The sequence below is a fragment of the Hippoglossus hippoglossus genome, chromosome 8 (assembly GCF_009819705.1).
Source record: "Hippoglossus hippoglossus isolate fHipHip1 chromosome 8, fHipHip1.pri, whole genome shotgun sequence".
NCBI classification, from domain to species: domain Eukaryota; kingdom Metazoa; phylum Chordata; class Actinopteri; order Pleuronectiformes; family Pleuronectidae; genus Hippoglossus; species Hippoglossus hippoglossus.
Window position 1 is genome coordinate 12872777 of NC_047158.1, and position 144179 is coordinate 13016955.

A 144179-nucleotide genomic window follows, 5' to 3' on the forward strand; every position below is an offset into this window, starting at 1 on the left:
GAGACATTTTTGTCACTCTTTGGTTGTGACATAACCTTCTCTAGCAGTGGAATGAAATGTTCCTGAACACCAGCTCTGAGAAGTCCATAATGTGCAGTCTCTGTTAGGGCTGTGCAATTAATCGAATTTTAATCGTGATTTCGATTTTTGGGTCAAACGATCTCCAAACTAATATAATCGAGTTGAAACGATTTATTTGGCATTTTTCGTTGTACAGTAGGCCTAGAGATTTTCTGAAAGAGATGCGCATGTGCAATTCAGTCCTTCCCCCAAAGCATTCAACGCGGGCCTGCTGACTGGCACTCACTCTCAAGCAGCTGTAAAGTGAAGGAGGCGAGTTGTGTGTGTGTGTGGTGACCGGCGGTATTTAAAAAACAGCGCAAGTGGAAAATGGCAGAGGGAGGGCAGCCCCGTTTGATCGACAAAAAGGGTAGAAAAAGTTATCTTGTATGGGAACACTTCGGATTCAAAGAATCCGACGAGGAGCAGCACCACACAATGTGCAAGATTTGCTACAAGGTGATATCTGCGCCACTTGGCAACACAACAAATCTATTCAACCATCTGAAACTAAAGCACAAAGTCACTCACGACGAATTAATAAAGAAACAAAAAGACAACGCCGCAACCCCCACGACATCAACGCAGCGACCGACATCGATCTCAGCCACACTGTATAATGCGACTCCTTATCCGTCAAATTCGGATAGGCACAAGAAAATAACAGCTGCCATTGGACACTTTTTAGCTAAAGATATGCACCCTATCAGTACGGGCGAGGGTTTCAAGAAGCTAATCCATACTTTGGACAAACGGTAAAACATCGCCCATGGACTGAGGGAAGCTCTGGCGGAATGGGGATTAAACGAGGGAAAGCTAGTCTGCATCACCACGGATAATGCCGCTAACATAAAGCTGGCGGCTGAGGTCAATGGATGGTTGAGGCTCCAATGTTTCGGGCACAGACTCCACCTGGCCATAGGTGAGTAGCAATTATTCTTATGTGAAAAATGCCATGAGGGTTAGATTAGTGATACTTTTCTCCGCGCCGGTCAGCCCGCGATTCTCCGCTTGTTGTTGTATGTAACCCGTTCAATGTCGGGGTTCGGGGGTAAATGATGATGGTCCTCATAGCCATCCCCCACCTCTCTTTCTCTCTCTGTCTGTCTGCTTGTGTGCTTGTAGTGGGGGGGCAGATGGGGACATTTAATAATGAGAAGAAAATCTGGGAAATTTCAAAGTTCTCAGTTACAAAGTGTTTTTTTGGAGAGAAATACTGAATAAATGCATCATGTTTTCAAACTCAAAAGTAATCGTTTGAATAATCGTGATTTCAATATTGTCCAAAATAATCGTGATTATGATTTTTTCCATAATCGAGCAGCCCTAGTCTCTGTCAAGGCCGTGTTACACAGTGGCGTTCTAATTTTGTGGTACTTATTATTTCAGTCATCCTTCACTGGCTCATAATGGATTACTGCATTACTAAACATACTTTTCTGAAATATTTTCAATTTGGAATCTATTCTACAAAGCCTTATTTTGGAGCCTGATACTGAGTCAGTCCTTGGAGGTGTGATGAGTTTGGATCGTGAGCTGTGGTGATTTCTGAAGAAAATTGAATGGGAAAAAACTTCCGTCCAGCTGAGCAGAATATTTAGGACGCGTCCGTAAGCGGACATGAACCACTTCTGCTTCTCGCAGGCACAGATGTGGTCCCACGCTGGGACCAAGCAGCCTGTGCTCCCTACAGAAACATCTGGAATCTGACACACAAATACTAACTAATTCCACAATTCCCATAATAGACCCACCGAAGACGTTTGACAAATTGAAATGTTGAATCCAAGTGAATTACACATTAATCTGACTCGGCTGTAAAATTGGATTTTAAATGAGCTTGTGATTGATGCTGTTGGTGTCGATGACGTGAAACTTAAAATCCATAATATGTAACGATCATTGAAATGTCTGAAAACAACTAGACCTATCTTATATGTTGTTGCTGGCTTGTGTACTTACATTATCCAAAATGGTTCCAACAATTTTCAAACCCAGAGGAAAATCCCCAGTTTCATTAAAGGAAACGGGACGTTCTATTTTGGTCGCCTTTTAATTGGGTCACATCTGCTTTGCTGTAACTTTTGGGGCAAACAACAGAAAAGACAAACTGCTGTCGGCGGTTTTCTCTTTACACTGTTTGTATTCTTCACTCGTAATGGATGATGGGTGTTCATGCTGCATAACGTGAATAAAACCTCAACCCGTTAACTCAACCGTGAACACAATCAAGGTAGATTTTCATCTTCAAATGTGGTGAAGACAGCAACTCCCATGATCCCTCGCTGTTTCATGATGTGATCCAACTAGGTCTTTTGCTATTGTTTCGATTGACAGACCCCCTAGTGGCCGAAGTTACTATTGTACGTTTACAACCCATATATGTGGTTAAAAGTTAAAAATGGCAAATCAAAACAGGGTTAAAGTCACAGTCGCAGCTCGGCTGTAACAGAACACATGTTTAATAATTGATCGTATTATGTACGAACACAAACTGTTAATAGAGTTGGATTTTGGTGCATGTTCCTTCTCCTGTTCTACCTCCTGTCGCCTGTTTGTGTATAATGGCTCGCAGCAGGTCACTTCAGTGGTCAGAGCCTCAGAGGCTGGTTCCCAGTCTGTTATCTGGCACGCCGAAGCAGTCACTGCTCACTTCCCTGTTGTTTACGGTGCTGAGGGAGTGAAAGGTCTGTTTGTTTGGAGGGAGTTTAATTGTGATTGATTGTATTTGCTGCAAATTGTGCCAGCTGACTTTTTCAGGCTCACAGATTCAATCCACTAACTTTCTTATTGTGGATTAAACCTGCCGGTGCTGGCAGAAAATCATTTTAATCACATTCATTATCACTGCATTGAAGATTAAAATGAAAAATAAAAAGTTCTGAATGAGTAAGTCAACACATTAGAGACCAGAGGGTCCGAAGACGTGACGTGAATTCGATGTCTATTGTTCTGTTTGGTGTTTTGTGGACTGTGAGTTTCCATTGTTGATGTTTTTTGTATTTGACAGTCAATTTTCACTCATTTGATTTCATTTTCCTTTTGGTTGAGCCATCTTAATTAGTACATACTAATTAAAATGTAAATGAAGCCTTTGCATACTTGGTTCTATTTTCAGTGGCACTCAAATCATAACCTTTAGATGTGTGTGGGTTGGCGGCTCTAAGTCTGTTTTTAGTTTATGGTTTCAGGGTTAGCGAAAGTATAGAGCATCATCATTGTCTTTTCGTTTTTTGGAGAGAGTTTCATGAAAACTTGTGAACGGCGGTGACATCGTCTGACTCTCATTCCGTTTCAAAGATTAAGGGCTGGTTGCATTAGACGCTGCCTTCGAATAGAACTTGTGAGCTGGTGGTTATGACATAAGAGGCCGACGGGAATATCAACATTCTTCTCCAACGTACTTAATAAAATTACAAAGACCAAACTCTGTACGACTAAAATTACTGTGTAATTTGGTTGCTTTATGTGAATATACTTTCATATTCCACGTAAGCTTTTCTATCAAACTTCTCAAGTAACCGTTTCTCCAAATATCGTCCCTTTGCTTCAGGTCTACAATGAAAGTAAAATCACACGACCATATCATGGTTAAAACCTTTTGCTCCCTGCAGTGTTTTATCAGCCGGAGTATCGCCATGACAGCCGTGACTTAAATCCCTGAAAGCTCACATCCAAACTCCATGTGATATCCACACTGTAATGACATGAGAGAAGAGCAGTGGAGCTCCTGGTCACCGTGTGCCATTTTCTAATCACATGAAGCCAGAATTGCTTTTCAGTCGTCTTTTCACTGCCCGGAGATGATAGATAATGCAGCTCATGGAGGGAGGCAGGTCTCGCCTCTGATTTCTCCGGTGGTCTCTCGCTGAAGGAGCTGTCAGGGCCACAGACCTCCTCGGCTTGGCGGTCTGTGAACTGCCGCGCGGCGTCTAGCAACAAGCCCCTCTCAGGGTTTATAAATGTGTGGCTGGCAGATAAACGAAGCCTCCTCGTTCATGGAGTGGCTTTGTTTTTATTTCATGTGACATTTTTACATCTACAGCCTCGCCGACGGCAAATGTCACATTAAGGGATGTGTAGAGCTTCATTTAAAGACATTTGTATACCCACACTTACTCGTCTTCCACTTCCTTAATGTATAGCTTACAGGGAATGCTGCAAAATTACTCTCTTCTTACTACTTGCACTAATTAAAAAATGTCTCATTATACCTGCTGTGCTCTTCACAAAGTTCAGAGATTGTTTTTACTTTCCAGATTTTGTTCTTATAGAAGTTTTGTATTTTTCCACATTTGCAAATCAGCCTGTTGCTGGGCTTCAAATGAAGATGTATTATCCCAGGTACATTTTATACAAGACGTGTCCTGGAGATTGTGGGAAAAATAATGGAGTCAATAACACAACACTTTGAAAAAAGGAATAAATGTTGGTGCATCAGCGCTTAAATATGGTTAAAGCTACAAATTGATGATAAAGCATCAGACTGCTAATATTTTGCACAGCGTCTGTTTTTTACTCTAAACTTGTGAGGAGAACAAATCTTGATTTATCTCCCATAAAAATAATCAAATGGCAATTACCTGCTATTATACTGTTTGAATGTGGAGACAATAGTAAGGCTCCCACAGTCTTGGTCAAAGAATCTGAGACAAACTATACTTTGTGTTGTTACAGAGTGCGTGCGTGTATGCGTGCGTGTGCTCACAGTTAATATATTAGCATTCAGGCTGGGGCAGACCAGCGCTGCTCTCGTGAAGAAGGTGTCTGAGGTGTAAACAGATGTGCACATCCATCTGCACTACACAGACTCATTTACCAACTGCTACTGATGCACCTGCCAGTGTTCAGAGAGTTAATGACCAACCGGAGTTTCAACACGACTCTTTTGGGCATTTGATCCTAATTTATTCAACCCTGTTGATTTATTTGTATTTAGAACAAGCTGCATTGGAAATAAGCTCAGAAAACACACGCCACATGGTTTAACATCTTTATTTTACACATCGTAAAATGAAGTCTCCTTCTGCATAAGGATGTGTTAAAGGTCCAGTGTGTAAGATTTAGGTAAAAGGGATCTATTGGCCGAAATTGAATATAACATAATTCTTGTGATGTTTTCACTGGTGTGTTTCATCTAAATTGTACAAATTGTTGATTTCTTCACCCTAGAATGCGTCCTTTAAATTTAAATACTTCATATTTACATTGGGAGCGGGTCCTCTCTACGGAGGCCATCATGTTTTTTTACAGTAGCCCAAACTGGACAAACTAAATACCTTTTGAGTTTTTTATGACAACTGACGGCTACCACGGGTTCTCTGTCATGTTTGGAAGGGGAGGGTGAGGTGAGGGGTATTCAGCTGCAATATGCAACTTCACCACTAGATGTCACTAAATTCTACACACTAAACCTTTAATGTGTTAGCCATATGAAAAATCTAATTTACAAATATAGGTTATTTCATGTTCAGATAACGATATATATATATACATCAATTATACTGTCCTCACTGAAGTACCTCTGCTCGACTCTTTGAAGCCTGAAACCAGCTTCTCCCTGCTCACGTCTTTAATTTTGCCCGATTGAGCCGCTTCCTCTTCATCTGGAATTGCCTCTTTCTTCAACATTGCTTTTTTTTTTATTGGTTATCCTTCTCATCCTCCGCATCTGAAGACTGTGTTTAGGGAACAATTTATTTTATAAGAGCTGGAGTGGATGACCTGAAAAGATCCAATTTACCTTAAATCTCGTCGTTCCTGCCGCGTCGCTCGACTGTTTGAGTGAGTGAATGTGGAGCTTTTCCAGCTGCTTGTGCAACCTGCATACTGGTACTTAAATCATGAAGTACAGCAACAATTCTGAGCACTGACCTTGTTAAATAAAGTAATTTTATTACTTTTAAAACTCCTTTAAATCCAGGCGGGGAATCAGTTTAGCGACATAAAAGCAAACAAATAAAGAGTAAGAGCCAATGTATTATTCAGATATGCAGGTTTATTTCAAGGCAGAAACAAGTTATTTTACTCATCAATAGGCTGAGTTTAAGCAAAGTCTTTGAGGAATATAAAATGTACTCACTGGACTAATGATGCGCACAATGAAATACATTCTGAAACCTCTTCTCTTTTTCCCCAATTCAATTACCATTTTCTGTCTAGCTGATTGCAAGCTTTTCATCTCTGCTTCAGATGAGGGAAGAGACCTCTACGGCTAAATGATGAGATTCTTTTCTAATGATTCAGCTTATTTCTTGTCAACCCTTTGTATGTGCACTCTGTGTTTTAGACTCATCAGACCTTCCACAGATTCATTAAACCGAAGTGGATGTTGTCAGGGGCATTTGTCTTTAGAAGCTTTGTCTATTATACGTTAAAAAAAACCAAGGTGTTACCTTCATTACCGTCTTTTTCCAGAACATGTTGCTTTTCTGAATGGAAAAGGTAGATGTCAGCTGTGGCTTTATTCATGTGCACTCTGTATCCTGCAGGATTATCTCCGGTGCCATGCACGTGCATATTTATCCTGGTTTAATGCCACTGCCTTGAGTCTCACACACACACACACACACACAGTATTTAACTTTCAAAATCCCTTTTGAGTGGATGATATCTTTTTTGCAGATGTGAGTCAATGACACATAGTTGCTCCATCAAACGTTCATTGTTGACCCTGGTTTTGCAGACTCAGTGATGTTGGCTTGGACAAAGGTATATTGTGATCAACATTTAAAATGTCCCATGATTGTAGAGATTAGCTGTCAATAGTTTTTTTTATTCTGACCAACTCTAATAACGGATCCACGCTATGTTCACATACGGACAGAATGATTGTCTGTGCAATGGCCGTTCTGATTAGCCAAATTAAATCACGATTGTATCTGAGCGAGCCAGGGGAGAGCGGGCAAGGACGGCCTGAGTAAATCAAATTAAGATTTTACTCATTTCAAATAGCTTTTTGAAAAAGATTGAAAAGAATCATGTTGATGCTGTGGTGGCGTCCGTGATTAACTCAATGCATGCAAAGCACTGGGAAATGTAGACGTTCATTGAAAGTGCATCAGAGGACATCGGCCTTTCATTGAATGTGGCCCGAGACACATCTGCGTTCACGCTGCTGAAAGAATGATGCCGCGTGCGACTTCCAACACCTGCAAGAGTGGTGTGAGTGATCGTTATCTCAAATGTCTCCTCAATGCATCTTGTGAGCGTTCACACCTGGACTCAGAGGTGCCAGCTTGTGATCGTGTCATCTGAGGCAGATGTTAATATCAGGTGTGAACACAGGGCCCGAGTCACATTCTGCCCAGTGAGGTTTTTCATGTATTTCTCAACAGATCATGTACTTTTGTTCTTTTACTTAATGCATATCTTTTGTTTTGTTTTATTCTCCTATCCTAAACAGTTTGGGAGTTATAAAACTGTATTAATAAGGTCGGCACAATGTTTGCTCTGCAGCACGGATCACAAACATGCAGCGCAGGAACAGATGGCTGTGTAAAGAGATACAGAAACATGGCAAGTGGCAAACTGGGAGAGGGAGTGCGAGAAAGCGAGGAGGTTGCTACCCTGTGTGTGTGTGTGTGTGTGTGTGTGTGTGTGTGTGTGTGTGTGTGTGTGTGTGTGTGTGTGTGTGTGTGTGTGTGTGTGTGTGTGTGTGTGTGTGTGTGTGTGTGTGTGTGTGTGTGTGTGTGCGCACAACCAGCGACACTGTGGCAGAGATGGAGAGTTGTGCTGCCTCCGGCTGAAGCAAAAAAACACAGTTTCAATAAAGCATGCCCGCCTCTTAATGAGTCTTTAATATTGAATCAACCCTGAGCATTGCTGCTACTGGAACCTGCCCTGTGTTTTGGGCTGTGTAATTGAGGAAGTGATTTGTAAATAGTCCCGTTATGAAATATAAATAGCCCTGAATTGCACGTTATATTAATAACACAGATTACACACAGTACGCCATACAGAAGCCATCAGTGTTTATTAGTGCATAGCAGCATGTTCACCATGTAAATTATGACTCATTTGAATACAGCGTAGTACACTGTAATCATCTCTGCAGTGTTGTCGCAGTTTGTGTGACTAACAACTTTGTATGTGAGGAAATGGCAAGTGACAAATCAACACAGGAAATGGAGATGTCGGTGCTTTCACTGTCTGGAAAAAAACAAACACAATGCTCGCGAGAATCATCTGCCCACTCTCTTCACAACTAATGTTACCCAACACAAATCTCCACAAGTCACACTACTGGGAATAAGAATCACCACTTTATGTTTGGTGACATCCCCCCCCACCCCCCACCCAGCCGCTGTCACACACCTGCCCGTGTGCGAGGTGAGCTGATGTGCATGGACCGGCCTTAAGGAGTGTAAATTGAGAGGGGGAAACAACAGACATGACTCTGTTACATTCATTAGATCTGCCACAGTAGCAGGAGACCCCAGTGTCTCATGGTGTCAGACGAGCCTGTGACGGGTTTTACACGCGGCGTGGACGTTTTTAACTGAAAGGGGAGAGGACATTCTTTATTATTCACTGGGACACGGAAGGGCAGATTATGACAAATGCGACACCCAGTTTGAATTTTAAATATCCAGATGTAGATAAACTGTGTTTTCATGTTGTGATCAAGGTTGGAAACTATTTCTCTTTTGTAAAAAACGAGGCCGCGATACGAGCTTGATGGGCTTTTCATCCTAATATGTTCTGGTGGATTACAGTTGGTCGCTTTAACTTGGACGACTGTGATCTCCATCCTCTGTTGTGAATCTTCTGCCTGATTGCTCCTGGATTACATGTAACCTGAGCAGCAACAGGGTTGTTCATGGATTCTGTCGTAGTGAATAGATTGAGTCTCTTCAGTCCTAATATCATGTCTGCATTGTTTATACGTGTGGCCATTTACATCTTATTTTCCTCTTGGATCTTATTGTTACAATTCTCCTTTCTTCTGTGGTGTTTTTTCAAAAGGCTTTGTGTGTGAAGGACGACTGGGATGAAGAACTGGAACTGGAACTCTGTCAGCATGGACGTGACATCAGGGCAGAATACTACTGTGACCTATAACAGCAGGTGTCAGGAGTCATTAAGGACTTGGTGCACCTTGGGGCGTGCGTGCGTGCGCGCGCGCACACACACACACACACACACCTCCAATTCCACCCATGTCATTTTTTTGACTTTCATCGACTGTATTACAAAGTTCAGCCAAGCGGCCTCTTTTCCTTTGTTTTCAACAAAAAGGTTGACACCTCGATGATGCAGATGCAGCAGTCACTGTGCTGCACTGTTGTCTGTTGAAAAAAAAAAAATCACAATACAGTAGTTAATTTGATCCAGTCCTGCTGAGCTCAAAGAGCCCGACCACCAATGGTGTTGGATGGCCGTCTTTTGTGTGTAATCCAGACAAAACAGTGGAAACCACTGTTATACTGTTAATGCAGGTTAAAGTACAAATATCACATGATTGTTAAATAAGTACAGTTTTGCAAAGAAATAGTAATAAATAAGTTATACTTTTTGTATTCAAATAAATTGTAATTCAAATCACTTTGCCTGTAAATGTCTCCCTGTGCCTCTGTGGGAAAAACATTATTTGAGACATTTTTAGGTGCATGGAGAAAGAAATGACACGATGATAAATGGATCGAATCAACTCAGGAGCTGCTGAGCAGAACGTAGAATCTCATTTAAATGAGACGGCGATGTCAAGGGGTCTGCTTCAGATCCACCTACGTCTTGTTTTCTCACTGCTTTGTGCTCTTGTAATCACGCTCGCCTCCATGAAGCCTCTCATTACAGCACCTCACTGATCCCCGGTCCCTCTCAACAGCATCAGCCACAACTCAATTCATGCTTTTATCTGCTCAGCACAAAGTGGAGCTTCCCCCACAGGTACAGGATTCATATGCATTGAGAGTTCAAACACTGAGGTTTTAATGTTGACCCGACAACATTCAGCTGCAGCTGAAATAAAAGGAGACATGCCTCTCTTTGCAAACAGAATACTAAAACAATCTCAGATCTACAAGAAGTGTGGAGAATGGTAGATTCTCTAAATGTCAACAGGCATATTTTTTTATGTGTTGTTGGCAAATGAAATGAGATGTGTCTGAGGCTCAGGATTATTCTGCTGTGGGATTAGCCACATTTTGAGTTTATAATTTTCACATTAATGCTAAAAGCAAAGTCACTCCCATGTATGTGGAAAGCATATTAGTCTGAATTAGGTCGAATTCTTAACATTTTGGATAATTATAAAAAGGTTCGTAATGGAAGACCCAGTCTGAGTAATGAGTCGAATTAATTTGAATATTTATCTTTGAACTTTAAATACCATTTAAAATCCTTGGTGCAGTTCACACTCATCCTTGAACTATTATGTGGTTTGAGAATTTAAGAAACTGAAAGACTTCTCTCTCTGTCTGACCTCTTCGGTGGCATATTTCTCCAACTCTCCAACATGTCATTACCAATTAGGTTGCCACTGCTGGGAGAGAAATCTTGCTGTGCCTTCCTTATTTATACGTGTGTGTGTGTATGTGCACTCCATGTTTGTGTACACTTTATTAAAGTGTCAGAAGAGCGCGGCTCAGGCTCGGGGGAGTGACGCCTATGTTTGGTATCATTTATCAACTGTCCAGCAGAGGTAGTGCCAAAAGGCCAGATTTCCTAAGAAGAAAAGAAAAGCGGGTTGGTTTGATAGAAAGGACATCAGGCTCTATTTTAATGATCCAAGCACATGATCAAAAGGGCATGTCACAAGTGCAGTTAAAGGGCAAGAACAAATCCACTTTTCCTTATAGTGAAAAATGGTTCAAAAGGGTTGTACTTTGCCCACTAGTTAATCATGGGTGTTTTTTGGGTGGAAAATGATGACTGCATCAGTTTGAAATGAAATAAGATAGGCCCCCTAGTCTATTTTGAGGGTACATACATAACATATGAGTTTCCTGTTATATCATTATCCTGTGGATAAACAAAGTTTTACTTACCTAATATTATTCAAGTCCTCATATCTAAATGAAATGATGACACCTGATGACATTGCCGAGAGGATTAATCGATTGAGGCAAATGATAAAATGGTAGAAGGGGACATCCTCAGAAAGTTCATTTTGAAAAGACTTAGAGACTGCATTATTTTGTAATTTATCATCTGTGTCACCTTGTTTTCTTATTTCCTGCTCCTCTTTTTTTGGAGGACATTTCTACCTTTTATTTGCATATTACAGCTCAATGCATGCCACAGAAATGGGTTGATTTCACCACAGTCCATTGTAATTGCCATCTTTCTAATTATATATTTTTCATGCAGTTCTCTACAAGACCAAACTCAATTTCAATGGACACCTCAGGCATAATTTAGCTGGGAATGAGAACCAAGGGCAGAGAAATTACCTTTTGAGAAAGATTTGAATCAGTAGAATTTATTTGTTATTTTTCATAATGGTCAGTTCTGAGGGGACTGTTGGGCCTTGGTGGATATGTGTTGTCTCTGAGAGCCGTTCCAGTTCATGTTTGGTTTGAATGGTGACTTAGAACACTCCTTAAAACACATTTGTACAAAGCTGCTTTTAATTCGTGATTCTGATTTGGATACTTTTATTTGGTGTTATTTATTTAATGGTGGTTATGATGATTAATGAATTATTAATTTTATCTTTATTTAAAATTGGTTGTTGTTAATTCACTGTCATTTGTTCCCCTCCTATGTCTTTCTTTGTTTTATGTACAGCACTAAAACCCTGAAAAGTGCTAAATAAGTTATTATAATACGGATGATAGTATTTCAGAATTTAAGTCTCCTATGTATTTCAGCCTTTAGTCATATAGTTTTACTGTTTTACATTTATAACATGACAGTATCGATGAAAGCATCCCTCACCACACTTGGGTATATGTGTCTAGGACACGTGTGAGCTTTCTTTACTGCTCTTAATGGTTTCATAGTGCTGCTTTATAGTGCGTTCCTATAGATGGATAGCATGTGCTGTAGAGTTCACAGTCCTAAGCATAAATGCTGTAATTCTTGTTTTAAACTGTTTAAAGTCTTCACGTGTCCTTAAAGTCTAATTTTATGGACGCACTGGTCTGGAATTTATTCAGACTAAATTGAATGATAAGCCACAAATCATTCATTCCTGTGATTCACAACATTGGAAGTTGTTATCTGCTCCGTGCAGCACAAACCTTTATTAGCGGACATGCTCTCTACTGCTGATTTGTCTTCGTAGCTCCACTGATATTTGCAGAAGCACGTCCTCACTTGGCGTTCTCCTTTTGTCTTCATGCTTGCCCGTGATTACCATCTGTGTTTGGCTGGGCTATAGCAGTGGAAGCCAGCGTTGATGGAAGAACATAAGCAAAGGATATTGCCTAAACCTCGGCAGCAGCAGCAGCAGCCGTCCTCTCGTCTATTGCAGGATCTGAATGGGTCCCGGACACACAAAGACGGGACTTGTTAGCAAGAGGAACGGTGACAGTTTCCTTTTTCTCTGTTTGAAAGGCTAAGGGTTAACGATGTGTTTCATGACACTCATTATGAAAGCAAGATAGGAGGCTTGATGAGATTCACTTTCATTAGAGCTTCCAGTCTCCCACAAGCGGTACACGAGCGGCTGATCTCAGAAATACACAAACGTGCCCGCCGCCAGCGGTGGAAGAATGGGTTTTGATTTGCATGCCGCAGAAGATGAGGGATTCTGATGAAGGTGGAAATGATGGCATTGCACCATTTTAACCTGTAATGATTTTCTCTTGCAAAATGATAAACGACCAGTGAGCAGCATAGGGAAGATGGCGTTTTTTCAGGTGCAATAAAATGTCCACTTTTCCGTCTATTTTCAAGTACCTGATTAATATGTTTTTCAGAATATATACTGGCGAGATTTTATCTTCCCTTATGTATTCTAAATAACAGGGACATTCATTATAAGGGAGATTGTAGAATGGACAGTTTTTCCATGATGAAAGCCTCTTGATAGACAATGCTGCATTTACAAGGGACAAAAGATGAATGTATGTCCAAGGATCCAGGGCAACGGCAACAGACACTGACTAGCATCTGTCCATATATCCATACGTGTGTGAGTGGACGTTTGTTAACTCTATAGTGTGAAGCGCTTTAAGTAGTCGTTAAGACTCAAACAGTGCCATATAAATACAGTCCATTTACCATTACCGTCAAAATTGCACCAATCCGAGCCTTTTTTTTTTTGATCAGCACTTATACATTACAGGTTCTATTACTGTGGTTGTGAGAAGGACTTCAAAGCATCTGCACGTTATTGCCGCTCCAGGATTCAATCTCTCAGCCGGCCTATTTGCTTTGCTGGCTGAATGAGTCCCAGTCTGGCACATTAAAAAACCTGCTGATAAGCGCTGTGTGGAAACGGACAATACCAGCTCATTTTTTGCTTCTGCTTTAAGTTAAATGATTTGCCGTCCCGCTCCATTTTTAATCAATATGGAAATAGCACTGTGGAATTTAGAACAGGCGACAGTTTCCAGTCTGTTTGCAGATACTGGTCCTCGATGCTGCACGTCGCTGGACGGGTGGCGGATGGATGTGATCAACAGGGCCACAGGAGCAGCCAGTTGGACTGACGTGGAGGACAGTGATTAATGCTTGGCTCCAGGACGGGTGATTTAGGACAATGCTACTTTATTTGATGAAATACAACAGAAAAAATGTTGGTTAACAGAGGGAAGAAGGGAAACATACGAGAGCAGGAAAGTGTTGTGGTGAAGGAGTGATAGTAAAGCGTTGATCTGTCTGTGTCCTCTCACGCGATGCTTCGGTGTCTGCACCTCTGTGTTTGGCGCAGGCGTTCGGGAGGTGAGAGGGGTAAGGATCGGCTAAATGCAAGATTAAAAAGTGTGTGCCGAGAATATCCCAAACAGGCTTGATATTGGTTCGCAATTTCCTGGTAATATCCTGCGTTATCTGCTTTGCACTGCTGCTCTTGCAGATTGGTTTTGATATTATGTGCATGACACCATGTGGTTTGATATATATATACCTTTATCCTTACATCATCGATGTGTGTGTGAGGCATAGTGCCACAAGTGCAATTTTACCTCTATAGTTATTGTAATAAGTCCGTGCACAGTAGATGGCAGCACTGCGCATGCAACAGATTTAAACATATTTGTTAACTTCTTCCCAAGTCGGCTCATATAAAGTTGAAGTTTCATAACCAGTCCCTGTGACCCACCTGTCAATCTCCCTTTGTGCCAATAAATCCTCCTCCTGCGCCGGTTTTCTCAACAGTCCCCGTGACTGACACTGCAGTGTGACAGCGAGTGAGCCGTCCCATCAGAGAGCAGAGAAAAATCAATATTTTGAAAGAGGATGTCACATTTCTTCATTTGTATTCGCTCGGCTTCCTAATGGAACAATCTCTTGTTTGGGAATTTGCTCTAGGGAACAATAAAGGTTTTGGTGCCACAAGGTCCAGGTATAGCTGAAATTCCGATCTCACAAATGTAGTAGAAATAGAAACTAAGAATGAATCATTTGTAGAGGAAAAATACCTTTAAAAGACACAGAGAGCAGGAGATGCAACATATCAAAGTAGCTCTACTTTACACTTGAGTGTGTCTTAACCAACTGAGCCACCAGGATGCACCGTTCCTCCACACGCTGCTCGGGTGCAGCGTTCTGCTGTTTGCAAACATGCCAGTGTCCTGACTCCACAGGTGTGTGATGTCATATGTCCTGGTAACTTCATGACACTCAGAAATCCAGTCTTCCTTGCAGTCTTTTACAACGTCAACAGACCAGTTGGTGAGTGACAGTAACTTCTCACCTCCCCCTCTCTGCTTGTCGAGCCAGCTGCCTCTCAGTGTAGACATACTGTACTGTGCTCTGGTACCCATGTCAGTCATAGAGGAGCTGCACAAGCTGCCACATGAAGAGCTGTTTGTAGGTGTATGAGGTGTATAACCCAACTGACTTTAGTTTTTTACTTTAGATCCGACCTCGAAGCCTTTGCTTCTGGAGCTGGTCAGGGGAGAGGCCGTTGAATTCTGGTGCGAAACCGGATCGGGGGGCTGATTAAGAAATACAAAATCAGACATGCTCAGAGGACTGATATTTATGAGTGTGTGCAATTTGGTGCAGAACCAAATATAGTTCAGTATCTATTGAATTTAAATGTGGACTGGTGGGCCTCGGCAAGGTTATGCTCTTACCGGGTGACATTCTAGTTTTCTTATTATCCACTTTAAAAGGCCATGAGTCTTCACATATAGCCTATCAACCATTGTCTTTTATTTTAGATTTTATATTATTTTTAGGAAAGAAACTGGTCTGGTGTGAAATGGGCTGCTGGCAGAAGAAGCCAAGCTCCATTATTACAACTAGCAGAGGAGCACCCAAACAGACAGGTTGTGACTGTGGTTGTTGAACTTGAACAGAGATGCTTTTCACTGTATTGCCAGAGCAGGCCCCTTCGCCACAACCCATTGAATCATAGTTGGATTTTATTGCCTGAAGTGGAGTCCAAACAAAGAGGTGTAACTATTGGCAAACAGCAGCCAGAGCAATGCTGGAGGGAAATCAAATCAATCTGAAGAATTCATCATAGTTGACAACCACAGAGGCAAACTTGTGAATATTACAAATGTTATTTGCTCATGCATTACTAAATTTGAAAGCCTGCCTTGTATTTTGTAGAATAAATAACCTTTTGAAAAGCCTTTTGGTTGTTTCCTGGTGTCCAAGGTAAATGCCAGGATACGGCATCCTGACGTACTGCCCAGGGCCGATATGTTCAGAGGTAATCTGATTGGATTTTGGACATCAGAGTGGATTTAATCTTCAAAAAACGGAGCGTTCAAAAGAAATAAAAGATTCCAGAATCAGATTACGTCATGCAATCTATTCTTGGTTTCGATCTGGATCGAGCGTTCAGCTTGTTTTGTTGAAGAATTATTTTTTTAGTAGGATTTGGAAACCGTTGATCCAGAATCTTCCCGATCCCAGCAGAACTACAGATTCACGATTGATTTCAGTAAACAAAAAGCAATGAGATAATACAATATTTTTACTGGAATATTTTCCTGATTTTGATTTAATTAAGACTTTCAGTGCAGGAAATAAAAAATGATTTAGTTCCCACAAGACAATCCCCCGAACAGCTGTCAATATCAAACTCAAATAATATATTCATGACCAACCACTCTCTCATTCTGACAGAAAGCAGAAAGTCGGTCTGAGTCTTCATCAGGTGCAACATCAGCAATGACCGTTGCTCCTGGTAGCGAGGACGATGCAGGTGAGTATAATGTTGGTGGCTCCACTCGCATGTAGTTAGGACATGCAAAGCACCTCTTCAGATTTCCATTTACGTGCTCAGTCGCACATCTTGTGTTTCCCAGTGAGCAGCGTTGAAGCACGGCTGCTAGGTTGTGTCAGATGGGGTCTGGGCAAATCGAAGGGGATTTCTGAATTGTTTTATTGTGCTGTTTTCTGTCTCCACCCAATAGTTGCTAATCTATCTGTTTTGTACAGCATTGCTTAGTTTGTCCTGAAAATGTTTTATTTGCTCCAGGAGTATCCGGTCCAGTGATGCTTTGATAACTGGCACAATAGTAAGATGGATTACCTGATCTTGGATCGCAAAGCACAGGTCATAGTGGAACCAGGAAGCCATCCTGCAAAATCCAGAATCTCCCTTTAGATAAGCCTCAGATCCCATCTTTATCTGGCCTCTGGCTCTCCATAGCAGCGAGCCGATGTTATCCGCACCTACTCATAATGGTATAATGTTTGCTTGCCACCTTCCCTGATAATGACTTGGTGATGAAGCATGTGGGCAGTGGAGGGAGGAAGTGAAGTGGAGCTGAGTCTGTTTCCTCTGATGTATTTGTGCTTGTTGGTGTAATTTGCTGCTAAGATCCTGTGCCCTGTTTGAACATTGTTTTTAGGATCATGCTCGTCACATTTAGTCTAACTGGAAAACTCCAAGCTATGATACGAACAAATGAAACAACTCCCCTCAGATACATTCCTGTGGGATTTAACCTTCACACCCATTCAGATGACTTTTAATATTTTGCGTTTCATTATAAAACACAAAAGGAAAAACTGTGACTACCCACCATCATTATGACAGTGTGTGTTGTGTCCGTGGGAATGTGACAATTGCAATTACTTGGCCAGCAATAAACTCAAATGCCAGCCGAGAAGGGAGGTTACATAGAGTCAGGCCATTAAAATGAAACGCTGCTCGTTAGCTTCTGCTGAATACAACCGATTTGACCCGTTGCTCTTTATTCTTCCTGTGGATGAATAAGCTTGACTGCTGACAGGTTAGCAGATCTGTGAGGCTCTGCTGAGGCAGTCCCTTAAGAGCTAAATGCCAATATCAGCATGCTCACAATGAGGGTGCAAGAATTTTGTCATAAACTAAATAATTGGACGAATGGAAGACATTTAGGAAAAAAAGATCACCATAGTTCAGTCTAAGGGGCACAAGCATATCTACTATAGACTGGTCAGCTCCCCAAAAGTGAAGCCAAAGCATATCTGTCACCCCCTACTGGCTGAGTACAGAATAGGGCATAAACATGGCCTTCTCTGGGTAAGTGGATGTGGCATTGACCAAACTAAAAAGTCAAAGTACGCATCAAATTTTTCAAATGCGGTTTCTGTCATTTTATCTCGTTCTCATCTCACGGACTAAGTACAAATTATTCCATTAGGTTTGGTTTGAAATTAGTTATTTGATGCAATCGTTTGGTCAGGTGCAAGTATCGGCGGGACCTTGATACCACTGCTACATCCCCTGATCGCTACTGTGCAGACTCTGGCTTCAAATGCACAAGATGGCAGCGTTCGTTGTTTGAATATTTTGGCTTCATTTCTGGATAGCGGGAGGAAGTCGAGACGCTTGGTCCATTTTTATAAACTGTCAGGGGATCACCAAAATCATTAGAATTATCTTCTGGGGACAAAGAATATCTATACAAAATTTCACAATGCGACATCCATTAGTTTTTAAGACTTTAAACTATAGATGCCAAAAAAGCCCACTCAATGGGCTCAATATGATAGAGTCCCTTGAAATTTGATCAAGCAGCACCGGATTGTACACACTCATCAATATCAGTCCCCTAATTGTGTCAGTAATAAAAAGCCATGCATTATTCCCTGGGATTTTTGTGCAAAAATGTAATTGGTTCTTCCGTGGCCCATACCACCCCCTTCCTCCAAGACTGGTTCGGTAGTTCTTTCATGATCCTAACAGTCAAACAGACAAACTGCAGTGAAAGCCTCCTCGATGGAGGTACAACATTCAGTGAAAGTCTCCTAACCCTGCTTGAAAGTACAACCGTGCAGGAACAAATCATGCAGCGCAGACGAGACCCTCCTGCTGTGAAATTACTGTCTGTTCTCAGTGACTGCAGTCCTATTCTTTTGTGTTTCATTGAACCTTGTGATCGAGGAGCTGAAATACCAAGTCTGCCACATGAACAAATGATTATAGAGTAATCTGATAGAATTGACTGCTAGAAAATAGCTCACTCTGTGTTCCAGGCGTTATTACTAAAATCAATGAACAAAAAATCGGGGGAAAGAGTTGTAAGGGAAATGGCAGCTGGTGGTTTTGGCTGCAGGATACTTGGATCAATCCTCAGAGGACCGCAAAGGTCATAATGGCACAGGCCTGCATCAATTACAGCTTGTTGAAGTATGCTGCCTCTAAAATTGTTTCCTCTCTTTCAATTTTGTGTGGGAATTCCATGTGGATAATCGCTGAGCAAATGCAGCTGTCGCTCACACAGATTGTCATGTATGAGCAGAGTACTTATGGTGAAATGGTCACCCTGTGAAATTCTTGCTAAATTTGAAGTGCCATTCAGAATCGACAGCCCTCCCTCAGATCTAAGAGGGCTTCATCAGTTTTCTTGTGGAGCGCACTTTGGCGGTGTGAGAAATGACGGGGCATCGTGGTGTGGCTGCACACGCGTGGATGTTGGCGATTCGCGCCCACGCAACAACATGCCTTCCATCAAAAAAAGCCAGATGTGTCCATTGATAAACCGGCAAATAAATAGTCATGATAACTCTCCCCATATCCCCTAGTGGAGCCTGTGGCAGAATTGATTTCAGGAATAAAACAAATCTACAAGTAACACTGTGCAGGTCGTTTCATCAGTGTTATGTTCTTCTCACAGATGGCTCTGAAGCCCCTGCAGATCTATTTAGGAGATTTGCTCAATTCGGGGGCACAGAGCTCACAGTCCTCAAAGATTTATGAGACTATCAACAGGCTGGAGCCTCTCTCTGTTTCTTAAGCCCTCGTGCTGCATCAGAGGAGAGTGGGGTATATTTGCAGGGCTAGATTGATGCCTGTTGTCTCCTACTGAACGTGGGGTGATCTAACTCCACCTGCAGTCGCAGGATCTCAGTCAAAACAAGCCTTTCATGGAACCAAATGGAGATTTTTAGGTTGAATTATTTAGATGCACTTCCCACGTTTGTTCCGAGGCGCATTCTGTCTCCGAGCAGGGACTGGACGAAAATGTGTGAGTGATAAACTTACAGAGCATTTTGGTGATCTGGGGCTTGGCAGGAACTTCTGATGCAGAGAGGCACAGATGGCCCCCGGTGGCGGTGGTGTCGGTGGCGGCCGTGCTGTTTTGCCAGACGTCTCAGGAGTCAGTGCAGAGGTGGAGAGTGTCAGCGCAGAAGATGGCGAGGTTAGAGAGGGTAACTAAAAACTGACCAAGGCTGTGAGGTTAAAATTTGTGTAACAGAAATATTGTATGATCTGTAACTCTGAATTTACCATTCAGATACAACCACATTCACAATAAATACTCTTTGGCTTTTTAAATTAAAGTAAAACATTTTTACGGAGTGTTTGGAACAAAATCTTTTAGTTGCAATAGCAGGTATAGTAAACGTGGAAAATAATCATTGTGGGAGAAATATTTTCTATATAAAATCACAGCAGGGGGTGCTATGATCAATATGCACAGCATGTAACATTAATTTCACAGCTTCTCCTCTCTCATACCTGCAGATACAAGCTGTGGCCTTTCTCATAAGCATCCACCTCGTCTTTGATTGCTTAGACATAGATTGCTCGTGAATCAAGCCGGATGCTGGCTGGAGGCTTCAGCGCTCAAGTGGCACTGGGGGGGGGGGCTTTATCAGAGTACAATGGCACAGTGCCTCTGATGACACACAACTGAAGGCATCATCAGCGCACTATTCAACAGAGGGACGGAGGAACAACTGAGTCTGATGGAAGCGGCACGGATCAGCGCACCTGAGAGATTCAGTGTTGACAAAGTGATGGGCCGCAGTGATGAGATATTTCTCTGGTAACCCCAACACGGAGACACAAACATGGTACTATAACACTGATTTATTTTATTTTCTGCTGCCGCCAAACAATAAAAATCATTGTCTCATCATTGAATCCCACATCTCACATGGACGGTTTAAGTGCTGCTTCAAATGCTGTATATGAAACGCACAGTGAATTCCCTCAGCAGAGTGACCAACCCTCTCATCGTGTGTGTGTGTGTGTGTGTGTGTGTGTGTGTGTGTGTGTGTGTGTGTGTGTGTGTGTGTGTGTGTGTGTGTGTGTGTGTGTGTGTGTGTGTGTGTGTGTGTGTGTGTGTGTGTGTGTGTGTGTGTGTGTGTGTGTGTGAGTAAACAAGCGTTAGACCCTCTCTGCTGTGTAGGGTTGCCCCCTACTGGAGGAAGCATGGCTGTGCACAGATATTTTCCGATAAGACAATTGAAGTCCAATGTAATAGGCCTGTTGCTTATCATCAAAATTATACAATCTTATTCCAGGCACATCTTTGTGGATCAGTGATCAGAAAACGACAGTATGTTTGCACATGATGGGTTTATCTCTGTGCACTGGACAAAGTCGTTCTTTGTTGGAGTGATTTATAGGACTCACCCATCTGTTGGTGCCTCTGTGGACTTACGACATGGCTGATAAAGACACAATAACCTGCAGACTTCGAAAACACACCCTGGAAAGTGTGATTCAGTCATTCATCTGTCTTGGCTGCGGGGGATTAAGAATTAACTTGCACACAAACTGGATGTCTAGGAGATATTTTGGTTGATAAGTCAACAGGTGCTGGGAATCGGTCTCAAAGCCGTACACCTGTTTTATGCTCAAATTCCAAATAAATCCCACCCTGTGGAGTTCAGCAGCACCTGTGTCCGTTCTTGGCCGTGTTTTTTAAGAAGGAAAACCAAACATTGGGGGGGGGGGGGAACAAAGGGCGCACTGTGTCTGCTGCAGATATTCGTCACCTGTGGTAACACTATGATGTAGTGGAGCTGGGATTACACGGGTTTAGGAATGTGAGGGGTGACAGTTTGGACAAGATGACTATTGTTGAGGGTAACACCTGAACTGGTAGCAGAGGTGAAAACTGATCAGGAGGAGATGGGGAAGTGGCTCATCGCTGGCCAAGGAACAATTCTGGCAAAGTCCACGAACACGGGATCTTTCTGTCTCGAATGGACAGCAAAGGAGCAGATGATACATGGTGATAGCTGCCATGATACATTGTGAGAATCCATTACACGTATTTATTTCACTTTTAAGGTCAGATTTTTGACCAAGCTTTTGTCCTCCGGGCTGCTCTGCTTGTTTTTCTCAATGTTATTATTCTTCGTCTCCCGAGGAAATCCACCTTCCCATGAAAATAAAACAAACTTTGCACAAAGGGTCCAGTCCTATGCCAAAAGCCCACAACTGGCATTGGGGCGCCAATAGTCTCCTGATGGTGGCGCTACAACAAACTTTGAAAATTCATAGCAAATCCACCAAAAGTGATAGAACTCCTCGCGCGCACCTTTGGGCGAGAGCGTGTGTGTGTGTGCGAACGTGACTCCAGAGGATATTTAGGCTAAAAAACATGCTGTAAATGACGCTGTTTTGAATCGAATTTGAATGTCGGGGCTTATGGACACGTGGATGACACCACAGGAGCAGTATGGAGGCATTCTAAGTTTCTTTTCTGTTGTTTTTTTACGTTTGAAGAAGTGGTCACCATTTACTTAAATTGTATTGGATTTGGCTGTAACGCTGTTTACCCCTGAAACTCCAAATAAAACTTCACAAACTGTGAGTAGAACAAACTTCTCACAGAGAGCCTGAGGTGTCAACATGTTCCGATTTGAGGGAAAATCTCTGAACAGAACAGTTTTCAAGGTCGTAGTCATATTTCTCAAGTGAGAAACTCTTTAAAAACATCTGAAAGCCCCACGGCTCTCACAGCTGTTCTACTAAAATCAGCTGTAATAGATCCAGGTAGGAACTATGAAAACGAGTGAATGGTGTCACTATATTTCTAGTCCAGATGGGATACATTATAAGGAGAAGGCCTCGTGAAGTACACAGAACTATGTGAGCCTCCTTGTAGCAGCGGTTTGAGGCCTGTGCATGAGGCGGCCAGCAGCTGGGAGTTTCACATCTTTCTTTTTAATAACAAGGAAAAGCATGAAATAACATGTGGAGGGCTAGGACATTTTTTCTCACACGTATGTAAGGTGCATGTTACGCAGGCCGGGTGTGAAGGATGTGAATAAAGCGCCTGAGAGGCATGGGGCGTCGTGGAATGCTCTGGAAACTGCTGTCCAGATGGGGAGTGGTTGGGGGATACAGGGAGTGATGTGAAGTGGGTGCGGTAGTGGTGGTGGTTGTGGACGTCAGTGTGCTGTGTGGGAACTGTATGTTACATGAATGCCAATCAGCAAGATAACAAAACAGGGATGGATACTGTGAACCTATGGTGTCACTTCTGTTGCTGGGGGACTGTCCGAAATGTTGCTGCTATCATTAAAAACATCTTTACAGATATAATTATCCCTCTTATTGTGTTTCATCATAACAACTAGTTGGTCAGAGCTGAAACAAGATGGTTACACAACTGTTCCTGGTCTCGCTCTGCTCTCCTCTCTCAGCCAATGACCAACAATCCGACACAGGATTGTCTCATTAGAGTAGAAATATGTAAAACATGCATTGCAACAATGGAAAAATAACCCACATCAAAGTTAACTTGTTTCTTCTCTGGTTCAGGCTCCAAACCTCCACCGAGTTGGTTTTATTATGTTTTTGTGTTATCCTGCCAACAAATACAACTACAAACAAGGTGAAAACATAACATCCAATGCAAACTCATTATCACCATTAGGATAATATATATATTATATAAATAATCTTTATTTATAGTGCCATTCAAAACGCTGTTATGAGTTGCTTTACCAGTTAAAAATGAAAAATTGAAGGCAAACAATGGAAACAAATGGAAAGCAGATCTTGCAGAATATGTTATCATTGATATCTGTTAATATTTATTTTGAGTTTTTCAGTTTTTGTGTTTACGACATCTTCCTTTCAGAAAACATCAAGTGTATTGAGTTGTTTGTCAGTTCTGGACGTTCAGGCTGTTCAGAGTATGACCAGCTGGTGATCTGACAAAATGCCAGTATTGATTCACATTGAATGACTAAATGTCATCACGTAGTCATGTGGCTCCACTGTTCAGTGCTCAACGTGTTTGTCTTATGAACAGCATGTATTTGTTTCATATAATGAATGGATGGGTGGGTCAGAGGCCTGCAGCCCATCCATGATCGATTTATGTCTGGATCTGGTCCCACATGAAAGTCATTGCATTTCAAATGACCCTGGGGAAAAAGGGTTTGTATAGACCAGTGCACTCTTGAACCAGTTTGACTAATCGACTGACTCTTGACATTGATTGTCTAGAAAAAATCATCAATCACCGATTTTGATGAACTGTGATAACTTGTGTATTTTAGATTGATCATTCTTCTCTAAATGGGCAGTATAAAGACACTTTGAAGGTAAAAAGGGAAAGCCTTATAGACACAGACCATGAATTGGTTTTATATGCATCCACCGTGTATTATAAAAACAGATGATGTGTCAACTGTCCACATGGAAAAGGTGAAAGCTCCCTCTATTGTGCACCAAGGGTGTGTTTCCTGTGTGTGCGCATGGGTGCAGTGGCACGTCGGTGTGTATCCGTATTTTCTATAACAAGTGGTTGCTTGTGTGTGGCTCCACGGCGTATTGTAGTTATTAAAGTCAGTAAGAAAGGAGTCTTTGTCACGGCCATCATCTAAACCCAGTCACACGGGCCATCTTGTGCCAGAGAGCCCAACTCGTTTTTTACCACTGCATTCCTGGGCTGTTTGGTAAGAACACAGGGGTCCTCCTCCTCCCTCCTCAGCCCCACCTCCTGCCCTCATCTGGATTCCTCTCTCCGTCTTCATTTGGCTCCTAATGGCCAAATTAGTCTCAAACACGCACAACCCAAACACATCGGGCCTCGTGCATTCAGGCCCATTGTGCGTGCTCACAATCGCATGTCTAGCTTCAGCCCTTATTTTAACAACAAGTCTGGAACCTCGAACAATCCTGTATCTGTCCACGTCCCAAAATAACCTGTGTTTGTATCTATGGTCAGATTTATATGTTAAGGGGTGTGGTTTATATCAGTTATATATACGTTTCCTCTACTGCCATTTATGCTCTTAATAGATGCAGTATATACATGTGTATATAAGCAGCCATAAACTTAATAACAATTGTAACACAATATTTTAACCTTTTTCTTGAACTGATCAAATTTCACAAAAATGTACTGTATTATTTTATAGTTTGTTCTTTTTCTAAATCAACTGTAAATGCCATAAAAATACAGTGAATTACGTTTATATAAAAAATACTAACATAAGTTAAAGTTGTAATTCGTAAATTAATGAAACAGAAATTATAGTTATAATATATTATATATATCTTTATATGCTGATTTTTAACCTAAAAAAAATGTGCTTTTGGAATTTGAATCTTAAGTTTCTTTTTAATTATCTATAATAAAACTACAAACTTAAGCTTTTGACAATCATTGGAGGAAAGACGGACCCGGATGTCTCTCTCTCTCTCCATCTCTTACCACCCAAAATGTTTACTTTTCAAAACGGTCTTCTCCCTCTCGAGGTCTAAATCTCGATTTGATCATCACAAAGACCAAAGTCTAGTACGCACACGCACGCACACACACACACAACCTTCTGGCAGCGACTCTCCTGAGCAGTCCAGATTACCTCACTGGACCCTAAACTCGCGCTGCCAGCCCTGGTCACTGGGTTTTTGGAAGGAGAAGGTGACAGAGAGCTTCCTCCCATTTTTCTCCAGCCACACTGAGCATCACTGTACTGCGCCGCTCTCCCCCTGCATTCCCATCAGCTGCAGTCATGTTGCCTACTCTGCTGAAAGCTCAGGGGGAGCAGCTCAACTTGTGTTTTCTTTGCTGTAATCATTTGCTCCTTGCTCATTTATATTAAGCTCTCGGTTTTTCGCTGTCTCTCTAACTGTCTTGTGTGTTGCTCCCCACATCGTTTCAGTGGCTGACAAACAAACCATCCATTCATGGGACGGCCCGATTTCCCAAGAAACTCAACCGTGTGTTTATACATTCTTGCAGTGAAAGGGCCTTTCTGCGGTTGAGCCCTTCCACTTTCCCATGTTTCGCTCTCTCCTGTTGTTTCAGACATTTTCTTGACTTTCTCCTTCTGTTGTTCTCTCTGCCTCTTGTTTCCCCCTAAAACAATGTAATTTGTCTTGTAATTGTAATTGTAGTCAGTTTATATCCTGTTTTATATTCCTATATTCTGTGGTGACTGCACAGCAGGGACGTGCACAGATTTTTGAAAGTCAGAGTGTGTAGGATTTAGGCAGAAATGAAATATAGTAATGTCTTCAAATCAATCATTTTAAACTAGGAATTGTTGTTTCCATTACTTTAGAATGAGCCACTTATAACTACATCTGGAGCAGGTTCTGTTCCACAGTCATGTTTCTAGAGTGGTTCAGCTCAAAGGCATTTCCCCCTTATTACCCCCAAATTCTAAACACACCATAACATTAAAATCATTGCATAAAAAAAGAACATACAAATAGATTCTATTACTGATTTGAGCATTACAAGTTATCGCTTCATAATGAAACTTCATAACTGCTTGTTGGTTGAAAATTCATCTCAATCTGAATGAAACGTGCATGAACACAACTTAGCAGCAGCTCGTTTTTCATCTCTGTGCCCCATGCAGGGTCATACCTATCAAACAGTAATACAAGTTTGGATGATATAGTGATTTAATCTGCTCTATCTTAAGCAAATGTTGGCTTCATGTGTTGGTAGCAGGAGCCGAATGTGATGCTGGGCTGAAATATATATTCACAATTTCATTAACTACACTTCAAATTTAAATGGGTACATATTTTTACTTCACTCAAATATAACCTTTCAATTTAATCGTTTTTTGTGCAAATTATATCCCAGATATCTCCCACCGGGCGCAGTTAAATAAGTTATAACATGATAGTTTTAAAAACAGAAAACCCCTCAAAACTTCAATTCATAGTTAATCAATAATGGAAGCAGTGTTCACAATTCTTGTTTTATAATGTTTCCCTTTCTGATTCCATTACCTGTCTGTGTGAAAGTGGGTGTGCACCACTGCTCCTCTGTTCTCATGTTTACTGAGTCATACACAGTCAAATATGATGCCATGGTTACTGTGCTGCCTTTGTTTAGTGGGTTTGATGTTTTACTTGTGTGCAGGCTAACACCCGGTGTGTGTGTGTGTGTGTGTGTGTGTGTGTATAGAGACAGAGACAGAAACTGTGCAGCTTGATTTGTTTGATGAGGATGATGACGGCGATGGTTCTTGTTAATGACAGACAACCGCCGCTGTTTAATCCCAGAGGTAGAAACTCTGCACATGAACTGAGTATAATCTGAGTAGTTTCACGTCTCCCGTCTTTACTTGAGTCTATTTTGACCAAAGAGGCAGATATTGAGACAGAATAGTGTCTTTGTTGCGTACTTTTCTCTCAATGGTATTTTCTTACTTTGTCTTTATCCTGCACCACTGGATCTTAGTGTTCAGAGCATTGTTTTTTGTCATGTAAGCAGTAAATCATCCCACAGGGTCATTTTAGGACACCTGATATTTTTGTGTTGAGGCACTGTTTAGTTGGTTGTCTGGAGAAAAATGTGAACACCTGGTGTGAGCATGAGATTCTTGCAGTTTTTTATTTAAATACATGTTTCTTGCAATGCATATGTCATGTTGTAGACCAGGATCACGTCAGAGCAATTTCCCAAGTGTCTATTGTCTGGGTTAGTGCTTATGGAAGTCCTCAGTCCTCCTTGAGCCAGTGGCGATCACATACTACTCACATACAAGGTGAGATGGTGGACACAGGTTGTTCAGTGTGTTTCCTATAATTGTTCATTCTTTTCACACTTTGTTGTGTTAATAATGGACAAAGAAAATCTAAAAAGAGATTGTTTTTACAGATCACGTCCAACTTTCTGCGATTGTGTCACAGAGTTCTCGTAAGTTTTGTCTTCACAGCCCAGACATGGTGGATTTATCTTAATCCCTGGATTTAACTCCTGCAGCAGAATGCCTTTTTTTGGGCATATAACACAAGCAGCCGTGTGACTTCCCGACTCTCACCGTGTTTGTTTTGGCTGAGCATTCCACACCCTATGTTTCATTTTGCCAGCCTGCCCTTTCCCATGGCACCGTCAGCGCTGCCCATCTGCCCAAACTTTAAACAACACACAAACCCTAAAATAGTGCGATGTTATGTCAGATGTAGCAGATGAATGGGCAGATGTTTGTTCTCTTATAGTTTCAATTCTTCTTTTATATTTCTTAAAAGTTTAATTTTGTCTCTGTGACAGGTTCTTTAAATAACTCTTGATTCTGCCATTACACTAAAATGGTACATATGCATAATGATGTTGCTTGAGAGCACATTGAGTATGGGATAAATATATCAAATTGCACAGCTGAAGAAATTTATTGAAAGCTTGAAATCTAACAAAAATGTTTTGCATGATGAAGTTTTGAAATCTTGAATAATATGTTTTTAAAAAAAAAATTATATCTGCAAACATTATTTCTGTATTGGAGTATTTCTCCTTCAAAACTGCACCACCCATTTATCAGTGTTTCTTCAACACATTTAAAAATCATTTTTCTCACAGTTCACTGAAACATTAAAACATACATTTTTAAAACTCTTTATTTAGACATTTTATGGACATACACCTGCTCTCCCATTGCAGTCTGTTATTTCAGAGTTGAATTCACAACACCCACTCTGATATGAAACTCCGAAACTGATGATCTGAAAAAAAGATGGGATCTTTAAGACTCTGATTTTAAAGCCTTAGTCAGTTGTGGAATCTGTCATGATGTTTATCCCATTACCGCCGTCAATAGTTGAGTGGGTTGTGCTGGAGGTCAGAAGTGACGTGAGAGCCTCTGATTCTGGCTTGTGATTGAGAAATATATCTGCCAGAATAGATTTGACCTTTTTGTCACAGGTGGAAGATGTCTCCCCCCCCCCCAGTGAACAGGTGAGTAAGATCTGACCTTAAAGCGGTTTCTGCAAAGCGACAGGTCTGACTTCTTAATGAATGCAGTTTAGTTGAAAAAAGAAAGGTTCCTTCCTTCCTTTTCCCGTCCAGCTGACAAAGCTTGTTCGCAGAGAAAACCTCTCCGCCCTGGACACACGCTGGCATATTACATCCTTAATTCTACTGTGGAAAGATCTTGACAACCCTGCTTCCAAAACTGCCAAGACACATTCTGCACTACAACAAGTAAAGCGTTGTGCCCCGTTTGACTCCTGAGTGGTGGAAATACAGTGTGGCTCAGTTCCCTTGACGCTGCAGGTGCTGGGAGCACATTTCAGAAACACCTGCTGGGAGTTTAAACTGTGTTGAACTCTGAATCCTCGCTGATTGACACTGGATTGTGTTTGTCGGCCGTTTGACGTTAACCGGTTGAGCCTGGTTAAGACTTTGATATTCTACACGAGCATATTTAGCATGACCCGTGCAATGCAAACAATCTGACTCATCAAAATTCTTGAACTTTTCCCACACCGTATTTGACATTTCGTCGTCTGCGTCGGTCGAGTGGTGCTTCAAGCTGCTCTGGGTTGCTGCTAGAGTTTCTGATTTGGCGGCGGCGGCGGCCACAGCTCCGGTTCTTACTCCAGCCACAGGGTTCTCCGGGCCCCAGCCCTAACCTCAGCGTCAACCCTTCAACAGTTTAGAGAGCGAGAGGACTGAGCGAGCTGACCCAAACTTCCCAGGATGAGAAAACTTTAAATCTAAATGTTATTCTTCTGGGTCCTCAAAGGATACATTGTGTGGGGATCCAGAAGGACATACCAGGCTGTGAAAGAGGCTCTTTCTTGTTTTCTGCCCATTGGCCCCCTCCCAGTCTCTCCGGGGCGGCCTGTCTCTCTCTGACAACAGCTGCTTGCTGCCTGTGGAGGCTGGGGGCAAGCGGCGCAGCTCCAGACATCTGTAGGCCCTGAGCCTGGGCCGCCTAGCTCTCTCTTTCTTTTTCACACACACACACACACACACACACACACGTACATTGGAGCCCACAGTCTGCCCAGTACAAAGGGCTACATTCATCCCCCTCATACAGTCTCTACTGGTGAAGAGGTCGTCTGAAGCTCCCAAGCTCTCACTCTTTTCTGCCTCCTCTTTCTCTCCTTCCTCATCTTCCGTCATTCTCTCAGATATTCCCTCCCTTCGCAAACTCTCTCTCTCTCTCTCTCTCTCTCTCTCTCTCTCTCTCTCTCTCTCTCTCTCTCTCTCTCTCCTGCCATTTCTCTCCACGGGAGGATGTGTTCTTCCGTTCAAGTCCCTGAGAACCACGCAGTAATTAATTTTTACGAGCTGCGGTCAACCAGAATGACGATGAGGGCCGCAGGTATCAATTAGCAGCCATATTCAGAAGCACCTGAATATGGCTGCTAATGTCTGTCTTTGGCTTTGAGTCACATCTAAAATATGTGGGGAATAATGTGTGTGTGTGTCCCTCTGTGTGCATTTTACCTCCTAACCCGCTAGAACAGGCATTCCAGTGCAGAGGACTTGCCGACTAAGTTCACAAAGGGATACTGAGAGAGGCCAGAGCGAACAGAGATCCTTTGTACAGGATGAATGTGGCCATGAGAAGTTTGGGAACAGGATGGTTTAAGAAACATCACAAAGTTGCTTTACTTTCAACACACATCTGACCATACGTCCGTTACCTTGGCTTTGACACTCGGACAGCCACCTCACACCACAACCGGTGTGGGAATCTCAACCCAAACGCTGCATGTTGAACGGTAAATGTCAAACGTGCGTCGTGCTGCAAGGTATTTGGCAATAGTTCTGCTCATGTAAACTGTCTGTCAGATAGATGGCCTTTGTTGAAAAGCTGTCTCCACCCATCTGCCCTACTAAAGTGCTCTTGAGCATTGCAGTGGCTCATTGCACACACGGTGATGTAGCTGACTAACCTCTATCTTGAGCCTGCAGTCGTATCTCGGTGCTCTGCAGCCGTTGCACTCTAATAGACCCCTTTGGACCTTTTTAGTGGAACTGTTGCAATGAACTTAATTCACTGGACATTTTCATTGAACATGTTTATTGGTCTTGTTTTATTAGCACTTGATATTTTACTTTAGAATTGAACTTTGCAGAATATAAAACCCTGGTGTTTTGAGTTTATTCCCCTTGTTGCAACTCTCTGTTTTACATGATTGTATATCTCACATTTCTTCACAGTAGAAAAAAATATCTCCCCTTGAACTGCTTCCTCAAGTGATGCCTTTCATTTTTATTTCCTTATGTTTTGTAACTCTCTGGATTTATTGACACTGTAGGTGTTGAGAATAAAAACGAGAGATAAGGTATAAGTGTTGCCATTGTGTTGCTTATACAGTAAACTGCAGGTTAATTCACAGTGCACAGCAGGGCTGGGCGACATGTTATCAGAAGGAATATGTTCTTATCATTCACATGAGTGACATCATTTCTTACAGATTTTTGCTCTTGAGTGAAAGTGGATGAAGCAATTATGCGTTGTACCTCCTCACTGTGAATGCACAAGGCATAAACATTGTATTGCTATATAATGAACTTTTCAATTTCATTGCTACTAAAGAAAATGATATAATGATAATTATCAATGCTTTGTGGTTGTTCCTCATCTGACCTGTGGGTGGCAGAGGGCCGTGGATCCTCCACTGTCAGCGCTGCAGCTCAACGGTAGCTATTTGTACTGGGTGACACCAGAAACCATCACTTGAAGTCTGACCTACACGTAGTTTTGTGAGTGTGTACGTATTTATTTGTTGTTGATGACATGTGCATTCTGTTAGTATACAGAGCAACACCACATTTATTCATTCTCACACATGTTATCCAGATTTCTTGGATTGTTTTTTTTTAATACAAAAATTGAAGACATGCAGAAATCACTTGTGAAAAATCGGTGGTCATATAAAGTCACACAGACCAAAGTGCGTGTTTTACATCAGACTGTGCTGATCTCTACGTAAACCGTGTCTTTAACCCCAGTCATGTTCTATAGCTCAGCAGTAAAACCCACCTAAGCTCTGCACACACATGCACACATTTATGCATGCACACATTCTCTCACACTCACACACACAGTCGGTGCAAAGCACAACTTGTCTGCTCATCTGCTTCTTATTAGTGACGACATGAGCAATGCCAAATGGGAGATATGGATCTCATTCCTCTGCAGACAAAGCCTCATTCATTGGCAGATAGCTCAGATGTGGAAGACGATTCCTGGGACTTGGACCCGAGCCGGTCCACTCCTTCTGGGGTCTCATGTTGTCCTGTGAACAGAGGGCGGGGGTGGGGTGTACCACATGTGTCGGGTCGGATGGGAGGATGTTGGATCGCGCTGTGGGAAGGTGCACAGTGTTCTGTGTTCCTGTCTGAGGAGCGTAGACAGTGGGTTTGTTTCCATTACACAGAGCTGAGAATGGAGCCAAAGTTCATCCGACTTTTGATCTGAGATAATATCAATTTAAATGAACAAAATTTCATTCAAGTTGCAATGGAACAATACATTTCCTAGATTATCGGCTGTCGTACTGACACGAGAGCTTTTCCAGCATGTCAAACAGATGTGTATGTTTTGGATCCCTTACAGGATACCAGTATCCTTTTAATTCACCGTCAGGGTTGCCGTTGTTGTATTTGGCCGGCCGGTGGGTACAATCTCGCCTTAAGCCAGAAAGTGCCCTGTCGACGTATATCTCTGACAGCTGTAAAGGTGGATGGCACACCTTGAGAGGATGGGAAACCTTGTGATGAACGTTTTTTTTTACCCATGAGCCCTGTTGTGAGCTCTCCATGCGTGACTCACTGTTCGGGGGGGAAAAGACGAGTGCCAACGTTTGGGTAAAACCTTGAGCCCCACCAAAAAAATTACTAATGCTGCAAACATTCAGTAAGACAAAAGCATGCATGTAGATACAAGTGTTTGTCCCTTGTGTCTCGAATACACATAATTATGTCAACGTAATGAAGTTTACTAGAGGTCATACTCTGCAGTTCATACAATAGTTATCACCTCAGCTGAACAATGGCTGTAAAGCTCTTTACTGCGATTGGTTTACAGCGTCTCGTTCCACTCTCGATACAGTCGCTGTTGTCTTGGACGTTGGTCAAACTAAATCAAATTTTTCTTTTGAAATTCAACCCAATTTTTCTACTTGATACTTTCAACTTTATTCCACATATTGTTCTTATTTCTCCAGCTGCAGTTTCACAATATGATTATAACATTTTCCTGCTATTCAGTTCAGACACTGCCAGGACATTGAGCACGCTCATGAGGTTGTTGACCTGTAGTTCAGCTCCACGCTGGCACAATACGTCATAGATAACGGCACGTGCGACTCAATGCGTGTCTTTGTTAGTCACAGGTGTGTAGTATCATCAGTGGAAACTCCAGAACAATCTCGTTTCCTCAGTTACGTTGCATCTGGACTCTATCTCTCCATCTCCTCTCTTCTTCTCGCTCCTGCTCTCGCTCGCTCACCCTGAACCAGCGAGAGCGCTCCACTTGCCAAAAGGTTTGAGGGCAAAGTCATCATAAAGTCATTTCCCCCGTCATATTAAGTGCACATTTCTGTGGGGATAAAAGGTCACTGCCGGATTTATTTCAGACCTGGGAGGCAGTTTGGCTGATTTTGGCTCGCGTTGTGAACCTCAACCACATTACACACTCATTCTCAACTCATTCGTTGGACTCGGGTGTGTGTGTGTGTGTGGTTTTTTTTGTGCGTGTGCCTGTTTGTGTAAGACATAGCTATGTGTTCTTACTGCCCGAATAGATCCTGATCAACAAAAGCAGTGTTGGTATAGTTTACAGTGTTTCCCAGTGTTGTCTTTCAATGTTCTACAGTGTCAGATCGTCTTAAGGTGTTAACTCAGCGTGGACATTACCATTGCCGTTTGAGGTTGGGTGATAAGACAATATATCTTTAGATTATAGTAATATGTCAACATTCAAAGAGTTTTCCAAACGTCCGTACCAAGTCATATTCAAGTCAGGGGAAATTACAGGAAACTGGGTGTCAAGGGAGTAGTTGTGAGTTGTTATGGGTTTTGGCAATTTGTGCTTTTTCGATTCCTGGAGAAATTGCTGTGGTGATGCAGTAAGTAATGGCGACTGAAATAAGCAAACACTAATGTAGTAGTAATGGAATCAGTTGAAATAAGGTTATTGTCAGTGTGAGATTGAAAGTTAACCGTGGACAATAAGTCAGTGGGCTGTCATGTCCGTGAAAACAGGTACCTGCAGCGTGCGTGAGAGTGTGGGCCTTGTCCTTCCTTTCTCACTTCGGCATCGACCACCTGAGTCCAAGCAGGAACCGAGCGGTGAAGCAAGTCAACTCGACAAGATCCGAGTATAGCACCACCAGGTTTTCTGTAATCTGCGAAAAAAACAAGTAAATGTTTTTTTGGGCTTTTCTCTCCTGTGCGCTCCCCTCCCTGTGCACCGCATGGAGCAGGGTTCATTTGAAAGGCCCTGTTTGTTAAGGCTTTAGCGGTTAGTAAGTGCTTCCTTTGTTTGGTAGGAGCGTGGAGACGGGGGGTTAATATCTCCCAGGGAGTGCATACAAAGAGGGCCTTCAGCTCCCCTGGCCGGAGAGGGGCGGCTAGATGAATGAGGCCGGGCCTTGGGGCAAAGGTGCCAGGGAGGACACAGGAGGGTGGGGAAGTGCAGGGGGCAGGAGGCAGGGGAGAGTCCGGGGAGGTCATTGGGGTATTAGAGCGGAGGAGTGGAGGGTGGTCAAAAAAGCTGAAGAGGCAAGAAGGATAGTGGTTAACTTTTGCTTGGGAATGGAGAAGTGACGTGGCTTGCGGTCACCATTAGTGTAAGTGCAGATCTAACAAGTCAGGGTGATAATGAATCTTTGCCTGAAGGGGAAACACTAGGGCTTGGTCAAAATAGTTTGATTCCCATTGGTGGGGGCATAGAGGTATTGAGTGTTCGCTCTGTTTGGAATAGCTCCCTCTGGACCCTGTGGTCTGTGTGGTTCCTCAGACCAGGTGCACACAGGTTGCAGTAGGAGTAAAGTGGAAAGCAATGAAAATCTAGTTGGAACATTTAGCGCCGGGTTGGGGAGTGAAAAGTGGAGGTGAAAACTGCATATGTTAGAAATAAAATATAGACCATGAAAACTTAAAGGTTCAGTGTGTAGATATAAGTGACATCTAGTGGTGAAGTTGCATTTTGCAGCTGGATACCCCTCACCTCACCCTCCCCTTCCAAACATGACGGAGAACCTGTGGTAGCCTTCAGTTGTCGTAAAAACTCAAAAGGTGTTTAGTTTTTCCTGTCTGGGATACTGTAAAAAAAAACATGGCGGCCTCCGTAGAGAGGACCCGCGCCCAATGTAAAAAAAAAATAAAGGGCTCATTCTAGGGTAAAGAAAACAACAATTTGTACAATTTAGATGAAACACACTAGTGAAAAAATCACTGGGATTATTCTATATTCAATTTCTGCTGATAGATCCCTTTCACCTAAATCTTACACACTGGAACTTTAATATTCAAGTTAGAGACCTAAAATGCTCTGTCAAAAAAAAGTTACATACTTATATTCTTTAGGGCAACATTAAAATGTCTCGGTGGCCTCATTGGATTTTCCAAGTGTCTCCTCCACTTTCCAATGCCCCCCCCCCACCTCTGTGCAGCTGCTCGGGACATCCAGAAGTGCATGCATTCTCGGCAGAGCTTGATTTTGGAGGGTGCGCGTTGCATGATGAAGAACAATGGGATTTTTGTGGTAGTTTTGGATCCCACTGATGCTTGTATTTCATGGGAATCGGTGCGCTCTGGATTGCAACATGTGTTGGCTCGGGTCGTGATGCAGATAAAACTAAAGGGAGAACTTGGCACTTGGTTTTGGGTTAGGTAAGATCGAAATATGCCAGGAAGAAATGCTTCCAGGTATTGATATACGGACGATCAATAACGCAACTCTGAAATCAGCCTTTCCCACCTGTTCAACATTACAGATAAAAAAAACTCACATTAAATTGGATGTTAATAATTACAGATAATGCATTCCAGAGGTACGGCTCATTTTCTGTACTTTTTTTTAAATGTTGTGTTCATTACTGTGCATTTCGTTGGTTTTATTTGCCCACCAGCAGAACTGGAATGGTGCAATCATGGAGTGCTGCTTGTGAAGGCTTTGTTAATGTCTCCATCTCCTCTTCTCTGTCACAAAACCACAGAGGAGAGAGAGAGAGAGAGAGAGAGAGAGAGAGAGAGAGAGAGAGAGAGAGAGAGAGAGAGAGACACGGGGGGAGAGAGAGTGAGAGAGAGAGAGAGAGAGAGAGCGAGGGAGAGAGAGAGATCGTTCTCATTGAGCTCAACTCTTCCCACGGAACTCCGACTGGATTCCCGCTGCGTCTCGGCCAAACCAATGGTCCCTTTGTGCCCGTTCATCAGAGTCCCTCTCTCCCCTAGACACTGCCCTCTCTGTGCCCTGTAACTCAGGACCGACCATCGCCTCTCCTCCTTGCTACGGGACTTTGCGGACTGCATCCACCGCCTCAGCCAAATCTGCAGTTCACCTGTAACTGAAATACAGCTGCAAACATCTGGATCCAAGCAGGAGTGCAGTGGTGCGGCGGGTCAACCCATGACGATTGATGGTTGGTTGCGAATCAACACAACACAATCAAGGATGCATAAGCAATGGGATGATGGTGTGATTGTTTAATGCACATTAAAAGAGTTGGATCGCTTCTTCAGATTTATTGAGGAAGACGGTCTTGTCTTCCTCTCTTCTTTGTTATCATCATCCTCCATTTATGTCATTATCTCCGCCAAGGAGGTTAAGATTTCATAGTTGTTTGTCAGCAGGATTACTGAAGAACTACTGAACCCTCAAACACATGAACCCCCCCGAAGCGGATCCGGCTAAACAAATTTTTCTTGTCTATTTCTTTAACATAGTGAGATAGGGTGGAGGTATTTGCACTTTCCCCCCTCTTAGATATTATTAAACTACCCTAAGTGTATGTGTATGAATATTTACTCATAATTTAACTGTATATAAATTATTGCAACCTTTTGCCCGAGGGTTCGCTTCCATACATCAGTTTACACGTACATATTGTATTAGGACTCGCACTAAAGTCGAATCAAAATGTGAAGTATCATTATCAGATTTAATTGTATGATACAGAGGAAATTACTGGTTTTATTTCTGAGTGGAGACATTCAAAGACATGGCCATTCCGAGCTTCATCTCTAGATCCCTGTTAAGTCCATAGGTCCAGCTTTCTGGGGTAAAGAAATCAAATTGCAGACGACTGATTAGTTGGAGAACAGAGTCAAAGTCCCTTCCTTGTACGTGACTAATCTAATCTGCCGCTGTTGGGGCTCAAATGACCAGCCCTCAACATGATTTTGGAAACTGATTTGGAAACTTAACCCAGCAGGTCAGCAAACAATCAGAGTTTTTTTTTTTTTTTTTCCCACTAAGAGCTACTGTATGCTATAATAACAACCTGAGCTTTAGTGGAAGCTTTGGGCTTAACAAAGGCTGACCAGTTAAGAAGAAATGAAGTTAAGCACCCGCTTAAGTAGAATCAGATTAGAAATGCACTTTTTAACATTCAGACTCTTGATTTCTCTGTTTGCCCTCCTCAGTCATTAAAACAACACTAACTATATTAATGTTAATAATCTTAATCTCTGTGGACATTTCATCCTTAAAGTAACGTTAAGAATTAAATGGTTGCTATAGGACTAAATGTAATTTGCCAAAATAAAGGAAAACACATACATTTAATATAAATAAATGTAAATTTTGGGGACATAGCTACTCATCTTCAAGATTCACAATGTTTTATAGCATCAAATAACTAACATAACTGACAAATGTACACTTGAATCAATCAGATATTTTGGAACAGAGGACACGTTGAATATCCCTTGTTTGCTGTACCTAATATGCCAGAAACCATTTTTTGGGAAAACTGTAGTTGATGTGTACTTTCACTTTTGTTGCATGTCCCATCCACTAACACGGAGGAGACAGAATGTATGGCCTATGCTGCAGCCAGCCTCCAGGTGGGGATCGAGACACTGTGGCTTCACTTTGGGGGATGAGTTATGTCGTCCATCTTCAGGGTAAAACAAATATGGGTTTGTGGAGAAAAGTGCTCTTTAGACGCTGACTTTTCAATATTGATGATGCTCGGAAAAGAAAAGACCATCCTCAGTTCCATGATCACTTGGCAAACTCCATTTATCTGATCAAGTTCATGCGATTCAATCACCAATTCCCAGAACAGTTACGGATGTTGTGGTGACATTGTTTAGACATTGAAATCCAAGAAGTATGTATGTTCAGAAGAGAATTCCTTTAAGCCCAGTCATACACAACAAAGGCTTGTGTAGATTCATTTATTCAAAACCTTCCTAGTCTAGAACTGCCTGCGTAATTGTTTATATAATACGTTCATATTTTATTACCAGCATCGGTTGCCATGCCAGTAACTGAAATGAAGACTTAGAAGCTAAATTAAGACATTACAAAAAGTCCCACTACAGATTTCCCTGTAGAAATTACTTCAACAAGAACTGCTAGAGTGCTAATCAAGGCACCGAAAGCTTAAAGACAACAGGAGTTTATTTAGCATTTAAGACATTGCCACTCATAGATGTCTGATCATTGAATGTTAATTTCAAGGAAACTTTCATCTTTTTTTGTCCTTTTTTGTAGAGATGTTCCAATACTAAAAAAAAAACCCATCAGAAATGTCCCCAATACTACGAGGAAGTATGTGAATCTAAGTACCAATATGATACCAAGTCTTTAAATTATATTTTTCGTCCTGATTAAACTGAAATTAGCTTTTAGCGTAAATCACTTTATCTTCGTCGCTTCAAAACAGCTGTTGCATTGTGCTGCCACTGGCGATTGCTGTTTTTTAGAGTGATCTCAGGTAGAGTAGCGTTAGCCAGAGTTAGCTAAAATGACAGCAATTTGGCAGAGATTCAAGGCGGAAAGTCCCACAAGTAAAAGTGGTGTGCACCACATGCAATACTTCAGTTTGAAGGGGTGGTACTAGTGTTGCCAATAACAACACTAGCAATAGGGCGTACAATAATGATAGCAAGCATCACCTCCGTAGTTACTAGCATACATCGGTTAAAATACTTTCTATAAGTTGTTAAGTATTACAGGTATCGGATTGGTATGTGGTATCAGCCAATACTCAAAGTTCAGCTATATTGGAATCAGTATTGTGAAGGGGAAATTAGGTTATCTCTAGCTTTTTGTGCTCGCTAGCCCCCCCCCCCCCCCTCCCGTAGCTCCATGTTTCACTGAATGATCTCATCTAGTCTGCGCAGCTTTAAACTCGGTGTTCAGAGCTGATTCAATGCAGTCCTGTGAAAGAATAATATTTATTCTCTTGAATCTCCCTCTCTTACCTCTACACATTCCCCAGCCTACAGGACTGTAGAAGTTTGCCAACAATAGCACCCCTCCCTTCGTCCCTCTCTCCCTGCCCCCCCCCCCCCCCCCCCCCCCCCCCCCGGCTCTGGTCCTGGCGACTGTGGCAGGTGTTTGGGTAAAATGTTGTCAAAACCCTAGAGAACTAAAGGATTTGGCTCAGAAGGGTGTATAGTTTTTAAGTAGCTTTATAGAACATATTTTTAGACTGATGCACTGTTGTCTACTTTATATGAAACTTTCTCGCTGATCCAGAGAAGCACAGCAGTGGATAGTATGTTAAGTGGACTTTGCCAGATAAAACAGTGCTGAAATGTATTATCGGGCTCGACTGTTTTGCTAACCTAAATTAATTTCCTCCAGGTGCAGCAATGAAAATACTGAAGGGATCCAGTTGGTGACAGATCATGAATTTCCTTATTGTCGTGACGCCATCTGGCTTCAAATTTTAATGTTTTGATTCACTCTCGCGCCTTTTATATTGTTGAGAAAGCTCTAAAAACCAACTGCACACTACCTGCTCGACACGGCACAGCAAACAGACAATGGAAACTTTTTGCAGCTAATGAGCCTGACGATTCCGGCAAGGACAAGAAAGAAGCAGATCTAAAAGAGGGTAAATATTGGACTTGCGTGGCATTGGTTCAAAACATAAACTCTGTTGTGTTTTTCTGTTGCCCTTACCAATTGATTTCAGTTGACCGAAATTTCCTTTTGTTGACCACAACCCTGCCTTTGCCACCTCCTCCAGAACTTTTCTCGTCAGTTCACTAAATTTAAGTTTGCGATTTCAACATTCTCTCTTGTTTCTGTGCTCAGAGTTGATGTTCTCTGGATGAAAATGGTTTTAAGGAATAACTTTCCCGTCATTCTTGTGGTCAGAATGGCCTGGCACCGTGAACTGGAGCATTTTACCAGGCATCATGATGCAGGAATCCAGCATGTCTCTAAAATGAAGTAAACAGCTTTGAAAACAGACACGCATGCTCTGGTCCTCTCTCTCTCAATTTGAGGGATCGTTGGCTCCCGTTAAGCAAACATTATCCGGGATCTCATTTTTTTAATCTGTGATAAAAATGCTTACATTTGTCAAGGACTCCAAAATGTGAGAGGTTATGAGCTGTACGGTCAGGAAATGCAAGAGGAGGAAGTTCACTGTGACCTGTGCCTGCCCTGGAGCCCAGGACTTTGGGCAGGGGCTTTGGGCAGGGGAACAGAGGGAGAGGTCCGCCCTGGCTGCGTCCCACTCCCCTCAGCTTTTGGCTCTCCACTGTTGTGGTCCATGTTGCGTTTAAAGGATCAACTGCTGAGGCCTCTCTGGTTTCTCTTTGCCTCACCAGTCGTTCTCGGTCGATTCATCATCAACACGCCCACTCGCTCACTGGGAATTTTCCAGACCTTTTCCTGCTGCAATCTCGTATGGCATCACTTACAAAAATGCCTGAACTTCAGCGCAGCTCACGGGAGAGTAAACAATGTGCTAGATGAGGACGCGGGGCACTGCCTGCTCAGATGTCACAACTGGATGGGGAATAGATGAAATGTCTAGACTGAACCTAAACAAAATCCTGTGTAATTAGCCATCTCTTAACCTCGCCTGGGATTTGGCAGAGGTGTTGAGCATGTCGAGCCCGAGCGCAGGTGGAGGAGGAGCAGGGCGAGGTTGTGCGAGTCGAGCAGCTGTCAGATCTGTCGTGTGGACATTAGCTGGATTAGTGCGATGAAATGAAAGAACGAGTGCATCCAGTCATTGTCTTCACAGAGTGTTATGAATGTTTTCGAGGATGGCATTAAGCCATTTATTATCTCTTCTTGCTTTGAAGCACACACCGAGTCCCACACCATTTACTCACGATCACTTAAAACTTCAGCGCAGCGGCTCCTCACCTTTGTCCGCCCACCTCAACACCCCTGCCTTCCCCCCCACTCACCCTCCCTCTCCCACTCTATTCCTCCCTCTCTCTCTCTCTCTCGCTCTCTGCTGCTGTAAAGCCTTTCCGTGACTAGCTGTCATTAATCTTCCCTCTCTAGGGGCAGGATCTTGACTGCATGCCAGCAAGTGCTCATACAAAGCCAAGACAGCCATCCAAAAACAGAGCTGCTTTTCTTGTTTCCAGAGCACCATGTAGCTCACACTCACGCTGCTGCAGCCCTGAGGGCAACGCTGCTCCACACAACAAAGGAGTGACTCTGGAGGCCTCGCACTTCACACCTCGGCTGATATATCCATAGGTTTAGATATACGCGCAGACATGTAGCTTTGGCACTTATGAAACCTATCTCCTCTCTGTTGTTTGAGTGCATGCTGCATTTAGTCAACGGTATTTCTTTGTACAAACTCCTATTTTTAGCAGAAGGCGTCTATATTTGAGCAACTTTTGTCACCAATGCAATTATCCAATTTCATGTGTAATTTAATTTCATGCATTGGAAACCTGCTGCCGTGACAGCACCTGCGGCAGCTTACAGGAGGGAAAAAATGATTATAGTTAATACAAGTGTGAGTCAGTCAACCGCTGTTGACACTTGAGTGTGATACCGTCAAACCATGCACACCTATGTAGCATAATAATACTGTTTACAAGAAGAAACACCCGAAGCCAAAAATCCTGGAATTCTTTCTCAGGGCACATGCAGTTCCATATTTAAACAATAACTACGAACAAGCTCAGGGTTTGTTCACAAAAAATATTTGTTTATTACCTCCACCAAGGGGATTTTCTTCACCTCTGTCCCTTTTGTATGTTAGGTGGTAAGCAAATTAAAAAAGATGCTGAGCCGATTTCCTCAAAGATTGGTGGAAAGATGTGCTGTGGTTCAGGGAAGAATCAGGGTCGGATCCAGGAATTTCTTTAACATCACTTTATTCAACCTTTTCACTGTTCTCCCAGGTCAAAATGTATGGATCTTGATGAGCCTTGGCTGAGGTGTGCACGTTCTAGTTTAGATATATATTTGTGTTGTGTTTTCTACTCGATTTTCTCCTTGATTGCACTTATATTTAAGGTCAAGATCATTGGACCCACTGGTTATTGTGCATTTGTCGGTCGTCTGGATGGCTGACCTGCAGTGACAGCTGTTCAGTAGGTGCACTGGTCCTATGCGTCATCCTCAGTGTGTTGGCAGCAGACTCTGGACTTTGTGTTGCAGGCAGAAATCACGTATCGCGCAGCCCTGGGGCGGAGATGAATGAGTAGTAATTTCAACAGTTGCCCCTAATAAAAATGCAGCTCAATCGCCATCGTAAAGAGCTACTGTGAGGTTAACAGTCCATTGTTGGTGCTATAAACGTCAGTCAACTGAACGAGATGAGAGCGCAGGAGAGTGGAAATTCAGCTGTGCAGCAACACCTTTTGTTGTGTGTGTGTACGTGCGTGTGCGTGTACCTGTGTGTTTGGGTCTCAGGGGCTTTGTATTTCTTATGAATGGGCTGGATCTTCCTGTGTTATCTTATCACAACCTGTTTTCTATAGCAGGTCCCCCTGGTTTCTGCTTTCCTGTGAGAAGAGATACTGCGAAATAAAGAAAGCGAAGGGGCCACCATCAGCGGGTGTAGTACAACTCCTCTCCTCTTAACAAGTGCCCCATTCAGCCCCCATCAACCACTCCAAAACACACACACACACTTTGCCCCCCCCCCCCCCCCCGCCCCCCCTCAAAACACACCATCCAACCTCAACAAACCACCACCACATACTACTTAACTCGCCCACTTCCTATTGCCCTCAGATCCTTTACAGCTTCAACATGGTCTCCCCACCTCTTCAGTGATCCAACAACAGGAACCACGCTCGGTTTGCACTTGTAACTAAACAAACAGAACTTGATTATAATGTCGATATGGTTTCCACTTCTTCACGGGTTTGCTTTTGCTCAAACCCACATTATCGTGCTGTACGGGTGCACGGTAACGGGCTGAGGGTGTGTTGCAGAGGGTGTGAAGACGATGTTGCAAAGTTACAGTCACTTGCTGGCCTTCATATGTCTTTTAGATGCATGAAATAATCGTAGATAAATCAATTTCTACGTGGGCATGAAGAATATTTTCCTTTAAGTGCACTGGGTTGGAACAATATTTGTCTTAAGTTGTGTTACTCTCCTTGGGTTTGACAACCATCAGAAAGACAGAACTGTCACGAGTGAAGGAAGAAACACACACAGAGTACATCTATGTTTGTGTGTACATAGCCATTAGACAGCTGTCATGTGCTGCTCTGTGATTGTTTTTACAATCCATCATCAATTAACAATAGTATCACTTGTACCCCTCAGCTTTATCTTTGAAAATCTCTGTCTTTGGAGTTTGACACTGCTCAAAGCTTGTGTTTTTAAGATCAACTCTGCAGCACGAAAATCAACATTAGGCACATTAAAGTTTGACATTTGCGGATTTCTATTGTGTCAGGTGAGGAGCTGAATACTTGTGTAGCGTTAGCAGTGACATAAATGTTAAGGGTTTTAAACACAGCTCAGAGTGCTCTCGGTCCGCCCAGGGCCAAGATGGATTTACATCCACTTGTGGATTCAGATGAGACGGAGATTATTCCTTTCCAAAGCCTTTGACAAATGTGTCACACTAACCGCTCTGACATGTTAAATACAAAGATGAGATGATCCGCATGAGCTTACTTAAAGAAAAAGACTTGTTGCAAAGGTGAACATTTTCAAACGGAGAAGTTTCTTTCCACCGCGCTTCATGTCCTCGGCCCTAAGGCCAAAGTCTGTCAGTCATATTTCATTGTGTTTGGCCTGAGGGGGGGGACACATTAACTTGCCTCAGCTGTCACGCTATCTCGCAGTTATGTGAGTCAGCGAGAGGAGCAGGACCTCAGCGTACCGCTCTCACACATCAAAGCTGGGCTAAAGTGACTCCATACGTGGCGTGGCATTCACTGATTCCTGGCCAGTTTGTTTTTGAGCGGGTCGCTGCTTCCAACAATAATCCTGATGAAAGCATGACGTTGCTCTGTTGCCTGGTAACCAAAAAGGGCAATAACGGCAAAAAAATAAAGAGTTAGTAGTAATCCTACTGGATTTGCCAGTCAGGAAACACGATTGTTCTTTTGAAGCGCTTGTTGGATGTGTTACCTGTGGGTGTTCCCTCATTGCATGGAAACACACACAGCATAAAGAGAGTCCTTTATTCTGCCGCCGTGCAGCTGCACAGTGAAAACTGATGTTTGATGCATGCGAAGTTGAGCACATCTGTACAGTGTGTGTGTGTGTGTGTTGCATACAAACAAGCTGTAAATCAAATGCCAGCACTTGGACCCGGTGGGTAGGTTTCAGGTTTCATTTATTAGAATTTGACGGAAAACTACAGCTTGAAAGGTTTTTAGCTGGGAAACCTGAAATGTGTCAAAGCCAACAGATTCTCATGCTTATACAACAAAGTCTCATAATAATGATGATAATAGTAATGATGATTAATAGAGACTATAACGGGGGGGGGACCTCTCAACAAGAAGGTTCGAGGTTCGAATCCCGGTTCGGCTGTGGTCTTTCGTGTCTGCGTGGATTCTTTTCCGAGTACTGCGGATTCCTCCTGCCGTCCAAAGACATGCAGATTGGAGTTAGGTTAATTGGAGACTCTAAACTGACCGCAGGTATGAATGTTGCCCCTCAAAGGATAAGTGGTATAGATAATAGATGCATTTTTATCTTTTTGACTCAAAGCAAGAACAGAGATCAATAGTACCAAAGATTAATCAAGTACTTTACAGTTTAAGAACACGAGTAACAAAAGAGAGTTTGTGTCTTTTGGATGTGCCTGTGGGCTCCATGTGCAACTAACTGGGAGGTGAAGCTACAGGCAGGGACCTGGTGTGTGTAGTTTGGTGGAATAAGTGATTTCTAAAGTTGGTAAATCAGTCAGTGAAATTACACATCGGTGACTGAACTTTGTTTTCGGCTGGCATCCTGGGAATTGTTGTGTTCCGAGTGTTTCCTGTCAGTGATGCCCATGACGCACTCGCTCCTCCACAAATGTCACTGCGTTCTCAGATGTTGCGTGTCACGGCTCGGCTACTATGAATATATTAAATAGGGAGGGTTTAGCCTAATCCCTTTGAACTAATGACAAAAACAATAGCTTTGTGTTTTTCATATGAAGTAAATCAAAAACTCACAGATCCACTCATCGAACACACGCAGCGCTCCAACGTAGATTTGCAAAAAGAGCGAATACATCAAACAAATCACATAATGAGGAAAAAAATGGCTTGTCTCCCCCCCCCCCTTTTTTGTGGTTGATGAACCTCTTGTATTCATTTCAAAGCTGCTTTGTCAGTGCTGTTCTTTTCGCTGCGAGAGCGTGCCAGGAAACCATTGTATTCCAGCTCAACCCTGTCATTAGCTGGCTGGGGTGTGGGGAGCACTGTTTACAAACAGCTGCCTGTCATGACCAGAGAGAAAGTGACACACGCTATGTATTACAGCATACCCCAAAACTGGACTTTTTTTACTCATAAAACATTATGGTTAAAGTGTCAAAACAAAGCTTTTGTGTAGGAATATTTGAGCTCACCACTTAAATCTATGTCCTAAAGAAAATAATGGTGACCACTTTAGAAAAAGTGTGAGACGTAACATCTGTAATAGTCATAAAAGTGTGTGTGGCTTCACGGTAAAGCATGAAGACGTCACCCAGCATTACACCAGTCTTCCAACTTCCAAAAGGCATCACCCTTTTTTATGGATACATACTTGAATACTTCACTGCCCACGTGATGTGAGGAATGAACGGGAACAATGGCTCCTTCAGCGGCCATGTGGTACAAATTTACAGAGAAAATCTGTTTCATTGTTACATTGCCATGTTGTTGGTCCGTCTCCAAGCACACCTTGTGGTGTGAGGGGAAGGACAATACAGCTCTTTTCACAGCTCTGGCCCAAATGTCACACCTTATATCCAGGACATCCACTGGCTCCATGGACAAAAGCCATTGTTCTCCACGAGAGCAGAGAGCGGCACAGACGAACCGGGCATGACACAATAAGACACAGGCAAGGTTGTGATGAACAAATGGAAAAAATGTGGCAAAGTTGAAATTACAGAAACTACATTTGTGGGTTGACGTAAGTGTCGGGGGCAACATTTCTGTCGACTTTATTCGGAACGCGGTGTTTGTGCCTGCGTCCAAGGCTCCAACGGCAAAACCGCGGAGCCTGTAAGAAGAATCCCTTTATTCTCCCACACCAATTGCTTCATATTTCCAATCAAACGGCCTCTTTGTCTGAGTGTTTCGTCCGAGCACGGGGAAACAGTGCGCTGCATTGACGAGACGCAGACAGATTATCTTGTTTGAATGGCTTTTCCAGAGCAGCAGCAAGGCCGGCACAACAATAGGTAACTTGTTGTAGGCACAACAAATCTAATATTCATTTAACATAGCCTTGTTGCAGGCTACCCATGGGGGCTCCTCATGCTGGTACAGTAACTGTTTGTATTTGCATAATACGCTGCACCTCAGCAGAGCTACTAATTGGGCTGGTTGGAGGGAGCCAAAAGCCCCTCGATGACAGAGAGCAGCAGCCACAATTATCACAGGAGACACAACAATGTAGGGATTGAAATAATTTCTTTTATGCCTGTATGGGACTCTCTTTTCCTCTCTGACCGCCTGACTTTTCCAAATAAAAACGACCGGGGATGACTCGGCTCTCTAAATCTATGCTCGTGTGCGACCAAATCTGGATGAAGGAGCGTTGCAATTTGTTTGGTAACCGTGCAGCTTGACTTCGTCTGGAATCCCCACGCACTAACTTAGCCCTCATGTAGGGGTTTGTCAATAAGCAGCACGTGAATATGTGTGCAGACATGCAAGTGTGGGCGGGTGGGGGTGTTTGACATTGCTAACAAGCTAAAAAAAGATTCCTCTCTGCCCGCTGATTGAAATCACATGTGTGCTGCGGGTAACACTGGCAGAGCGGTTTGTGTTTCTCAATGCTCGGACATGACGGTCGCCCACGATGCGTCCGAACCAGTGCGAGCTTCCCTGCGGTCTCTGGAGTTTGCCGTGGAGGGCTGCTCGAGGGGATGTGCGTGACTGAGATTGGCATTTGTAACAGAGCTCTGAAGTCCGCACACCAGATTTGGACTTGTTTTATTTCCTTCCCCCAGTGTTCAACATCTGTTAGATCACAATCATTCACACGCACCAATAAACGTGTTGAATGTTATTCACACATATTGACTTTTACATAAGCTGCACTTAAAACCTTTAAGGCAACAACACATAAAGTTTTAAAGGTTTAGAGTGATCGGTAAGTGTTTTTTATTGTTGTGTGGTAAGAACCAATTAAAAAGAAGCTGAATTTAATGGGCTTTATCTGTGGCTCGTTGTCCCTACAATGATGTTTGCATTGCACTTAATGAACCTCTTTTATTGTTCTAATTTAAAATAGTCTTGCTAAGGTTTGTGAATTTGGGATTTTGCTACTTTTTTATTGGTTCTATTATAAAGTGCAGGTTTAGGTTGACAGTGTTTTCTGACCCGCTCCATCCATATTTGTAAAGTAGGTCAGGTCCTCTGACTACGGCTCCAGCTCTTCATATTCACTTCGGCAGCATCTTGAATCCTTTAAAAGAGAAATGAAAACCTATATATTCATATTGGCTGTTATCTCTGAAAACATTTTTATTGTTTTTATGTTGCGTGTCTTTTATTGCATATATCTGTTGTTTATTGCTAGTTTTATGGTTTTACTACCTTCACCAAGGAGGTTTTGTTTTCAGGTTTTTTTGTTTGTATGTTGTTAACACAATAATGCAAGAACCACTCAACCGATTTTTTTTATTTTTATGACCCAAGGAATCAAATCTGGTGCGGATTTGGATCAGGAGGGGCATCCAGGATTTTATTTTCACTTTCTTTGACATTGCGAGATTTGCCATTTTTCAATATATTAGTTGACTTCTCAAAGAATAATTCATGGAACATGATGAAGCTGAGCTAGTGAATTTAAATGTGGTTTCACAAGGGGACTGTTGGTCCTTGGTGTATATATGCACTCCACTGAGTGTCATTCTAGCTTTATTTATGCGAAACACTGACTTTACTCAACTTTACTGAATATGCTTTACTTAAGTAGTAATACTTTGCTATAATAAGACAAATAGTGGCCAGTGTCAGGCTCTCATTTTACTGATACGTCCAACACATTGTGAGATGCAAAAATGATCCAGAACATAAATAACATGTATTATTAATGGCGAACGAGCGTGATGTGTGTAAGACCTTGATGTGTATAGTGGGGATGGGGGGAGATTGATTCAGCCAGTCACTCAGATACTGAGAGACTTCATAACCTCCACAGGAAACAGGTGCTGAGTCAGTGAGGAGAGGAATGTCAGAAGAATGGGGAGGGAAGGGTAGCGTGTCTGAGTGTGCATGAGTGAGAGAGAGAGAGAGAGAGAGAGATGTGTGTGTACGTGTGTGTGAGAGAGAGAGAGAGAGAGAGGGTGTGAGTAACGCTGAGTGGAAACCAGGGAGCTGAGGAGAGAACAAGGGGAGGAGACTCTCTGGGGATTGCGTGCGGACATCAAATGTTTACCTGTAACAAAAAGAAAGGGGAAGGTGTAGAAGGGAAAAAAAGGAGAGGAAAAAAAAAAGGCCGTGGTTTACAGGGGTGGGCGGGGACCCAAAGCCTAAAGCATGAGCTTCGCATGCAACTTAACAATACTACCTTTATGAAGACTGTATTGCGTTAGTCAGTGAGCACACACTCACACTCACGCTCGTCTAAGATACCGCTGGTGTTCGACTTGCACTCTCACCCACACACACACGCTTCAAGGAATTTAACAGGGATAGATAAGTGCGTGACGGGACTCACACTGTGGATTCCCGTGGAAAAGAATACAAAAAAAATAATCTGTGACTTTTACATGAGGGGATCAAAAGGGGTTCGGGACAGAGTAACTGACCCCATCTGTGGAACAGCTGGAGTTTCTGTTTGACAGAAGGGGTACTTGTGTCCACCCAAACTCAACCCAGAACCAAACCCCTCTGAAAGCAGATGTTCAGCACCCCCCCCCCCCCCCCCCCCCCCCCCGGGCCCCGGCCCCCTCGCTGCGGTCGCCCTGTTCACTTTTCATCATAATTGGCCAACAAATCAAGACAAAATGAAAGTCAGCCTTTGTTGTGGAAACTGTCGAGAGCCCCAGTGATTTACTGACAGGTGGCCCCTCGCATGCTTTCTCTCCGGGTCGCTGTCTGCCTGTCTGTCTCCACATCTACAGTATCTCACCTTATCTCTGCTGAGAACAAAAGGCCATGAAATACCTGGGCTGCTGTAGGAATGATAATACATTACTTGATAAGGGTCAAATCGTGGGTTTAATATTCAGAGTGGGGACTTTCTATTACGATGCTTCTTACCAGTAACACATCTGAATCTTCTGTTTTTATATTATCCACCATAATAAACTTTTAAATGCAGAAACGGGACTTTTTTTTCCACCAGTATCCAAAACCTCTTTACATTTTTCATACCATAATTTTCCCACAATGTGCACACAAGACGCCCTGAGAACAATTACACATTGGACCAAACACTCATTCTCATGTCGTCAGCTCTTCCCTGCAACTGTAAATAAAATGTGTCCATCACAGCCCTGATTGGCAGACTTGCGTGTAAACGCCAGAGTTACTGGGATTTAGCCCTGGGCGCCTGCGGTCAGCACAATATGTGTACTATAAATAATTTGACGGTGTGTGTCGTGTGATTGTGTTAGAGAGAGAGAGAGAGAGAGAGAGAGAGAGAGAGAGAGAGCTACACACACACACACACACACTGGGCTCAGGGTTTCCTCTCCTGCGAGCGTCTGCAGACGGAGCGCAGGTACAATGGAGAGCATTGTTCAGCTGGCAGGCCCCTGCGTGCCGGCTCCCCCTCCGTACCTGAGCACAGAGACAGGTGTATTTCTCCTAGTCACGCATAGCCCTGCCACACTCCCAGCTGCCTACACACTGCCACTGAGATCACACACCTAGAAAAGCTTCTGCAGACAAGAACTATGTGCTGATTACAGATACAGTTTTTCCCCTTGAACACTTAACTTCTTCCTTTTCCTAATTACAAATTCAAAGTTATTATGGGCTCTTTTGCAAGTTACAAAGCAATTTTAAAAAAATGCACAGGTACATAGAGTAAATTTGCATGTCTGGGTGGACAGCTGCTCATTCGCTGCATGGTATTTTCCTGCAGGAAATTCCGGTGTTTGCTGTTGATAATTGGTGCTTTCATACGTGATGTTTACAAGGCTCGCCTTGGACACAGAAACCCAATAAGCCAAGGCACCTGTGGGTAAATTCTCACGGGTGACACTTTTGTGAGGCTCCAGCAAGGGTATGTTTGTCCAAAGAAATTTTCCTCTTGTGCAAGGAGAGGAAATGAGTCGTGAATCATGTCAGTTGTACGGCACTGCCAGACCCCGGGCCAAAAGTTCATTTAATTTATCCTCAAATGGGAAAATCTGTGAGTGAGCATCAGAACCCCCTGTTACAGCTTGACGTCTTAATGCAGGGTGAGAGGGGAAAAGGCCCCGAAGGGAGCCAGGGATGAAGGAAGACGGTGATACGCTCAGAATGATTTTACCGAAACAGGCTCCAGCCCCCTGTGCGACCCTCAAAGGATAAGCCGTATGGCTAATGGATGGATTGGATGGATTCTGTACCAAAACAGTTAACGCCAATCAAATGTGAAAAATAACATGGTAGGAGGGGTGTTGTTGGTGGTGGTGGTGGTCATTGATTACATGGTTTCCTTTGAAAGAGCCTCCCCTCCACTGAGCTGACTCCCCAAGGTGCTGGAGGGAGTCCAGTACTATCAGCCCCACAGCACAAGAGGGATTAGCCCTTTATCCCGGCTGGTTCTAAAGAAAAGAGGTACACGCCACATTATGTCTTATTATATAGAGCAGGCACAAGCCATTTTTTTATTTAAACCAGTTTTCACATGAGTAATCTTGGACCGCGTCACACTGAGAACCTTGGCGTGACCCCTGTTTGGCTTCACTTTGCCCGTTCCCACGCAGATGCCCCCCCCAAAAAAGAAAAGAAAAAAATAAACAACCTGATGGAAGTCTGCGCGTTGGCCATATATGAACTTAGATAAGCTGCCAACTTTCAATCCAACCTTGCGTTTCCTGGCTGATATTTACAAAATTTATTCCCAGGTGGATGTGGAAGTAATAACACCCATGACAAGTGGAGGGGTGGGAAAAAACGAGGAGAGGAAACCGAGTGTGGCAGGCTGAGCGAGCTTGTGGCGGGGGCCATGGCAGTGAGAGGGCATGTTGTTGTTGGGAAATACTTGTCATTTTCTCATGTACCCCTTGGTTTCCATGACCCCCCTCCTCCCACTCCTAATGATGCAGCCCACATCATACTATAAGATGGGCCGAGTCTTTAAATAGCAGCAATATGGCCTGCGTTATTGTAACCTTCTCTATCCCGTCTCTCCTGTCGCTGAGCTTGGGCACTCAGAGCCACATAAGGAAACATTTGTTCCCAGTGCAGTTGAATAGAGCCTTGTGTTGGGGGGTAGTCAAAGAGATACAAGGGGAGAGGACATCCAAACAGTCCAACACAAGAGCTCTGCTCTGAAGCCCCTCTCTGTCTGAGCCGGGCCAGTAATGAATGTCCTCTAGTCTTAATCACTCTCCGAGCACACACTGGAGATATGACTGACTCCATTGTCCTCCGCGCTGTGTTTTGTATGTTGAAAGCTGAAGTCGCACAGGTCATCACTTCCAGTAAATATTAGATCTGTTCCGCCGCGACCAGGTGATCACTCTGCCGTCTCTTTGAGCTCTTTGTGCAGAGGAGATCTCCACGTATCACCGATTCTGCGGTTGTGTGGCGGCGTGGGGGGTGCACTGTAAAACAACTTGTTTGTGCTGCTTAAACATATTTTCTCCTCACTGAGTCGGCGTCACTTCCCCTGAATTCTCTGATGCATTCCTCCTCTTTCGTCCCATCTGTGTGAGCAGCGATTTGTGCTCTCTGGATATGATTATCCCTGTCACACCAATCTGGAAAACATTTGTGTGCACATTAGCGCATGCATACCTACATACACACTAGCGTTAGTGGAGACACGGTGGAGGAGGATGCACAGTGAGCGGACACACACACACTTGACACAGCCGCATAGTCGGGCCTGCTGACACACACACACAATAGCAGATAATGCATTTTAATTTCATTTAAGCTCTGTTGTGATGCCGACTCATTGCAGAGCTTGAAAGCACGAGCGACTGCTGAGTCTGTTGTTTAAATTCATCACATAGTTTAGATAAGAGATAATTACCTCTTAATTACAAGATAATTACCTCCACTAATGCTTTAAATCAGCCCAGATTAATGAATAATGAGCCTTGGGAGAACTTTTGTGCAAGAAGAGGTCAACACAGTGAACCAGATATAAATGTCTAACCTTCCTTTTCTTCCATTCCCCCCTTTTTTTTTTTTCCTTAAAAAAAAAAAAAAAAATCCTTCACACAGCAGCGGTGGCTTAGGAATGTGAGACAGGAATGCTGTTCAGTTACTATAAAGGGGGTTTGATCAGTGAAAACAATGTCTTTGTGTTTTCATCCCCAGCTCTAGTCACGCAATGCTGTGTGCGCAAACCTCCAGCAACTGCTCAGCCCCAACACACAAGAAAGCCATCAAGTACCTGCAATTGACAGAATCGCGTGCAATTCAGGTAGTCCTGGATTGTGCTGGCGCCAGGCCAAACGGGGAGTGAAGGAAAAGGCGGAGTGGAGCTTCACCTGCCTGAGATGACATGCAGAGCAGTCAGAGTGGCGTGGAAGGTAAAAAAACAAACGACTATAATTTGGATTATCGGAATATTTTGTGACAACACCCAAAACCGATGTGACATAAAAGCTGATAAAATATAGTTTTATGTAAGTTCTTTAATGAAAATATAGGCTACTATATTTCTTATTGGTTTAGTTATATTTATAAAACTGCTGTACTTGTACGTCAATTTATCAAGGTGTAGGCTCAGTGGTGTTTGATATGCTGCTGTGTTCCAGAATCTGTCTGTCCTGTATCAAGGGGGTTTCGTGGATTTCAATTTTTTATTTCTAACCTTTTTCCCACTCGGAAAGCAGTTTGTGCTGATGCTTGAAAAGTGCTGTATAAATATAAGTTATTATCACAATATTATTACTTGTTTAATATTATGATTATGAGTTTCCATATTATCTCAGCTTTGTTGTCAATTAAATACTGTATTGCATATTGCACATACAAAGCTAAAAATATGTTTTTTCCAAAATATTATGAAGTCCAGATATTATTTTATAGTCTTAACACATGGTAAATCCATCAATGATATATATTTACTCATAATAATAATAATGATAAACTAAATTTTACAGCACCTTTTTATACAAGAAATGCAGCTCAAATACATACAATACATTTTTTTTTTATGTAATTCAAATAAGAAGAGAACATATTTTAATAAACATAAGAACATGTTATAGAAAACGATTGTTCTAATGTGCATTTAATGATCATAAACCTTATTTAAATTTCTCAGTCTATTCCTTTGGGTCTGCACTCCATTCCTGGGAGTCCGGCCCTGGTTTTGCGGTTTCAGCAGAGCTATGATCCCAGAAATACAAGCAAGCCTGGAGGTGGTTAGGACATGAAAGTGAGGTAAGAAAGACAAGAGATTCATTCATGGGAAGGTGATTCAAGGCACCGACATCCCTGTATCTGTGCTCAGCGACAGATGATCATTATTACTCACTCCTACCGCTCACACAGGGCTCACACGCAACCAAGGGATCAAACTGACAGATGACAAGTGATTGAACCAAGATGATACCAGCTTATATTCATAATAACTTACTTAGCTGTTAATACTACTCCTCCTAATAATAATAATAATAATAATACTAACAATAATTATATTTACTCTTTGATGGCAAAAGTTATACACAACTTTCAACTATTATTTTAACCTCACTTTATTGTATTTTCATGTCATTATATACGTTTTGTTTATATGTGCAGATAACGCGTTTTTTGTATTTTTTTATTCTCTGATACTTTTCTCCAGTTCAAAAGTCTTTGGCAGCAACCTAAAAAAAAACTTCAAGTACCGTCATGCCTTGCGCGTCTACGTTGGGGCTGAGCGCAGCATGTGCTTCAGCGCTCTGCTCCAACTATGGCTCATTGCTGCTCGGGCTCTCCACGGGAGCGCACCGTGCCGCCGCCGCCAGAGGAGCTGGGAACATCACTGCACTGGAGCATCAAGGGGGAGCACGAACTTTTTTGTTTTTAAACTCTTGCTCTTGGGAAATAACCGCTCCGAGCTGTCTGCCTGATTTGCCCCGAGCGCAAATCCTTTTACGCACGGGTTCCCTTGGACGCATCAGGAGGATTAAACGCTGACCTTACAGCACTGACCCGTGTGGAGTTAATATTGTTATTGGTAGAACTTGATCACAATGGAATCGGATGATGGATTCTACAGTCCAGCCCCGGGTCGTCTTGGTGGATGTAAGGGAATCAAGTGCCGGGATGAGCGGTGTGTGTTCCTCCTGCTGCCCGGTCCCTGCTGCTGGACAAGCTGTGTGTCGGACACACCAGTCTCTTGGGATACTTCACGCGTGTTCGTGGGGAGCCAGTGTCATACATGGCCAATACCATGATATTCTTATGGAAAATACTTTCTGGTGGATTTGAGGTACAATATCCTGGAGTATATATATTTTTTTCTTTGGGAAGTGATGCTCAACAGATGTGCAGCAAATGTGGATAATGGACGGGACCCATCAATATCATCCAGCAGGTATGTGAGAAAACTAAATGTCATACTTCTACCTCATGACAGTGAGATGTTGAGAACTGACTCAGGTTATGTTAGAAATCAATTTCTGTTATGAAGGGTTGTCACAATGTGCAGCATGGAGTCAGTGCGTTATAGGAACCAGCAGTTTTTTTCCAAAGGGGTCCCAGTGAGGAATAAGTGTATTTCATCAGCCAGGATTATTTGTTAGTTGTTGGTTTTTACCAGGGGTTGTTTTGACCAGAGTTTCTCTCCCTACACGCCCATCTGGACACTTTACTATTCAATTACAATCAAACTTCTCCCATGAGAATAAAGTGGATCTTGTATCTATAGGTTGGGGGTCTGAGTAGAACCTGTGTCTGAGGTGATGTTTGGTGTGAAAGTCAATCCTCTGTGTGTGCTCCACATATTCAGGTTCACCTGTTCACTGCTCCGTTACTCTCTGGGCTCATTAGGCGCACGCATCTCTCACTCACTGACTCAAACTGTCTCCGGTCTGTTTTGGCCGCATGACTTGACCACAGTGTCACTGCCTGACCCCAGCAGCCTAAATCCACCCATTCAACACGTTTTACAACACCTGCAGTGCAAAGTGTCCGCAGCCCCGTTCACAGAGACGTGACCTGTCCTGAGTCGTGAAAGTCCAGGTGCAAGCGCATAAATGAACAGTGTGGATACAGTGTCCATAGAAAGCAACCTGTACTCCAGCCACCTCTCTTACAGTGACTCCATTCAGGTGAGAGTAAATCTGTTTGGGCTCAGGGAGACCTGTCATTAGTGCAAGCTGCTCTTACCCGGCACACTCACAGATCAAATCTGCCCTGTGGTTGATACAGTGGAAGCTTTAGATTTTCTCCTTTAGCTGCCCAATGCCGGTGGAAGCTGCAGGTGCACGCCACCATATTCATTGAATCTTATAGGGTGAGGATTTTATCAGAGAAGTGTTTGTACCTGTTCTGCAGAGTGGCACATCCATCTTTAATGAGCACACGGTGACATAATGGCATTGCATTCATAGTAGTTGTGTCTTCATGCAAGTTATCTGATGAAGCTTCCTCCTTCTTCGAGCACCTTCCTCTTCCTTCACTCGACCCCATCCACTTCCTCCGCTAAAAGAATTCCAGCTATTGTTGGGGCAGGGGGACAGAGCCCCACTATATGTCTGTGCACAGGGCAGAGCACAGACCGAGCACCCCCGCTCCAGCCCGGCAACCCCCCACACACCCCCTCCATTAAAAATCTTCTCCAAACAAGACCCCCTTTCTCCACTGAAGAGGGACCCTCTGTCTAATGCCAAGTGACTCTCATGGCCAGCATTGACGGTGGGACACTTGCTTCACAAAAGGAGCTGAAGTGTCAAATAAACTCGGTCAGAGCCCCCGACACACAAGAATTCCTTTATCTGGCACCCTGGGAGGCAGACAAAGACGGACTTTGTGTCAGTGACCAGGCCTTGACTAAAGACTGGGCCCTTTTTTTTTTTTTTCTTAACTCCTCTTCTCACAACTTCTGCCTCTTCTTCCTCCTCCTCCTTTTGTCATTTGAACGGCCGAGCGGGAGCATGTCTGTTGACGTGACCCCTACTCGCCTGGCATCTGTCCTGCACATGGCCAACATCACCCCTGTGCCGCGTTAGCTCCACACAAACACAGATGCACCCAAACACGCCCACTTGCGTGCACCGTCGACTCTTCAAAGCAGCCATAACATTTCGGTGGATGTAATTGCTTTTTTATGCTTTCTGTTTACGTCTTGGTCCACAGCTGAGAATAGTAGAGCAGGAATTTCTCACAGGGCTGAATGTGCTGGCGCTGCTGTCATATGATATGCTTGTGGTGAACCACAGCAGAGAGCCATACACACACCAGGGTCAGACTCACTTAACAACCCTGTATTTACTCCACTCAACATTTCCGAGGAACTTTCAAATTCAGGTTCTGCTTTATTGTCATCTGCCTAATTTGTTTTTGCAGTGGTTGCAGACATTTTTGAGAGCCAGTTTTAAAGCCAGTTTCCATTCCCTTGCAATGTCACCTGGATGAATCGGGTAACGCACACTTCAGACTAAACAGAGTCACACTTTTTCCTCACCTGAGGTGCTAATTCAGTGACTCTATCGAGCTCTATAGTTTGGCCCTTGAGTTATAAAAACCCAGACTGGATGAAAGTGCCCCCAAAGTGCTGGAAAAATGACCTCATACAGTGTTGAGGCATCGGAGCTGCACCGCCGAGACCATTCTGTGGCCCAGAGCCCGAGCTGGCCGGCCCCAGTGATGGACGTGTGCATCAGGCCCCCAGGTATGCTAACACACGCCTGCCCGGAGAGCAATAGTCCCCAGCACAGTGGTTAAGGTAAACAGATCAAGTTGCTGTGGTCGAGCGTGTTAATGGTGTGTTTATGGGCTTAAGTTGAGTGGTGATTTATCATGTCTAAACTCAACGCTCACCTCTGGTCCTTGGCCTTGTGTGTGTGTGTGTGTGTGTGTGTGTGTGTGTGTGTGTGTGTGTGTGTGTGTGTGTGTGTGTGTGTGTGTGTGTGTGTGTGTGTGTGTGTGTGTGTGTGTGTGTGTGTGTGTGTGTGTGTTTAATTGACATTGCACACAGGTGACAACGCCGTCTGAGCAGCGCGACCTCCCTGTGAACTGTGTCTCGATGTCACGACCATTTCCGAGGGGGGGGGGGGGGGGGGTAAATGGAAAGCGAGAGAAACATTTATTATGCATTAATTACACCCTGTTTTTCTAGCAAATATGCCGTCAGCATTACCTCAACAAGTCCGCGGGGCACTAAGCTCAAATCGCAGCAAAGTATCCCCCCCGATCGTTAGTGTCCGATAACCTTTTAATGAGCTCCATGAGAAATGTCCAAAAAAAGAATGCTGTTGTGTATCCCTTCATATAGAGCAGCATTTAGAGTGTGTGTGTGTGTGTGTGTGTGTTTAGAATGGGCTCTAAAGTTTGTCTGAACAGGAGAACTGTCATTTATTAGTAGTGCAGGAACAATGGGGAGCTTGTCTCCGGGGGTGGTGGGGGCCAGAGGGGGGGCCAGAGGGGGCCGGTGGAGCCATGGGAGGGTGGCCTGAGATTGGGCAGCAGCCTCCGACCAAGAACAAGCCCCTGTCTGATGGAGAGAACTGCTGACCCTTCCTGAGTAAAATGGCACCTTTGTTCCGAGGTGTATGTGTTTGTGCCTATGTGTTTATGTGTGCGGGAGGGAGAAGGAGAGAGGGTTTGAAAAGCTGGGAGCACAGTGTAAAGTGTTTTTTTTTCTCTCTCTCACTCTCTCTCTCTCTCAGCACTTTGGTTATTCTGTGCTAGTTCCAGGTTTTGGTTGATAGATTCTTAGAGTATTCGGCTCTTAGGAAGACGAAAATAAGGGTGGTCATCCTCTTCAAATGTGTTGAAGGTAAATTTTACACCATTTACTCAAATCAATGTGCTCTATTAGTGTGTGTACGCTGTAGTCCTCAGTGACCCCCTCTTCAGATTGTGATTAGCCATTTTGCGTTTTTTTCCTCTTGCCCGTTTCCCCAGTCTGTGCAGCATGTAAACAATTGTCTGCCCTCTAATGATGCTCATGAGGGAGAGCAACCGACAGGGAGGAGAGAGGAGGAGTAAATGCTGGTGGGTAATGGCAGCAGATGGATGATTTCCTACAGGGAAACCGCAGCTTTGTGTGTGTGTGTGTGTGTGTGTGTGTGTGTGTGTGTGTGTGTGTGTGTGTGTGTGTGTGTGTGTGTGTGTGTGTGTGTGTGTGTGTGTGTGTGTGTGTGTGTGTGTGTGTGTGTGTGTGTGGGGGGTTACTCTGTGAGGAGTTATCAGGAAGTGGGAAGTTGAGGGCGACGGACGGCCTGTGTCGGTGAACATGAGAGGGGGATTCTTCAGAGTGACGCCTCTGGGTGTCAAAAGTCCCAGACCTCCCCTCTTCACCCCATGCTTACACCTCTTGAACAATTAACATGCACACGTCCTCTGACTTTCATTTAAATCCTGCTATCCTCTCTGCCCTTGACCTCCTGTGTGAGCGTAGCCAGTGGAAAGAGCGCACAGGGGCGATGGAGAGCACAGGGAAGTGAAAGAGGGACGGGAGGAGAGGAGAGGGTCTTGTCCTCAACGTGCCCTCGTCGACACAGGGAGAGTAAACAGTGAATACACACAGCGCAGCACAGGAGCATCTCTGTCGGCCCGGACGCCAACAGACGGGGAGAGAGAGAGACAGCACTTCATTCATGCCACCACCGCAGGACGGCTGCATGCACCACCCACCTCACTACAAGGACACTATGGATCTGCAGAACAGCGGCGAATGAGACGGTGCTTAGAATAGTCCCAACGTGAGACTGGGATACGTGCGTGTGAGGAAGGGGGTGTTTGCGGTGCAGAAAGTAGCTCAGGGTTTTCTTCCCACGCACAATACAAAGAAGGTTCATGAGGTTTAAGCAACCACCCCTAGATTTGAGATCATCATCTTTTTTTTTTGTGTTTGCATAAGCAGAAGTCAGGTGTGTGTTCAGGGTGGATCCTCAGGGTGGATCCTCAGGGTGGATCCTTCACCTGCCTCGCACGCACTCAAAATCAAAATAATCTCCAATGCTTTAAATGCCAGACATTCCTCCCTCGGTTCTCCGTCTCCAACTGACCTCACTTGTTCTTTTCACGCTCCCGTTTTTGGAGGGAAAATTCCTCCCTTTGTGCTCAGGTCTCACAAATGTCACATTCCACCGAACCTGTGACAACACTGGGTCCTTTACTTTTGCTGGGTGTGGGTCGCCATGGCAGCGTCACTCCGTTTTCAACGAGTCACACCTACACAAGTAAGCCATCCTCATTCAGGGGTTTGGGCCTTCTCTTTTTCTTTTTTTCTCATTCGATCCACTCTTTCACTCCTCTTCCCTTTTCTTTTCTTCCTCAGTGGGGAGGATAAAGGACACATTTTCAGTGTGAAGAGGAGCGTGAAATTTCCTGTGTGACCTCCCCGGGACACGGCGAGACCACCAGGCTCCTCGGTTGACTGTGTGTGTGGATATGTGTGTGTCCAATCCTGCGCTTGTGTGGGAGATCCGTGTGACACTGACAGGTTTTTAGTGCTGGTTTTATTAGGCTTGTTTAAAGGGGACTGAATGAGGCCGAGTTGCTCTTCTCTCCACATAAAAAAGTCCAATTAAGGCGGATTGTTAGGAGTCCTGACATTTAGAAGGTGCAGACAAATTATCATGCAGACTGGGGGACTGGGGGGATGATGTTCCTGGGTTGAAGGCTGTCCTCGGTGTCTCTGACCAGATGCTCAGATAAGCATTCAGGGCCAAAGCGCTGTAATGACAGCTTAAACGACTGGAGGCTGTCCAGACATCAGGCTGTCATCACAGGGCATCACTCGTCTCACGCTGAGAGACATGCAGCCATGGTTCCCTGTGTGCTGTGGCTGATTGGATTGTGAGGTTTAAAACATCATGTCTGACTGATGGGCTGCACGAATTAGATTTTTTAACATTATAGTCTTTTATATATTTTTTTTCCTCTAAAAATTATTTCTTGTGGCATTGGGAGACTGTTGATGTTGCAGTGCAGCCTGTGGTTGAAATGTGAAAATGCCTGTGCTTATTTCTAACACTCTGCTGCGCCCTTGTGGACAGCGTGTGCAATAACAGAATATTGATTTGCTGTGCTGCAGTTCCTCCTTTGTCCACTTAAGATTGGTGGTGCTAATGATGATCCTTAGTTGGGACATGGGGAAAGTTTATTATAGTAATCACCTATAGTAATAAAGAAGATAAGAGGAAGCTATTCTCATACAAAATTTACATGTCTAGCAATATTGAACATTAATTCCAATGTACAAACAGAGACACTGTTACTAAACTGCACTAAAACTACACTCCTTAAATATTTTCAGTGATTTTAAACCTGACTTTTAGGCTTAAACAAATTCTCAAATTAAACAGAATCTAACTCTATGTCTAAATGGGCCACCATTGGGATCAGGTGTAGTCCTTTCAGTTACACATGCAATGTGATCTGTCCAACCTTGAAATATGAAATGAAGATTTTATTCTGATAAACAAGTACAGATAGATTAAAATCCAAGAAGCACAACGTATCTTAACGGGTCACATACACCATGATTATCAGCATCTAAAGTGCAACTGATGGAGCTAAAGGATAAACCAGGCAGATCAATTTATAATTAATGCTTTTCCAATTATACAGAAAATTCATCAGTGCATTTAAAGATTCGATCTTCAGCATTTTTTAATTTAGAAAAAAATCTAGATTGGTTTAAATACAACACTCTGGAAATTATAAACAAACAAGTGCTTTACTGCATGTCACCACTAGAGGTCGGCATTCTGCCCTTGTCCTGAAACGTTCCACTCAGTGTAAGTCACATTACAGCACAGTACAATATAGTGGGTCTGGTAGATGTATATTTTATCTCCTCTGTAACACGTTTACTCTTATTTTTCTGTCATTTTATGCGTAAGCTTCAAACTCCTATATTTTTTCATATTATTTTAGTAGTAGTTCTTAATGTTTATCACTTACTGTGTTTTGTAAGGGGCTATATAAACTAACTCCATAAATATTATTTAATATTATTATAATTATATATTTTCCTCCGTGGGGTGAAAGATATTGTGTTATTTCACCTGCTTTACACTGGATGAAGTCATCTGCATTTAATTGAAAACCTTCTTAGATCAAATTGTTTTAATGTTCGATATATCGATCTTACCTTTCTATAATTAGTTTTTTCTTAGCTTGACACCACATCACAGCAAAGCTTCATTCTTTTATTGGTGTGTGCCATATTATTATAGTTCACCTGGCTAAGCACTAGGTGTCTCTCTTGCATAAGACTGAGTGAACAATTATCCTCTACAGTTTATAGAGCTGTTGAGTTTTACACTTTTTATTTCTTTGACATCAACAGTGATGATATATTTAAAAAACGCCTCGACAGCATGTGTTCATGTCTTTAACTATTCACTGTTTAAAATAAATACGTTAAATAGAACATTTGTGGAATCTAGAACAAGACAAATCTCTCCTTTGCCAAAATTGTGCTTTAAAAATTGCTTAATGGTCCTGTATGACATATTTCTAAATTAATACGTTGAGTCAAACTGTTTTTAATCTCACAGTACGTACAAGGCATTTCTGTTTGACTCTCTGGTGGAGAAAGTATTGGTCTTTTGTTTTACCACTAGATGGCAATGTGGTTACAAGAAAAGCGGCTTCCCTGAGGAAAGTAAAACTTACTTTGCATGTGAGTAACCCTGTGATCTCTGGAGTAATGGATGCAGACCGGCATTATTATCTCCTTATTGCCCCTCATTCTAACTCATCTACCTTTGAAGATCAAAGCAGCCGTGTGCCTCTGTGTGTACCGACAGCTGTAAACCCAGAGTGAACTTCAATAAAGCCAACTGTTCACTTTGTACATCTGTCGCTAACCCTTTTCCGGGCCTTACGAGATGAAATGCTGTTGAACCGAGAGAGTCAACTGTTGCGCACGGAGAGGTTATACAAGAGCTTTCAGAATAATATCAGCAAAGTTGGGGATATTTATATTTCAGCAAGTGAAAAAGCAGCAAACAACTTTCAGCATCCAGTTTGTTTGCGAGAAGACTTGGCAAGTGCTTCAGCTCTTTGTTGGTTCTACTCCTCCTCTGCAAGCTTTGCACACATCGCAGGGCAGAATGAATAAAGGAAATCTACTGGTGACATGTTTAAGGAACAGGTGGGGCCGTTTGTGTTCGTGTGACAATAATACAAACATCATGTCAGATGCAGTTCAGTTCCTGCAGGTGTTCTGTATACCTGCGTTTTAGCTTTAAACTAAATCAGGTATTAGTTTAGCACATGATGTCATGGCCCAAGTGGTAAATCTTAATAATTGTTGTTTATTGTTTCATGGATGTGACTGAACTAACTAATCTGCCAAAAAATTTAAAAAAGCTCTGCCTTCAGATCTGTATGTGAACTCGCAGCCTGTGTCGAAATATGATTTGATTCATCTGCATCTGATTTTTGAATGAATTTCCTTTTTGCATATTGAACAGTTTCTTTTAAGTTGCTCATTTTGGAAGGCCCCGTCTTCCGTTTCCTGTCAGTGTGTTTAATACATTGTTGAACTCGGACCAATTTGCCTTCAACAAATCAAATGTAAGAGAATGCAGTTATTCAGGTTCCTGTCAGTTGCAGATCATGGGAAAGTGTTTTGATGGGAAGAAGTTCTAATTGTAAGTGAATTGTTCAGTTGTGTGTTGTGTGAACTGGTGCACATGTTGTGAATTTGATGGGAGTGGTGCTGTTGCATCATGTTGCATTGAAGTTACAAGGTAAATTATAGCACAGCGTAACTTTAGTGCATTTGTATATCAGTCCTGTGTGTGTGGCAACACCTCTTGCAATTGGTACATGTGTATGTCAAGTTGTCCCCAATCTACCGCTAATCAGATTTCTCCTTAAGGGGACTTTAGCCACCTTAAAGAGCCATGCTACAAAGTTGCGCGCGCACAAACAGAGGCACGGACCTTCTGCATAACCTTTGCCATAATTCAAACACTGTGCACAGTTCCTCTGAATCCCTCTTATCTACTCCTCGCTTAGAACCAAAATCAAATTTCAACCTGTGGCCTTATCAGAGCTGTTGGCCACATGCTTCTGCTCCTGTTCCGTTTTTTCTTTCTTTCTTTCTTTCCATTTCATTTCTATTTATTCTCAGTGAAAGTGCAAAGCTTGCACTGCCCACAGTTTACTTTCAGCTCTTTGTGGAGAGCTTGTTGACATTAGCACCTGCGTCAAATCTCATTCTTTTCCACGGCGGCAATGCTAACACCACAACAGAAAGGTTGCAACACTGCTCCTGGCTGCTTATCTTTGCCAACTCCCTAAGCCTTCCAAGCTTAATCATCTCTACATAGTAATCGATCAACTAAATCCATCAGCAGCTTCTGACACCAGCTACCGCAGACCAGTTGAACTGGGAACCTGACCAGACGTGTCCAAGACAGGCAGGCAGGCAGGTACTGAAGGAGCTCTCTTGCCTCAAGGGAAAACATCTTTGTTTTTCCCCGTGCTGCTCATTGCAGACGATATGTTGAGGCGTGGCAAAGCAGTTGGGGGGGTGAGCAAGCCAAGGTGAGGCTGAGGTAGAGATATGGAGGAGGAAGTCTGAGTGTATATCTGTCTCGTCGATGGCTCAAGTAAACCTTCGTCTAGTTAATAATTGACTCTGGAGTTCACTGTCTCTCTGTACTTTGCAGGCGGGCAAGACTTTAGGAAAACCTTTGTTCATTAGCCTCCTTTTTCACATTTCAAACCGCCTAATGCATTTTCTGGCTATTGCATTAACCACATTTTTGCAGCTGTGCAATAAAGCAGTACATATGTGAGCGGTTTCTCTGCAGCTTTTTCTTACTGCTCAGTGTATTTGCTCCCTGTGGTTGATGTTAATGGGGTGTTGTTAGTGGCAGCAGCTCCTTTACAGGCCTTCTCAGTGTACGTTGCACCCCAACACTCAACACTTCTTCATCCTCTATGGGTAACATCGGCAATACCCCCAACTAGAATCTGGGGGAAATCCGAGCATAATGAAAATTAATAACTACGCTGTCCCCTTATGCTTTTACCCCCAGTCAGTGCTGCAGCTCTCAATCAGCAGCAGCCCAAATGGGGTGCATGGACGTTGGGGTGTGTGTGTGTAACTCCACTGTTGCGTAGCTGGAGTGCAAGCATAAACACATGTTCATGCACACATTAATAACAACTTACACAGAGAAGCGATGGTGCACTGGTGTATGCTTAGGTTTTGGTGATGGTGCTATGAGGAGAGTTTGTGTGGATACGTATGTTTGTCTCTGTTCGTTTACAAAGCCTGCACTCCTCCATCATACACTCCACCAACCTAACCTCTTCCAGACATCTCTCTCTCTCTCTCTCTCTCTCTCTCTCTCTCTCTCTCTCTCTCTCTCCTGACTCTCCTGACTCTCTCTCCCTCTCCCTCCCTCTCTCCTGACTCTCTCTCAAACACACACACGTGCGCGCCAATGCCACTTTCTCAGTTAATCCCTGAGTCGATACAAGCTGCAACTTGAAATCCAAACCCTGTGTCCCACAACGTGTGTATATGAAAACGGATTATCATACACCGACAATAATAGTGACATTTGTGGCCTGTAAAGTCAGGGAGGTATGTGGAATCATTGATGTCCAAGGAGCTGCTTACTGTTTCTCAGAGGCCTGACAAAGAGCCTGGCCTTGAGGACAGGGCAGAAGTCACTCAGGTGAGGCTTGACTTTTCCGCTCCTGCCAGAATTGTGGCGCCACACACCAGACCGATTGGCCCACGCTCCGGTGGGCCGGGTCCGGTCGAACCAGCGAGGAGAGGCAGGGAGCGGATTGAGGGAAGGTTCTGGAAAATGTGAGCTAGGTGGTCAGGGACCTGGTGGTTACTGGTGGCAAGCGTTCCCCCCGCCAGCTGCCAGCTTATCGACTTTAACGATGTGAGCGAGCGATGGCCAGTCCCTCTGCCCCCTGGGTCTCCGTGTCCTCCGCGCCCGCCAAGGCAGCGAGAATAGCAGCGGCGCACCAATAAAGCCCCACATGGTACTGATTGAGAGGTATTACTGTTCGGATTCCCTCGCTTGCGCTCACTCATTCACCGAATCATGACGATCACACAAATTGGAGCAGCTCAGCACGTTTGATAATCTTTAGGCCTCGCTGTAGATTTCTTTAATCATTTAAAGAACAGGTTTGCTAAAATAGCGTAAACACTCTCCGAGGACTAAATTGCTTTTCCGAACAGGAGTTTAGTCAACAATGAACTTTTCTTCGCGTGTTTTTGCCCTAGGTTTGTTGGTTAAAGCTTGACTGTGGAGCACTGCGGGGGAAAATCATTTGCCAGTCCCCTTCCCTACTGTAATTTTCAGCCCACCTTCTCTATCCCCTCCTTTCCTCCCTTCTCCTCTTTGACTGAGCTGTTTTGGAAGGAGCTCCAGGGGCAGCATTCATTTAGGAGACGCATAGAAACTGGCATTAAAAGGCAGCATGGTCTTAATTAGCTGATGCAGCTCATATGTTTGGTGTGATTGTGTAATGTTTATCCTACAGTGTGTGTGTGCAAGTTGTGTCAGGCCACCGTGCTAATTGCCTAGCCTGACTTTTATTACTCCATGCAATGTTGTAACACTGCCGAAATGAGACGAGCAGAGGACATTCGCTGTCACTGGCTAATGATCGATTACCATCGCCGTTGCCAAGAAAACATCCAAAAGCCGCGATTCATTTATCTTCTCTTCCTTGTGCAACAATGAGCTTGCACTCGAACACCAAAACATGTCAGGAGTGAGAAATAAGCGAAATTGATCTGCCCTTCCTCACAAACTGGTCTTCTGATGTTTCGGGGAAAGGCAACAGAAAACACATGAGCTGGCCGTGGACGTGAGGACCTGGGCTGCAGTGTTGTTTAAGCTGTGGTGTTTGAGCACAAGCCGATGATCTACTCATACAGCCTCCTTGGTCCCGACCACAGCTCCTCGGGTCTCGATGTTGAGAATAACTGTCTGGCCCCTCCTCTGTCAAACTACCTGACCTTCTTTTGCCGTACAGTACAGCGATGACATTTGGCCCAGTCATAAAGGTGCTACAACAGCCATAAAGACACCTTACGATGTCTGGGTTTCTGTAACCAGGCTATTAAGCTGTAAAGACCCATTGTAAAAAAAAAAAAAAATCTAGATTGACTCCGATTTAGTTGAGGAGGGAGCAGAAAAGATAAAAAGGGCCTCACTCAGTTATACTTTCATAAACCTACAGTGGGCTTGGTTTTTACCGGTAAGCGCACAGGGAAATTCTTTGAATTCCCCGAACTCACACCCTCATTCTACTTTTGCCGCCCTGCAGCCAGATGGGCTTGTTTGTGGCACGTTTGGCATCACGGACCATTCAATTAGTTCTGCACGAGTGAGTCGTTGCTTTTCCTCCCTCCAGTTTAGAAATGTATTTTACTTTATATTTTGTACATTGGACTGAATCTGTAATAGTGAAAGAACGGTGTGTGGGGACAGGCACAGTTGACTTGGCTCACACACAGTTATTGCTGTGTAGGTGGGCTGGATCACACAACTGTCTGACCGTACTGCAAGTCATCCACGTGTAAGTTTGGACACGCCACTCTCCTACCCTTTTCCTTTTGTCCCTCACCTCCTCTATCTATCTTTCTGTAATTGTGTCCCAGACCCAGACATGTCCATAAATAAACGGGGTCTCCTTCTCCTCAACCAGACCCAAGCCATGTTTATGTTCAGGCCTGTGTTGGGGGGCCATCTGGACCACTGGGCCTGCCTCGCTGCTCTCCGAGCTCAGGTGGAATCAAGATGTGCCACCAACACCAGCATCTGCCTAATGGACTAACACAGGCTTAAAACACAACCACTGGGTCACAGTAGATATACTTTTTCTAAACTTATGTTGGAGATTAAACAATCCTTGACTCGAGTCCAACACATTTTTGCTTCAACACTTGGCAGTCTTAGCGTGGCATTTAAAAACAAAACACAAAAGATGACCTAGATCCAGTTGTACGTCTTGAGTCACTGTCGCAATATAGTTATTTACTCTGCATCTGGAACCATGGTGAATTAATTCATGTTGTAAAATGTTCTATCGTTAGATTTTCTAGCTCCTCTGCATGATGAATGCATGTTTTCAACAGTAATCCTACCAGAATGCAAACTGTACTTCTCAGTCAGGATGGCACAATCTTCCAGTTCCTGCTTTACTTTTACACAAGCTGTTGAGTAAGTGAGAGAAATATTTCATGACAGACATTGGAGGAGATTTTTGGGTTTATTTACATTAGCTGGATGTGGTCTCCTGGTCTTCATGTCATTCGGTGCAGGAGCCAGGCTATTAAAACTAATGAACACTTATTACCCCGAGTTGGATCCTGAGCTCCTTGCTAAACATCCCCTCTGTAGCTGTTTGTTTTACTTGTACCTGATTATTCAAACAGAGCAGTAAAACATGTGGCTGAGCCTCTGCCTCTGGTCTTTACAGGTTGCCTCATAAACAGTCAGATCTATGATACGCGATTGGACGTGGGAGCCGCAGTTTTTCTATGAGCAAACACGGGTGGTCTTCAGTTTTCTAATCATCATGGCTCGAGTCCAGCATTTTCCTGAAGCGTTGGACAACGCGATATCCTATGTGTCGGATCATCAGGATGTTGTGTCACTTTTAGAAAACAGTTTTGTGTCGAGAACAACACAGTTTATTATTAGCTGGTTGCATTTTTAAGTCCCTCGTCTTGTGGAGGGTGGTGACAGATTAGCTTGGTATGCGCCAATCAAGACATCAGCTTCGCAAATGTCAGAGCACATGAGGCCTACATGTACTCAGCTGAAACTGTCCGATGTGCCGTGACGTCTAATGCTGCTGACAAATTCCTTTTGCAGATGTAGAAATGTCTCTTGAATACACTACAGGTGGTTTTCCATTTGTTTGTTTGTAAGTAAGATCAAGAAAAAACTACTGGCTGCATTACCTTGAAACTGTAAAGATGTGGTATGGTTCAAGGAAGAGACCCGAATTAGGGGTTGGAGGAATTTCTTTCACTTCCTTTAATATTGCAAGGTGTTTTTCAAGGGGAATAATTCATGGTTCTGGAAAAAAAATTAAACTGGTATCTTTGAGTGTGTGAAATTTGTTGCAGGCCGATTGAATTTAAGGAGAACACTGGGCCTTGACGTGCCCTGATAATTAATCTGTCTCAGAAGATATACCTTGCTTCTATAGTTTACAATGTAAATCTGTCGGTAGTTTCACGTCCGGGCCTATTTTTTTTATTATGGGGTGAACAACATGTTGGCTTGTTTGATGGATTTATACTTGTTTGCTGATCACCAGGTGTCAGATTGAAGATTATAGCGACACCTGACATATGCACTAGAGTGTCTAAATAAAGCTTGTGTGCATGTGTCCACGTGCTGGTGTATATCTGTGCACATGACCTCCTCAATGCATCAGTGCAGATCGACAGTGGCAGTCGAGAGCGACGGTGAGTGACACATGAAAGTGTGTGTTTCTCTCTTGCTCGCTGAGACCTTTGTGTTGCATGTATCGGCTTCGAACAGCTCGGGCATTGTTGAGGGGGGGAAAGAGCTCTTTCTTCTGACTCCTCTCCCGACACTTGTGGCTTTTTTTAATATGATACGTGCGTACGGAAAAGCATGGTCAAATAAACAGCGTGTTAAGTTTCCGCGTGTCTGTACCAATCCGTCAAAAAAAAAAAAAACAAGATGGAGCTCGACTTTTATTAACGCCCCCCCCCCCCTCCTCCTGCCCCACTGCTTCGCCCCCACCGAAAACCCCTCCCACTACGCCTGCAGCCCTTGTCATCCCCGGCTGGAATTTCCCTGAAGTCAGCGTTGGCCATTTTTGACTTGTTTTAAGGCTAATTAAATATTGTCAGAGGGCATGCCACTTAATGGCACCTTTGTTTGGCAAATACACGATAAAAGAAAATATGCACCTCTAGGGAGAGAGAGAGAGAGAGCTAAGACAGAATGGAGTGATAAGCCTGAAAATGAAAGGCAGATTGAGGGAGAGACGGCCTAAAAAAAAAAAAAACCTCCCTATCTACTTTTCTGCCAGTCACATTACCCCTGCACCCCCGAGGAGGAAGCTTACCAGCCCTTTTTTTTTTTCTTCTTCGGTGAAACCCTATATGGCGAAATTAAAAGGTACAGCTTCACGGGCTGCTATGTCTAGGTCAAAGCAATGGTTCTAACACTCTTGTATTACATTTCACTCAACATGCTATCATTGTAGACATCTGTAATTAGATATAGAACACAAGGCACCACACCTATAAATCTAGCACAATATAATGGTCTGTGTTGGCTTGATACTCAGACTCCACCTACGTCAGTGGCACAGCTGGCACTCTGTATGTGTGTGTGTTTACTCACAGGTTATGGACTATATATCGGTCCCTGTTGTACTTCGTCATTCTTCAGCTTTGCTCTAAAGAGTTTGGGGATCTCACAGCAGCACGAAAACCCGTATTTTATGACCCTACTTACCCCGTTTGTACTTAAAATCATAGAATCAACTGGCAGCCCAGCAAAACAATGGAAATAGCACATTAGAACATTACGGCATGACGTGACGACAATATATTTAGTACACGTATGGGCCCTGGGCGGCTGTGTGAAGCAACATAAAGAAGCAGAGAGAGAGAGACGCTGGCCAAGCATTGTGAGAGAGCATGCGGACGACAGCCCTATGGAAAGAGTTCCAGGTCCTCTGAGTGTCTTAACTGTAGCTACTGGTGGAGGAAACACTGAATCCTCACTGCAGGGCCTTCCTCTGCTCCCTCCCGGAGCGAGGCTGCCTCCGAGGTGCCTGATAGTGCATGTTTTTCTTGGATTCCTCACAAAGTCTTTTCCTCCTTCTCCCCACACATCTGAAGATGTATTATTTTTTTTACTGCCGAACAGATGACAGGGGTAATCCTTTGGTGTCTTGCCACCCCCCAACTGACTGTGCACTTCCTCTTTTTTGTTTTGCTTTCTCTCTCGTTCTTTACCCCCTCTTATCAGCTAATCCCTCTGTGTATTGAAAGGTCAATTAAGACGCTCAGTTGATAGAAATGTTTCGGATGCATGGGGTGTGTGAAAACGCAGTGAAAAGGTGTGTGTGTGGGGGGGGGGGGGGGGGACTGACCCGCCAACAAAACTAAAATAGGGAAACAGAGCCTTATGGTGAAATTCGATTTAAAGTGGAAAAGTGTCATAAAAGTCCGTCCAGGGCTCGAGTTTTGTTGCACAAGTGGTTTGGATCAGGGATTGTAAACGTCACAATCAAGACACTTTTGTAACTGGAGAGTTGCTGACCTTTGCGTTCCTGACCCTTGTCTCGGATGCAGAAAAATAAAATGTCTTGCACGGCCAACAAACACATGCAAAGTTCCTAACCTGCTTATTGAGATTAGACACAAATGACCCGGCTTATGACGCTGCAAAATGGTGTGACTTAAGATCCATGGAATTATGTTTACTAAGAACATTTCACAAGACTAGAGGGGTTCTAGATTAATTACTAGAACCCCTGAGTTTTTATAACCGGTAATATAACTTAATAGCTTAATGCTGTGTATTTATGTGTATTTTTACTTTGTTTTTCTCTTAATGAAGAAAATCAAATTGCAACACAAATAGAAGTTGATTTTATAAACCTTTTAAAAACGTTATTGCCGTTATTACACAAGCATGCAAATCTTTATCTGACATTCATAAGTGATAACTCGCAAAGATTTGGGTTGGAGCTTTTCTTTTTCTCCTCACACTGAAGAATTCATACTCAGCACACACTTTTTCCTGCAACACACGTACATCTAATCCACCTTAAGTCGAGTGAGTGGCAGAACATTTCTGCTATGAAGTTTGAGATTCGGCTGGGGGTGAAAGAAACACTTTTCTGTGTACAAAACATAAACGAGATGTGCCGTGGAACAGAGTCCGTGCTGTGCTGCCGGGAGACGAGAGAAGAGGTGAGCGAGAGGGAAGGGGGAGTAATTGCCACATTAAGGGGAAGGAATTCAAAATATATTTAATCTCCCAATCCCTTTCACCCCCCAAGAGGTTTACAGTGAGCATGCTCCGTCTTGTTATGAGACACAAGGAGAGCACAGAGAGCGTGAAATGGAGACGGGGAAGAGAGAGGGTGAGATTCAGATCCGAGGTAACCGACTGGCTCCTCACCAGAGTGAACTTGTGTGGGAAGGTTCACACAGACGGTGCAACTTTGCATGCAACAGCTATGCAGCCACCTCGGAGTTGGTTGTGCTGCGTTTGCGTATGTGGGAAATAGCGCTGATGACTTTTGCTGCCAAAGCCACATTTGCATATACTCGTCTCTGCCGGCACCTTTCCCACAGTGCCTCAGCTGAACAGTGTCACCCGGCCTCAGGAGCATGTTTTCAACCTGAGGTGACAGGTTGTTTGAAAATCAGAGGTGGAACAAACCAATGGCTTTCTTAAGCACGCACTCTCCCTTGTTGTGTATGTTGGTCACATTTTCCCATCAAATGGAGGATTTTTGACGCAATCGCCTCCTCCTGTCGTTTTTCTGAAAATAACTTCAGGTGAGGAGATCACAGAAAGCCGCAGTGAGGCTGCGTCAGCCCGAGAGCTGTAGAGGCAGGGTTAAAGGCCTGCTGGATTCTACTGTATGTCATCGTGTGGTTTGGGCTCGCACTAGGACATATGGTGTGGTGTATTTTTATAATGTAATCATTCCTCCTCTTGCAACAACACTGTTAAAACTTTCTGCATGCTGGGGCAAGAATTCAGTCAAGAGCCCCGCTGCCCTAGACACAGCAGAGCATAAACAATGGAGCTAGGGCCTTGGCAGTAACACACACACACTGCACACATGGACACACAACAGCACACACATTTGCCCCATGCAACTTTTGTTATTACCCCAAAGCTGTTTATTTCTTGCAAATTGTGCAACATTTTCCCGGGAATTCTCATGGATGTCTTTTATCTCTCTCAGTTTTCCCAAAATTATTAGTTCAAACCGGAGTCGAAGATGTGCCGCCTGCATGTCGGCCCTTTTGAGTGGTTTTATTAGTATGGCGTGTTTACTTGGCCAAATGTAACCTGTGGTTTTCTGAGGTGAGTCATCTTCTGCTGTCAAGGAGGGACAGCGAGGTCAGCCGGAGTTCTTTCCTCCAGGAGCAGTTTCAGTGACATTGACATCACCTTTCAGGTAGTAAAGATAATTGCACCACCCATGCATATCCTCTCTTTACTTATCAGCTGTAAATCTACTGTATGTAGTTGAACCAGGTTACCTCATGTGTTTCAAGACACTGTTTGTTTATGGTGTAGCTGCTGACAAAACTATACCTCTGACACAGACACTCCCAATTTCCTGCATATTTTCTTGGAGTGGTGTTATTTATTTATCAGCGCTTCTATTTGAAAAAACAAAAAGTCACCTAACCTGCTGCTCAGGCACAGAAGGATCGACAGCATGATTGAATGGGTTTGGCTCTGCCGTATGCCCTCAGCTCATCTGGGAAACACCCGCCTAGTCCTTTAGGGTGCTGATACGCTGATTCGGTGTGATGGGGTGCCCTGTGCATGAACATGCTAACCCCTCAGCTGCCGGCCCGAACACTGTGCTCTGTGTTGATGGAGGCGACGGGCACGCAGATCGTGTTTCCAGCAGAAGCAGGAAGTGAGAATTGGAGGGTTCCTGCTACCAGGCCCCTTCTTTCCTGCAGATCCTACACGGAGCTAAACTCAAACCATGTGTGTTCTCGCCCTGTGGACGTCCGCAACACAGCCGGCCTGGCTGCCTGGCTGGCTAGTTGGCAAGTGCTGTGGTCTTCTTGTGATCTGAGGAAACATTCATCCCCTCCCTCTTGCCATTGTTATTTGAATCCCCTCTCTGTGGAACTCCACTGGGGTCTTTTGGGGGAAAGTGGTAAGTGATTCCTCTCTGTGTCCGGTCTCTAAAGACACACCCCTCCCCTCTTTGAGCTTTCATTCACGGTTAGACACACGATGGATGTGATTGGGGAAGTACAGTAGTCTGTCCCCAGGGTCAAAGGTCATTTCCTGATACTCAAGCTGCCAACGGGTTAACTAGGACCAGATTAAGAGAAATGGCTTTAACTCACAGAGACAATGGAGGAATAAAGCCACCGATAGCTACTCAGTAATTACACAAACTGATGGCTGCATGTGACTTGTATTAAGCCAGTGGGAAAAATCATCACAAAAATTCATTCATTTTATGATTTATAGTTATTTTTTATGACAGAGGCTTTATAAATGCCTGAGAGGGCCTTTGGTGCTCATAACATCTCCTGCCTAAAACACATCATTCCCTTTAAATGCACTTGTGTTCTGAGCAGTGATGAAGAATACAGGATAAAGACACCCCACAGACATCAGTCATCTGTTTCAACACAAACACGCTGCTGGATTGTGACCATAGGAGCACTGAAGCAGCTTCTGAGCGTCGCCGTGTGAAGCTTTTGTGTGTCTGGTTGTGTACAGTGTTGTCAAAGTCAGTGTTTTAGTCAATGGTGGCATGTTCTGGCATGGGAATGCCCCCAAGACGAGGTATTTATGTTGATGGAAAGTGAGGGTGTATGAGGCTGATTAGCTGAAATACCTGTGTCTGCGCTCAATCCTTCCACTTCAAAACGGCTGTTTACAGAAAACACCGGGTGATGAAGGGATAATCTGTGAAAAATACATGTGTCACTTCGCTCTTTCTCTCGCTCTATTCCCTCTCACTGGCTGTTCTTGCTCTTTCGTTTTCAGGACAGAAAAGTAATTTGACGGATACGTGTCGAGATTTTATTGATCCGTTAAATGGACTGCGTAGTGTTTATATTCTCACTCACCCATTCACAGACACAGTCATTCACTTTGGATCAAACTAGGAAACTTTTGTTTTTGTGAACGACCGCTCTTCCTCCAGAGCCACACCGCCCTGTGTTTGCATTCCTGAAGTCTTCCTCATGTGAAATTCACCCCCGAGCCACCTCAAGCCACCATTTTTTCCCAATGAGACACATTGTATGGACACCTGTGGGCCTATTTCCACTGAGGAGGGGGGGGATTGAGAGATGGGGGGTGTGTGGCAGCATTGCCAGCTTTTAATCGAGATGCGTTGACTAATCGCTCAGGGATTAGGCTCTTAGACAAGGCCTCTTTCATTCTGACACTCCATACGCCGCAGAGACTCAGCCTGGAGATGGAGAGGGCAGGGGAAAGTACATTTTTCAAGGACTGAGGTGGGGGGGGGAATACAGATGGCATACTTTACCTGGATGTGCTTTGTTTAATCATGCCTGAGCCCTCTGCATGTACACGTACACACACACACACACACACACACACACACACACACACACACACACACACACACACACACACACACACACAGATTTACCCTCAGGCTGGATCTTTCCCCAGCTGGAGTCAGGACGGCCTATTCCTCACAGCAATCACATTCTCAGCCTCGGCCTGCGGAGGAGCAAAGGGATACTGGCTTCGAGTTGTGTTGTACAATTAACTGCAAAAAAAAAAACCCATCAAATCCAGGAGTGCATAAATGATTTTGAACAATAAAACAATTGTGCCATTCCACTTTACGCCACACCCTGCTCGCCATATTGAATGAAGATGACATGTTTTTTGGGAACCGGGCCTTCTTTCAGCCCGCTTGCAAACAAACACTCACACACACACTTGTGCTCTGACTCAGATTGAGTTTAGCATGCCGTGTGTAGTTTGTGTGTGTGTGCTTGGGAGTGGGCCGTGGACCTGTATATTGTTGTATGTAAATGAAGCGGGGAGACACCGTCGTGTTCTGTGGTGTAGCTCGGACCTGATGCTGCCCAGACCTCTCTGCTGTGTATTGTAGTGTTTGATGAGGTCATTCATAACACACAGTTTATACACACACACATGAAATTGTGGGCAGAGATATAAGGTAAGAGCAAAAACAAAGGGGGTTGCTGAGGTATCACAGTTGTATTTCTCTTTCTCACGATACGAGATTGAAGACGTTTGTATCCCAGTTTTGTTTTCAGGCTCCTTACGGCGCTTATGTAAAAACCAACGCTCACGATTCATTATGAGGCAGGTACAAGTTTGTTTAGGTAACCAAAGAAGAAGGTGAAACAAGGCAGAAAGGTGCTGCCTCGATCAAATGTGACGTCCCATGTGCTGCAAAAAACATGCACCTACATATATGGCTAGGAGGAGTAGGCAGCATTGTTTTTCCATTCTGCAGATAATTGGACTAAGCTATACAGATAAACAACAGTGGAGCTGTAAGAAAAGGGGACACTCAGTTTTGGGACACTTTTGGGACAGCATGATGAAGCTGAAATTCAGTCTGACTCTAAAATGAGTCATGCGGAGAGGAAATCGAGCTCAACAAAATCCCGTACAGTGTGTGTGCAGCTTTAGAATTAAATTCCCTGTGAAGATGATGCCTGATCTGATTTAGGATCAGTTGCTGTCATAACCCTCAACAGATTACTTCTTCCATCCACTCCGTAATTCAGAGATGCGTCATTAAACAGCTTGCTTCAATTTTTCTTTCTTTTTTTAAAAAGTGTTGTCATGTTCAAGGACATTACATTAGATTGTATGATTTTTTTTACATAATCTGCTGTTGGTTTCCTGGCATTGAAGCTGGCAAGGTGTGACATGCCGTTTTTCTGGATCCTCCATTTGCACAGTTTGCCTCTAAAGCCTGTAAGTTTCAGGCTTCACACACCTATCGGAGAAACCTGCTACACGCTAAGCCCTCTTTGAATAGAGCATGGTGCAGCGCAAGCATAGGCCCAGGACAACCTTGTAACATGACTAAGATGGGCAAACACCACAATGATTCTTGTCTTTTTCAAAAGGCTTCTGTCAGGGTAGCACGTTCCAGAGGTCCGTCCATTGTTCCCTCGATTAACTCTGCCTCAAGTGTCTGTTTGCACTGAGCGGCCTTAAACCACCACACTGGGATCTTCAGAGTTCTTTTTTCTTTTTCTTTCTTGTGTCTGATTTGTCACGGTGACAGTGTTTGTAAAGATAATGCATGTGCAGCAGGCGGGCTGGGGTCAGGTGTGCAACGTCAGCCGCGTGTTTGCTCAGTGGACTCGTGTGTTCTCTCAACCATGTACACTTCTCAAGTGGCGTTGGCTCAAGCAAACACGGATGAAGAAACTTGGACGAGGAAGCCAAAGATCCAGTTCCAAGAATCGTACTATGCAACTTGACACTGGATTAGAAAGTGGAATTGTACCGTTCACCTCAAGTCGACGCACAATCCTACTTTCTGTGTTTGTTCTCAAACACATACTGTGGCCTGTTGTTTGTGTAGTCACAGGAGCAGCATGGAAGTGGCTGCCAACCTGGCTGTGCAGTGTGTGCGCTCTTTGTGATAACAAAGGAAATAAATTAAATAGCACTGAAGCATTTGCGGTTGGGGAGATAGAAAAACTGAGACATACTTTGCAGAAAATGGGAGGGGCGAGGTAGAAGCTGAGGCTGCAGGATATGAATAGGTGTCTGTGAGTGTTAAAGGGCTGTGTTTACGAAGCACAGGGCTGGGAACTAAGTGTTCGGGCCTCCAGGTGTGTGTGCTGGTGGTTGTCGGGGCTTGTGAGGCCCGCTGCGGAGGTGGCTACGTGACAGCGGTAATGATAGGTTGTGGCGGGTGAAGACATGAGTGTGTGTTGTGTGTGCATGTGCATTGCTGCAGGCGTTAGCTTGGTTCCTGATGACATACACATTCACAAACACAAAGCCCGTGCACACAGTCAACAATGTGCCTTATACCAGACCTTGCAGCCCACGCAGCGCGAGCAATTAGACACATGACATCAGGACAAGTGAGCACTTGTCAAGTGAGGGAGGGCAACGTTCTACAGGTCTGGGGTCAGATAATCCTCAACAAGCGAGCTTCATCACAAACGCATGGCGCTTAAACCAGGTGACGGAGAGGTCAAGTTCAGGTTGAGCTGTGACGTGGCTGAGAGGGTCAAGTGCCTCTGCCTGTCTGATTCGCCTCTGACCTGTTGACTAAACAAGGTGATGTGGGTTTTGAGTTCTTCAGGGTGCATTTGCATTTAGTTTGGTGGATTCAATCGGTTTCTGGTTTCAATTTGCTTTGTGCAGATGAGAAGGACTTACCCATTGTTCACCAATATATCATAAAAATAGTGGTTTGTACAGTGAGATTAACTGAAAACACACCAACTGCTAAAAACAAACCCAAAACAAGAAGCAGTGGAAGAAAAATTTTTAAGATGACGAAGAACATAGAGAGAGAGAGGTCCATAGTTAAAGCTTGTAAACGACCAGAATGGCAAGCAAAACTCTGTCCAATAAACTTTTGCATTCATAAAACCTTTTTGGTTTCAAGCCCTGTTCATTGGACATTGGCATTGAGAACCTGAACAAACATTTAATCAATGGCTTTGGCCAAAGAATTGAAACAGTTTAAAATAAAATAAAAAAATGCATCCACAGAATTCAGTTTCAAATCCCAAGGTGTTTTTGAGAGAAGCTATAACTAATCAGATTTTGTGGATTTCCTTTCCGCAAAGCAAAAAAAAACCCCTTGACAATGGCATTCTGATCTCAGCTCCGCAGATGTTCAAATTCGGTTAATGTTTTATGACATGCACATACCTGGAGCTCATTAAATGGGATCTTCAGTGCACTACCCTCTGCTGTCATTTACAGTAACGTGTAAGGATAATAGCGCTGCTCCACAAAGATGCTCATTGTTGTGGCTTGCAGCGAGGCCTTGCGTCTTGGGGAAACCGAACTGGGCTGCGGCAGGCTGCCCCACACAATAAAGCTCTCAGGAGGACCTTCTCAGAGCCGGGGCGTTCCACAATGGTCTCACCACTCTGGCCGCATCCGTTTGGCGGGCACTGCTTTTCCCTGTTCTGTGATACCGCAATATTTGAAAACACATACACAAACAGAAAGGCGAGAGAGAGAGAGAGCGAGAGAGAGGGCGCAGGAGAGACAACAGGCAAACCATTGTCTTGTCTCACATAGGATGGACTCAGAGCTACTCATGTCTGCATGTCTGATCTCAAAGTATGAGCTGCGGTTTTGTGTAGGACGACTGAGTTGCTGCTGCTTTATGTCAAGAAGACTCTTTAACATGCCAGCCACCATTAAACCTCTTTAAAAATGAGACGTAATAAGGGCAATGACGCAGGAGACAAATGACTTTTAGAGAGCACCCAGTCATCCTGAGAATGGCAACTTGCCACATAACATGCTCAGGAAAAGTAATAAGAAAATTACTCCATGACAGATGAACAGTGGGTAACCACTTGTTTGGCTTGGTAGCTTTTGTCCACAAAGATCAGACGCTACTGTCAGGTGCATCCATAGAAGTCCCCGTGAGATTATTTTTCTATTAGACTTCATAACCTGAATTGGACACTAATGGGGCCGGGTTCAAAGAAGCAAAGAGGATATTTCCTGCTGTCTCAGGGCTTAGCGCTGGTTCAAAGCCATCCAACTGTTGACAGCAGCTGCTCCTCTCAGGAGCTCTGACTTTGTCCGACTGTATAAAGAAGCTACTACTTAACCGCTTTAGTCCATCCCCAACAATACGACACTATATGTCTCCCCATGCGTTGCAGGAGAATGCTTTATGATTTAGACAGTGTTAAGCTGTCTGGAAAGATATCAAAGCTTCCCCTCTTCCATCGCTGACTCTTGTTGTTTCTCTTCAGTTAATTTACTTTCCAGTCCCAGAGACGGCAGTGCCCAGAGGCAGCGTCAGTGCTTATATTTGTGATTTTGTTGGCAGGGGAACAATAGTTTAGTTTAAGCAGTGCATTCCTGATTATGACACACTGGTATGGAGAAGGATTAGTGAGCGCCTTGGCTTTCTGAATCTTCGGCGTTGGCTGGTGAGCAACACCTGGGTGTATCCATGACAACAATGAACAGTGATTTCGCCACCAACCGGTTCGACAGAGAGTCTGTCGTGGCGCTTGTGCAAGGAGGGTCACTTAAGAGCAGAGAGGTGGGACAGGTTTTTTTCTCACACGTTGCAGAATGTGGCACAGATCAAGTCCTGGCAAAGGTTTCCAGGTGTGAGAGGAGTTTCAACTTACCCTGCTCTTGAATGAAACTCGTTAAATGCGTGTTTGGATTTTTTCTCTCTCGCAAGTTTCTATCCTGCACGTTCAATAGGAAAAGCATTATAGTGTGGAGATTGTGGTTTATGGTTTCTGCAAGAGGAGCTGGTACCATTCTGAAAGCCCTGATTACCTGTGTCCGGCGAGCCCACACGTGGTCTGTGGTGAGATGGCCCGATAGCTGCAGGACTGAGGCAGCATTGTTGCACAAGCACGTTTGCTGAGGGTCTCCTGCTCTGAGGGACCTGCTCCTCAATCTTATCAGCAGGAGCCCACAGGACCCGTATCAAGCAACATGGAAAAGACTTCCACTGACATCATGGCCTCTAAGGTCTACCCAGGATATATTTTGATAGCGGAACCTGCTACTTGGTTTCACATGGAAGCATCGAGATATGAAACGACATCTTGCATCAGTTATGATTTGCGTGTGTTGCCTGCATGTTACTGGCTCTCTTAAATCTAACAACTGAAGTAAAACTCTGGATGAAAGACAAGAATCTGAAATAAATAAAGTGCAATAAAGAGTTTTTTTTTTTAAATTTAAAGATCAGTATAATATAAGTTGAAGGGATAGTTCACCCAAAAATGAAAATTCACTCTATCTACTCACCGCTATGCCGATGGAGGGGTGGGTGAAGTGTATGAGTCAACACTTTTGGAGTTTCAGAAGTAAACAGCTTTGAGTTAAGTGGTGACCACTTCTTCAAACTCAAAAACAACATCCAAGTGTCCGTAAGCTGCATTCGACTTGAAACGGCATCATTTACACCATGTTTTTAGCCAAAATGTCCTCTGATATCCTGGAGCTGCGTTCGTTGATGATCACAGACGACATTTAGGCCAAAAACATGGTGTAAATGACCTTGTTTGAGTTGAATTTGAATGTCGGGGCTTCCGGACACTTAGATGACACCACAGGAGCAGTATGGAGGCATTTTCTGTTGTTTTTCTGTAGTTTTTTTTACTTTTGAATATGTCACCATTTACTTCAATTGTATTGGATTTGGCTGCAACACTGCTTACCCCTGAAACTCCAAATGTGTTTTGTGGACTCAAACACTTCACCCACCCCTCCATCCAGTGCTGAGTAGATAATGAGGGAATTTTCATTTATTTGGGGCGAACTATCCCTTTAAGTCTTGACATTTTCCCAGGAATATTACAGCAAATTAGGCCCAAGCTTGAGCTGCCATGTGTGTTTGTATTGCCTGAATATACATTTTGCTTTGCAGTTAATTGTGCTTGTATTTTATTGTCTTCTCCCTGGCACGTTGTGGGAAACATAATGCTCTCAATCTCTCCGGGAGCAGCTGCAGTGGTGTCGTGTTGTGATTCTCCGCTCGGTGTTTAAGCCTCCCCGAGCGCAGGTGTCAGCACTGGTCAATTACTTGCGCCAGAATAGAGACGTTGATTCATTCATGTAGCGTCTGTGCACAAACCTTGAGAGTTAGCAGATAGATAGGACGGCGTGCTGAGAAGAAAACAGCGTGTCCTCATAAAGTTACTGTCCATACGTCCCAGAGGTGACTTCAGTCTACAGCAGAAACTTTATCGCAAACTTCTCAAACTGTGTTACTAACGAGCACTGATAAGTGAGGTATTTAGGGCATTAGTCTGTTGTGTGCTGCCAGAGGTGATATTGGCTGGAAGGCCAGACAGCTGACAAATACGCCAGGAGGGGGAAAATCCATCAGTTTGCACGAGTCACTGAATTATCGAGCTGACTCACTGTTAGCTCACCTGGTGTGCATCGTAAACTAATGATTTCCAGTGATGTTTTTACTCATTCGATTTTCCCTCTACACCTTTGAACCTAGTCTGGTATCTTGTTCTTTGAGACTGTCAAGGCCCTTTCCCATGATCCTCCTGTCTCTGACTGTATAATCATGTACATCATTAACATAGTTGTTGTTTTGTTTTTACACCCCTATTGGCATGACGAAAAGGTGCGCAGGTGTAATTACATAATGTTTTACATGTCGGTAATAATGTTTTAATAAAACAATGAGCACCTTTTACTTACCTGCTCATCATTCCAACAAGTTATGAGTTTAAATCAGGAAAAAGGCCCAAACTGGTCTTGTCAGTTTGTCACAAGACAGAAACAATGGGGGGAATTTAATCTATAAAAAGACACATAGAATTAAAACAGTGATGAGGTTATTCCAGAGTAAACGTGGGCGTCTGCCTAAAATAGCACCGAATATGTGAAAGAAAAACAAACACTGAATGTTCTTCCTGATCGCTGAGACGTCACGGAGACAACTGCAGGTGATGAGTGCCGAGCGGAGTGCGGTCCAACCAGACCTGGCCCCGTATGTTCAGGAGCCGACAACGAGCGGTTTTGTTTGGCATCGCCCCTTTGTCGACGCCGTCAGCTTCCCATGCCTATTAGGTTGCTGTCCGCGAATGGGCACCGTGGTGACATGCCCCGTGCACAATGCCACTGGTTCCCACTGCGTCATTGTCAAATTATCACCCTCTTGCTCAACTGGAGTGGTTTTAGCAGAAAGGGACACTCTGTCTTTATGCAATAACAGTATCGGTAGAGGGATGAAAGTCCATTGCTTATGGCAGATTTTCTTTGAGATACCTGTGAAGATATTTATTCCCTCAGTCTTTCTTGCATCCCGGGTGTGTAATTGATGTGTTATCCTTGTCACGCCGATGAGGAAGTCCTGCATATATATAAATGTTTTCTGATTGCTCATCCCTGGGTGGGCACTCCTGCTCTGGCCCTTTTTGGGGGAGAGAAAAAAATTCCCCTGCCAGTAATGAAGAGTGTTACGGGCTTTACCCATGGTCCTCTGGTGTAAGGCAGCGTGGGAAGTTTGGTGAACTTCCTGACCCCACGCATCACCGCAGCACATTGACCCTCATCACGTGACAAAGGAATGTTCCGCATCTTTTGTTTTAACATCCACGGCACTCATGGAGTTGAGAGCAATTTTGCATACTATAGAATAATCACTAGCCTGGCATTTTGCCTCCCATTCTCCCCCAGTGTTATTCTCAAACAGGATTTGAAGGCATCTTTTAAATCACTTCAAGCACTGCTGAAGCCTTTTTCACCCAAAGCGGGCACCAATCTAATGGCATCATTTGGGCCTGCACACATCGAGGGAATCAACCCCTTTTTTTTCTACGCTTAGGTTTTTGTGAAGAGGGGAAAACAAAAGGCCGGCCCAGTGAAGCGCATCTCGGCTGGCGGGCTGAATAGAGGGGCCCCTTTCATGGCTGTTTATGAGCACCCCTCTTCAAAAACACACATACAAATCACATCCAGTTCTCCCAATGGCTCCTCTGATACACGGATGATGGTGGGGAGGGGAGGTGCCCCTCTCTCCTTTTCATGTGTTCCAGTTGATGGATTTCCACCCGGTGTCACCTCGACTTTACTATCGGGTCCATCAGTTTGTTTTTGTGGGTTTAATCACTTGTTACATAAGAGCACGTCCAGCATCGCGGCCCGAAAACATCATTAAAATGTTGCTTATAACAGATGCTGGACAGAAGGCAGGAAAAACAGGCTGTTATCAAACTGTCCTGTTGCCTTTGGTGTTTCAAAATGTAAGATACAATTTATAGGGGAAATAATCCGTCATGTCACTCCGAGGCATTGTGACCGGCACAAGTATAAATCGTCGCAATTAATGATTCATTTGAGGATCAATTGTTTTCGTTTCTTTTGAGTGATATGTCCAGAAAGATTAGGTCCAATTTCCACAGTTTTTTAGAGCTCAAGTGAAACCTTCTAACAAAGTAAAAATCCCAAAGTTGTTTATGTTACAATCATATGAAGGTTTATAGAATCAACAGTTTCTTTTTGCATGATTTAAGGATTCATTTCCTGTTAAGATAGTTGCTGATGATCACCTGGTAGCACGGGCACCCCGCACTCAGCGGCTTGAGCCACTCTGCAGTGACCGCAGGTGCGATTCCGACTTTCCCTTTTGCTGCATGTCTTCCCCTTTCTCTCTCCTCATTTCACAGTTTACTATTCCTGTCGATAAAGGTGAAAATGCCCACAATATGAAGTCGCTCATATGTTTTGCAATCATCAATTAATATAAATAAAGATGATCCAGAGGAGACGTTGTGTTCCTGTTTACCACCTGCAGATACATGTGCAGGTCTCTGTATTACCTGCACATGTATCTGTTTACTGGCAAAAGGAAGGAGGATTCTTTCTCTTCCAAACTTCTCTGCAGGTCAGACACGAAGGTCAGAGTGTTTACAGCATTTTAACAAATTGCAAGTCACCCCCCCATGAAGTAGATTCTTGTAGCTACCTTTTTTCCAGCCTGTGTCATATCTTGTTGAACAGGTAGGGTTTGACGGACAGGAGGAATGCAGGCCGAGGGATTTGTTTTGTAATGGCAGCCCATTCTTTAGGTGTTCTTGAGCAAACAGAGCGGCGCTATGTCCTGTTTTCACGGGTTTCACACGTCACTGTTCAAACTCTCAAACAGGCTTGTCCCCGAGAGTACCTGGAAGAGAGTAAACAGTGCTGTAATACTTCACCATTCTGACCTTCTGCTAACTTGATACACACAGTTAAACACACACTCACCTTTTTTACTCACCATGCAGCGCGAGAGGATGTGTGAAAAGTTTGTTTTAATCTCAGATTCTTCTGGTTTATCTGTTATGCAACTGAATGAGTGAAGCGACAGAGGCACGGATGATGTTGACGCGAAACCAAATCCAAGCTTTTGTTGCATAGCAAAGTTCTGCAGAGTGTAAATACTGTGAGCATGTAGATTCATGCTGATGTTACCGAGACACTCCAGCTGAGTTTAACTCTTAGTTGGCAGCTTATGCAGTTTCTCAAAATATGAAAGATTTAAATTGAATGATTTCCTATTGTCTGCATGTCAGAAAATAGCTTTTCTTAAGGCAACATGTTTTTTTTGAACATCGGTGATATGTCATGTTATGAGTGCAGCATTTGGTGCTGCGTGTGGCGGCCCTAATTGAGTGCTACTTTGGGTCAAATCTACGGGGGGGAATGGTGGGAATTCTGTGGGAAAGTTTGAAAGCTCATAAAATGATGGATTTTCAAGTGCTCCCTGAATCCCAACAAAACATATTGAAACAGAGCAATGTCTAGTTTTATTAATGGCGTGGAAAAATATAGAGGAAACGTGTAGTGCTCCCTGGCCGGTGCACGGAGCCGCGTCTCTCGGGCTGATTTAGTTTATGTAAGCATGTGTGAAGTAGTCAGGGGCGTAAGTGTCTGGACTTGTGCGTCTTTACAGTAGTGCCAAGCTCCCCGCCATGTTGTCCTTTTATACAAATATAAAGGAACCAAGCACCTACTGCTTGTGTAGATCCCTCCGTGATCCTCTCTTTACTGTTCTTTTCTTCTCCGCTTGTTTTAAATAAGTCTCCGATGCACAAGGCTTTTCTTTGTGGTTGTGTAACATGATTTGAGGCGAACACGGGGCGAGAGTGAGACGAGGAGGAAGAGAAAGGGAAAAGAGAGAGAGAGAGAGAGAGAGAGAGAGAGAGAGAGAGAGAGAGAGAGAGAGGTTCGTCCTGCCGGGTTTCATGTCCTACTGTGCGCTCGTATTTCTCAGCCCGCTTCACAGTTGTGGGTATAGCTGGCCTATCACTGGCCTCCTCAGCTCTTTCTGTCATGCATGGCCTGCCCTAATCTCTCTTGTGTACTGTAAACTGCCCCCTAATAACCCTGCACACGATTAAAGCAAACATCTTAATAACGGCCTGCCTCATTATCAACTCACACTGGGATAATGAGTGGTTCAGCCTCACCTCTGTGCAGTGTGGCTCGCAAATGAGCCTGACGACGAGACAGCCCCCGCATATTTGTGTCTCTGCAAATAAATATGAATAATCATACGGCATGTGCGCTTGTCTGATTGTTCTCATTTTGAATTGACGAGTGGTAATTGTTTCTGATGAGTATTATTGTTTTGGCAGCTCATGTTGAGACCATGAGCTGCAGTGAGAGTGAGGAGTGCAGGTCTGACTGGGCCAGTGGCTCTAGAGGGTGCTGTTCACTGAGGAAATGTGTTGGATGATGACTCGCTTCCTCCCTGCTGCTTTTTTCCCCCCCTCTCTCAACAGCATAAAACTTCTTGACGGTGTAAACAAAATCTAAATAGTTGTGTGCAGCTCTTTGTTTTATTGCTGTCGGCAGATATGTATATATGATTTACTGTATACATTCAAAATTGATGGATCAGATCGGAGTCAGCTCTCGAGGGAAAGTGGGACAAAAACACCACGGATAAGATGGCAATTTCTCCAAGGAAAGATTTTCATTCTCTGACAGATGTTGTGGTATTGTGCTGCGAGGCTTCTTTTATTTGACATTAGGCCAATGTAATCCCCTCTGTGTGTGTGTGTGTGTGTGTGTGTGTGTGTGTGTGTGTGTGTGTGTGTGTGTGTGTGTGTGTGTGTGTGTGTGTGTGTGTGTGTCCCTCACCTGTGGCTCCTACACACACACACACATACAAATGCCTGCAGATGTTTATACAAGTTTCACACAGCCAACAAGAGCAGATGATGAGCTGTCAGTCAGACCTCCACGGGCAGAACGGAGATGGGGAGGAATGCGTCCGTCGCCGTGTCATGGTTACACCTGTGCTGTCTGTGGTTTCCTGCGGCGCTATTGTAGGGTGTAATCCCTAACATCGCCTGTGTTTATGCCTGTGTTTTAGTTACAGGCCCGATACTTGCATGCTTTAGAGCTTAGATGGGACCTCTGCTTCACTTACTCTTCAGCCTGGCCCAGGGGCATCCTCCCAAGACCGCCACACACAGGCTGATCCCTGGCATGTACGGAGACAGTCAACAATCACAGTAGCTTTCTACATGTGTCATACATCCTTTATTCACTTTGTGTACACAGAGTACATGAGTAGAAAGCCATGTGAAAGGCTTCTTGGCCATTAATTCCATTTCTTCATTATAAACTAGACTCTGTGTTCTGTCTGAGGTTGTTATGTAAAAGGTCATTTATTCTCAAATGCTGCTCTAAAAATAGAAAAGTCAAAACCATCTCTTTTTTTCTGTTGAATTGCCGTAATAGGATCATTTACAGGGAACATTAAGCTGTGGTTGCTTCCTTATGTACTCTGAGTATTTGAGGAGGTCTTTTTTTGTTGTTTTATATGGTCAGCTTTTTCGTCACGAGTGACGCTGGCGGCACCGCTGAGATCATGAATGGGGAGGAGAACATTTCCCGTGCCAGGGACTGAACTCATTTTTTATTTTTGTAAATATGCTAAATTTAGAGCTCGGCCGCGGCCAGAGGTTCGTCCCAAGCTCCCTGCATGACACACCTTTCGAGAAGTGACTCAACATCTGGTATTTTTATCACAAGTGTGCTTTTTCCCTTGTTTTTTGTTCTCGTTTTCCAACAGACGCACAATAAATGATGCGGTCCTGTTTTTCATTTGCAAGATTTGTTGGGTAGACGCCTTGTAGACGGTGTCCTCGTTCCCTCTGAAGGGAGAACATGCTTCAGCGGTGTTGGGGAAAACACTGCTCTGACGTGAGTCGCTGTGGAGAACCAGTAACGGGTCCTCTCTGCTCACACACCCTCCTCGCACAGCTGCCCAGTAAAAGGGCTGTTGTGATGGTGGCATTTCAACCCTTCAAAGTTAGATGGCCAATTAGATAATGGGATTTGGTTTGCTTTTCTGAGGGAGCAGACCCAGCCGTGACGGTGCATAAAGTTACACGGCAGCTTGTGCTGACTGAGACAAAACCTAACACTGCGTAAAGTCTAGCCGAACGTAAGTGCAGCGTTGAGGCCTTGCGGTTCTTCTTCCGTACGAAGGTGACATTGATGAGATCCACCCGTCGCCCGTCTGTTTTTTCTGTCTCTGACCCATTATTGTCAAGCGGCGCTCTGCTCCGCTGCAAAGTGGTCAGTGTTTTTGGATCCAGGTCTTGTGGGTTGAGGCTTTCAACCATTTTCCATTTGTACCTCATATTACATGCACTAACACCTAAATGAACCCAGCTGTACAAATGGAGAGTGAAGAGTTAACCAGATATAGCCATGGAACACGATATAATGAGTGTGTGAAGTGACGTTTGTCCTCCTTTGATTTTTCTTTTCTCCTTTTTTTTTTTTTTTTTTTCAGAATGAAGGAATCCAAATTCATGGAATAAGATGTGAACCTTTAATTGCTTCCCAGGGATCTTCTGGTGAGTATATAAAGACACTGAAAATATTTAAAGATTTGCCTGTTGTGTTTTCCTGCAAACCTCTGGGTTAGCCTTCTATCTTAGTGGATATATGCCAGAGAATCATAGTGTTACTGTGGTTAAAGCTTATAAAACTGACGCAACTGCTATTTTACTGTTGGCACGGCCAGCCACCGAATGTTGTTAAGTATTAAGCTTAACATGAAGAATTTGAACAGAATTAACAGGGTGATGTTTGTTGTGGTGTACTTAACAGAATGTTCCCATCCTCAAATTGGCATCTTAACACAAATCATTTAATTACACTGCTTTTACAAAACCACAGCCGTCAATAATGTGGTGTGACTGTGCTGGAGCCTTTGCTACTCGGTGTACTGAGCCACTCTCCCACATCCAATCACCCCCGCCCCCAATCCGCCCTCCCCTCTGGTGCCCCATATCCCGTCCCTATACTGGTCCACCCTCTACCAACCAGTGTGTGCCTGTCAGCGTGTCACCCCAGGGTGATGCCCCTCTCTCAGACCCTTGGAGGCCTTTTGACTCCGCAGCACTCCGTGTTTGCCCAATCATTTGGGAGCCGGATACGGGGATGAATTGTTAACTACAGCAGGTCAGCCTGTGCCCCACGTCCCCCCCGCCCGGCCCCCGACCTGCTGTTGACTCATCTCCATGGCGATGTGGCAGGAATTTGTTTTCTCTCATGCGTCCGCTGCCAGCCAGCTCCCCGCCACCCGCCTCCTCCCCGCTCCTCTTCATCCTCTCCGCCTATGAGCGTCCAATCAAAAGGCAGCTGGAGGGGAGTCACATGGTCAGGAAGTGCTGAGGGGTGCGTCCCACTGAGTGGAGCGGTGCCATCGGGCCTTTGGGGAAATTGTGTGTGATTTGTTTGCGAGTACAGTCATCAACGATTTTCTGACACACAGAAGTGCAGAGTCATTTTTAAACATCGTCACGCGCACATGCAGACAGAGGTTTGGAGGAGGCTACAGCGTTTGTGGGCCCAGACCTGCAACTTATTCTAAAATGGTTAAAATCTGTTTATTTTTGCTGTGCAACCCTAAACACAGTGCACAGGTCAAGTACCGTACATAGTTCTGTACACATTGATAGAGTGCAGATAAATAGATCTCTTTACAGTACAGTACAGTGATTTATTCATTGGGAAAAATGCTATATTAGTTTGATTTTAATTTTGTTTTTCTAATCAAATTTGGTCCTATCTTCATACATCATCTCAACATATCGACACGCTCAAGTCTGTGTGTGTGTGTGTGTGTGTGTTTGTCTCCACATGCGTTATTAGCTTAGGGCAGGTGAGTGTTTGCCTACCTGTCTTCCTTTATTAGATGAGTGTTTGCCCAAGGAATGCACTATGTCCGATTTGTCATGGACTCTTATTGTTCGGCTCATCCAACTGGTGCCTTGAGGTTGAGTAGTGCTGTGCCCCGGCAAGTGGGAAATATGTGCCTTTCTTCCCCTTTTCCTCTTTTGCTCAGTGTATTTGCACATGTTCACTTTTCTTGGATGAAAATGTGACTTGGTGGAAAAGTATGAAGGATGGTAAATGCATTCCGAGTGAAAATGAGAGGAGTCCAGACCTGCTTTGAAGAAAAGTTGAATGTCACCCATTATAGATAATTTAGAAAAACTCGGGTAGAAGCCTGAAGTCTGAGCCTTCTTCTTCAGCTATCTGTAACCGGACGGCTCTTATTTTGTACCTGGGTCTCTTTAAAACGAAAAAAAAAACACGTCATCCATCTTTAATCCTGCATCACGGAAACGTAAGTGAGAAAAAACATTGTGACTGAGCAGAATTAACCAGGAACGTCCAGTAGATACAAATGATCTCTGATGAGCAAAGCCGGCTCCCTTGCTTTGTTATAATGAGGAAACCTCATTGAACTAATCCCACTCACTGCACTTGAGTGGTTAACAGAGCCATTACAGATTGAATGTGCAGCTTCTCAATTTATGTGGCTTTCTATGGACATCTTAGTGTGAAGGTACACAATGTGCATGTGCGGATGCAGAAGTACATCTGAATTTGCGTGCGTGTGGCGACAGTGTGTGTGTGTGTGTTTGTGCTGCTGTCATCCTGTGCCACCATCTGGGTGGTCCTCATGGCTGGTTTGATGGTAATCCCCCTGTCCCATAAATCAGTGTCCGGACTCGGGCCGGGAGCTGAGGCTGTGTGACCACTGGAGCGAGGGGCTTGAGGCACTAAGCCGAGACCCCAACCGCTGCCCTGCCCTGGCCTGGCCACACGTCAGCTCTCCACACCACCTTTAAAATAACTCGTCACGCATGGCTGACTTTGGGAAATGGCCTCAGCTCCAAGTACATACGAGTATAAGCCGCAGTCGAACTGGAGGGCAGCCCCATAAACTGAAGCACCGAGATAAAGTTTCATGATTTACAAACCTGATTCAAAAACCATCCTCTTTATTTTTTCATTGTGGATCCTTCTCTTTTTCAAATATTATATAAATGTGTTTGCTCATAATACAATTTGTTTGTTCTGACTAGTGGCTAACAACCCGAAGTGACTTCTGATGGCCTTCCAGAGAGCTGCTCTGAGTTCAAACGTTCCTGCCTGCCGGAAAGTGCTAAGATTAAAGCCATATCTTAGTCTTTGTAGGGACCATACCTCTCTGTGAGAATGAGGAGTGGGGATGAAGGCCTGTCCAAGCTGTCTGGCTTGCATACAGCTCTCCACGAAGCTTTTATCTAGGGAGATTGGTCCCAGCTCTGTCCAGACCCGGCTCCCAGGGAGTGCACAGTCGTGAGACCTGTGGCATTAATATAGATAATGCTGTTTGGAATAATAACAGTCAATTCTACCAAATAGAGGAGCGAGACAACAGACGGATGTGCAGCGGAATACAAAAGAAGCCAAGATGAAAGGCTGAAAGGTAGGCCTGTGCACCTCTCTGGCTCTGGGAACTGATGGAACCTATGTATATCAACATGCTCGCACACAAACAGGATTGAGTGGGACTCCGCCGATTTTGACCCTTGGGTGCCGTGATGCATAAATGCAATTTGTTCTTTTGTCTGCCAAGATCACAGAGGGAGAGCAGTGACTCGTCTTTCTTTTTTTATTCGTACTCGTGTTTTTTTTCTCTCTTGCTCCCCTCCTTTTCATTCTCTCTATTCTATTCGCCATTGCCTTCAGTGAGTGCAATTTAGTTTGATGAGCAGGTGGTCTTTTTTTCTGAATCTCACTGTGCTGTTGGCTCCCACCTCTGGCGTGTGGGGCTTTCAGATGGAGTCAGTCATGTAGGCCGGGATTAGAAGGGCGGGGGAGAAAGAGGAGGAGGTCCGGTACAAGTCTTGGTATTGGCGACCTCAACGCCCCGCAGTCAGAACCATGCAGAGTGCAGATTGAAAGAGTTATTTTGTTGCTAAAGCTCTCAGCTGCACCCCAGATGGCTTTTGTGCTGGCCAGGGACATACTTAGGGACAGGGTTAACGCAACGGAGTTCCTCAGGCTTGGTGAGTCCCGGCGCTCAGCAGGTAAAGCACTGCGGGCCAAACAGACAGAGAAGGCAAAGCATTGCCGTCTCGGCACTTTTCCACCTTGAACAGTGGAGCGAAACAAAATAAGTGGATTAAAGCAAAGGGAAGACTTTTTCTTCTTAGCATACTCACAAACACACACACACACACACATACATACAGAATGAGATCAAGGCCTCTGAACATCCACCTAAATTAAGACTTAGTAGAGCATTTTTATCTGATGTCACAGAGGACAAAAGGGAGGAGATGGAGGGAAACATGCAGTGTTTGCATTTCCATTGGAAGCCTTTTCTCCTCGTGTGCACTATTCCCTCGTTGCAGAAAAGTGCACGGGCTAAATTACAACCTGCTTTCACTGCTTTACCTTTGATCTCAGTTTCATCACCCTGCTAATTAACCCACGGCGTGACTACAGAGGGAATTTATGGCCCATTACTTTATCTGTCCAACATTCCTCTGCAATAATCTCCATGGTGATGCCTAGACAAGTAATCAATATTTGTCAATAATGTGAATCTGGTGCGCTGCTCTGCTGTCATCGTGGGTTGAGTTGTTGCAATCGTAAAAATCCCTTTTGCCCTTGAGCAACGAGGACACCGTGGCCTGGTTTTAAATTTGCCACCTGCGTTAGACATTTGCTTCCAACAAACACATTTTGATTCGGGTCAAATTGGAACACGCCAAACAACAGCTAAGACGCAACATTTATCCAATCGTGTTGTATATTTGCAATTCATTTTAGTTTATTAAATAGTAGAAAATGTCCATTAAATTTTGTGACACTTCAGAATCGTCTATTATGTTTCAGTCTATATTTATTTTAAAGTCATATAAAACAGAAAAAGCAGCAAAATCAAATCTGAGAGACTGGAACAAGTGAAAGTTATTACCAATTAATAAATCAATGAATCACATGATGAATTGTTAATTGGTTACAGCACTAGATTAATCTTATAGTGTGTGATATATTCAACTGTATGTAATCACATAATAAAAAGAAAGTAAACTTTAAATTCAAAGACTGAGGCGTATCCTCTTTAATCATTTGTGTCTTCTCACTTTTTTAATCCACACATTGGCTTCGCAGTGTGGTGCGTCAGTGTGGTCCAAAAGTCTAAGACCACTTTCCCATTCACTTCCCATTTAAGGGAGTGGGAAAAGTGGTGTCTGACTCTCAATCCCATTGTATATGTGCTGTCACAGTGTCTTTTTATTTATTTTAACCTATTCAGACACTGCTGTCTTAACGCTGCCTCTGTCTCAGCTGAAAATGTCACAGGCGATATGTGTCAGTCAAAATCAAATTATCATCCCACAGAAAATGGCTGACCAGACGACAGTGTCAGCATGAATAATGAAGCGGTAACAAAATGGCCATTACCATCAGAATATTGGGCTCTGGTCTTTGAGGTCTGAGCTGTAAATCAAATCTGGGGGGACTGATTTGTTGGATTGCTCTGTTCCCCATTCTGGGTTTGTCCCCCAAATGCTTTTCATGGAGGTTTGACAAGTGGGCGCTTCTACTCACACTGATAAACAGCAGGGATTGGATCCAGACCCTGTTGTGCTCTGGCTGGAGCCCGGGGGGCTTGAAAGCACACAGATGAATGTTAGTCATTTGTTTATTATTGGTGATATTTGCCTGCTCCTAATCCCTGGCCAGATTAGCCTTGATGTGTTCCCCATCCCACCTTTTTCCACCATTGCAGTTCCTTGACATTTATGTTAGGAGTTTTTTTTGAGTTAAGTGTGTGTGTATGAACAATATGTGCACACTGACACACACACACACACACATGTATGCAGAGGTATGAATGTGGACTTTTGCATTTACAAATGTGACGTTTGCAGAATGTTTGCAATCAAGGGAGTTTCACAGATTTCCCCTCTAACTGCATCTCATGTAACACTGTGATCAGTACCAATAGGAAAACTTACCGTGGCTGATTTTTTTTATCCCCTTCCAGGGCATCTTGCGCTGTGGCCGGAGTCCTGTTTGTGTCTTACAGTTTAGAGCTCCGGAAAGTGTTCTAGTTTTTTCAAAACGGAAACTCTTAGAACCCCGTAGGAACCAATTAATCAATGACACTGAATGTCAGTGTTGCGTCATCGGAATCGGAAATTATTGACATCACAAAGAAGGAGAAATCGGTCAGAGTGGTGTTTATGTGTCTGTCCTGTGTCATGAAAGTATTGGCCGAGCGTAACCTGGATCAGAAAGGGAACAGGGTTTACAGAGCAGAGAGCGAGCTTGTTCAGGATGACCTTTAAAGAGCTGATCCCGAACACTGCATAAATCTGTTTCCAGTTTCAAAACACGAGTACGCACATGCTCATTAACATGCCGCGCTCTTTTTCCCCACACAGGGTTTTTGTGGGTGAGAAAGTGCTGCAAATCTGCACAAACACTTTAGGTCCTGCTCACAATCCATTGCTGCCCCAGTTCCTCCCACAAACACAGACAGAAGCAGATGCACCAACTCTGTTAGACTGACAGACGTGTAGCATGTAATTATCTATGTTTATGTGTGTGGGCTTTGAGGCCAAAAGGTTAAGAATGACAGTTCATAACTTTTCTTGGAATGCTCGAGTTAAGCTAGTCTGGGTGAGAATCCCTTCCCGCTGGGTGGAGTGGTTTGAAGTGATCTAGGTCACGTCCGGGTCAAGTCAGAAGTCAAGATGCAAGTGAATTGAACAGCATTTTACATTTTAAAATTCCAATTTATGTTGAAAGTTTTACATAGTTAAGTCCAAGTATATTCAATTGGCCCAATAGTTACAAATAAATATTCAAAGTGACAGAACTTACAGATACAACGGTTTCAATCTATTTAACCGTCACTGAAGCATACTTCCATGAGTGCTTTACGTTGGCATTGTTGTTAAGCAATCCCCTAGAGGGCAGCGCAGTGTCGAGAGTTACAAACAACAACAAACTGGCTGCGATAATGTACCTCTTACGAAACAGGCAAAAGCGGCTGTGTTGTAAATGGCCTTGGTCCAACTAACCAACTCGTCAAGCCTGTATTCAAAAGTTCTTTCTTCATCGTGTTCTTTTGTCCTCTAGCTTGAACTATTGTCTACCCTGCCCCCTATGATTTCCAGAGGGACCTCTCCGTTTTTGACTATTTGATCCCTATTTGAAGAAGTGCGCAATCACGGATTAAATGAGTACGAACACAAGGCTCCGTCTGTTTCCACGCATGCATCTAACGTTGAGCATAAATGAGCCTTTGGAGTTCTTCACCTCAAGTTCGAGTTCTGATTTCTGAGAAACCCTCACATAATAGATGACAATCAGTCTCTAACATGACTCAGTAGAGACACAGTAATATTTTGGTGAGACTTGACAGGGTGAATGCTTGACCCTCCGTCTACATCCTCTCCTACCCAAGTTTTACTCACTGCACATGGAAGCCCTCCTGCCGAATCGGTCACAGCTGAGCTTCATGGGGTGTTGGTTAATTGGCAGTTTTTGGGTACATGCAGATATGCTCCACTATGCATATCTTCCTCAATGTCCCTTGCGTGATTTGCCTCTTTAAAGTGTCCTTTAATTGGCTGCACAGTCACAGTCCCCTGCTTCAACTGTCCCCCGTGGCACCTGATTGTGGCCTATTTGACCCCACAGCCCTGGGGTGAAAGCCTCATATCTGGCAGCCAAAACCAGTCGCCAGTAACTTCCTTTTTTGTTTGTTTTTAGTCTAACCCTGGCTTCATCTAAAACCAGTCACCAGTAACTTCCTTTTTTGTTTGTTTTCAGTCTAACCTTGGCTTCATCTCTTTCCCCCCCCCCCCCCCTTTTTCTGTTTCTGTTCATATTAGTTATGAAGCTCATCTCTTTTCGCGGGGGCAATGTTGGGCCTCTGAAAAGTGAAATCTGCTCTGTTTCAACACCCTTTCATAATCCTAACCTGCCCCGTGTTTGTGTGAATGTCAGACAGTTCCTTGGTAACATGCCCGACTCCTCAGCCCCAGAGAAAGGCCTCAAAGGCTCCCCCCTCAGACTTGGCATTCACATCCGTCCTGGGTGATCTGATCGCAAGTGGACAGCTCTAAGTGCAGGTGTGAAGCAACATTGAGGACACGTATGAAACCGCATTTGGAGAACGTCTGGGAAGCATGTGGCCACATTCTTTTAGCAGTGTGAACGCAAAAGTTTCCTGTGATGGACCGCCTGCTCTGCTGACGTCCTCTGGCTCGCCACAGTCTCATAATGAGTTGAAAATATTTGTACTTTTTCCCATACATTGATTTATTTGTGGCCAACGCTGCAATCAACATTGACCGCCTCGTATTGATTTACTGTTTTTCTAGTTTCAAATCTTATTTCACCGTAGAGCCAACAGAAGACTTTTCCCTCAGTCAGACTTTCGAGGAAAATAATGCATTTTGCCTTTACAAGCAGCTGTTAATTAGCTTTGTGTTTGTTTGCATATAGAGCGAAGGGAAAGGAGATGTGGTCACTTGAGATGCTTGTGTGGACATGCTGTGCCGGGTGTGAACTGATGCTGTCCACCAGTGGATGGATCACCCAGATTGCATGTTAATGTTGGTATGAACGGGACAAAGGTCCGGCTCTAGAGGACCCTGACTTGCCCATCTGATAAATCTGGCCGTGCCCTCTCCCTATACACACTACCCACTTCCAACTGGGCTGCATCAGCAGTACTGAAAGACCTGAAAGTACTGTGATCCCACCGTGGGGTGTATGGGTATGGCTTCGGCTGCACTACACTTTAATCCCCTTTCCTTTTAACCACAATGGGAAACATGTGCTTACTCTGTGTAGGGTACAGGGCCACCATGGGAGAGGCTGTTTACCTTCACTCTAAAACTAACATTTCACGGCTCCTGTGACCACACTCCTGGTCACTACCTCGACTGGGCTCAACAGATGATAGGAGATAACTTGGTGGCATTTTCGTTTAAGACAAGATAATTCCTTGACACCAGTGCTTATGAATAGAACTGTTTCCTCACTTCTCACCTTGTAAAACACACAAATTAGGTTTTGTTCCACAGTAGGGGAGGAGGGTTTTGCTGTTTAATTTGTGTTATTAAGGAGTTGCTTGATGTAACTTTATTATCCTCTTAAATTTCCATTTTAAAGCTGAAGTTTGGCTCAGCATATGACGCTGATGACTTGAAAGCAAACCTGGGAGCGGTACCTTGGCAAAACGACATCCTAAACCAGAATAATCCTCCATGTTGGGATTTATCATATGTATGGGTCATATCCCACTGCTGTAGATGTGCAAGGTCACAGTCCTTATCACTTCAAGGTGTCAGCTGTAAGACGGTTGTGGCAGGGTGTAAAAGGGGAACCAGCAGCCATATGCCAACCCCGTCGAAAGGAAATGCACTCAAGTAGACGACGCTATCTTTATTTTATGGTTATGTGTGTGTTGTCAGGAATGTGTGCTATAACACTGACCATATGTGTTCTGAGTTATTCTATTCCGTAACCTTTTAGCCTTGCAAGGTTTTTGATTGATTTATTGATCAGTGGCTTGATAATCAGCATTGCTCATCTTAAGTAAATGTCCAAATTATGATGAATACTACGTAAATTGTGAAAGGCTGTAACTGGTATGCACTGACATTCACTGTTATGTCAAAATTCAGCCCGCAGCGATTTGAAACTAGCTGTTTCCTGTTTTTGAAGTATTAGTTAGTACTGCTGTCGTCACATGGTCCTGTGGCTACAGAAACATTCCACATAGGAGTTGCAAGCAGTGCATTCACTTACTAAGCTGTCACACAATTAGGCAAATCATGGACATTCTGAACTTGTTGTCCACTGAACTTCAGATATTTGGAGTTTCCCAAAGACAGAAAAAACAAATGACCACACATCAATATGACTTTAACGAAACAACAAAATGTATTTTTCCAAGTTTTGGTTCTGTACTTTAATTAACTTGAAACCAGTGGCTACCTGGAAATTTCCAAATTTAAAACCTTGATATGCTTTGGGAAATGACCAGTTAGGTTAGTGAGGGCCAGATCTTGTAAAACCACCAGCACAATGATTTATTGTCCAGTTGCTGTAAAAGTAACCATTGGGAGGCTTTGGCGACCACTTCCCAGCTCCTGGCTGGTGGCACCGTGTTACAGATGCCGGCCTCTGCAGGTGTGGGAGGTGATCTGAGGGATGAGTGAGCTCTTCCTGCAGGTAACAGGAGCCTCAGCCAGCTTCCCCCGTTGACCTGCCTAAATCTGCCCTTTGCGGTCGTCTTATCTGAGCATCCATTGCAATCTAACCCAGGGCACAGTCCCTCCGCTCCTCCATTCCCCTCGCTGCTGGTGTCCATCGCTGGTGCTCTCAGATATCACGGTGAAGAGAAAATGACCCGCTCGAGTTGAACTTGAGTTGGGATGACTGACAGAGTCCTGACACCCCATTGTAGCCACAACTATCTCAGCTTCCTGCCACCCACGACTTCCCACCCTCTGACTTCCACAGGATCAAGGGCAAAAAGGAAGACAGATAATGAGCTACTAAGTTTATTTATTTATTACAATGAACACTGAGACAGCAGTGGTCGGTTTTCCAGACTCGACGGAGAAGTAATTGACATTTCCTTGAAAAAGTTGTAAAGACAAATGCGATTTGCTTGTTGGTTGGGCCAGAGGGACATGCTGATGTATTTAAAGGGCTTTCTGATTAGCAGAGTGGAGACTTAATGTAGATCCTGTAGGGACAGAGACTTGTACTTCCTCCAACTGTCTGGGTATGATTAAGCGGACCAGTCCACCATCAGCCAGCCAGCAAGCTGCTTTCGCACTATGACTTAGAATGAAAGAGTTGGAGCAGAAAACTCGGATAGCTGCACATCCGATCACTAACTCTAAAATGTGCAAAGACGTCAAAAGCACCATAGAAGCAAACAGTACCTCATACTGTTTTATTCAAATATTCATGCACTTATTTAATTACTTGTTGAGCTCAGTCAAAGTTAAGAAAACCCCTGGAAAATGTTACTATAATTGAAGCGACTAGTTTTCGAGAGTTCCCTGCGCTAGTGCATCGGGGCTCGGTAACATGAAGAGGACTCGAATCATTTGCGAATCAACTATCATTTGCATTTCTGCCGAACACATAATAAACGTGTTAGCGCATGTGCTCATTCCATAGCGGAGCTGCCAAACAGCAGTCGAGCGCTGCTGAAAGGATGCTTATCACAGCCCCCTATGATTTTCTTTAACAAAGACCTTGCTTTGTTTTGATCTTATGCGAGGGAATCTGTGGCCTGAGCGGCTCTTGTTTTTTTATACTTTCACTGTTCTTGATGTCGGCCGTATACATGCAGTATATTTCTCTGGGTCCTGTAAGTTTCTAGGCACAGTTTTCAGCCTCTATTTCTTGGCCATGCTGATACGCGCAGGGTTGCGTACAGGTTTGTAGGGCAAAATCGGATTAAGGTGTGTGTGTGTGTGTGTGTGTGTGTGTGTGTGTGTGTGTGTGTGTGTGTGTGTGTGTGTGTGTGTGTGTGTGTGTGTGTGTGTGTGTGTGTGTGTGTGTGTGTGTGTGTGTGGACTTGCAGACCTCAGCTTGGAGATGTAATCTGATTTGCAGAAAGGAACGGGTCATTTCACATGACTGGTTTAGAGGACCACTGGCGCAAGGTTGTGCCAGTGCCCCGTGTGTGTGTCTTTGTGTGTGTGAGAGACAGAGAAAGAAAGAGAGCGCTAGCTTTTGTGCATACACCTACAAGTATATATCTTTTTCCACATAGTGAGCTGCAGAAATATGATCATTTGTTAGTGCAGGCCCCTAAACAGTAGAAATAGGAAGGTGTTGATGTTTGCTGTGTGGTTGAAGGAACCAAAACGCTGCAATGATTCAGTTGTTCTTGGTTTTAAAGGAGATTTATTTGGGAAAGGTTACATGAAAGTGAGGCCACTGCTAATTAAGAGTCGATTACGCATCTGGAAAAAAGTACAGCCCTGCATCAGATGCAGGTTTTGTTTGCAACCTTCTGTTTACACATCACATATAATCAGAGCTTTATTTTGAACTAATGGACCATCAGAAATTATATCAAATAATTGAAATCATCCTATAGCCTCAGCCTTCTTTAGAGGAATACAAGGATCAAATCCCCTGGAAGCTTTGCCTCCGATTCCCCTGGGATTTTTAACATTGTTTGTTGATGTTTTTTCGGGGTGGAGATTCTCAGTTGTTTTTTCAGAGCTGGATGTGGTCCATCATGTGATTTTCATTGAGGAGTGGCCGGAGGAGACGACCTCAGTAAAAGCAAGTGAGCGTGCATGAGCGTGTGTTTGTGTCGCATCTGGCCTCGCTAATAAATGCAGGTTGCTTTCCATCTGGGGGTCATCAGTTATGGTCATGACTTACAGTTTGCAGCCATGTGTGTGCTTGTTGGGTGTGTGTGTGTGTGCATGCTTGTTTACACGTAGGCATGCACAGTACTTGTGAGTTGTGCACATGATCTCTCACTGCACACGCCTCTCTTCTCTGAGAGGTACAGATGTGTGTTTGTGGTGTTTGCCTGTGTGTTTTCTCTCCCAATGTGTGGAGAGCTCATAAGCAGGACGATGCAGCAGGCAGGAAGCTCTGATCCCATCAGGCGTGTCAGCAGGGGCAGTTTTTCATAAGGTAGTAATCTCACCACACAAAGGGGTGTCCAATATTAGAGAGAGCCCCTACCCCTGAGCTAATCAAGACCTGACCAACCCTTCTCCTGGCTCGCCAGCCCTGTAAACATTACCTCATCTGGAGGCTTAGCCTAGCCACATGCTGCTCCAGCCTGCTGGTGTACATGATAACTCACTTAGCTCAGTACGATAGCTAAAAGAAACGGAAATATGAGAGGGGATATAAAAGAAATGGGACCGGCACAAAACTACCTAGGGTGCCTGGTGCCAGGGAAAGGTATTTTAAAAGGAAGAATTATTTTACCATGTCCTCCAGAAACTCTGGGAAGCAATTTGCCGGTATTCAGTTTCTCTCCCCGCCGTCCTGTTATTGCTGTTTTCCCCTCAACCCTTGGAGCCTTCAACCTGAAAGGAGGTTCTTAAGTTCAGGCTTTGTGTCACTCGGAAACAGTGCATTTGTTTCCACGGTAACTGGTCTGGGACAGTGAAACTCAGGAGCTGAGAGCACCTTTGTCTGTGATTGGATGAAGACGGCACAGCTTCATTCACATGCTTGTATGAAGAAACCTGCAAGTTTTTTGGTACAATATCTAACTGAACTTGTGGACCTTATAAAATAAAACCAAGTACATTTAAAATGGTAAAATGGAAAAGCCACTTTGAATGCTTCCGTTCTTCTGAACTGCCAGGTGCTGCCGAACTCCACTGAAACCTTAGATTTACATAAACCAGAGTCACGCTGATCTATGTTGCTACTCCTGGTTTGACTCTTTAAATGGTCTGTGAAGATACTGGAGAAGGTCTGATTCATGTGGTCATTATGAACCCGGTGCCTGAAAAATAATGCATCAAGAACGTAGGGCAGCTGATCGTTTCTTAAAGGTTCAGTGTGTAAGATTTAGGTGAAAGGGATCTATTGGGATGTTTTCACTAGTGTGTTTCATCTAAATTCTACACATTTTTGTTATCTTTACCCTAGAATGAGCCCTTTTATATTTAAACAATTTATATTTATATCAGGAGTGGGTCCTCTCTACAGAGGCCGCCATGTTTTTTACAGAAGTCCAGACTGGACAAACTGAACTAAAGTTCTTAAAATTTGGTACAAATGTTCATTTGGACTCCTGGTTGAAGGACAAATATCAAGGACATGGTGACCTCCTGTTCTTGTGATATGATACATCAGGAAAACCAAAAATTAAATAACATCTGGCACGAACATTAACTTGGACTCAATGATGACCTGATTCAAATTTGAATGTCAAATGTCAAAGTCACTGCAACCTCACAAAACTCTTTTGCCTTGTGAAAATATTATCTTTGAACGCTTTGAGGGAATAATTTCAAATTTGGCAGAAATGTTCACACTCACAGATTAATTTAATAGATTTGGGTGGGCTCAGTCAAGGTCCTGGTGGTCTCACAAAACATGTGTTTCGGCCTCTTGAACGTAATATATCTTATATCTGCCTTTTCTTCTCGAATCTACCTTTTGTGGATTTCTTTGAATTTTGACCTGATTTTACTTGGACTCAAAGATGAACCGATCAAAGTTCAGTCGTCTAAGGTAAAGGTCACAGTGACCTCACATGAGTCCGGAAAAAAGTTTATGTTGACCGAAACTGCCCTGGATGGTGGAGGCTTACAACCACAGCCAGTTTTCGTTCCCATGTTTTATTTTATTATTGTTTAAAGATGTGAACATCCAGTAGTTTACAAGAACAAAAAATACAGGAATGTAAAAAATAAATAAATACAATTTTGTGCACCAAAATAGAATATACTCCTGTTATTTGTTAAGTAATGGAAGTTTGAAACTTTTAACTATAAACGTCCCCATGATAACAGACAGCGGAGGTATTTTCTCTCGTTGTACTGTGGAGAAATAAATATTTGTTGGAGTGTTAATGCAAGTTTAGGCAGAGCTGGACTAAATTAAATCTGATTCCTCCGTTTTTTGGGTTGACGTTTATGTTTACACTTAAATGAGCCCCTCTGAATCATTTCATTTCCCCCGTCCTTTATCTTTTACAGATGATCTCAGATGAGCAACAACAAGAAGAGGCTGAGTAATGGAAACATGATCTTCAGTGATTCAACAGGTAGGGATGACTCTGCTTTTTGTTTGATATTCATTCAGAGGAATATATGGTGCTTTCCTATTAATGGACACAGACAGTTGCAGCCAGAGATTGGTACATCCACTGATCAAATGGAGGCAGCAGTGGTAGTTCACATGTTTAAGAGACATGATCAGGGTGGTGGCACTGGCCTCATGCCCGTGTTCCTGTTTTTATTGTGTAACTCCAGTCATGACAGCACGGTAAAGAATGCAGTTGCACAGAGATATCACTTCAAACACTGCTTTTCTCAGGAGCCTCAGATCCTTTCAGTGGTCCTGAATGAAGATATGCTTTGATGGCCCACCACAGAGTCGGTGGCCTTCAAAGAAACCTGTTGACGGGCTTTTGCGCAGCAGCCAGCAAGCTGAATGAGTGGCACTGTATACGTGCGCCTCTCGGGGTAGCCGTGGGTGTTCTCACTGGGGGTCAAACATGCTTGACCTCAACATGAGTAGTCTCTTTTTTTTGTAGACTTCATGCTTGCATTATCTTCTTTTATTTCCACTACCTGGTTCCCTCAGTAAATGAAGCGGGGCTGTGTGTGTGTGTGGATGGCAGGGAGCCAGCAGACAGGTACAGTAGATGTGCTGATGAGGGAGGGAGATAGGGGACGGCCTCGGTGGCAGCCCCAGGCGCAGACAGGCGTACACGGGCAGGCTGACGCTCAGAGGCAGGTTGGGACGTGGTTCTCTGTGCTGATCCTTCTCTACTGGCTCCGCTTCCCGGTGAGGCATAGGTGAGAAACGTGGGAAGGGAAAACCCAGAATGGAGGGCAAGGGAGAGATCAGGTAAAATGAAGGTTGTTGAGAGGTGAAACTGAAGAAGTATAGAACTATAAATAAGTTTAGACGACATTAATCAAATTTTTAAAAAGTGTTTGGTTGAAGCTTAGGCCAGGGGAAGAAAGTCGGTAACAGACGGTGATGTGTGAGGCCCGAGGGAAGGAGGGAGGAGTGCAGGGGGAGGTCGCTGAAGAAAGAGAATAAGGCCATATCCGGTACACGGGTGGAACGTGACTTCTAGCAGGGAAACCAGCTCAGAGGTGCAGACAGGCAGAAAGAAGATGAGGAACACTGATGGATGACTACTTATCCTTTGACATGTTGTTCATTCCCCGGGCAAAGGACAGGCAGGACGGGCCGGTCCTGCCACTTCGCTGCCATGACAACCACGGGGCTGAGCGGATGGTGTGTGGGGCCAGACGACATTATGTCATTGCGTGGGAGGTTGTGAACGCAAGCACAGGTAGAGCAGAGCAGAGGTTGACAGGAGGCCACCTGCCTGCATTACCTCACCTCGGGCTGTTCTCACATTTTGTGAAGAAGCTGATGTTATGCACTGATACAACATGTGCATCCAGCTGTTGTTCTGGATATAAATCCGTTTTCCAAGCTTCCCACACTCATGTTCTAGACAGACATTATATGTCATGTCTTTAAACGCTGGAATCAGATGTGTCTTTGTCATCAGGGTGTTTGTTATTTTTTACTGTTCTGTGTGCCTTGACAATACTAGAGTGACATCTTAATTCTGGCATTGGACTGAAAAAGCCACGCTGCTGGAAGCAAAACACATCTGGGAATTTGCCACCGCAGTTAATGTGATGATTTGATTTGGACGAGGCGCTGGGTTCTTCATCTGCAACTTCTTCATGCCAAGTTGAAAGTGGAAAGTTAGCGATAGCAGCCAAATCAGTTCAACTAAAGGCATCGGCTGAGGAGAAGCTTGTGTCGATCAGTTTTGCATGTTTTATGAGTCTCTAGTTACTCGAGATGACAGTTACCTTTTTGATATTACGAAAAAATAAAGCCTCTAACTTCTTTCGAGTGGGTATGAGAAACATGTGTCACTGTTAAAGCTTCAAGTGGTTGTTGGCCTCCAACAGTCATTAGTTTCTGTATTATGTTTCTAGGATCATGTTAAATCCCGGCTTGGACTGCGGACCAGCATCCCCTGCAGCAGATGTTTGCTCTTGGCATGGCTGCTGACAGCATGAGCTCCATCACTGACAATGTTGCTGCTCAGGACCCGCGCCAGCCCCTTGGACTTGGAGGAGCTCTGACATAAACTCAGCAGGACAGCGGCGTGTACTCCGCCGCTCCGACATTATGGAACAGATCAGTCAACCCTGTCTGGAGAGATGCTCAAGTAGGAAAGCCAAATCAATGAATGTGCATTCGCTGTAGTTTACCACAATGGATCTACATATTATTTGACTTTTTCTAAATTGAACCTGGATTAATATTTTCCTGTATATGCATCTGCTTTTGATATCCAGCACTTATTCAGACTGTTGTTCATACCCTGTACCGTAGTTGTGACATTTACTGTGTTATTCTGGGACAAGTATCAACAGGCGCTGGAACTGTAAACGGAATATAATCAGATGTTATTTTCATTTTTTAAGACTATTTTTTCGCAAACCGGTGGCAGCGCTTCCACCAGCGCAGGCACACATGAGGTCTGTGGAGTGAACAGCGCAATAAATGTCTCCTGTGGTGTAAAAGCTAATTGATACACATGTGATCGAGATTCCTCAGAAGGATCAGTCCATTAGCAGCCATTATCATCACAGTGTTAATGAATGTTAACCTTGAAAACTCTCCTACTCACCCTGCATGTCACTGTGACACTCTGTGTGCGGTTAATATTCCTGTCAGGCTGCGTATTTCCATGATGATTTATTGCAACATAACTTTGATTGTGTTACTTGCAGTAATAAAGAGGTGTATCCAAGCTTTTGTATGTTTTGTTATTGCAGCTGCAGATGTAAGATTATTATCAACTAATAAGATGATTTCATGGTGTTCATTATGCGTCTGCAAATGCGTGTGTGCTGTGACTGTTTGTCATGCTGGCTTCATTACTGGTTTCATTACTGGTTTGGCCAGTATTTGCCAATCTGTTACCGTCTCAATTACCGTCTGTTATCGTCTCTCTTTATAATTTTTTTTTCCTTTTCTGCTCAGTGGAACAAAATTCATTTTTATAGTGGCAATGGACAAATGTAGTTTAAATGTTGATAAAATGAAATGTTGAAAATCAGAGGTTTTTACTTAATAGGGTCAGTAACGGGCCCGGATCGAGAAGATCCACCCAATTGGTCAACTTTATTCTGTCATTTAAATCTGCCAATCACGTTTATTTCATCCTCCTTTTCAGAATTTACTGATTTCTGAATTGCTGGTTGGACACAGGGCTGGGTTTCAAAAAACTGTTCCCTGATTGAAATTGATCTTTATTTGAATGATCCGATATCGATTCATAAAAAGGACGAATCGATCCCACTCGGGTCCTTTATTTTTTTTGGTGCTGCCTTCAGGTGCTGTCAAAAAAACAAAACTCTACACAGAGGACGACCAGGCCAAAGTCTCCAGGTGTTCACAGTTTGTTCATCTACTAAAGTGAACCGGGCTGTTGAACTTGTTTTTTGACATAATTTAAATAAATGACACCTGTATCATTAAAAATAATCTCCAGTGTTTTGTTTAATTGCAGTCCCGTCCGTTCCCAGCTTCCTTACTGGAGCCCATCACCTGCATGCGTGCTTCCATGGGGGCATAAAAAAGTTCAGTTGCGCTAATCTGTTTACAAAAAGGATTATTCAAATAATAATAATTATTGTAATTAAACGACAGCTTTGTTGAAATTCCTATTGTGAAGCGTTTTTTTTAAACTGTGAAAAAGTGCCCATCCCAATTTTTTAATTGCCCCCCCCCCCCCCCCCCAATCTGAGCAGTCTAGATCCAGGCCTGGTCGAAGTTGGATCAATTTGAAGTGATGCAGCGTAAAAACACATTTACAATTTGTCACAAGGCAAATGACATCATGGAAAGTAAGTCTGCTGACTTTACTTTCTGTAAACCTTGCCTGTATGATGTTGAGGGAGACGTGTTTTAATGTCACTCTCCGGGTCAAACTGCAGGGACTTTTCACCATTTGGTGAATACGAAATTCCCTGCAACCCCTTGTTTTCCGCAGAAAGACTTTCCAGTGTAGGCCACAAATGCATTTCTTGTTTTCAATTAGTTATTGTAAGTTCAGCAATTCAGCGGCGAATTCCCCTTCAACTGTCTCTCAGCTGGGATTCAATAAAGTTTGGCTGAGGGGGCGGGGGTAGCTGCGGGGGGATGGGACTCTGGTGTGAGAGTGCGAGGTAGCGCCGTTGCTAAGGAGGTAATTATTCCTCAAGGGGTTTTAGCGTATTGTCGTCTTTTTTCTCTGTGATAAAATAAAGTCGGCCGGTCTCGTCTCCATCGCGGGGTGCACAGGCTTAACAATGTCCTGACGAGTTGTTCAAAAGCATCATAGGGATCATATTAAGAATCAAATTTGTGGGGGGGGGGGGGGGACGAGGTCAGCTCCATCTGAAAAAGAAAGAGGAGGCGGTGTGAAGGCCCCGGCGCTGATGTTTTGGAAGTTGAGCTTCATGACATCCTCATAGCCCTGCTTACGGTCAACAACATTAGCATGTCAACAATGCACTTCCCCTGCTTGCCTGCCTCCCCCGCCTACCTCCCCTCCTCCCCACTTTTTTTTTTTCACACACACACACACACACACACAGCTCAGGGGAAAAATGACCTCGCTGCAGCTCTCAATTCACTGCACTTCTATAGCGCTGAATGGACCGGCTCAACAAAAGGTGACATAATTTTCTCAGGGTTTGATTGGGCCCACTCCATGCTACAGGATGACATCATGCAACCCCCCCCCCCCCCAAACACATCACAACCAGCACATCAACCAACACCCCCCCCCCTACCCCTCTGCTCCATGTTCTTGGATGCTGGGTTGCCAAGACAACACAGTTAGGCCCAGGCTGTGGGACAGGACTTGGCAGTATATTGCGGCTTGGCTGTCCATAATGAGCTCAGGCTGCGTTGCTCTTGTGTTTGCAGTAAACAGTCTTGGGAAATGATAGTGGGAGATGGGAAGGTGGGGGGGGGGTGAAGGACACTGTCTTGGATACAATGGCCTCTCTTTTTTTTTCTTTTTCTTTTTCTCTATTAAGAGTGTTGATGTAACTCTAACTGTAATTGGGAAAGTACTTCAGCAAATGGTGTCAAGCCACAAACTTTTAATGTCAAGCTTTGTGTCGACTGCTTACCCCTCACTTGAAGCGCTGCCAAGTTTTGGTGCAAGTTTCATTGTGTTTCACTTTCTCTCGCCCGAGTTTCGTGTGTGTGTGTGTGTGTGTTTATGGGATGGAAGATGTGGGGGCATATGAATAGGGACGTGGGCTCATGCACAGCTCACAAGCCTGATTAATTTTCTAAGGGCAGTGTGGCGTCTTTAATCTGCCCTCAGTTGAGATTTCTCTTCACCTATTATTTTGTACGTTTTTTTTATTATACCCAGTTTGATTTTTTTATATGTAAGTTTTAATTTAACTTTCCTAAAAAGAGATCCATGACATGATTTCACCGATAAACCCTTTCCCCCACTTTTTATGTACCCACATTTTAGGGCAGTAGTTGGGGTGTTTCTCCATTCACCAGTATATGACGTCAAGTAACAAATACTGGGTTCTCCCACAGTATCAGAGCCAGAAAAGCTGCCATTGGCTGCCTAGCTCAGTTCGGTACAATCTGCGACCCTGACTAATAAATGCCACTTTTCATGCTGGTGCGCATTCAGGACTATTATAGGCCCCGAACACCAGAGTATCACACACATACAAATAGCTGTTTCCCCTTGGAATCGTCGTTAATGAGGATAATTTGAAGTGAGGTTGACATGCAGCCCGGAGCCAAACCTTGTTGGTTCCAAACACTCCTGCAGCATAGACGCCTTTAAGCACACTCCAAACCATTTCCTCAAATTGGGGCTGCATCCGAAGAAAAAATGACACAATTACCACTTGGTCTTGGACAAAGTCCACGCCTCATGTAAAACGTTACCGAAAAGAGTAATGCATGACACATGGTAGTGCTCGTACTGGTGCATACTGGTTTTAATAGACAAAATAAGATAACTTGCTTCTTCTGCTCTTCCCATACAGCTTTCTGTCTTTATCTTGTGCATCATGCCAGGTCCCCTACCCACTTTAAAGTGCCCCTCTCGGCAGGCTTCATGCTTTCCCTTTGGTGATATGATTGACTGTGGTGTGCTGGGCTGGCCCCACCTTGGACTTCGATGGAAGAAAGCATTTCTTTAGTGGGTTTTCGAGCTTGGATGAGTGCTGACGGGATATCGTTTACCTCTGGCATGCTGAGGGTGCGTGGGCTCCCAGTGACCATGACGTCGATCCACTCAGCTCTGCCTGCACTGGAGAAATTGTGGGAATCCACTCCGTTCCCTTTTCTCTCTATTTTCCACAATTGTTCTTTATAGAGGTAACATATTTTCCAATAGGTTTTCACTTTCTAATGTGTCATGGGATTTACCTTGAGTTTATTATGACTGTATTTTCCATAGTAAGAACTTTATCAACGCATTGACAGCAAATTGATAGTGACATTCGGGTTAGGTGCTGCCTAAAAACCATAAAACCTAAAGCAGGGTTTCTGGTGTATTCGGGGTGACAACCTTGATTGGCAAAGTGACATAGATGAGGCAGTTGCATGGCAAAGCATCCCTCAGTCTGGGCAAGCACCCTCTGTCACCCTCTCCATCCCTCGCCGCTCTCCCTCTCTCTTAATCCCCATTGAGAAGGAGACGGGGAGACTCAGGAAGCCGGAGAGGACGATGAGGAGGAGGGGAGCAGCAGAACAGGCCAAAGGCTCCGCTGACATCCATGGGAATCTGCGGATCCATTCAGTGGTAATTATCAGCATCAATGCAGAGAGGCAGTGGCAAGGCGAGGGGCGGGGGCAAGGGGGTGTGGGAGAGTTTTGGGGGGGTGGGGTTGGGCGGGTTGGGGGAGGAGGAGGAGGAGGAGGAGGAGGGCGGTCGGGTGGGTTAGGTCAAAATAGAAACCAATGGCGTACCAGGAGAGCCGAGAGGTTGTGAGGTGGAGAGCGATGCGAGTTCACTTTCAATTATGCTTGAGATGACGTGAGCTTGACCTTATGGGTATAAGCACATTTTGATTCAGAGCAGCATTTCCCCTTCTTACGTGTCTGGTCTCTGGAGAAGTGATGACAAGAAAACACCTATTTATAGACAGAGGAACTCTACGATGCATCATCACAAGTAGGGCCAGTAATCGTGAACATTGGAGTTAAGATTTTAAATTAAGTTGATTTATAGGGAATTAGATCAATTTCTTTTTCAATGGCTATGTGAGACAGTGAAAATAATTCCGATATGCTTCCTGCCGATCTGCGTGAAACGAAGGAGCATGACGGCCGTTCACAAACCCAGGATGCCAGCCCGCTGTCCTCTCTGCACCATACATCACTCTGACAGGCCATTTCACTCCTTGATTCCGAATTCCTGCCGAGCGACCACCTCAAACACTCTGGGTTGTCCCCGCTCGGTGAGAACGTCACTCTCAGACCACTGAACACCACGTTTGAACTTCTGCCGACTGGCTGCGGAGCCAGATCCGTCCAATGGGGGAAATTGTGACAAATGCCTTTTTTTTTTTTTCTCTCTCTCTCTCCCTTTTCACTTGAAATCTGACGATTTTCCAGCTGCATCAGAGGCCTGACCTTTTCTGACTGGCAAAGAGGAAGGATCAGTTTTGAATTCAAGACATTCAAAACTTTTTTCAGAAGCGCATTTTTCCCCGTTAGTGTTTCTCATTTCTTCTCTCTGTGAAAGAAAGGTCAAGTCAAAGGTCGGGTCGGTACTTGTCCTCTTCGTTAGAAAGCCCATTGATATTCTGGAGTTTACCTTGGGAAACAGTCAGATAGAGATGTCTCATTATGCCTCTGGTGAATTTAGACAGAGGGTGTCAGCCTGTCAACCGCACGGATAAATGTCTTCATGTGGAGCTGTCACAAAGAACTGTCATAGTGAGTTGGTCACGTTATTAGTGCACCAAGCATATGTTTGTAAGAGCTCTGAAAATAAGGATATGGCCAAACTAAAAAATAAATATCTCAAAAAAATATAAATATTTCAGTCAATATTTTTAAACTTGTAGTTAGAACAAAGCCCCAAAAAGCAGAAGTGAAAGTTGTGTGCTAAAGTGTGAAACGTCTAAAGGCAACATGCTGTACACACGTTTTAACATCTTAAAGAAAAACCTGTTTCACTTTTGCTGAATGCATGTTCTCCTAAAAACTGTCATAAAACCTGTATATTCTCATAGATTGTTTTAAAATAAACTGAATATCTTTTTCTCTATAATCATGTTTGCCTCAATGCACTGTATAGAAAAAAACTATTCCTGCACAGGCTCTGTATGCACATCCCAAGAAATCTTCAACACAACAATTGCTTATAAAAAAGCCAGTGTGTCAATGCTGCCTCCAGTCACTGGTATTTAAAGTCTGTTTGTTTTCACCAGTTGAAGCAGGTATATGATGATTTCTGGTGAACCAAGGCTTCGGTGACTGTGCTTTTTCCTTGTAATTACAGTGTATTCAGTATCATAATCTCACTATTTAATCCCAGCAAATCTGACGAGTGCACAGCGTCCCACACTGCAAGAATCCTCTGGTCGGGGGGAAAGCTCCGACCCTTTGACCCCCACACACACAAAGTTCCTTTTTACATGCAGCACTTGAATTTCGTTTCCTGATGTGTAGAGCTGGCAGAGGGGTGAGGAACAACGTGAACTCACACAACCATCTATCACAATGATAGCACAAACAAGATGGTGCTGGTGTGTCACTGACGTCGCGGCATTGTGTGCAACACGGACCTTTCTCCCACGTCCTCCTGCTCGAAGCCCTAACTCGTTTGAACAGAGAGGAGCCTCAAACACACACTGGTTATTCTTCACACACATAGACGTGTATCTCACTTCGACAAACCCAGATAAGACCTGTCATTCCTGGGCTCGGCCGGTCGATAGCTATCTGCCTGCAGTGCAGTTGGGCCCTGTTTACACACACAGCGAGGCCCTCGGCACCAACACACACTTGTGATTTGCACACAGCCAAGGGCACAACACACAGAGCAAATCAACCCCATCCACTCCTTTCCCACCTTCTCTCACTGACATGGTTTTATCAACCAGAGTTTGTGCAGGGAAATGAAAAGCAAGGCCAAAATAATTCATTTGACTGCAAAATAAGGATTTTGACGATTTTACATATAAGCTAATAATAACACTGAACAGGGTAAAGGCTAAATCCGCCCTGATTCCTACAGGCAGAAATCCGAGGAATCCGAGACAAAATTAGGCCTTTTATCTTGAAACAGAGGATGATCAAAACACTGCACACTCAGCCCTCTTCTTCTTCTTCTTCACTCGTGTTTGCATTTCAAAGGCGGCTTTGTCTTCCTGTTCATCCCACTTGAAATGTAGCCCAGAAAGTTGACAGTGTGCGATCTTATCAGAGAGCCCCAGTATGCTCCTGTCCTCGCCAGAAATTCTAAACGCTTCCTACTTTCTTTTTTTTTTGTAAAGTCCCGGAGACACCATTCATTATTATTTATAAATTATCTTGTTAAATCAATCTTAAGGCCATTTCACATTGTTTAGTTTTTTTGACAAACTGTTATTGATACATTTTAAGATGATTAGAATTTGTAATAAATTATATATATTTTATTTTTGGTATATTCATTTTACATTTTCACAATTTCTACATTCATGCACATCATGATTCTTTCTGCAGCCACAGATAAAAACAAAAAAATGTTTAATTACATTTAAACGATAAGCAGGGGAAAATTACATCTGTCTCTCTTTTAATCTTTAAACGTGTTGTTTGGTTCTACTTGCGAATCTGTATGCATTACTTTATAGCACTGCTAGGGAGAGAGATGATTATCAACACATTGCGGAAATAAACAAGTCAAATAAATAAATAAACATATTTATGGTGCAGATAAGTATTTTACATTGGTCAATTTGTCTATTACCTCATTTAAACCTGACATTAAGATACCTTTTTGTTGATGGGATTGCAATCTGATTGTGCTTAAACAAACGAAAATGCATGTGTAAATGCCCCAAATGTGTATTGAGGCTGTATTGTGATCAGATTGGCCAAACCATCCCCGGAGGTGGTCAGGAATGCACCCTGACCGCGTTGAACCCAAATGTAAATGTGTTGTCAATCCACATACAAAGGCTATGTGGGTAGAAATGGTAACATATGCATGGCTATTCCAAACCAATGAGGTAGCAGCAGCTCGCAGCCATTAGTCGGTAAGAAAACAAGCAGTTCTCCCCTCAGTCCTCGCATCAATCAAGATACCAGCTTGTTCTATTCTTCTTCCTTTGTCGTTTGTTTTGTTGTTGATCCTGTTGGATCAGATCAAAATCAGATCTCAGTGTAGATGCAGGAGAGTCATATTAACCCCTGGTGTAAATGGAATCCCTTTAAAATCATATCTAGATACAATCTTGATATGAAACACATTTTAATGCCAGATGTAAATAGAGTCCTATGATGGTGCTTATTTCATCTTGTGTCAAATCACGTATCATGTTGTGGTTAATTTGAAAGTATCTGTACAGTATTTCTAGAAGCTCTGAACATTTGAGCAGCGTAGAGGTATCTGGACACGAGTCAGCAAGTACATTCGCTAAAACAACACCGAGCTGAGCTTCTCCCCAGAGTTTCCTTTCACTGCTCTCAGAAACAAACATGAATTCACTCATTTCAGCAAACTTTATTTGGATGTTGAAACTAAATAAAAAAATGTTGCACTGGCTTGTGTCCAGTCAGTGAGAATTGTGGAGTTAAGTGCAGATGTAACGTCTGTTTGCGGGAAAACATACGTCACATAACACGACCTGTTCGGGCAAAATGGAGCGCAAAACCCCCCCTTTCCAGTCCAAAAGGTCAGACATGATGAATATGGATGTTTTGTGTGACATGTTCGTATGCTGAGGCACGTTCAGATTTTGTGGGGCCCGCATTAACGCACATCAATCACTGACCATGAGTGGTGTTTTTAGGGTGGATGCATGATGTGACTAAGTCAAGACTGTGCAAACTTTTCCAGCGGTTGGCTCCATGCGTCCTCCCTCTGGGGACGTGTTTGTGTTTTGGAGAGCAGGATCAGGGGCTGTGTGCTTCCCGGTTCTCCTCTGGAAATCTTGGTCGGGACACAAAATGCCGCCCGGCGCGCTGGCCGTCGATTCTGTGTATTGTTCAGCCTGAGAAAACGCAGGACCGTCTAATTGGGCCTTTGTTGCTTTGTTTGTGTGCTTCTGTCAGGTGTGTTTCAGCACAACTTCTTAGCAAATGCCTGCATGATGGGATACAGCTCTTTTCCATTAATGTGAGAAGTTTCATTGTGCTCACTGGTGGATGAAAAGCGTTCCCATGTTGAAACCCCCTGAGAACAGCCATCGGCGAGTTGTCCCATCTCCGCCTGAAGCGGTTTGAATGACATTGTCATGTTTGCAGGTGAGTGTAATGCAGCACCTGTTGGGATCGAGCCCATTTCTCATTTCTCATGGGATATAATGCAAAATATCGTCTGGTCCAATTACAAATCACAATTGGTGCATGAGGAAACTCGAGCTGGAGTCATGCAGCGTCCTTAAAATTTTAATCGCCGTTTTTTCCCCACCCACAGCTGCACAACCTTTGTTCAGATTACACCTAGTACTATCCAATAGAATTACAATGCTGTATTTTTTTTTTTTTTAACATCCTCAAACCATTAAATGCCATTAGTCTAGTTAGTCAAAGTCAAGCTGCCTGCTTCCTGTTTTCCTACAGTCAGATTGCAACCCCTGCATTCATTCCTTTATAGAACCTGGGAACTCCCCTTGAGAAAAGAGAAGTAACGGGAATAATTATTCTCAGTAATTGGAATTAGGACATGAGAGTGACTTTGTTGTGTGTGCTGGGGGAAACAGTCATCTCAGATATTCAAAGAATCCCTCCAGCGTAGCGATGTGTTTGTGCTGTTGTTTACGTGTTTACAACCGGGGCACGATGGAGTCCCTCAGCGAGCCGGTGGACATGGGTGTGAAGCTGCGGTTTCACAGCTGGAGCCGAGCGTCGCATATCACATGATTGGAGCTCTTGTGATGGCCATAATGACAGCGGTGGCGGGGTTACTGAGAGGTTATGACCAGCTGAGAAAGTGCCACAGTTTATTGCCACTGACGGGGAGGGGGTGGGAGGGTGGACCAATTAACTGTGACACCACAATGTTTTTTTGGTTTCACATCCAGAACCTCCTCAGAAATTGGTGTCATTTATAACCGTTTAGTGCCGGCGTTATTTACAGCTGTTTTATAAAATGTTAAAACTTTGCTGTTGGGGGAAATAACTTTGAATGAACATGGAGAGTCAAGTGTGATTTATAACAAACACAGAGTGTGGGATGGATGGATGGGAGTGAAAGAGTGTCTTGGGAGGGGAGCACATCCTGTCAGCTGAGCTTTCTCTCTATCTCGCCCTCCTTCCTTCCTTCGCTCGGTTTCTCCTCTGAGCAGCTTGTGCTCCCGACTGCATGCAGGGCGATGGGTGGGTTGGTGGAGACTCTCCTCAGGGTCTCCAGCTGAATCGGGGCTTGGCCTGGAGATGTGCTCTGGGGTCACCTGGCCCTTTCACCCCTGGGTTGACCTTCTCAACTTCATGTCTCCCCAGGGTCAGACACATAGCCATACTGAACACATTAACCCACTGACCCCCTCTGTCCTGCTTATTGATACACAGAACACTTCATCCTCACTCAGTAGTAAAGGCTGTTATTATGCCCCAAGACGCTCAACAATAGTATGAAACGTTTTTTGGTGATGAGGAAGCGGAGGCCCTGTGATAGAGAATTCCGAGCATGTTAATGCTGAGTGGACGGGGGCAGTTTAGGACACAGTCATACCAGCAGCGGGCTCAAAGTCTATTTAGCCAGACTTGGCCATAACTGTTCAGCAGCTCCTGATCAAAGTTGAACGCTGAGTCTTCAGGGCTGCCGGGCTGCCAGGCTGGTCAGGTGGAAGGCTCGGGGCTGGGTGACTGCCACGGGGTAGCACCACTCCGCCCTCAGTCCCTGATCTGCCCAGCATGCACAGGGCTTAGGGCAAAAGCCGGGGATTATCTCCACTGCACTTCCACCCCTACCACCCACTGCCTCCCGGCAAAGCAACGCCATGAAGTAGTGCTTCACCTCCTCTCTCCCTCCCTCCCTCCCTCTAACCCTGCACCTGCATAACACACACACACACACACAAATTAATCCACAGGAATGACACTTTTCTTGAAATGCATCAACATATTGTGTGCGGGTCAATCAGTGATTTTGCAACATTTTACATACAGTACAAATTGAGAGCGATGTTTGTTTCTCTCTCTCACACACACACACACACACACACACACACACACACACACACACACACACACGCATGCACGCACGCATGCATGCACGCACACACACACACACACACACACACACACACACACACACACGCACGCGCACACACACATCACCTGATTACCAAGCAGCCTCCATAGTCAAACACTTTCTTTGACATGAATGGATGTTTGCTAAAGGTGCATGGCATTTTTCCCTAATACTTGTACTATACTAGTTTTTCACGTTCGGTCTAATTCTTCCTTGGCTACTCATCCACAGTCTTTCATCACTCGCTAATCAACTCAGACAGTGTTTGTAAAAATACTGTATCTGTTCCCTGATCCGGGTCTGGTCCAAAAGGTTCTTCCTAAGTCATGTCCCAGCCCAAGTTCCATGGATATCACCTGAGTAGTTTTTGTATAATTCTGCTAACTAACAAACAAACACTGATGAAAACATTACCACCATATAAAAATAGCCTCACGTGAAGTTCTGTATGTGCCTGAACGCACCCGAATGTTGCTTTCATGTTGGTACTATCTTCATATCCTTCCAATTTATTTTTGAAGTTAGCAGTGCAGCCTTTTAATGTGGTTTGCATGATTATACAGACCTTTGTGTTTGTTAAGGGGGAAGGATGGATCCTTGTTGTCAAAGAGATGACAGAGGGCCACAAAGGCCTCTACCCGACTCGCTGTAGGGCTCCTCTCCACAGGATGTGGCTTTAAAAGGAATCTTATGTTTCATTTCCCCATAACTCATGTCATACTGAGTGCTCAACCTCGCTCCCTCATTCTGATTCTTTCACTTCATATCTCTGCCCCTTTTACTTTCTTTCTTACGCACAAATAACACAGTCCCACCTCTGCGACATCTCACACCCTAATGAGCTGCCTCTCACTCGAGTTGTCGTGCGTGAGTGCCGACAAGAATCTGGTCTCTGTGTGGGGCTGAGCAGCAGACAGTAGCTGAATGAGATGACTGCTGATAAGGACACTACAAAATGAAATAAATATAATCAGCCTTCGCAATCAGATGACGTCAGTTAGCCTGTGGCTGACCCTGCCATGTAGCAACACCAACCCGCAGAGATAAAAAAAACAAAAAAAACAACAGACATTTAAGATGAAGTGATACAGACAGAGTGAAGGGAAGGGTGTCTCCAACAAATCAGGTGGAGTAGAGATACCTGTAGAGATGGGAAGGGGTAGAGATTTGATGAGATTATGGCTCAGGGGGTAAAGCGGTCATTGGTTTTCTGGTTCGATCCTCAGCTCCTACAGAGAATATGTTGAAGTGTCCTCGAGCAAGACATTGTGTGAGTTTGTGTGAATGGGTGAAGGATACACTACGCTGATCATCACATTAGAGAAGCACTGTGTAAATGCAGTCCACTTACAATGAGACGCTTGCATTGAAACGTTTATGTTCTTTTTCAGGTGATGTGGAGGCAAACCTCTGCTCGTCTGTGAGAGCTTCCACTGCTGATGTGTCTCTGCCTCCAACACAGGCCAAAAGCTGCAGCTGCGGGGTGGGATCAACTTGGCACAGTCACATCATTTTTGTCTTAAATCTTAGGTCATACACATGTATACCATTCCTTGTGCATTTCATTGCATGGTGTTGCTGATGGTGAGATCAAACGGTTTCCTGTTGGAAGACAAATGCAGAACAGCTTTGTACTGTTTCCTCTGCTCAGGCTTTGACAAGATCAACGAGCCAAAATGGCCTCCAAGAAAGTGGATGTGTGGGGACATGTTTTTACAGCGCTGCCTGCTGCAGGCTTTGGCTGACACTCAGGGCTAGAGGTGGAGATGTGAGTGTGCACATACGTGCTTGTGTATTTTAATGGGGGGGGGGCACAGGCAACAACTCACGGGCCCGATGCCAGGTGAGATAATGACTCTGCCGAATGGGATTTTGGGTAATAGGGGCGATAGTAGCTGTGGAAACAATGATGTCATCGGGACATTTTGGCCAAGACCCAGTGGTTTCATAAAAGGTGGTAGCCTTAACTTGAGGACAAGACGAAGGGGGAGGAACGAGAGATAAGGGTTGGAAGGTGCTCGAGAAGTTGTAGGTGAGGTGGAGGGGAGTTTACATGAGCCTATGCACACAGCGTGGGGCTGTGATGGATGTGATATGGGAGGGTTTACGTGTTATTTGGCCTGTTCTTCGTATGCATCGTGCATAACGTGTAGGGCATATCTATATGCATAGCATGGTGGTAGAGCTTAGTGCACTGTAAAGGAGATTTATCATAGTACATCCTCTCCTCCTCCTCCTCCTCCTCCTCTCTCCTGCCCCCATAACCTGGCCCCTGCAAAACCATTCTGCAGGCACGTAGCTACTGCACCCCTCCCTTCACCGACCTGTGTCTGCAACCACACTGCTGGCAAATGGCCATGAAGCCAATGTGCAGACCGCCGTTGCCTGCATGGGTGAATACCCACACCTGACAGACAGAAAGTGGTGGAGAATAATGAGCATCAAAGTAGCAGCTGCCGTACTTTACCTTTCAACAGCACGCAGCGTGTTCAATCTGTCCACCGACTTTACATCTCTTGAGGTTTTCAGGAGGGAAACACTGTAGATGACATTCAAAAGTCGGATTAGATCTGCCTGACACAAAGTACGCCTCAAACAGGCGGTATTGCGGCTCATACAGGAAGTTTGGGGAAAGACTTTAACTCAGGTTCAGCAAGATCAGGATTTACAAAAGACAACAACACATATATCTAGATTTGAAAGGGCCCGCTTGAGTTCAAGTTTTACATCCCTTCATCATTTTAAATCCTGTATTTGCTGCCTCTCTGGTTGGCAGGGATTGAGCAATCCCCTTTGTTCAAAGCTTACCGAGTATTTAACAAGAACAAACAAACTCAGTCCATATAACTATAAGAAATATGTTTGAGATTCATGGTGCTTGATGGAAAGTAGATAGAGTTATAATGCATGACGGGGCATGCTTGTACAAGGACTAGCCTGATTTACCCGCAGCATTTTTTATGATATAGTTTGGATCTTTCAGTGAGGGCTGCCTGCGGTTTGAGGTGAAACCCAAGGCCTCGCAGTCTAGGTGGGCCTACTGTGTTAGCCTAGCTCTGGCAGCACCTGGGACTGGTTAGCATCCTGGCTAGAGCTAGATAGAGCTGCTGGACAAAGTTCAGCTCTGTGGGAGAGGAGTAAATGTTACAAAGGGAGACAGAGCTTTCCTAATGTAAGCATGACGTGAACGCTGCCGCACATCCCACGAAGAGTCTTAAACCTACAAATGAATTCACACTTGTACCACCTAATCTCACACTTTAGACAGAGATACCTGTGTGATGTACTCGATACATTATGTCATTATCAGACATCTGCTAAAAACAGTTGACATAGCCAGATATATAGCTGTGCAGGGGGCACAAATAATTTAAAAACAAATGAGCTGTGTATTAGCCCACAACCTTCATCAGTTTTGTTTTTGCTGCTGCAACAAACGAATCAACAGACAAAAGCTATCAACTGAATGATGATATCTACCACATTTTGTCAAGATGGCCAAGTGTAAAGTATACTTAGAATTGCAGCTCTTCAAGGTTTCTCAAGAGTATTGCACATTTAGTGTGGCTACCAGAGGATGAGACGTGATTTAAGATCCAAGCATCGATTTCCTGCCTGGAATATATCCTATTTATTTCTCAGACGTTTATCCCTCATCATTCTTATTTTTGCCTTGCAGGATGTATTATATCAGCACTTCAGGGTACTGTGCCCTAATCCCCAAATGGCCCTTCTCCTTGCTCTCACATTAATGCAGGTTTAGAGCAGTAGTTCCACCTCCAAGGCCAGTTGGCTGTGTTCCTTGTTCTGGCTCCAGCTTCTGCACCAGTTAAAGCAGCATGGCAGCTCAGTCCAAACGGGTTGCACAGACGAAGGGTCTGGGTCAGAAAGAGGGGTTTCTCTGTTGTGACTCAGTCATAACACAAGCCAGGGTAAGCCTTGTTTGCTGGATGGATGGGGCGATGTTCTGCCTTGACCAGGGTTGACCTGACTAGACGACCACAAGCACTTGGCTGTCTCCCGCTCATTTTTGGGCTGCCAGCCCACCTCCATGTTCTGTGCTCCATTTGGGCTTTCTTGATCCATCCCAAACAAAACCACAAAAGTGGAGGGGCTGATGCAGTGAGGTTGCTGAGCAGCTCTACTCCGCCGCAGAGTAGTGAGGTCATAGACTGCATGCCCCAGCCGAGTACTTGGCATGATGTATGGGAACTGTCTTTGAATCTCTCTCAGCACCCATAGCTCCTTTCCCCAGTTCTTCGCCATCTCTTTCCTTTCCTCTCCTCTATCACCCAGCTCTCTGAGTGTCGAGGATCTGACGTCTTAGCACCTCATCATCCTCAACATATGGTATCTATATCACGGTCATATTACTCATCTTTGAATCTCTCCAGATCCCCTCCAAGCATGCTCCACCAGCTTTCCCACACAGCACAAATCATTAGTGTCTCTGCATCTCGAAATTGGCAGCACTGCCAAACGGGGCAATATAGTAAGTCAGGCAGGATTTTATATTTAGATGCTTTTACATGTTACCAAAGGGTATCAGCTCTTGAGCCAAACTCATAGCTTTCTCACAGGGCACTATATCCCTCAGATTTCTTAATCCCTGCCTTGTTACACTGGACATTAAGTCTTTTTTTTTTAACATTAAGTTGAGACAGGCATAAAGACACAGAGATTTACTGTGGATGGCGGGGGTGTTGGTTTACATGTTCAGAAACCAAAGGACGTTTCTCAGGGGACAAGAGGAAGCTGAAAAGTGGCAATGGAGCAACTCAGAAGAGCTGAATCCTGCAATTTGGATATTAGAAATGCTAGATTGTGATATTTTGTGTGTTTGGCCAAGAACTTCATCATCCCAAGCAATTGTTAAGAAGAAAGAGGAGAAGTTACGATTTCCCTCCATGTCTGCTCTGCAGCGACTTGCACACAGAAGACTGTTACACTTCCACAGCTCGGTTACTGCCTGGGTAAGCTCCAGGGGCAATTTTGTTGTACCATAGAGTTGTGAATGGTAATATTCCTCTGTGGTACAAACTGTACTGCACTTTTACACATGACGGGACATGCACGGCTTGGGAACATATTGCTTGTCAGTCATACATTACCTTGTTCTGACACCTTCACAGACACAAAGGTGCCAGTATTGTTTTTATAATGCTCCCTCTTCCCAGGGTTTAATTCTTTATTTTACAGTGGGAGAGAGAAAAAAAACCTCACTTCCTGCATCAGAACGTGTCATGTTTCTGTCTCACACAAACAGCCCCTTGTCTCGCAGTGCAATTTACCTGTCCCATAGCCATGAGGGCTGTTGTTCCCCTTCGCTTCGTCAGAGCACAGAGCACAGTTCACTGGGAGGACAGGCTTATGTGGATGTTGTCTTGGTGATGCACAACCACTTGAGAATGACACAGGGTTCAGATTATGGGATGTCGCGTAGGGCTGATGTAGGCAAGAGGGGATGGCACAGTTCTTTGTTGTGGAATATTTCTCTAGTGACTTAATCAAGTGCATGCTGTCTTGAGTTTCACAAAGGTTTCGAGGATTTGGGACTTGACATTTAGGTTTTCTTCTAATGGAGCACGAAGCAACTGAGTCGTCACGTCGCGGCTTAAACAGAATCATCACTTTGATCATTATCAAGACAATAATTCCTACTCTCTTTATCTGATTAATAAAGATTAAATTTGTAAAAAATAAATGAAATAGCGTTAAGGTAGTGTACAATATAAAGGTCTCTACTGTTTAGTGCTTCCTTGCCAGGTCTGGTGCCACAGTAATAGGTACGTGCGCCCCACCCTGCTGCGACTGCCTACTGTGTTGAACGCCTCAGGATGAGGGTAATGAAAGGTGTATGAATTTACGCTGCTCAGACTTGTTTGGCCTGTCACCGTAGCTGGAGAGTAACAGGCCAAAGGAACTGTCAGCAGCTCTGTATCTGATGGCTCTGCGCATGCTGTGTGTGTGTGTTTGTGCACTCGCGAGCGCTGGCATGCGCATGTGTGAAGTGGGTGAGAGGGCAAAGGTGAAGGAGAAATACAGCCGAAGCGTGTTGCCCTACATTTACATATTGGCATTGCATTATAGCGTTCCTCATGCATAAGTATTTTGACAGTCGTGGCTTGTTAACACATTGGATCCAGCAATAATTCAAAGCCATGCCTTGAAATGTCAGAATGTCATTGTGCGTCCATTGAAAAGCCTCTTCCTAAAATCACCACAAATCTGTCATCAGTTGGCTTCTGTTTCAATTATGTGCCTTAGAAATTAAGGAGGGGAGAATAGAACAAGATGAAATAACTTGGGTGGGGGTGCCAAAGTTGTGTGATAATATCCTGCTTGTGAAAGCACACCAGTGATTATTTTGGTAGAAAATTATCCATAAATCACGTAGTTGCGCAACATCTATGTCAACTCTCTGAGGCTCCATTAAGTATGACCATGACTTGCAAGGATGTCAGAACACAGTAAAAGGAAGCAGCACAGAGTTTAAGAGTATTTTAGTCGATGATTAAAGGAACCTTGATTACTGTAAAATTCAAATATAGATAGAGCACACATATGCCAACCTGTTTGTGGAAAGTGATGCTGAGATAATCGTCCCTATTGTGACAGATATTTTTGCAGAAACTGTTGACGAGCACATTTAGAATTTTTAGAGTTGTGATCAAGCACAACAGATCAAATATAAATAAGCAGCTGATGGACGTTGTTGTTACATGTGTACTCTGCTGTTCTTCTCCACAAATGCCTCATCTCCTGAGAAATATACTGTCTGACTGAAGAGTTTGTCCTGCACTGTAAAGGGCTGGAGTCCTGTTTTCACTCAGTGAGGTGACATGTCAACACTTCTCCACGTGCAACACATCATCAACAGTGTTTATTCTCTGCTTTGTTGTAATGACAACAAACTATGGACGAAGTGAAACCACAAACTGAAGCTGACGGTTTGAATCTGGTAACTCAGCTCATTGAACGCATCATTCACCACAATTAATGAAATGCAGAATTTGTCTCTGTACTGCATGCAAATTATGAGATGGTAGATAAAGGTGACAGTTTGTGGGCGGCTGGGCCTCAGGAGGTAGAGAGGTTGGTCCAATGGTCAGAGGGTTGGTGGTTCGATCCCCGGCTCCTCCAGTCTGCTTTCCGAAAGCGTCTTTGGACAAGATACTGAACCCAAAATGGCTCCTGACGGCTGTGTTCACAGTGTATGAATGGTGTGTGATTTAAAAAAAAGTATATATAGCTGTATGAATGTGCGCAGGAATGCGACTTGTACTAAGACTAGAAAAGTTCCCTATCCAGTCCATTTACCATTTAATCCCTCGATGCTAATCTTCATCAGTGGGTGGTCATTAGAATAAAAAGAGCTGAAAAGCTGCAAAGTAATTTACGTGTTGGAATTCATGCTAATTTCGACATAAAAAGGAATGTTTGTTTTTCTATCCCTGCAAGCAAATAAAAAAATATAATAAAGTATGATCAGTTTTGTTGCCAGAGGTCAGTCTTGTCAGTGACTGTACTTTGAACCTTCAAATTTCATTGAATCGCTCCTTTCATTTGAGCTGCCATTACTTATTCCTCAGCACCGTTTGTTTCTTGTTGCAGCCGTGTCTATGCAAACAGGCCACTAATCAGAAAATCTGAGTCATGCAGAACACATAAGCCGACTGCTTGTGCCCAGTAAACTGCATGTGCTCGGCGGGCGAGACGCGTGAACCGGTATGTGCTACTTCATGCCACACTCACACAAGTATCTTTAGCCACCATTATCTTCCGACTTAATAAACATTACAGTGAGTGACAGTAGTGTGAATGGAGGGATATACCTGCCGGCTTAACTCTGCGCCGTGGGAATGCAGAGCACGCATCTGTTAAAGTCCCTTTGTTTGTCAAACTCCCTGAGCCTGATTCATACAGATCATCATCACACACTTTGTGCAAGGACAACTTTGTACAGTAAATAGCTGAAGCATTGATAAATGGGCTTTAAAATTTCCGGTGTGTTTGTATGAGTTCATCTGTGTTACAAACTTCCACAGTTTATGGAGAGTGATGGCTTTGTTCGGAGTGAAGTAATGAGCCTGTACAGTAAATATGAAAGCGTACACCTTGACAAGACCTGGTTGCCCGAGGAAGAGTGTGAAAACTGAGGCTGCTCTGCCTGCTGCTGCCTGTCTCTCATTCTGAGAACTGTGTGTGTGTGTGTGTGTGCCAGTGTGTGTACGAGTGCTGGAGACTGGGAGATTGCCAAGGAGAGCCTGTATGGACTGATGTGAGTTCAGAGATAAGATATAACATGACATGCAGGGGAAGTAAGAAGATGAGGGAAAAGAAAAGTAGTGCTGGAGACAGATTCGGTGATTTGACAAAAAAAAGAAAAAAAAAATTGCGAAGAGGGGTGGAGGGATGGAGCGATCCTAAATGGCAGGGTGGAAATTCAGCTCTGACACCGGCCTGTCAGCACTCCCGGCAGCCATCTGAGAGCTCTGCCATCGCCATGGTGATGGCAGAGTGTTTTCTTTAATAATAGGCAACAGTGAGCGCCTTGAGTGTCCCGAGCACAGATACACTTACTCATACTTTAACGACACCTGTCAGAGAAGCCGTCTCCTCCAAACCTGATGAGCTCAACAGCTACTGCAAGGAAATGCGGAGGCTTATGTTTGGTCATGCTTGAGCGCGCGCGCGCACACACACACACACACACACACACGTACACAGATCTTTACAGGTGAGTGGAGTCATCAGTGCAGTCAACAGATTGGAAGTCAAACTCTTCATGAAAGTGGCCTGAAGGAAAAGAGTTTTGACAAGGAACCTGTCCCGCTGTCTCCGCTTGACAAAACAAAAGCTCACGTACACTCGGTGGAACTCTGGGGAAGTTAGAGAGCAGAGCAAATTAGCGATATTGTTCACGGGGGGATGTTTTCAGGCCTGCATCTGATGCTATCACTGCCCCTCTGATGGTATCTCACCTTGAAGTGATCCTGGGAGACGTGCAGCAGGGAGGGAGGGAGGCTCTGTCACGTCTCATTGCTGTAAGCGGGATAACGCGCAGCTGTTTACAACACAAGTCGGGCCAAATTCCCAGGTCCTCATGTCTGCTCACATTTGTTTAGCTTTTTTTCATTATTACGTTGACGTTCCCTCACTTCCGATGCACGTCGCTTCTCAAACATGCTTTGTGTGCCGCGCTGCGATAAATGTGATAGCTGAAGGACATGATTTATTCCCTTCCATATAAACTATGTCATTATCAAGGTATAAATCTGCCACCGGCCGACCTCACGTTAGTCTTAGAATAACAACAACAGTCGTGGAAAGCATTTTTTCATGTAGTTCTCTGAAGGTACACACTTGGATGATAGTTGGTGCCTGCGCTTATTAAGCTTGAGTGCAGAAGGTGCTCATTAAAACTGAAATTGATATGGCTCTCTATCTCCAGTTGCTCCATGCTTTTGTTCGGTATGGGAATGGCAGTATAACCCAGAGTACTTGGCAGTGGAGCAGCGGGTCGCTTTGGCTCTGTTGCCTGTTGTGTCTTTGTCAATCACCTTGCCCTGGGAGGAAATGGCTGTCTGTTGCATGGGCCAGCAACATCCTGGCAGGCACCTAGGACAGCTGAAACCATGGGAATGTCTATCGAATAGAAACTCAGGGCACTTCTATTATAGCATTGTACACTGTTATTGTGTATACGTTGTTGGATAGGTTTTTCATATGGGAAAGGGGAACCTGCTGGAGCTCGGAATTGATCAAGGTGGCATGCAGGATTAGTGAGTTTGTGTGGATTGTTGAGATCTTTGTGTTTTTGTACATTGTTGTGACTTTTGTTGTTTGTTCATTTCTGATATTTTCTCAGGGAGTAGTGCATGGCTTTTACTGAGAGGTATATTTAGGTTGTGGATATGATCGTGCACAATTTGGTGCTGATCAGACTGACAAATGTTGAACTAGTGAATTTGAATGTGGTTTAATAAGTGAGTGTATACGCTTTCTGAGTGCCGTTCAAATTGTTATTCATATGACTTGAATTGACAAAGCCAGAAAGTTCATGCTGCATTTACTACTACGTATCACTAACCCCCTAAGTTTGTGTGCAAGAAAGAAAGAATAAAAAATAACCAGTGAGACTGAAGGAAATTAGAGAGATTAGTTGAACTTTTATCGTATTTCTTTTGCTGTATCCTGTTTGAATGATTTATAAGACTTTTTTAAATAAAGTAATATGTATCTCACATAAAATACAGCTCCTTAATTAATATGTTTGCTCCCTGAAGTTTTGTTATGAGGTGAAATGTTAGAAAGCTTCTGAGCTGATGTGCTGGCCGTCATCCAGAATAACCTCACAGGCTAGTAACACTTTGCAAGATCCAGTTTATCTGTGCCTTTATGCTTTTGTCTATTTGTGCATGGATGCAGGCAAAGGAGCACTTCTGTGAAAGTGTCAGAGAAAGGTACGAATAATAGTAGTGTGTGAGTCCAGATCAAGGATAATTTGCATTCGGCAAACAATTCACATGAAGGCAATGTTCAGGCACGACATAGTAACCTGGTTAGTAACCAGCAGCAAGTGGTCAATTAATAACTTAGCAGCTTAGCTGAAAAATACTTTCCATATAATTTAATAATGAAAAACATTTGTTCTCAATTCAAGTGCAGCTCCTCGGAGCCAGAAACAGCTCAGTGAATATCGGGAGGCCATCCATTTTCTCAAACATTATTCCTAAGTGGGCTTATTCTTTTAATCATTAAGTTTTTGTACAACAACACAAACTTCCTCATCTTTCCTTCCTGACCTGAACCAGTCGGGAGGCCCCTTCATACAACATGGCAACATGACGCTGGCCAAAGGAGAACATATTAGGCTACGAGGAGAATCCATGTAGTTTGTCATCGTTTGAGGCAAAGCTCAGTCATGATCCCCTAATCACTCTGAACCCGTATAACAAAGAACAGACCATGCAAGTAAATCTGATTCAAAGCAATTTGTTCAATTATGGGGAGCTGGAAAGTGGAATCCGATACCTGGTATGAGACTTTAGTTCCACTGCATTAAAAAAAAAGGGTGCTACGAATGCTGCATTTGTCTGACAGCATGTTCACGTTTGCTGAATGACTTTGTGACACTTTGGCTGTGCATTGTTTTTCATATTGTGTTGGTTGAGTGGGTGAGTCTGAGATAGATGCAGGTACCTCGGTTACTGTCAGTATTTACCTGCTGTGCCTTTTATATCACTTTTTAAGTTTTAATTAAATGTTTTCTACAGCTGAAGTAATTTCATTCCCCCCCATAGATTAGAGGCTGTGAATAAGTATATGGATAAATTATCAAAATTAAAACTACAAATATAAATAATTCTGATCATTTAAGAGAAACAAACACACAAAGAACAACTGTTTGAATTTAATAGTGGTTTATCTTATAAATTAACAAGCAGCACGTGTCAGAAACACTTTAAACAAGACTATGACGAGAGTTTCTCTGCTTTTAATGTGAAGAGGGAAAAAATCTAAGATGATCTCATCCCCTAATTATTCCGTCAGATGTTGCTAATTTAATTTGTCTGCATTATATTCAAGCTCCGATTTCCCTTTGTTGGTGTTTCACGCCGTGTAGACATTCTCAGCATGATCTTCATGAGACGCTTTGACATCATCACTGTGGGCAGAGCAAAGACATTATGCACTTTCACTTCTCTCTGCTTTCTCATGCCTGTCTGACATGAGTGACATCACACAGACACATTTTCAGTTTCCCCCAGTGTCGAAAGAGGAAGTTCTGAGTCTGTTGTGTCTAAACACACTGTCCTGTCAGGCATCCCCACTGCGAAATGACGTTGTGATTGTGACGATTCCTTTCTGAGTGAATTTCTATAACCTCTTGCGGTTGGTGCTTCTCTTTTCTTCCCAGTTGGCTGTGAATGTGCTGCAGCTTCCAGGGGTGCATTCCCTTTGCGATGGGGAATACAAAACTTCACACATCAATATGCTTACTCCTTTGTTTGCATGTCCAATCTGCCACTGCGGTTGCACCCTTTCCACACCATGGTGCATGGGTTAAAAATTTCCAATGGCTTCTCAAAGTTACTTAATAAAAGAGATTTGTCAAGAAGAGAACTGAAAGCCACATCCAAAAGCTTTCCTGTGAACTTCATCAAGAGTTACTCTTCAAAAAGTCACAACTTTTTATGGAAATTCCAGATTTACTTCTAAGACTGCACATTTATGTGGGGAAATGCGTCAATTAGTTACTCTAATGCAAACAAACACACATATTACCATGCATTTGTGCACACATGCACACTTTCACATGCACACACAGTCACAAAACAAGAAGTATTTCAACCATTGTGAGTTGCTGTTCCGGGAGCCAAATTTATGGTGAGAACACAGCAGAGAGCAAACAAGAAGGGAAGTGTAGGATGCTTCATGAATACTAATTTTGGTGCTATTAGCCAAAAGGCTACCACATGAGGCAGCTGGAATATGCCTGATGGCACTGTCTGTTGAACAAGGGGGGAAATTGTTGTTTGAGCAAGATCAAAAACCGTTGGTCAATTTCTGTGTAAAATCTCTTGCTTCTACCACCAATATTAACATACTACAGACAAATACGGCATTGTGAGACTCTGTGTGTGAGATGATGACCCCGCTGGCAAGGAAAGTGGAAAGTGAGTGGAAAGTGGGAAGGATGGAAGGAATAGGAAGAGGCAGAAAGAGCCTGAATCAGTGGAGCCAGGAGCCTGACATCTCAGGTACCCACATGGTCTTGCTTTGCCAAGCACTGACTTCACTCCCACTCCTGTTTGTGTGTATGTGTGTGTGTTTCTGTGACTGTGCGTCACAAGAGTGGCAAAAGGTCGTCTGTGACAAAAACATCTCCTGGTCTCCCCATATATAATCCCCTCCTTATTTTTGAGGATATTTCGATAATCCCATGCCCATAAGGATGGAAGAGAGTCGGGATTAAATCCTGTTTAATGGATATGTTAGATATGACCACAGCCTCCAGGTTGCAAAGCCAGCCTATCAGAACTGGGTCAACTGCCAAGAGGAGGTGATTAAGGTTTGTCTGTTTGATGGGCACCCAGACTCTGATCAGCAGATGTAAACTTTACTCAGGCACCTTTTTTCTCACAGGGGTGAAAAGTGAAGGCACCCACCCAGAAGCCCATTTACACCCTAAAGGGGGGGGGGGGGGGGACCTACATTATTGTTAACACTTCTTGACTATACAGCATTTTATTGCAAAAATCGCTGACCAACATTGACTTGTAAATTCAAGTCCACCTCTGGAGCCAGAGGGGGCAAGGTGAAACGTTAGATCACTGGTGGCTTAGACGATTGCTGGGTCTCACAATGTGTCCCAGAGCATGTGTCCAGTAAAATTCAGAAGGCCTGGCAAGGATTTGCCAGGACTCTGTTGGACTGCAGTGCGCTGGGTTGGCTATAGCTGCCTGCCAGGTAACTATGCCTGCAGCAAACAACAGACCGTGGTGAGGATAAACAAAATCAGCCCGACACATATGTTTAAAAGCAGAAGCTAAACTCTGCTGCTTAAATCAGTACTTAATGCCCATGTGTTGATAAAAGTAAACAATACGCTGTTATTTATGACCAGTGCTGCGCCCGTTGTAAACATCCTGGCTGTTTGTTTGGCTTGTGGTAATGCTGGTTGCAGGTTTCTTTCTGAAACTGTAAAAGTGACCGGGCAGTAATTGAGGCAGTCATTAAGTAAAGACTGCAGTTCTGCAGAACCCTGAAGCCACGGCACCGCTGCTGCACAGAGAGCTGTTCGTGGGGAGCTCCACTCAGTACGTCAGGAAGCCAAACTGGAAAATCAGTCATCATTGCTGTTGTTGTGAACACCCGAGTTGTCACCCTTGAGTCCCAACCGCAGCTGCTAATGCATCCGAGCCACCGCTGCCTCCTGTTTATTCAAAGTTTGTTAACAAAAATAAATCGATACTGCTCTTTCTTGGGCCCTGAACAATACACCTGCCAAGTGTGAAGCTGATAAGATGAATGGTTCTCGAGACATGCGAGTCACATACAGACGGAGGGAAAGACTGACTGATTTCTGGAATTATTAGATAGAGGTATATTTTTAGTGATATTCTCATAGCAAGGGGATTTAGACGAGAGGAGATTGTGATTAAGTTCTTCATTCCAGAATCTGACCATCTTCTCTAATAGTCAACATGCAGCTCAAATTTTTAATGCTGCTGTTCAGCAATATGTGTATCAACTACAATCCATAAGTTCAGAGCAGATATACCATATATTGCAATGCTTACTGGTCAAACTTCATGGTTTATTGTGGTTTGCTCTGCTCTTTAATGTAAAACAGGTGATCGAGGCAGTGCTACTGCGCCACGGCCCGAGTGACTCGCCAGGTTGGATTGGGTGGCTCTTGCCCATATATCCTTCCTTAAAGTACAAGCCCTCCCCCTGCCTGCCATGTCCCTACCCTCACCCCTTTTCCACCAGACCTGGTCCATTAACGACATCCATTTTGAGAGGCGGTGAGAGAGGGCCTTTTATGTGGCAGCGATAAAATAGCTTTTTGCCTATGCTTAGCAATGGTGGTGCTCTGGGCAGTAGACCATTACATGAAAATAAACCTAATTATTTTCTGTGCTGCTCGAAACTGTGGCCCCCAGTCTCCAGCTGCAAACTGAGACTCATGCTTTGGCCTCAGCTCCTGGGCCTCATGACGCTCAGGCTTCCACGTCTCCGTAACCCAAAGAGTAAGATTGATTCACTTAACCAATAACTGGAACAATGGTCTTAGCTCTCGAATCACAAGCGTCCTCAGATTCTGTCGACTATAATAATCTGTTAAGTGTCCTCTTTCACTGCATTAACTCCAGCCTTGTGTAAGCGGTATTTACCAAAACGTAACTAGAGAATATATCAGGCAAATCTTAATCTAATAATTCCCATTTGGGCATGAATACATATGTAAATGAGTTTGGAGGGGTTTCGTAAAAGGGGCAAATGGTGTAAGTCTGACATGCTACAAACGTGAACCATATGTGTTTCCCTCTTTGTCTATAAATGCAGTCAGATGGCTTTGTTCTTGCAGTACCCCCTAGGAGAGGGTTCTGTTCTACCCAGATCTCAACTGTTTCCCCCCGTCCCCTTTACAGTTCATCCTAGGTCCCTTCAGGCAGCCACAGACCTCTGCAGCCTGCTGGAGCTTCGTTTCCTGGAAGATCCTCCTCCGAGTGTCCCCCCCGCCAGATAAGGATGGTGTGTGTGTGTGTGTGTGTGTGGGTAGTGGCGGTGTGGCTAGAATAACTCTATAATATCTGTGACCATGCCCAGAATAACTGCATTATGAAGGGGAGGTGGACCGGAGGAGCCAGGAGGCATGGGAAACCACAGTTACAGAGGAAAATGGATAGGGAGTAGATGTAAATACACTGCAAGATATTCTGCGTTTTGTCCCCGAAGCTGCAGTTTGGCCGATGGAGCTTTGATCAGGTCGCCCCAACGAGGAAGTGGCCTTCACAGTGGGAAATAGGACTCATTGCTTGGCAGCTCATGTGTACCGCTGGGAATGTGACAATGACAAAAAAGGAGCATTGCTTATAAGTCTTAATAATGCCACTAATAATCGCTTTGCACCCTGTCTAGACGAGGAACGGTTAAATTGGGTGTGCGAGGGTGTTTGGGCATGGGGGGCGGCCACTGCTGGAATGGGTGAGTAAAGTGAGCATTCTGTTGAGGACTTAGTTTGGCTAATCTCCCCCATGTGACAGCACAGCCAGATTTGCTGCCATGGAATGCCACAGGCTGTTGTGCTGGGGACAAAAAGAGACAGAGGCTTAAGCTGCAGGGGGCAACACTCCATGGTCCTGGAGAGCAGCACAGCTACGCCAACAGAAAGAAGAAAAAAAAAGTTCTCAGGGTTTCCACACACACACACACACACACACACACACACACACACACACGCACACACACACACACACACACCCCTTCCTCTCCTGCCTCTACTGCCCCCCCCCCCCCCAACATCCCTCCACCTCCAGCAGTCATCCCCAGGAGTGCACACTCACCACCAACCAGGACTCACGTGTCTGCGCACACGCACGCCTCATCCACTGTTGGAGGGTGGTCAGAGGTGTTTTGGGAGGTGTCTTGACCCACCACTCACTCTCTCCCTCTTTCTCTCTGTCTCCCACTCACTCTCTCTCTCCCTCTTGTCTCCGGTGCCGACAGTGGTCCCTGTCCTGCTCCGCACTCAGCTCTGGGGCCACATCTGGTCCACAGTCGCACAGGGTACACAGAGTCTTCACATGAATACCACAACCGTGGCGAGGACAAACAATACAGATCCCGAGGGCGGATCGCTCATCTACCCAACACTCAGTGTTTTTCTGTCTTCCTCTTTTGTGGTGCGCATTATCTCAGGGGAACTGGACCAAAACCAACATATTTTCGCCCCGCAGTAAAACGCAGTCATTGCAGCTATCAGTCCCTTTGATATGTTAGTTGTGAACGTTCCAGTTCATCTTACACTTATCTCACTCAATCCATCTTCTCTTGGGTTAGAGTTTTTATAATTAGAAATTAATGCCGCACTGATAAACACTATTCTATAAGAACACTGGTGATGATTTTTTCTTTGTTCGTGAAAGGTACAATAACTTCATCCTAAAATAATGATCAAAAAGCACAAACCACAGAACTTCACACCCAGATCATCGTCCACTTGATTGTCGTCAATCTGTTTTGTTTTTCAATAGTTGAAACACCAATGTTCAGGCTTAGAAGACATTATATGCTCTCAGTCAATGTAAGTGACCTGTGAGAGAGATTCAAAGGCTCAGCCCCAATCCCTCAACCCTACCAGCCCCTCACAAAGCAGCCAAATCCCCCGGAGCCCCAGATCTCCAGTCTGGGAGCAATGTGAAAATCCTTGTCTAGTAGGGGTGAGGACATGCAGTACTGTCAGTTCCGTCAACCCCACCCATCCTCCCCTCTTGCCCCCCTTCAATGCTTTAATTAAAGAAATAATCAGGATTTGCATCACAATGGCAACCAGGGCTCTTACCATTAGTCGCCCGTTTGCGATCAGAAGTCTAATGAAAATGTAACATCACCTAAGCCCTCCTTCACAGATTCTCAGATTAGCCATAGCGGACTAGAGGAGAAAGCTCGGACCTTGAGTTGGTTTAATTCTTTTGTATGATAAGCATAGGCACCCTAAATCCAGCCTGGCCAAATCCTCTTGAGAGGGGCTAAGTGGTAGGGCTGAGTGAGGAGAGGAGAGGAGAGCAGAGATGAGGAGAGGACCCGGGAGCAGAGAGGAACGAGGACAGGAGAGGAAGAGGAGGAGAGGAGAGCAAAGGCGGGGAGGTAGCCAAAGCAGCCATACGAAGCTCAGGCCGGGGCCAGACCCTTCCTCCCTCGCCTGCCTCCGCCCCATTGCCCTCCCCCCTCAGCTGTCCCGGGCCACAATAGGCTGAGCATCTTTTGTGGCATTAACGGTTTGTAGGAGCGAGAGAACAATGTATGAGAAGTGAGGAGCGCGGGGTTCCCACACACAGGGCCGACATGTCCTCACACCCCCACACAGCCACCCCTCAAAGACAGCAACCTGCACACAGCTGATCGAGGCCCCCCCTCTGTGCCCCCCTTTCACACAAAACACACTTTCCTCCACATGCGTGTACAAATACACACACTTGCAAAGCAAACACTCACACGCAAGTAAATATACATCGCTGGTTCGACACAGATATTCGCTCATGTTTAATGCATGAATACGAATTCATGACACGGGATGCAGTTAATAATAAAGATGTATTAATGCTTGCGCTCATTCACATACACATGTAATTTAATTGCCTGGTGAGGCCACGGTGGGCCGGGGGAAAATCCCTTTTGTTGCATGAAGGTTGAGGGTTTGTCTGGGATCTTGATTAATTTGTACTGTCATATGTGGGAGGGGTCTTTCTCTAAGGGGTGCAGGATGGGAATGTCACTTACCCAACTCTAGGTTCATTGCTGTCAAATAGACTGACAGTGAACTGGGGTCTCCCAAAAAAAGTTTGGCTTTTGCCCGTGTTAACCAGCGTTGATTCAAATTTACGAAAATGACTTAAACACATCCACAGAGTGCAATATGTAGATTTGTGTTAAATGTTATATTTAGTCATGGTGAACTCATCCATTCATCAAAACATCCCGAGGCATTTCTTTCCCATTAACGTTTAATGAACCTTTCCTTGTGTCAGTTATCTTTTATTGCCTGTTAGAATTTTCCTTTTCATTCCATCAACTATAAAGTGTGCTATCATTAATCTGAGAGGTTAATCTGAACTGATGAATGAATTCCTGGAGGAAAGTAGAATTATAACACACATCCACCCACACACACACACACACACGTGTTGGTGAGTAAGTAAACAATGGAAAATCCAGAGAATTTTTAGTTTTATTTCCTTGGATAAGCAGTGCAATAATTTTAACAGCATGCTATTTGGTGCTGAAACTATTTTGCCATTTGTTTGTATGTACTTGCCAGAGTATTTCTTCCAAGACATGACGGTGTTGACAACCTTGTAATAGCTTTGATAATCACATTTCAGAAAGCGCCTTCTTCTGGTTCTTGTTCTTGATATTTATTTATTCTTTTTTGTTCACTGCTGCTCTTCCAGCAGTAGTTTAGGCCTCGAAACAGCAGAGTGGCCACATTGCAGCACTTTCTGCGTGCACTCAGCCTTGGCTGAAATTACAGTGACTGCAAACTCAGCAAGTGTGTGTGTTTGTGCATGCATGAGTCGTCGTTATTTGCACTAAACCAGAGCGTTTAGTCTCCTAATAGCCCAACATGCCACTGTCAGCAGCCATTGTTAACCCTGAACAGTGTAATCCCCTTGGGATGGTAGTGAGATTAAACATGCTAAAGAAACATGCAAAATATGAGGTGCGCACAAGTGTCCAGATGCCATCTGTTTAAGTGTAGTTCTCATTTATCTTGAACTTTGTGTGCATGCGTTCGGAGCGTGTCCTTGTCACCCTGTCAAAATGTCATTCTGATAATGTGGACTAACGTGTCTTCCCCCCCTCCCTCTCCCTTCTGCTCCTCCTCTGCTCTCTAGCCCTCCATCATCCAATTTAGCGGTGTGTGGCACTCAGCGGATTCCCACACTCCACCGCTCTTGTGCTGTCAGGCCCAATCAGGGGCCGGATCTGTATTGATTTTCAGCCACCTGTGCCAGGCGCCACGCTGCTGCAGGGACTCCCCTGCTCCCTTCCTCCTCTGCTCCACGTCCCTGCCCCAGGTCCGCCACCGTCTCCAGGGGCAACTGGCGCACAGTGTGCAGCGCAGTCCATTTGTCACCAATTGTCAGCGTTTAGCGGGGCAATGATGTGTGGCAAGATCCCGCTGGGTGGGAGGGATGTGGGGGCAGGTGGAGGGGGTGGAGGAGCTCCCTCCAATGGGATGAGAACCACGTCCCACCACGAATCTCCTTGCAGTGAGGACACATCACTCTAGACTGCAAATGTTTGTGTGTTTGTGTGTTTTCTCGCTTGCCCCTTCCAGTGTAGTAGCTAGAAAACTTGAAGTCAGGTAAGCACTTGCCTTCCTGCATGCCCTGTGTGTTATCAAATCTGAAGCTGTCTCTTTCATTCACCTCAGAGGAGCTATGGTCGCTGCATATTCCAAATCACCAGAACCTGATTTGGTTTTCAACAGGGGACTATAGAGTTGCACCCGCTATCCACCGGATTGCCTGGGGATGGTGTTTGTTAGCACAGCGAGTGAGTGAGTCTGATGTCCTTGTTTGTTTTCCTTAATAACCAGAGACTTTTTAAGAATGTCAAGGCTGGATGTCATTAGCGGGGTGCGGCTGGTCCCTAGTGAGAGTAGGCCCGAGTTCAGCTTACTCACTTCCAGCTCTGAGTCAACAGAGAAGGGGCAGTTTTACGCCATCACAGCGCCCATCACTAAGCCCAGACCCTGAACCCAAGTCAGGAGAGACTGAGAGGTGCCCCTGGAGGAGAGGAGATACCAGTGTCCTATAATTGATCTGTTTTCATTCCACGGGAAGTGGTTATTTAAGCAGACTATTGGGGAGAGCCCCCCTTTCCAAACATCCATGGAGGGGTTTATACGCTCAGGGTGAATTGATGTTTTGAATGGAGGAGAGGCTATCAGGGAGACAGAGGAGAGGAGATCGGTGACTTTGGTTCACTCATTTTCTTTTTTGCCTCAGCTGATGGAGTCTGAAACCACAGGAGGAACACCAGGGAAATAATCACAGTTTCATATATATTCAGACTTATCTGTCAGTATGGGCTCTCTCACACATCCCTATGACGAATCTGTTTAAACCACCTCGCTGCAAAGGACCAAATAGCCCTAAATGTTCAACGTTTCTTCTTTTTTTTTCAGAGCAGAAAGTTGTTAGTACCATGGCACTGGCCTGCACCCATCTTAAGTCCGGGTGCCAGGGTTTGGTTTGGCAGTGAGAGATTGAAGACCTTAGACTTCCAGCTCATTAAAACTACATGACACCCTCTTCAGTCCAAGGCTGACAGAGAAGCTCAGATTCTGAATGCGACACCCTGATATTTTCTTCAATTTGCTGAAGCAAACAGAGATGAAATGCTCTTGATATACATTCCACACAAACAGCCCTTTTCATGGACTGCCAGGCAAAATGTGTTGACTTGGCCTTGACTTCAGGTGCCTCCAACAATTATGAAAATATGACGGGTGTAATCTTTAACAGGGCTTGGTGTGTATTTAAGTGCATGTGTATAAGTGCATGTGGGTGTTTTTTGGCAGGTTGCTGCTCCGCCTGGTGCCACTGTGCAGTCTGCTCTAATGGATTTTCAGTAGGGGGTGTCCTGATTTCCCAAGCGCCTCGCGTCTGCTCTCCTCCCGGGCCGCGGTGCCAGAGAAACGGGTCTTGGGACACGTTTTGAGGATCAGCTCGTGTAAACACAGACTGACCATTCCTGGGCCCATATGGAAGAGATCATCACACAGAGAGTAGTGTGACGCCTGTCATAGTGGGGCCATGGGATCACATATATCCCCACCCATTCCCCTAAATATCTCCCAGGTTCTCTTCCCCCTGAATACCACACCATCCCCTCTCTAGAAAACACATTCAAATCTGTCAACAGGGCTTGCAACCTGGCAAGCGCTCCTCACTAACTGAGCCTCTGGCCTCCCTGGATTGGCGGAGTACGGTTGCTTGCTCGCCACTAACAAATAATCAACCTGTTCTCAACCAGTCAAGTTTGTTTAATACACAAAAACATGTAAAATATCAGCAAAATCTACGCATAACACTCTCCCGTGTCCTGAAGCTCAGAGGTTAATGAGCAGCAGTGTAATTACTGTGCTGCGGACTTGCTTATTCTCATCATGGATGACTGGCTTGGGATTAACTCATTACCCCCTGTCCTGACCATGCAATTAGGCCTCGCACCACAATTAAGTCCCCATGTTACGCCTCACTAGTCACTTGACACAGTGATCGCTGCCAGGGCACCATTGCCGCTACCGCTTATCTCCAATCTGCGGATGAACAGAGAGCTATGGCCAGTGATCGTAATGACAGCTATTGTTTCCTATCTGGTGTATGGTATTGATTAGGCTGGGTGTGTCCCTACGACTCCTGAAGCGTGTTGACAGTCAGGCACAGATGCAGAGTTTCGTGGGCTGTCGGTAACATTTTGGGTCTTGCAGGGCCCCGCTGACGTCTGCCAGGGTGGCCCAGGAACAATGCTTCCCATCTGGAAGCAGCTTCTCCTGCGTCTGAACTGTCTGATGGATGGGGAGATCTCTTCTAGGATGTCCAGCTGAGCCTGCCGACAGGGATACAATCAATCACCCCCCTCCTGTCCTCACTGACGGGCACCCACCCCAACTGAGACCTTCAGGTCAAGGGTTCTGTCAAGGCATCTCCTCATCCTTACACTCGTCCCTTGACCACGGGCAAACTTATTTGATCATCTTGAGTGTGGCTTTATGGTAGGAGTGTTAATTGTGTGTGTACTTGTTGATACGACTTCCAGATATTTGCTTTATCTCAGCCATTCTGTTGGCCTGCTACTAGGTCCTACTGTTGTTCTTGTGGACTGCTGCCCTAGCCTTGAGTGTTTGTATTAGTTTGTAGTATTTTGGTATTTTCTGAGAAAAGAAAAACAAATGTGTCAGCTGGGGTATATTTCAAAAGACCAAGTTATCGGGCTGGATAACATATCTCATGCTTCAGGCTGCATAATGATCCACTTCAACAGCCATAAAGGAACCCATAAAAAATGATTTTCTTCTAATAACAACAGCAGTGACACAAATACATCACTTACAGTAGCTGCACGTTCTGGAAAGTCTTTGATTTACGAACAATGCGTGTCCTCAATCAAGACATTTTGACAGCTTCACAATCTATTATCTTGTCAGGATCTCTGAGCAGACGGGAAGTGAAAAGCAGGTCTTTCAACCGATCTCCTGCGCCGTGATTGATGGCGTTTCAGGCCGATTTTTTCCATTGCTCTGGAGACGCCACTTGTCAAGAGACGTCTCAGGTTTCTGGCAATGGTCTTCAGTCGCAGTTTTGGAGACACATATGCAGACCCACTTAGCATATGGAACTATAGAGACTGATTTATGATCGCAATATATCTTTTTATGAATTTGTATCTGACAGAAATGGTAGTGACAGAACAAAACAGTAGTCATAAGTATTTCTTTATGCACTGCGTCAAAAATGGAGATGAGGGAAAGGTGTAACAATCGATAGAACTGGTTACAGGGCCAATGGGAGGCCTTTATTTCCTGTCGCTCAGTTGGCCCACCTCAGCACTTGTCAGTCATAATGACAAATGGCAGCTCTTGATGAAACAGAGGGGTTACATCATCACTTCTCTAATGAGGCAGCTCACAGCAGGAGGGGGAAAGAGGGAGCAGCACAAGCAGTATGGAGGGATGGAGGGATAGAGAGGAAAGAGAGGGAAGACCACTTTTCTGTTGCCAAATAACCAGTTGCCCAGATATTGTCTGCGTTTGTCAATGAACAGAGTTTAGGATTACTGTGGAGTACTAAAAACTGCAATCAGTTGTATGACAGAAGAGTATCTAAAGTGATTACTTCTGTTCTTGAGTCCAACTCGCTGTCACATTAAAGTGTCTCCCTGCACTGATCATATAAACCGACCTGGGGGAGATAGCTCAGCTAAGCCCTCTGTAATTTGGAAAGCCATGTGGTAGACGGCCCCAGTGAGGCAATGTATATTTAAACAGTAGCATTTCACAACTTTTGTTCATGAGGCCACGAGGGACAGAGATAAAGATGTTTGATGAGATCTTTCCGTTTCGCTGACAGCGTATATGACTTGTCGCGGCGTTCGTTGTGAATGTAGCGTGGCAGCAGCCCGGCCAGAGGGGCCATTCCCTCATGGGCCTGCGTCTCTCTGCGTCTTTATGCCTGGCTCTGGACTTGGCGCTGGAGTCCGAGGGGGAGATTATCTGGCCCGTCTGCCTCCAGGAGCTCTCGGGGTTTGTGTCTTTGTGCAGCATTAGAGCTGGCTGGGAGTGCGCCCACCGAGGAAGGGGGAAATGTGTTTGACATACGCTCAGCGCACACGGTCGGGGAGGCTGGAACAGCAGGATACGATTAATGACCACAGAATAAGATTGTTACAATATGGCTTCCCTCACCCCCACCTTCTTCACCGTGGGGCTGTCATATTTCACAGACTTGCCTGCCTGTGTGTGTTTGCAATGTGTTTGTGTGTCTGTGTTGGGAAGGGGCCCTTTTATCCTCTCTTTTTGTTTTCTCTCTCTCTCTCTGTGTCTCTTTCTCTCTCTCTCTGTCTTTCTCTGTTGATGTGGGTCATTGATATGCAACAGTGCATTCCTGGATCTTACAGGAGAGCCCGTTCTCATGGTTATTGTGGAGTACTTTGGCAGATTGGACACAGACACAGGTCCTTGGACTCTTGTTGCGGTCCGGCTTGGAACAGAAAAGCTGTGAATGTCGAGGTTAACAGACCCGTGAATTATCACTCAAAATAAAAAGTGAGAAAAAAAACAAAATAAAAATGAATAAAAAAGTGCCCAGTTTGAATATTCAAGTGATTTGCAACTAAATATAATTCACAACTGTAGAAGAATATGTTGTTTCCCAGTTTTTGACAAATTCTACGAGTCTCTAAGTCTGTGGTAATGTTTGATATTCATCATTATAAGAGTCAAAGCGAGTGCAGCTGAAGCACTGGTTACGTATCAATTTGCTGTACAACAATAATAACAAGCTTGGAGATTCAGGGGGAAACCTCAGGGGAAAAAAAAAAAATCTGGAAGCCAAATGTTGCCAGATTGTTGTGGTGGTTTCGGAGGCTCCTTCGACTGATCCTCGGGGCTTCGGGGTCAGTGGCTAACGTCCAAAAGGCCACAGGGGCACTGGTGTGCAGGGATACAGAGGGCAGGAGACGGGAGAGGAAAACCTTAACAAGGTGTCAAACAGGATTGTTGGATCTTTGCACATGTGCACATGCATAGCTGAACCTGCACTGTGATGTTTGTTGACACGTCTGGGAGAGAATTCTGAAGTTTTCACAGAGGAGAGAGGACATTATATCCGGAGGGGGCATGATTTTTCCCAGGGTTAGGAACTGCGTCTCACTTGCTATTGGCCACTGCCAATAGGCCATCAAGGCCAATGAACGCCCAGCAGGCTGTGTTACCGTGGCAACCAGTGGTAATAGAGTTAGGGGGGAATTGCTATTCTGCGGTTTTATTCTGAGGCCTTTGCCGGGAATCTGCTGGGGGTTAAACCGATCAAGGATTGCATTTACCAAGTAAACACAGAAATGTAGTGTTAAAAGACACAACTGAGCCAAAACAAGAAGAGGTAAAATTCCTCTGGCAAGCAAAAAAATAATCTTTAAAACACTATGTCTTGCATTTCGAAGAGTTGGCTTTGCCGCACATGAAAACCAAATGTCTGCCTCCTGATTCTTCTCTTCCTGACGTCTCCTTGGAATTTCACAGCAAGTTACAGAGAGGAACTGGTGAAAAAGGAGAGAGAGAGGGAGAGAGAGAGAGCGAGGGGGGACTGGATGTACTGTCTGGCAGCTTTGGCTCTGTACTCGGGCACAGCGCTCACTCATTTATTGAAATCCCACCATGTGATCCTGCTTTAAAGGGAGAGATTCAAATTTCTCCCTCATCTAGCCCACGTCAGAAAGACACTTAACTGGCACCTTTTTCTCATTTCTTTCCCCCAGCGTCTCTTTCTCCAGATGTTTTGGCGACCTTTCCTCCCGCTAATCTGAAGAGACACAAAAACATACATGTAGTTCCAACAGCGGCTATAGCATCGCAGTCTCTCCCTCTGCACTTAAGTAGAAATGTTGTATTTCACGCATTCAACATGTGGCAGACCTCACCACCCTCACCATGTGCTCACCACACACACCTGCTCTCCGCAGTTGCTGCTCCATGCAAGGCATTCTGGGAGCAATGGCTACTTAAGTGTTTTCTAAGCCCTCTTGGAAAAGGTTCTCCAGACGTTTGGTTTTCGTTTCACTATAGTTTAGTTAGGTTGAGTTTGTTTCACACAACAAAAATATGAAGTGGTAGAAAACCAGAAATGGCTTATATGAAAAACACAACCAAAAGATTTACAAAAGATAGAATAGAAAACATAAAAAATCATATACAATCATATGCATTTTGTCTATATACTGGTATTAAAGAGAAAATTGGACATATATTAATATAACAGAAAAAAAATACAGAGAGGGAAGTATTTATTGTTGTGAATACAGCTGCCAAATTCGTTTTAAACCTTAACATCTTGATGGCCTGCCTTAAAAGGGACATGTATGACCATCAAACAGATGAAACTGTCTGATAAGGAGTGGGCATCTGTAAAAGCAACTGCTCTCTAAAATTAGAGGCACATAAAAGCTTCCTGTAGAGAGTCCCCCTGCACCTAGTTTCAAAGTATTCCCTTCTGCTCACAATGAGGCCAAAACTGCTGATGCTTCAGAGGTAGTTGGAAAGCACTAAACTGCCTGTGGAGAAAATAATAGGGGCACAGAGCAGAACACCCCGAGCTCTGCCCAACCCCCATCCCAGCACTGCTACCAATTAATGCACAAAAGAGACTCCACACGTAACTTTGTGAAAGTTGCAGGATGGGAGCATAAGAGATATAATTTTTTTGCAAAATCCATAGCTTGCTGCAGAAAAGCTTTTTTAATTTTATTTTTAAAGTGAATGCAGATTTTACTTTCACCTTCCCATCACCTAGTTATGTGACCAGTCAGCTGTCTTGCTGCAGTGATCTGCCAGCAAAGCTTAAGCAGCGCATCACAAGACACTTGTGTCTTATTAGCCTCTTTTCTCAAATTGAGTTACCGCTTCTATTTATTACAGTGAAGTGATATTTGCCTTAATTTCTAAGGGAACCTAATAATGTGCAGTTTCCTCCTGTGCTGTCGGCATCGGGCCCGGGGGCTCTGCTTAGCGCTCTGTGACAGCGCACTGTGTGCAGGAAATGAGGCTGGTGAAGACCCCATTTACCGTAAGGCATTCTGCCCATATTTCACGATTCCCCTGTCCCAGAGGAGAAGGCCACTGAGATGAACCATGTCGGAGCACATGCTGGGACTGGGGGGGTCAACAAAGGAACAAGATTGAGAAACATAAGGTAGAATAAACCTACAGGCGACTATACACACACACGACTATAAACACACACATAAACTCAAAGGAGCATGCAAAGCAGAGGATTGGAAATCGTGGGATAGAATTTTTAGTTTGAAAGATAAACATACTGTGTGTGTGTGTGACTCTGTGTGAGAGAGCCTGCAAGGTTGTGTGTGAGTGCGTGTGTGTGTGTGTGTGTGTGTGTGTGTGTGTGTGTGTGTGTGTGTGTGTGTGTCACTCACTCTGTGTCTCCATGACAGACTGAGACGTTGTGTGTAATTAATTGGTTTACTGCCAGGTTAGGCACCGTCTGTCTCTCAGGAATCTGCATTTGGGCCCTGAACTTTACTTTTACATGTTAGTTGAGGTATTAATTTATTTGGACAAGGGATTAGGGCTTACTGGTTGTCCCGCAGATAGAATGGACAAACATGGGGGAGGTATGTTTGATATGCTGGGTCTGTAAGTAAAGAGATGGCTGCTGATAGCTGAGAAAACGTGCACATACATACACTCCACCCTGTGTGTGTGACTCCTCCCAAATCTTCTACGCACATAGTTGTCCACATTGTTATCCAGCACTGGAGGAAAGCGAAAGAGAGTTATGACCGTAGCAAGAGAACAGAAACCTGTAATTCTGGGTATTTTATAAAAAAGTTGTGGTCACAATAGAACAACACAGAAGCGAGGCTGTACAGTGTATAATCTCTATATACAGTAAGGCACAGCAGCCACAGCTATACCCCAAGGATCAACTGCCAGAGCAAACAACCTGTCATCACATCCTCTGTAAAAAGAAATGTTCTGAGGAGATTTACCAGGTACACATGAAGAAGCAAAGGCAAACTCCTCTGATCCTCTGGCTGGTTGGAACTGGAGTCTTAATTGGAGACAAATGTAGGTGGTTGGAAAATCTCTACTTTTCTGAGGGAGAAGGGATGATGGAGATAAGGATAAGAATCCTTTGTTATTATTAAAAGTTTACAGACAAATCCGTCATCTTATTCAGGCTCCTGGAAGCGTTTCATCCGGACTTGGTCTTGCTTGTATAGGAACATTTCCTGTAACTTTTTACTGTGACAGATTGGTGTCAGAGATGGCAGAATCCCACTTCGTGTGATTGGATGCATACTTTGGGAATGTTCCACCTGAGGACTAGAGTAGTGCGGTGCTTGTTTTAAACCTGCCTGTTGAATGGGTTGTTTGCTTGGCCTGTTATAACGCAGCTCGCAGCTCTCTCTCTAAAACCATAAAAGTGAAGCTATCGCGTGTCCAAAACGCACCAAATCCGACACGGCACTTCCTAGGCCCTTAACAAGAGGGAAGTCGATTAGATGACGGTTATACGAGACACATACAGACAGACAGACAGACAGAGTTTTTTAAATTATTAGTTTGATATATAAGTCAAAGAAACATCTTTGAATTTGGCGTTGAGGCTAAAGATATCCCACAGCCTATGGGTTAACTCTGACCTGGATATCATCCCCTGACTTCTTGTCTTCAGCACAAACCCACCCACTGCCAGCCCTCGCCTACCTTCCTCCCAGACTGAGCTGGAGCTCACGAGGCCTCAGACACACTTAATGGGATTATGGTAATATAATTTTGTGACGCTGACCTCGGGCCGGTGCCAGGTTTCTTCCACATCCTCAGACAAAGGCAGGGAGCTCACCAAGGGTTCCAGCAGGCCGGCCCAGCTCGGCCTCTTGGCACAGGCCGACGTCCTCATGGGGCCAGAGCAAGATAGATGGCTGTGGGGCAAAGTCTCACTTCCTAAAGTCTACTCCAGCAGTGAGCAGAATCAAACGGTGGCAAGAGGGGAGTGTAAACTTTAAACGCATATAATTTCCCAAGAGTGAGTCGCTGTATGTTCGTGTAATTCTTCTGATTTAATCACAACCATGATCAATATGGTTCAGGATGTAGGAAATGTGTCCGCCCTGTGCTCCCAACTTTAATCAGAACATGGTAGTTCTTACGCCGAGGGTGTCGCCTCCATGGAAACGGCCTTGTGGTCAACTTGTCTCTCTGTGTGATTTAGCAGCGGTTTCCACTGGATGTGTCTTATTGGTTTAAGAAAGAATTTTATG

The 144179-nt window shown here is 44.2% G+C and overlaps 1 long non-coding RNA gene across 1 annotated transcript; it reads left to right on the forward strand.

Moving 5' to 3' along the window:
* Positions 1-52627: 52627 nt before the first annotated feature.
* LOC117765813 lies at positions 52628-104735 on the forward strand. The gene is made up of 6 exons (XR_004614624.1): positions 52628-52819; positions 53560-53678; positions 54085-54819; positions 87666-87729; positions 101911-101978; positions 103912-104735. It is a non-coding gene; the product is annotated as an uncharacterized LOC117765813 (long non-coding RNA).
* The last annotated feature ends 39444 nt before the right edge of the window (positions 104736-144179 follow it).